Source organism: Thamnophis elegans, chromosome 12 (genome assembly GCF_009769535.1).
Source record: "Thamnophis elegans isolate rThaEle1 chromosome 12, rThaEle1.pri, whole genome shotgun sequence".
NCBI lineage: Eukaryota > Metazoa > Chordata > Lepidosauria > Squamata > Colubridae > Thamnophis > Thamnophis elegans.
In genome coordinates, this window is record NC_045552.1 from 70,081 (window position 1) to 202,150 (window position 132,070).

General features: G+C 57.7%; 11 protein-coding genes across 17 annotated transcripts in view; 5 read left to right on the plus strand and 6 right to left on the minus strand.

Annotated features, from left to right (window-relative positions):
• Nucleotides 1-4,634: 4,634 nt before the first annotated feature.
• On the minus strand, nucleotides 4,635-9,783 carry CCDC9 (coiled-coil domain containing 9). Its single transcript, XM_032228223.1, has 13 exons — nucleotides 9,633-9,783; nucleotides 9,433-9,537; nucleotides 9,201-9,332; nucleotides 8,915-9,115; nucleotides 8,741-8,824; nucleotides 8,476-8,652; nucleotides 8,057-8,250; nucleotides 7,908-7,954; nucleotides 7,651-7,774; nucleotides 7,457-7,550; nucleotides 6,875-7,262; nucleotides 6,610-6,753; nucleotides 4,635-5,083 (listed from the first exon to the last, which is right to left on the minus strand). Exons 1-13 carry the CDS (start codon nucleotides 9,633-9,635, stop codon nucleotides 5,067-5,069), a joined length of 1,710 nt encoding a protein of 569 aa, XP_032084114.1. The 5' UTR covers nucleotides 9,636-9,783; the 3' UTR covers nucleotides 4,635-5,066.
• A 2,183-nt stretch (nucleotides 9,784-11,966) lies between these two features.
• Nucleotides 11,967-18,369, plus strand: LOC116515205 (DBF4-type zinc finger-containing protein 2 homolog). The gene is made up of 4 exons (XM_032227112.1): nucleotides 11,967-16,142; nucleotides 16,450-16,654; nucleotides 17,274-17,446; nucleotides 17,735-18,369. Exons 1-4 carry the CDS (start codon nucleotides 15,738-15,740, stop codon nucleotides 17,825-17,827), a joined length of 876 nt encoding a protein of 291 aa, XP_032083003.1. The 5' UTR covers nucleotides 11,967-15,737; the 3' UTR covers nucleotides 17,828-18,369.
• A 323-nt stretch (nucleotides 18,370-18,692) lies between these two features.
• On the minus strand, nucleotides 18,693-23,650 carry SAE1 (SUMO1 activating enzyme subunit 1). 2 transcript variants are annotated; one of them, XM_032227289.1, is made up of 9 exons: nucleotides 23,462-23,650; nucleotides 23,259-23,370; nucleotides 22,867-23,040; nucleotides 22,484-22,626; nucleotides 22,196-22,295; nucleotides 21,328-21,433; nucleotides 19,775-19,919; nucleotides 19,209-19,275; nucleotides 18,699-18,901 (listed from the first exon to the last, which is right to left on the minus strand). In XM_032227289.1, exons 1-9 carry the CDS (start codon nucleotides 23,563-23,565, stop codon nucleotides 18,800-18,802), a joined length of 1,053 nt encoding a protein of 350 aa, XP_032083180.1. In that variant the 5' UTR covers nucleotides 23,566-23,650; the 3' UTR covers nucleotides 18,699-18,799. The 2 variants fall into 2 exon arrangements, with proteins under 2 accessions (XP_032083181.1, XP_032083180.1); XM_032227290.1 differs by lacking the exons at nucleotides 19,209-19,275; nucleotides 19,775-19,919 and having other exon boundaries at nucleotides 18,693-18,901.
• A 132-nt stretch (nucleotides 23,651-23,782) lies between these two features.
• Nucleotides 23,783-45,218, plus strand: ZC3H4 (zinc finger CCCH-type containing 4). The gene is made up of 14 exons (XM_032227287.1): nucleotides 23,783-24,277; nucleotides 33,302-33,518; nucleotides 33,878-33,988; nucleotides 34,288-34,504; nucleotides 35,638-35,780; nucleotides 35,864-35,960; nucleotides 36,096-36,238; nucleotides 36,819-36,932; nucleotides 39,093-39,204; nucleotides 39,412-39,521; nucleotides 39,608-39,963; nucleotides 40,175-40,455; nucleotides 40,572-40,811; nucleotides 41,505-45,218. Exons 1-14 carry the CDS (start codon nucleotides 24,084-24,086, stop codon nucleotides 42,974-42,976), a joined length of 3,807 nt encoding a protein of 1,268 aa, XP_032083178.1. The 5' UTR covers nucleotides 23,783-24,083; the 3' UTR covers nucleotides 42,977-45,218.
• A 2,378-nt stretch (nucleotides 45,219-47,596) lies between these two features.
• On the minus strand, nucleotides 47,597-62,243 carry LOC116515388 (protein YIF1B-like). 3 transcript variants are annotated; one of them, XM_032227385.1, is made up of 9 exons: nucleotides 62,182-62,243; nucleotides 61,834-61,938; nucleotides 61,675-61,753; nucleotides 61,269-61,424; nucleotides 61,079-61,172; nucleotides 60,878-60,949; nucleotides 51,008-51,088; nucleotides 50,353-50,385; nucleotides 47,597-49,999 (listed from the first exon to the last, which is right to left on the minus strand). In XM_032227385.1, exons 1-9 carry the CDS (start codon nucleotides 62,216-62,218, stop codon nucleotides 49,883-49,885), a joined length of 774 nt encoding a protein of 257 aa, XP_032083276.1. In that variant the 5' UTR covers nucleotides 62,219-62,243; the 3' UTR covers nucleotides 47,597-49,882. The 3 variants fall into 3 exon arrangements, with proteins under 3 accessions (XP_032083276.1, XP_032083275.1, XP_032083277.1); XM_032227384.1 differs by having other exon boundaries at nucleotides 47,597-50,062; XM_032227386.1 differs by lacking the exons at nucleotides 61,675-61,753; nucleotides 61,834-61,938; nucleotides 62,182-62,243 and adding an exon at nucleotides 61,515-61,623 and having other exon boundaries at nucleotides 47,597-50,062.
• SPINT2 (serine peptidase inhibitor, Kunitz type 2) lies at nucleotides 54,114-60,222 on the plus strand. Its single transcript, XM_032227383.1, has 7 exons — nucleotides 54,114-54,353; nucleotides 56,692-56,856; nucleotides 57,459-57,506; nucleotides 57,777-57,836; nucleotides 57,921-58,091; nucleotides 58,272-58,346; nucleotides 58,741-60,222. Exons 1-7 carry the CDS (start codon nucleotides 54,161-54,163, stop codon nucleotides 58,905-58,907), a joined length of 879 nt encoding a protein of 292 aa, XP_032083274.1. The 5' UTR covers nucleotides 54,114-54,160; the 3' UTR covers nucleotides 58,908-60,222.
• A 2,015-nt stretch (nucleotides 62,244-64,258) lies between the features above and the next one.
• KCNK6 (potassium two pore domain channel subfamily K member 6) lies at nucleotides 64,259-68,621 on the plus strand. 2 transcript variants are annotated; one of them, XR_004256306.1, is made up of 3 exons: nucleotides 64,259-64,751; nucleotides 66,419-66,890; nucleotides 67,036-67,127. XR_004256306.1 is itself a non-coding variant. In XM_032228467.1 (3 exons), exons 1-3 carry the CDS (start codon nucleotides 64,442-64,444, stop codon nucleotides 67,266-67,268), a joined length of 939 nt encoding a protein of 312 aa, XP_032084358.1. In that variant the 5' UTR covers nucleotides 64,265-64,441; the 3' UTR covers nucleotides 67,269-68,621. The 2 variants fall into 2 exon arrangements, 1 of the variants encoding a protein (XP_032084358.1); XM_032228467.1 differs by having other exon boundaries at nucleotides 64,265-64,751; nucleotides 66,419-66,814; nucleotides 67,036-68,621.
• On the minus strand, nucleotides 68,023-83,321 carry LTBP4 (latent transforming growth factor beta binding protein 4). 2 transcript variants are annotated; one of them, XM_032228464.1, is made up of 28 exons: nucleotides 82,592-83,321; nucleotides 80,019-80,237; nucleotides 78,838-79,070; nucleotides 78,243-78,348; nucleotides 77,915-77,989; nucleotides 77,656-77,778; nucleotides 76,875-77,039; nucleotides 76,562-76,741; nucleotides 76,370-76,468; nucleotides 76,148-76,279; nucleotides 75,679-75,804; nucleotides 74,931-75,056; nucleotides 74,647-74,772; nucleotides 74,429-74,560; nucleotides 74,136-74,261; nucleotides 73,894-74,016; nucleotides 73,271-73,402; nucleotides 72,997-73,122; nucleotides 72,750-72,875; nucleotides 72,480-72,623; nucleotides 71,661-71,873; nucleotides 70,869-70,943; nucleotides 70,624-70,752; nucleotides 70,402-70,551; nucleotides 70,135-70,287; nucleotides 69,222-69,587; nucleotides 68,893-69,045; nucleotides 68,023-68,798 (listed from the first exon to the last, which is right to left on the minus strand). In XM_032228464.1, the coding sequence occupies exons 1-28, from the start codon at nucleotides 82,815-82,817 to the stop codon at nucleotides 68,650-68,652; spliced, it is 4,233 nt and encodes a 1,410-aa protein (XP_032084355.1). In that variant the 5' UTR covers nucleotides 82,818-83,321; the 3' UTR covers nucleotides 68,023-68,649. The 2 variants fall into 2 exon arrangements, with proteins under 2 accessions (XP_032084355.1, XP_032084356.1); XM_032228465.1 differs by having other exon boundaries at nucleotides 68,893-69,042; nucleotides 82,592-83,320.
• Nucleotides 83,322-91,609: 8,288 nt separating this feature from the next.
• Nucleotides 91,610-97,229, minus strand: SHKBP1 (SH3KBP1 binding protein 1). The gene is given in 21 exon segments (XM_032228282.1): nucleotides 91,610-92,283; nucleotides 92,484-92,607; nucleotides 92,807-92,984; nucleotides 93,176-93,273; nucleotides 93,357-93,509; nucleotides 93,617-93,698; nucleotides 93,700-93,788; nucleotides 93,940-94,056; nucleotides 94,138-94,225; nucleotides 94,843-94,929; nucleotides 94,931-94,959; nucleotides 95,441-95,631; nucleotides 95,741-95,831; nucleotides 96,075-96,106; nucleotides 96,108-96,219; nucleotides 96,297-96,380; nucleotides 96,485-96,543; nucleotides 96,634-96,708; nucleotides 96,830-96,875; nucleotides 96,987-97,039; nucleotides 97,128-97,229. Coding segments are annotated over 21 exon segments (2,130 nt in total). The 5' UTR covers nucleotides 97,196-97,229; the 3' UTR covers nucleotides 91,610-92,009.
• A 2,689-nt stretch (nucleotides 97,230-99,918) lies between these two features.
• SPTBN4 (spectrin beta, non-erythrocytic 4) lies at nucleotides 99,919-127,276 on the minus strand. The gene is given in 70 exon segments (XM_032227632.1): nucleotides 99,919-100,176; nucleotides 100,178-100,240; nucleotides 100,336-100,378; nucleotides 100,508-100,640; nucleotides 100,643-100,680; nucleotides 101,825-102,018; nucleotides 102,021-102,058; nucleotides 102,061-102,114; nucleotides 102,174-102,250; nucleotides 102,578-102,743; nucleotides 102,746-102,938; nucleotides 102,940-103,115; nucleotides 103,118-103,139; nucleotides 103,250-103,299; nucleotides 103,302-103,340; nucleotides 103,343-103,444; nucleotides 103,740-103,752; nucleotides 103,754-103,825; nucleotides 104,598-104,640; nucleotides 104,642-104,673; nucleotides 104,675-104,707; nucleotides 104,709-104,736; nucleotides 104,819-104,895; nucleotides 104,897-105,000; nucleotides 105,003-105,069; nucleotides 105,179-105,210; nucleotides 105,213-105,282; nucleotides 105,284-105,340; nucleotides 105,342-105,374; nucleotides 105,376-105,468; nucleotides 105,470-105,559; nucleotides 105,850-105,995; nucleotides 105,998-106,028; nucleotides 106,030-106,054; nucleotides 106,131-106,261; nucleotides 106,593-106,676; nucleotides 106,678-106,722; nucleotides 106,724-106,784; nucleotides 106,786-106,843; nucleotides 106,846-106,870; nucleotides 107,174-107,263; nucleotides 107,606-107,629; nucleotides 107,632-107,681; nucleotides 107,684-107,732; nucleotides 107,734-107,795; nucleotides 107,798-107,831; nucleotides 109,397-109,441; nucleotides 109,444-109,491; nucleotides 109,493-109,663; nucleotides 112,162-112,284; nucleotides 112,286-112,342; nucleotides 113,483-113,535; nucleotides 113,538-113,572; nucleotides 114,952-115,154; nucleotides 117,194-117,575; nucleotides 117,717-118,097; nucleotides 118,717-118,854; nucleotides 119,017-119,890; nucleotides 120,001-120,151; nucleotides 120,663-120,965; nucleotides 121,358-121,516; nucleotides 121,614-121,731; nucleotides 121,883-122,070; nucleotides 122,654-122,766; nucleotides 123,847-123,962; nucleotides 124,208-124,288; nucleotides 124,522-124,613; nucleotides 124,954-125,127; nucleotides 125,735-125,886; nucleotides 126,083-127,276. Coding segments are annotated over 70 exon segments (7,641 nt in total). The 5' UTR covers nucleotides 126,246-127,276; the 3' UTR covers nucleotides 99,919-100,002.
• A 585-nt stretch (nucleotides 127,277-127,861) lies between these two features.
• BLVRB (biliverdin reductase B) overlaps nucleotides 127,862-132,070 on the plus strand; it is a 4,928-nt gene continuing 719 nt past the window's right edge. The window contains exons 1-5 of one of the 2 annotated variants that reach the window (XM_032228283.1): nucleotides 127,862-128,200; nucleotides 130,786-130,947; nucleotides 131,030-131,119; nucleotides 131,608-131,739; nucleotides 132,021-132,070. The exon at nucleotides 132,021-132,070 is cut by the window's right edge and continues 719 nt beyond it. In XM_032228283.1, the coding sequence (XP_032084174.1) occupies nucleotides 127,948-128,200; nucleotides 130,786-130,947; nucleotides 131,030-131,119; nucleotides 131,608-131,739; nucleotides 132,021-132,070 (687 nt within the window). In that variant the 5' untranslated portion in view covers nucleotides 127,862-127,947. Of the gene's footprint in view, nucleotides 128,201-128,935; nucleotides 129,134-130,785; nucleotides 130,948-131,029; nucleotides 131,120-131,607; nucleotides 131,740-132,020 lie in introns of those variants that run through there. The other variant, XM_032228284.1, reaches the window with a different exon arrangement.

Sequence of the window (132,070 nt, forward strand, 5' to 3'; positions counted from 1 at the left end):
CCCAATTGGGTAAAGGAAAGATCTTCACGAAATTGAACCTAAGAGGGGCCTACTACAGAGTCAGAATCAAAGAGGGAGATGAATGGAAAACTGCTTTCAACTGCCCACTTGGGTGTTTTCAATTCAGAGTACTCCCATTTGGCCTACAGGGGGCGCCAGCTGTTTTCACGCAATTAATAAATGAAGTTTTACATGAACACCTGTACAAGGGCGTGATGGTTTACCTTGACGACATCCTTATCTACACAGAAACACGTGATGAACACATGACGTTAGTACAATCAGTACTGAAGAAAGTCCGGGCCGCAGAACTTTATGCCAAATTGTCTAAATGTGAATATCATCAAGAAAATATTGGTTACTTGGGCTACTGCACCTCCCACAACGGCATCGAGATGGACCCAGCAAAAGTCCAAGCTGTAACTGAGTGGGCACCCCCTCGCACCCGCAAACAATTACAAAGTTTTTTGGGATTTGCGAATTTTTATCGTAAATTTTTCCCCTCGTTCGCCAGCATTGCTCTGCCCATTACAAATCTCCTAAAATCAAAAGGGGGGGCCAAGCCCAGACCAGGTAAGCCTTTGAATTGGACTATGGAGTTCAAGCCGCTTTTGAGAAGTTAAAGCGACTGTTTACAGCTGAACCCGTTTTGAAACACCCAGATATGGAGGCACCATTTATCATTCAAGCTGATGCCAGTGATGTGGCGGTGGGAGCAGTATTACTTCAAATGAACGCTGATGGGAAATTGCAGCCATGCGCTTACACCTCTCCCAAACCGACGGAGACGGAGAGACGATGGGCTATATGTTGTTCTGTCAGGAAATTTCTCCTCAATTCTAAGTAGTTTCTCTCCTTGTTTAGTTTCCATCCATTGCTTCTTGTTCTACCCTCAGGTGCTTTGGAGAATAGTTTGACTCCCTCTTCTTTGTGGCAACCCCTGAGATATTGGAACACTGCTATCATGTCTCCCCTGGTCCTTCTTTTCATTAAACTAGACAAGCCCAGTTCCTGCAACTGTTCCTCATATGTTTTAGTCTCCAGTCCCCTAATCATCTTTGTTTCTCTTCTCTGCACTCTTTCTAGAGTCTCCACATCTTTTTTACATCGTGGCGGCCAAAACTGAATCCAGTATTCCAAGTGTGGCCTTACCAAGGCATAATAAAGTGGTATTAGCACTTCATGTGATCTTGATTCCATCCCTCTGTTGATGCAGCCTAGAACTGTGTTGGCTTTTTTGGCAGCTGCTGCACACGGCTGGCTCATATTTAAATGGTTGTCCACTAGGACTCCAAGATCCCTCTCACAGTTATTACTATTGAGCAATGTACCACCTATACGGTACCTGTGCATTTCGTTTTTCTTGCCTAAATGTAGAACCTTGCTTTTTTCACCATTGAATTTCATTTTGTTAGATAGCACCCAATGTTCAGGTTTGTCAAGATCCTTCTGTGTCTTAAGCCTGTTTTCTGGAGTGTTGGCTATTCCTGCCATCTTGGTGTCATGTGCAAATTTGATGAGTTCCCCATTTATCCCCTCATCCAGATCATTGCTGAAGATGTTGAAGAGTATTGGGCCTAAAACAGAGCCTTGGGGTCCTCCACTGCATACTTCCCTCCGTGTAGATGCAGTTCCATTGAGGACTACACCTTGAGTGCGGTTGGTCAGCCAGTTACGAATCCATCTGGTGGTGATGCTGTCCAACCCACATTCTTCTACTTCATCTAGTAGTAGGTTATGGTCTACCTTATCAAATGCCTTGCTGAAATCCAAGCAAATTATATCAGCCGCATTCCTCTGGTCCACTAATTTTGTCACTTTGTCGAAGAATGCAATAAGATTAGTCTGGCATGATCTGTTTTTGACAAACTCATGTTGGGTTTTGGCTATTACTTTGCTTACTTCTAGGTGTTCGCTAATTCGTTGCTTGATGATCTTTTCCAGAATCTTCCCTGGTATTGAGGTCAGGCTGATAGGTCTATAGTTTCCGGGATCTATTTTTTTTTCCTTTTTTTGAAGATGGGAACCACATCAGCTCTTTTCCAGTCCTCTGGCAGTTCCCCAGTGCTTGATTCCTCCAACTACCTCACCTTCCCCGGAAGCCCACAAAAAACATGGTTCTGAAGCAGATTCCTAAGGATATTTGTAAGTTTAAAATCTTTAGTCACATCATAAACTTCCTGCTTCAATGTTCCAAGACTGATGATATTGCATGCAGCTAGGAGATCTATTAATAGTTATGTTGCCCTTTTGGAATCCATCTTCAAAATACAAGGTGAAATTAAGGACCTGGGCTGGGCAACTTTTTGGGGGGCAAAATCCAACCTGCTGCTGTATCAGAAGAGGTTCTACAGCTACAATGAGGCGATTTTGTAGGTATGGCACGGGAGAAATTGGGCAGTGGCTCTTACGGGGATTGGCCTCTTTACCTGGTTTTAAAGCTGCTTCAACTGGAGTCTTTCGTCAGACACCAGGAATCTTACATTGTTCCAAGCATTTCTAGTAGCCCCCCCCCCCCCGTCTCACTTTCGGTCCAAATTGCTTTATCTATTCAATAAAGATGTTATCCAAGCCAGCAGCCTTCATTACAGCCTCTCTCCAGTCTTCCGTAATAAATGGGGAGCTTTTCAAAAAACGAATGGACTTCCTTGGTCTTGAAAGCCTAGTTCCCTATTGAAAAGCACCTTTGGGGCAGAAGTGAGCTGGATGATAAGAAAAACCTCCGTAGTCACTTAGTTGTTCCATCCTCATTTCTGGTGATCTTAATCGTGTTTTGGTGGCCTTTGATCCGAATCGCTTTTCTTAAGAAGCTATCTGGTTGTTTGATTGGCAGTCACGTTGGCATAAACTCTAGAGCAGGTTGGATCATTATTCAGGCAATCAACAACTGCCACACTTTCAGGCTACTTATGTTCATGCCCAGTTTCTCCATTGTTTTAATCCAGCTTTCTTAGTTTTAGCTATAAAAGTAACTAATGGGAATGTGCTTATACCCACCTGAGCCAGGTTCTCCCACACCGTTTAATGGTTGCACGTAGGAGAAGAGAGGAGGGGCTGGCACATCATCAGCTTAGCGTTATTACAACTCCATAAACGGTCCAAGCCTTCTTGAATTCCACTGACCCTTTTCTGGCACCAATTTAGTACTGAAGTAGATTTTTGTGGCTAAGCTACAGCAATGTAAATCTTCTGACTTGCAACTAACATACGATCCTGAACTTTTGTGCCGACATCACATCTGATATACAACGGTCAGTTCTGCCTGGTTCAGCTCGGCACCTCACAGGCATCCTGTCATCAAAGGGGAGGGGAGAGGATGGAAGGGCAATAAAGCTGTGTGTGTGTACATAATGGGAGATCAGGAGTGGGGGGGGGGGGAATGACAGGTGATAAAGACCAGAGCAACCGCACCCAGCTTGCACTAGGATCCTAAGGCCAGGCACCCTCAGAAATATATGGACAATTCCCAAACATCTCAGCATTCTCAAAACATATTGGTGAGCTCCAGTTGACTGGAAACGGATTGGGAGGGGAGGGAGGGATGGACTGCGGGCTATCCTTTTTGTATCTTTCCAGCACAGGAAAGTTCAGAGCTGGCTTGACTTTACATGCAACCAACACCTTTAGTAAAAGAACTCTTTGCTTTAACCAAATGGAGTCGAGGGCCTTTCTTTCCTAAGGAATCAGATTGGGCCCCTCAGAAAACCAAGCTGCAGTCCGGAATGACAGCCTAAGGGAGAGGCAATTTCACTCAGAGCACAAACCACCTCCGAATGTCAGAGTCCAAGCAAACAGTGGACAGAAATTCCCCAAATAACTTTCAGAAGCCACCCAGACATCCAGCTTCCTAATCAGACTTTCAGGTGGCAGCCAACCTCACCTGGGCCAGGAAATGGGCTCATTCCAGAACTTCGGTCCAAAGGGACTTACATGGAAAGTACCATCTGCAGCACCCCGTCGAGGGGGAAGCATTCCAAAACCAAATAGACTGAGGAACCCCGAGAATACGACTGTCCAGCACATTAAGAGGTCCCAGGCTGCTTGCTGCTGTGGGCCAAAGTGACACGTGGACGCATAGTGTTCAGGTGTTATACCAGTGATACCTGGCCCAGAGTCAGTGGATGAACTCACCTGGCATTCCCATCCCCCACCCCCACCCCAACCTGGGGCTTCAGGCTGGAAGTCTTCCTAATTGCCATTAACAAATGAATTGGCCAAGGAGGAAGAAAGGGACATTGCAACACCAGGGCTCCCATTCCAACCATGATTGATGGGACCAAGAGACTATGGGAAACCTAGATAGTCAAGCTTTAGGCACCACCATGTACTTGTGGATGCCGATTGCAGGGCCAAAATAACCAGCAAGAGAAAATTCCTCTGCAATCGAGACTATTCGGAAGCCTCTACTTAGCTCCTTATCATTGGTCGGCACGGTGGCAGAGCCTTGGCGGAGGGCAGCTGGTTTCTCCAGCACAGGGCAGACTTCCTTCCTTTCAAGAAATTATTCAAGCTTTCATCACTTCCACTCCAGCAATGATCTTCTGCGGCCAGACACTTCGTTCCCGAGACATGTCCACGAGGTCTCTCTCCTCTCCCCACTTGCACTTCTGAGGGGACCACGGAGCAAGCAGGAAGACAAGACACACGCAAGCTTTATTGTCAAGAAGTTATTTACTTCGTACATGATAATGGGGAAGCCCGTGACGGGAAGAGTGTCCTCACACTCTCCCTGGGCCCAGGTCACTCCTCCTACACAAAGGACTGGGCTGGAGAGAAGACACTACTTTTCCCATCCAAGGGAGATTGCAGAAGGTTGGGGAACAGAACTGCAGCCCCCACCTGTCCATGATTGGTGTGTTAAGAGCACTAAAGGGTGATGGGGGGCAGGTGGCTGGATCAAGCCAAACCTCTGGAGAGTGTTCAAGAGTGACACAAACACGCAGAACGCATGTGCATGTCACAACTGTAGCCACAGCTCTGACGGTCTGGCTCAAGTTCTCGGCGGGCTGCCAGCTGCATTTCAACCAGCCCTGGGAAAGAGCCATCGGGGTTCAGCCTCTGGGGCCTCAATCTCCAAGTGCTCCTGGCGGACAGGAGAGAAAAAGTCACCACGCACGAAACGGCAATTGGAAGGTGGCTGGCCACAGGCAAAGGCCTGTTAAAGGGGGATCCTGAGGCCACGCAACCCCCTTCGGCCCACGACCAAATTAACCAGCCTCTGATACTTGTGCACTGCGTAGGGCCACAAAGCAACCAAGCCAACTGCTTTGGGACAACACGCCAATACATCACAAAGCTTAAAATTAAGCAAGCTGAGCACATTCTGCACATGGGCTGCTGAGTTTCAAGGCAAGCTAGTTAAGCAGGATCTTTGAAATCAGCCTCTTGGAGGGACCCTCAGTTTTCAAACTGAAATTGTTCCTTTACTGATTTTCTTCTCCTTTCCAACTTCTTAGATGGGCAAGAATTGCCGTTATGAACTATTTATTGTTCTGGTGGCCTTTCAGGCTGAAGAGCAGCAAAAATGCCCCAAAGTAATGATGAAATGCTGCATGGATATTTTAAATCTTAAGCTAAAATCCCAAATATAACTCTTATTTTGATTTCTGGACATGAGCACATCAATAATTTTAAAAATCACAAAGACGTTAATGCAAAGCATGCCGGAGGACTCTGCTATTAAATTTAGCGAGGTATCCACTGACAGCGGCAGTAGTGCTTTCCTTGAAAGTTTACCCTAACAGAGAGCAGGCAGCCCCTCCAGTGAATCAGAAGATTTTTTTTTGGGGGGGGGGGGGGGGGGTTTGCCATTCGTCTCCACTCCCCCCTTCCACAAATCAAGGCCCACCTGCCATTTCCTTAGGAAAGGAAAAGCAAGACTCCCTGCCCTTTTGCAGCTCCAAGAGCCAAGGTGGCGCAGTGGTTAAATGCAGCACTGCAGGCTACTGCTAGATCAGCAGTTCAAATCTCACCGGCTCAGGGTTGACTCAGCCTTCCATCCTTCCGAGGTGGGTAAAATGAGGACCCGGATTGTTGTTGTTGGGGGCGATATGCTGACTCTGTAAACCGCTTAGAGAGGGCTGAGAGCCCTATGAAGCGGTATATAAGTCTAACTGCTATTGCTATTGCTCACGAGAACAGAGCCCCAAGTTACACCTGACCGTTTTGTCTTCCGCACCCCTTGGTGGAGTTTAGTGGGGGCCACCTGTGATGCTGTCAACGGTTGCCCCCCACCACTGGGGTAAAGCAGATCCTCTCCCCAGGTAATCAAGGGCTGGCAGATGCCTGCAGCGTAAAAGGAGGAGCTCAAGGAAACCTACACTTTTAAGGGAGCTACAGGAATGAGGCAGGCACGTGCTTCTCCGAGGCTTAAAGGGTGCAGGGGACGCCCTTGGCCGGGGCCTTAAGGCAGCCCTACTGCAGCTTCCCAAACGGGAGGTGGGTTCAAGGCCTTTGCACGGAGCTTCTTCCAGCTACAGTTGACTCAGCAGGGACGGAGCTGGGGGGGGGGGTGTTCCTCCCTCAGCTCCGGGGTGGGGGTGGGGGGGGAGAGGAGGCAGGCCAGGAGGAGCCCCTAAAGGAGCCCACGATGCCAGAGAGTCTACTCACCCCCTTCTTCCACCTCTTTGGGCATTTCTGCATCCATTTGTATCTCTGCCTCCAGGGCTCTGGGGGCAGCAGAAGCCGCCCCTCCTGCAGGGGGGTCCGTGGGAAGGGATCCCTGGGCTGCCAGTGGTAGCAGGGGACCCACTCCTGCAGGAAGGGAAGAGGAGCACTGATTGGCATCCCGTAGTAAGATACACCCCGGCTCCTACCCCACCTCTCCAGGGTTGCCTCAGGAGCCCCCCACCTTTAGGATGACCCCGCCCTTTACCAGCAATGCCAGCAGGCAGTTCCTCCTTGGGTGCAGCCAAGGGGCTTTGGCTACTGTGGCTGGTCCGGGGAGAACGCTTCTCCATCTCTTCCCCCCAGTCGGACACAGGCTCGTATCCCTCTGCCGGCCCCAAGGGGGTCAAGGGCGCCCCCTCCGTGGCTGCAGCCGCTCGAGGTGAAACAGAGCGAAGGGTGGGCTGTTGTCTGGGCTTCCTCGGGGGCAGGGGGGAGCAGGAGGAACGAGGCCCATCTTCCCCCGAGGAAGCCTGGCTGCTGTTGGCTTCCGGTTCTTCTTCTTCCTCCTCCTCCTCCTCCTCCTCCCCGCTGACGTCCTCCCACTCATCCTCTTCCTCATCCTCTTCTGTCACTGCTCCTATCTGTGGCTCTGTCTGGGGGATCACAGGGCAGGAGAGAAAAGGATCACAGGGGAGACCTGAGAACCCCTTTTGACTCAATCGTGGACTGCAGTTGACTAGACGAGACGTCTCTTTAACCCCGGTCCAGGGAAGAGCTCCCCAGAGGCCCACCGGGGTCTCCCAAACTGGTTTGGGGAGGAATAAGAAACACCTGCAGCCCTTCCCACCTGCATCACAGAGGCAGCCTCCGCCTTATTCTCTCCCGCAGATGTAGGCAGCGTCCGGTCGGCTTCCTCCTTTTCCCACCGGTTGTCGTGCATGCTGCAGAGACAAGCCAACGCTGAGCCGAGAGTCTCGCGCCAGGGCAGGAGCAGAAAGGCCCTCCTCCGCCGCAGTTCCCACCCTCCCGGCCAATCTTCACCTGTAGGACTTGGGAGGACTTCCTCGGGGGCGCCCACGCCCTCGGATCTTCCAGTGCCGGTCCCCAGGCTGCCCAACCATGAACTCCCCAAAGGTGGGCAGTTTGGGAGGGTGCTTGGAGTGCTCTAGAACAGCAAGGAGGTCAGAGGAAGACAGAGGCCCTCAGGTGGGGCTCAAGGGGAGGCGATGCTTGCCAAACACCCACTCTCCCTCCCGCGACACCAGTCCCTTTGCCCACGGCTCGTGTTCCCTCCTTACCCTGCTTGTCAATCGATGAGCCTCGAGGCTCACTGCCTTCTTTCAGCCTGCGGAGACGAGAAGCAGCCAGATGTAAGGGAGACCCTCCCACTCCTGCAGCTGAGCTGCTCCAGCAACCACCTCCTGACCCTCCCGCTTGGGGCACCTACGCAGGCTCTGTCTTCTCAGCATCCCATTCTCGGCGCCACTCCCCAGTGGGCTGGCGGTGCCGGGCCAAGCGATCCCGGTCAATCTGCTCCCGTTCCTGCTTCCAACGAGTGTACTCGGCACGTTCGCGGCCAGTCATGGAAAGCGTCATATCCAAGGGTGCCTTAAGGCGCCTGCGCCGGCCACTGCCCCGCCCCTGCCAGGAGAGGCCAGATGAGGCCAGGGCCCACACACACACACACACACACACACACACACACACGCACACAGGGCTTGGGTGGGGCCTCCAGCAGAACCTCCCAGCTGGGGGTGCAGAGAGCTGCCTTGCATATATACATACATACATACATATACATACATACATACATACATACATACATACATACATATATATATATATGTATATGTTTCTCAAACGCACCAGTAAGGGCTGCTCCTTGTCTGGCTCCAGGCCCGTCTTGACCTTATCAAAGTCGGCGCCCCCCCAGTTCCGGACATGGCGGCGGCTGCCCTCCCTCCGGCCGGCCTCAGAGAAGGCGCCGCTGCGCCGCGGGTCGTCCAGGAAGTTGCGGACCGGGTTCTTCTCTAACAGCCCGTCCTGCCGAGGGGAGAGCAGCGGGGCCTGAGCCGAATCCGGGGCCGCCGCCCCCCCCCACTCGTTCCCCCCCCCTCCGAGCCCCACTCACCCGCTGCCCGCGCTCGTACTCGGCGATCTTCTCCATCTCCTCGTTCATCTGCTCGATGTTTCGCCGCCGCCGCTCCTCCCACTCCTGCGGAGGGAAAGAGCCCTGCAAGCGCCCCGCCGCCGGATACCCCCCGCCCGCTTCCCCCACCACCCCCCCTCGGCCCCCGCCGCTTACCTGGGAGCGCCGGTCGCCTCCGGCCAGGCCCGCTCGGCCCCGCGGCCGCCGCCCTCGCTCGCCTCGCCCCCGCGGGCCCTCGCCATCCGCGCCCGGCCCTGCCCAGCCGGCCTCGGCTCGAGCGGGGCGGCCTCCGGACTGCGGCTCCCCCGGGGCCCCCCTGGCGGCGGCGGCGGCCTTCGTCCCGAGCGCCCGCCGCTCCTGGCGAGAGAAGCGGGGCGCGTGAGGCTCGCCCGACGCCCCCCACCTCCCAGCCAGCCCCGGCGCCCCCTCCGCCCGGCCTCACCTCCGGCTGGGCGGCCTCCGGCTCCCCTCGGCGCCTCTCGGGCTGCCCGGCAGCCTCCGCCGAGCGGGTCTTCCGCGCCCCCGTCACGGCTACGCCCTCCCGCTCGGCCTTGCGCCGGTCCTCCTCGATCTCCTGCGCGGCCAAGGAAGAAGCGCTGAGCCGGGTCGCCCGGAGCCGCCCCCGCCCCGCCCGCCCGGAGCCCCCCGCCCGGAGCCCCCCGCCCGGAGCCCACCTGGTAGCGGCGGATGAGCGCCTGGTTCTTGCGCCGCAGCGCTTCGATGCGCTTGTCCAGCTCGGCGTCCTTCTCCTCCCGCGAGCGCAGCTCCAGCGAGGCGGACTGCAGGAAAGAAAGGAGAGCAGCGGGAGAACCGGCGCCTCTTCCGACCCCCCCCCCCCGCAGCCCCCCCCCCGCAGCCCCCCCCCCCCGCCTACCATCCTCCGCGCCGGACCCGAAGCGCCCGGGCGCCCCGCACGCGCGCCCCCCCCCCTCGCCGCCTTCCCACCGCGGACCCGCTTCCGCTTCCTTCCGGAGTTCTTGCTGCGTGCCGCGCCGTCCCTCGAGCGCCACCCCTCGGTCGGAGGTCGCGTCGTCGCCATAGGCGGCCGCCCGCGCCTCCTGGGAAGGGCCTGCCCGGGGGGTTCCCGTCCCGCTGGGGCTGCAGGTCTAAAGCGCCCTCATCCGCTGGCCGCGGTCGAGGCGCTTCTTTCCGCCCAAGGAAAGGCCGGGCGAACCGCTGGCCCTTGGGCCCAAGCCGAAGAGACCTAGGGAGCGGGCAGCGAGAACAGAAGGTAGTCCCGCATCTTGTCCCTACACACTACAGTTCTCCTAAATAAGACTTCACTTTTATTAATGCTGGACATCATCCTGTTCGGTTTAGCCGGGGTTCAAGCCTGTTGAGGTCACACCTCAGCCAAGAGCCTAGAGTGCATCCTTGGCAGTCTGATCCAGCAGCCCATTTGCACAGTAGCTAGCTTCAACAAATCCCTTCAGAAGCAGGCTCCCTGCCAACAACGTTACAGGAGGCAAGAGGAGGGCTTGGGTTACCAAACTGGGAATTATATTATCAAGCAGCAGCGTTATCATGGATAACAAAATGGATTGTACTGAGAAATACAAGGTTATTGACATTGGAGGAACATGACTTACAGGTGGGTTGGCATGCCTTCCTATGGTATGGGAAAAACAAGATACATGGTTATTTTCAAGGACATTATATAAGCAATGTTTTATTATTAGTATGGGAGAAAGTTAGAGAAAAACACTATGTAAAGATACCAGCTTGGCTTTCGACAATGGAAGCATTAATACATCCAAATATTATTAATATGGAAAACATTGTTAGATATAAAGATATTTTGACAGAAAAGGGGGAACTTATAAAGAAAGATTTAGAAGAACAAGGGTTTGACATAGTTTGGTACACACAATTGCAGATACCGTCTAGATATGAAAAAGATACTAAATTATATGGTTTTCACATGGAGATGACAGAATTGGATGAGATACAGGAACAGAAGAGGGGATGATTTAAAAATTGTATAGCTACTTATTGCATGTTAAACTAGAAGAACAGGTAAAAGAAACAATGATAGTGCAGGCAATTTTTTTTGGATATTCGATAGAGTTAGATAAATGGCAGCAACTATGGGAACGAAATTAAAAATTAACAATGGCAACTGCATATAAAAAGAATTTGTACAAAATGTTTTATAGATGGCACATGTCACTTGAAAGATTGGCAGAAATGTTTAAAGACAAATCAACCAAATGTTGGAAATGCCACCAAATGCCGGGGTCATATTATCAAATGTAGTGGACATGTATAAAAGCGAAAAAATACTTGGAAAGAATTCAAATGCGGTTGGAGAAGATGACGCAGCAACATATTGACTTAAAATCTGAATTGTTCTTGTTTGGTATCTTACGAGGCAAATATAGTAAAGAAAATGTATATTTGATTATTCATGTAATAACTATGGCTAGAATTGTATTTGCACAAAATTGGAAAGCTGAAGAAATCCCTAAAGAGGAAAATGTGATTATGAAAATATTAGATTTTGCAGAATCTGATTATTATAATATATGGGGGTTATTTTATCATTGGTTAGAAAATGAATGTGGATAAAAAGTGTGAAATTGAATAATTTAGGAAGAGAAATGTTATAACAGGAGATATGTTAAGTTGTAATGAGCCAGCCGTGTGCAGCAGCTGCCAAAAAAGCCAACACAGTTCTAGTCTGTATAAACAGAGGGATAGAATCAAAATCACGTGAAGTGTCAATACCACTTTATAATGCCTTGGGAAGGCCACACTTGGAATACTGGATTCAGTTTTGGTTGCCATGATGTAGAAAAGATGTGGAGACTCTGGGAAGAGTGCAGAGAAGAGCAACAAAAAGGATTAGGGGACTGGAGGCTAAAACATATGAAGAACGGTTGCAGGAACTGGGTAGGTCTAGTTTAATGAAAAGAAGGACTAGGGGAGACATGATAGCAGTGTTCCAATATCTCAGGGGTTGCCACAAAGAAGAGGGAGTCAAACTATTCTCCAAAGCATCTGTGAGCAGAACAAGAAGTAATGAGTGGAAACTAATTAAGGAGAGAAGCAACTTAGAACTGACAGAACAATTAATCAGTGGAACAACTTGCCTCCAGAAGTTGTGAACGCCCCAACACTGGAAGTCTTTAAGAAGATGTTGGATCGCCATTTGTCTGAAAAGGTATAAGGTTTCCTGCCTAGGCAGGGGGTTGGACTAGAAGACTTCCAAAGTCGCTTCCAACTCTGTTATTGTATTATATTGTATTGTATTGTAATGTTAAAATAAGAATAGATGTGTATAAAGAATTTGTTGATAAAGCTATAACTATTATGACACCCAAAAAAATGTTCTCAGATGACACACTGATTGATGAATGATGATTTTTTTTTAAAGGAAAAAAAAGTTTTATAAACAAAAGAAGCAGTAGCAGGCCCACTGCCTTCAAGGTTAATGGCCAGTGTGGAATTCCAAACTTTAATTATACCTTGTATAATTATATAATTATAATAATTATTATAGATCATTTTCTCTCTCCTTATTTTTCCAGGATTCTAATTCATTTGGTAACCTCTAAGTCTAGTATTTTGGGAGGGTGAAAATAGCTTATCCTTGTTTACCTATATCATGCATACTTTTGTAGCTCTCCATCGTGTCTTCCCATTCATCTCCTCCACATTCATCTCCTTGCTAGACTAAAACGCCCCAAACGGTGCACCCTTTCCTCTTGGGGAAGTCACTCTGACATCTGGATCATCCTCTGAACTGTCTCTAACTCCACTATTTCCTTTTGGAGCTGCAGCAATGGCACATAATATTCCAGATGCGCTTTAGGATAAGATAATGCAGGACCATTGACAAGCAACCTGCTTGGTGAGCAGATGCACATTGAACACACTGCAGAGTCTCTAACCTGCACAAGCAGATCCTGAGAAACCTATGATGATCGCCCATCAGTTGGATGGCTAATTCGGAAAAGTCCTCTTCACATCCTTTCTCAGTAGTTTTTCCATAAGCCACTGTTGCTTCTTACTCCTTCCAATCGTAATTGTAAAATATTTCACAAAGGCTAATGGGAGGCAATATTTGTAGCTCAGGGTCAAACCGTGGGGTCCTCGATGCTCTCCGAGCTTACTAACTAGATAATATGGATATTCCTTAGTTGTGTAATGAAACTTCTGGCAAGCTCAGAGAACACCGAGGACCCTCCACCATTCATGCACAGGTAAGGGCTTCTTTATATACACAACTACTTCATCACATTTCTTGGGAACAAGGCTGTGACTATTCTTGACTCTCCTCCCAGCAGCCTTGGGCTTGCTGGCTTCCTCCAGCTGGGTTTGTGTCCCCAATTCCTGCTCTTTTTCTCCAGTTATTATTTTAACACCGGGTGGCCTTTTTGCCGTCCCCTGAGGCTGGCTGCTCCTGCAACCATGACTCCATCATGCCTTCCTGGGTGCTTTTAAAGAGGGGCCCCAGTTGGCTGCATTCCAGGCAGCCCTTTCCTCCTCCCAGTTCCCACCAAAGGTGGAGGCCATCCCAGCAGCCATCCCAAGCAGCAGCCGGGATGGCTTAAGGGGATGGCGGGGCTGCAGAGCACCCAGGGAGCTGCCATCTCCTCTGATCCCGTCGGGATGTAACGGGAAGACTGCAACCCCAGGAGGCTCTTCAGCCGCAGAGGCCCGTTGCCCCGGCCCCAGCGATAGCATCCAGCTCTCATCTTCCTGGCTGGGATAGGAGGCTCAGACCTGCCAGCCCTCGCCCGCCGGCCTTCTGGGCCGGTTGCTGCTCCTCGGAGGAACAGCCGCGGATGCTGTTTCCATGGCAGTTGCTTTTCCTGCTGGGATGGTCAGCCCGGATTGGCTGCGGCGGTGGAGTGGAAGAGGGTTGGAGGGGCGGGAACCAAACGCCGCCGCGCTTCTGCTGTTGCTGCACCGGCGGCGAAGGCAAAAGAGGGGCGGGGGCGCGGCTCCCTCTTGAAATGGGCTGGGCTGGCAAAGTGCAACGGGAAGGTCGGGGCCCTGGAGACGCTCTCGGGCCGCTGAGCGGGAGCAGCTCCTGGGCAGCCCAGACTCCGCAGCCCAAGAGGTCTCCGGAACGCCGTCGAGCCCCTGGAGCTCTTGGTCTAGCCGGCCGGGCAGGCATCGGAACCGGGGAGCGCCGCTCCGAGGCCCGCCACTGTAAATGCCGCGGAGTTGGAGGGCCCGCCATCCACCGGGCCCCACCTTCTCCCCAAGCACATGCAGCGAGGCCAGCAGCCCCAACTGTCTCCGGCCCGCGAAGCCGCCGTCTGCCAGCGCCCCTGGCCTCCTCGGCTGGTCGGGGGTGTGTGTGACCGCACCCACCGGCCGCGTGTTGCCTGGTTTCTGGGCTGCTGGCAGGCGCTTCCCTGTGGAAACAGACACCTGCCAGCCGCTGAATGGTTGAGCCCCACCCTCGATGGCCAATGGAAGCGCCGGCGCCGCAGAGAAACATAAAACGGCCAAGGGGGACCGGCGGGGCTCGTGGCCCTGCGCAGGGCATCCCTCTCCAGGCAGCCGCGACGCTCCCCTGGCACCCCCGGATGCCCTTGCCCCGTGGGGTCCCAGCCTAGATCCTGGTACGTTCGGAGCGGTGCTCCAACTGCCAGAGGTCAGCCTTCGAGGCCCCGGGAGATTCCCGGCCTCGCCGCCGCGCTCGGCCGGTCAAAAACGAGCCTCCCCGCATCCTTTGCGCCGACGGGGCTCAAGGGGCCAATTCCGCCCGCCTTAGGCGGAGAGCGCGGCCAACGTGCCCCGCCAACTGGAGGCGGACGAGAAGGCCTGGCGGGCCGTCCGGGTAGCTCGGCGCTGCCTCTCCCGGACCATCCCCCACTCCCCGGGAATGACCTCATCGCGAGGCGGCCTGCGCAGGGAGGGCTGGAGGGAGGCTGTCACTGGGCAAATTCACTTGCGCCGCAGCCGCCGAGGCGAGGCGTTCGTCCTGGGCAGCCCGGCGCATGTGCCAGCCGACCCCCCCCCCCCGAAGCAATAAACGGTGATGTCAGCGTGGGGTGGGGGGAGAGCGCAACAGAGACAGCAGCAAAAGCGCCCCCCGCAACCCTCCGCCTCGCGTCGCCATTGGCTGCAGCCCGGCTCCAGTCCCGGCGACGCGGCGCTCGTTGGCTCGGCGGCGGTGGGGCTCAGCCAGCCAGGCAGCGGGATCCCTCCACCGGAGGTCACGCGAGCAGCAGCTCGGGGGAGGAGGGAGGCCAGCGAGCGAGCGACGACAGCCCCGCCCCGGCGCAGGGCCCACTAGCGCCTGAATGCCGCGCGACCCTTCGCTGCGCGCCAGCTCGGCCAAAACAAACGAGCCGTGGGCGAGCCTGTCCGGAGCTGTGCTCCGTGCTCAACGCCTCTGAAGGCTCAGCCCGGGCCAGGGAAGCGGTCCGACGGCTCTGGCCGGCAGCCGGCAGGAGGAAGCGCTGTCCCCTCACCGCTTTCCCAGCGGACTGGCCGGTGCTGGCGGGAGGCGCGGGCGGGCCTGGGCCCTTTGCTGAAGAAGAGCCTCCTTTTTCGGCCCAGTCGGGGGCTTAACAGAGTGACCGGAACCGGCCCCGCGCCCTGTTGGAGCAAAGAGGGGCTCCTGCTGTAGGGCATCCCCATAAAGACCCACTAAAGCCCCGCGCCCTACCCAAGGGCCTCCCGGCTAAAACAACCTCTGCTTGTCCCACCGCGGAGGAGTCCCGGTCGCCCCTCTGCCCACTTTCCCAGGGAAACCGAAGGCGGCGGGCTCCCAGAAGCGGCTCGGAGGCTGGCCTGGGCGCCTCGCTTACGGACGGGCTCCCGGAGCTTCCCGTCTGCGGGAATCTCCGCTCGGCTCACGGTCCCGCTGTGCCGGCAGGAAAACCCGGGCTCGACTCCACAGAGGTCACCCGCCTTTGTCTGCCCTTTCCCGAACCTCCAGAAACGGGGCTGGAGGGCCGATTGGCCCTGGGAGGGCGAGTTCTGCCCCAAAGATTGGGGGCGCGACCTCAGGTCGATGCGGGGCCGCTACCACGGAGCGCCCTCGCGAGCCCGGCTCCCGCTGTCCCTGAGCTCGTGCCTTCGAGGCCGCCGCAGCAGCGGGGCTGGCCAGAATAGCGGGCTGGGTGGGGACGAGCGCCGAGCCGGAGAGGCGGCCGGGCAGGGCGCCCTCGCCCCTCCCGCGGGGGGATCCCCGGCTCTGGCACAAGTCCGAACTTGCCTGGGGGCGGGGTCGGTGACGTCACGACGGGCGGGGTCTGCGGGCTGGCAGCTCTGCTCCGCGCGGCTGCCTGGCTCGCAGCGAGGATCGTCCCGCCGCCGCGTCCGCTTGCCCTGCCTCGCCCGTGCCGCCGCTTGCGCCGCCCGTGCCAGTCGGAGCCCCGCTACCCCTGAGCCGCCCCGGAGGGTTCATGCAGCTGCAGTAAGTGCGGGAGGACGCCGCGGCGGGCCGGCGGGACTCGGTCCGGGCGGGCGGGGCACACGTGGCCGCAGCGGGGCTGGAATCAGGGCGTCGCCTCCTGTTGGGGCGGGCAGAGGCCCCGTGCCCAGGGCAACCCTGGAGCCGAGACGAGCGGGTGCCGAACCGCCGCTTGATTTGTTTACAAACACGGGGCTCGGCGCGGCCGTTCTGCTCCGCCCCTTGGCTGGGTGGCCGAGCCTCTGCCGCCTTTCCCGCGGGCAGGCGGGCGCTTCGTGGCTCTGTGCCTTGACCGTTCTTTGCCCGGCAGATCCCCGCGAGCGCCATGGCTAGACCATTGCAGGACCGGAGCCGAGCCCAGCCGACAGCAACTGTGCCCCGGAGCCCAACCTTCCCTGTGGGGGGGACGCTGGCCCTGCCGCCCTCCGTCAGCCGCCCGCCGCTCGCCTTGTCACCCGGGCTGAACTGCCTCTATCGCTGCGGCCGGGCACCGGAGCCTCCCGGGAGCGCCCGTGGTGAGTGCTTTGGCTCCGCGCATCGGCCAGGGTAGCTGATGGTCCCGCCGCCCAGCTTCGTCGACTTTGCCCCAAGCCTTGCCTGGAGCGCGGCCCGACTGCTCTGCTTCTGCGTTGCCTCCGCGGCTGCCCCGACCAGCCATGGCTGGAGCTAGTGCCGTGCTGCGCCTCTAGCGAAGCTTTTTTGGGGGGAAAGCTGCCTCGGCCCCGTCCTGGAGCCTCTCCGGCTTCCCCAGCCCTCTACCAAAGCAGCACCACCGGCAGGACAGCCCTCTGGAGTCCGGGAAGAGGCTGGAGATGGCGGGAGCAGCGGCCGAGGGGGCGGTGCCCGCAGCCTCCACTAGGGTCCTGCCGGGGTCCTCCGCAGCTCCTAGGTGACACCGGGGCAGGCAGCAGCACTCCTGCACTGCTGGCACGGGGGTCCCCCCTGCCTGCCCTTGGGGTCCCCCAGCCGTGCTGAGTGCAGAGGAAAGCCCTGTCCTGAAATGCCCGCCTTAAGCTGCAGCAGCCCCGAAGGAGATAGGAAGCCCCACTGGGACTGCCTCCCCCACCCCATGCCTCCTGCTCCTGCCAAAGGGACCCCTCGCCTGCCTCACCTCCCTTTCCTTCTCCTCCACAGCCAGCCTGCAGCCCACAGCGTCCTGCGCCCAAGAGGAAGCCCCCACAGAGCCCGAGCAAAGCGCAAGGGGGCTTAATGGGCACCTCACAAGAACCCCGCTCAGCCTGGAGCAGGCCATCGGGGCTCGGCTTCGCCACATGGGAGACTCTTTCCATCAAGACCACGAAGAGAGGGTAAGCTTTGGGGGCAGAGCAATCTCTCCCCCTTGGGGAATCCAGCTCCCTGGCTTGGAGTTGCTGCCGCCTGGGCCAGAAAGGGACCAACCGGGGCGTGGGGTCACGTCAGTGATGCACAGGGCCCAGCCCAGCAGCAATTCAGAGTGTGTATATATATATACTTGTGTATTTAAGGCAGCAGCAGCAGCAGGGCGTTTGTCCTTTGGAGCACCTGGATAGGGAGTGGGAGTGATCAGCCCTGTCGCCGCTCAAGTCTTTCCTTGTGTCCCCCTCTGGCAAATTTAGGAGCGCAGGCCTCGGGGAGCCCTCTTGGCCCACTTGTACCACCTGGTCTTCCACCTATTGGGCATCTTGGACAACCTGCCTGCCAGGGGGTGACAGAAGAGCCTTGGAGCGCAGAGCCATCCACTGAGCTGCTTTGGGACTTCTCTTCCTGCTGGCCAGGAGAACAGCAGCCTCAGTCGAAGAACAGATGCCCGCCAACAGCCGGCCTCGAACTCACCATGCTCGGAGTTTGCCCCCAGCCCAGCAGTGCCTTATGGGGAGCTGCACGGATGGGTGGGGGTGAGACAAGTTAGCACTATGTGAATATTTTCCACTGAGCCTGTGGATTCGCGGGTTGGGGAAGAAGAAAATTGCACTTGCCACCTCAACTCAAGAGGGGCGGCCGACAATGGCCACTGTAAATAGGCCCTGGACTCTCTTATGCAGAAGAGGTAGGTGGGGGGGAGGGGGCGGCGAGAGAAGAGAACCTGCACACGGGTGCAGCTGCTGCTGCTGTGTGTACATAGACAGTCTTCATGCCTGCGCACAGGATACAACTGGGTGCTACCTGTACATAGCTGAGCGGTTGGGTTGTCCGTATCTTGTGGAGAGGTGGAAATTTTTTTGTATATTTCCTTTTCAATAAAACCGGATGGAAGCAGAAACGGCACCAGCCTCTTTTATCCTATGGAGCAATGTAGGCCAAGGAGGTGCCAATGGGTGAGGAATGGCCACCCCTCCCCCCTGATGCTTGTGGGAGAACAAGAACTGCAAGGGGAAGGAAGGGCGGGAGAGGGGAGCCGGGCCAGGCTGGAAAGCTGCTCTCTTTGCAAGGAAACCGAGGGGCAGCAGCACCAGGCATCATCTCTTCTGAAGCTGCACCTTCCTTCCCCAAGGCTGGGGGACCCTGTTCTCTCCCTCCCCCCCCCCCACCATTTAAAGGGGACCTTGTGAGGAAATCACTGCCAGAGAGACTCGGTAACCAAATAAGTATTTATTTGGGCTAAGATGGGAAGAGACATAAGGAGGGGTGGCTGTTCAGGAAGGGAACCCGTTACTAAGACCCCTCTCCCAAGCCCACATAGTTCAGGATGGGAGGGTGGGGGCCAGGCACTCTACCACCCCGCTGCCCTTCATGCCGTTGAAGAAGAAGAAATTGTTGAGGGGAGGGTCCCGCTGTGAGAGAGCCTAGAAATAAGACAAAATACAGGCAGGATAAGGCAGGCCTGCAGGCAGCAGGAAGCCCTTTGTGCCCCTTCCCTGTCTGCCAACGAAGACCCTCTTGATAGGAAAGCTTCTGCGGAGCAAAAGGGTTCGCTTTTCCAGTGCTTCAATCCATCCCACCCCCCACGCAGGGGAGCCCCTTTGCCAAGCAGCAGGCAAGCCCAGTCTTGGGCTGGGAGGTGCCTTCCCCAGGAAAGGCTCTGCTGCCTTCAATTCAGAACCAGAGGCGGCCGGGGGGGGGGGGTGAGCGGGGGGGGGGCAGAGAACATACCTTGACAGCCTCCTGGCTCAGCACCCCTCCAACCACAGCACAAACGGGGGCCATTTCTGAGAAGCAGCTGTGGATATCAGCAAAGAAGGGAAAGTCAGCCAGGGGGCAGAAAGCCTGTTGCTCCCAGGGGATCAAACCCCACATCGGCTGCGGGAGGTCCTAGACAGTTCTACTAAGGGTATCCCTCGCCCAACAGCTGCCCCCTGCTGGCCTACTCAAAGGGAGGCCACATCCTTTTCTGCATTGGGTCAGCTGGCAGGAACCGATGGAGGCGAGCGGAGGGGGGGTTTCTCTGGCCACTTCTTCCCTCGTCCTCACAGAAGGCTAAAGAGGAAATGGGGGCCAGCATCGCCCACCGCTCTGCATTGGCTGCTGGACCCACCCAGGGGAACCAGCGCCTGCTTTCTGGCCCACACACAGCGTCCTGAGCCAGTTCTTCTACAGGATGCCCATCCGCTGCCAAGACCACGTTTCGCTCTTTGGTCCCAAGGCCGAGGGGAGGGGGCTGTTGACCCACGGCAAGGCTGGCCCCCTAGTCTGGTTAAAGGAAGAAAGGAGGCCCCTGCCTGGCAAAGTCGTCAACAATCAGGTCAGTTCCAACACCCAAGGAGGCCAGCACAGCCAAGCGCATCTGGCGCAGCGCCTCTGCATCCTCCTGGTAGCTCAGCGGAGAAGGGTCTCGGCCCTTTTCTGTCCGGAATTTGAAAAGCACTGCAACAGGAAGAGACCACAAATAGCCTGTTTTACAAGGCATACACAGTGTGCCCAGAAGCCTGTAAGACTGGCACCACACCTGGCTCCCCCCTTATGTAGAGGCACCCATCTCTGCTCCCCTTCACCTGCCGAGAACCGCTGCTATTAAGTCAAAAGCCAAGGTGGCGCAGTGGTTAAATGCAGCACTGCAGGCTACTGCTAGATCAGCAGGTCAGCGGTTCAAATCCCACCGGCTCAGGGTTGACTCAGCCTTCCATCCTTCCGAGGTGGGTAAAATGAGGACCCAGATTGTTGGGGGCAATATGCTGACTCTCTGTAAACCGCTTAGAGAGGGCTGAAAGCCCTATGAAGCGGTATATAAGTCTACTGCTATTGCTATAAGTCTACTGCTATTGCTATAAAAAGGCCGTGACTGCACTATGCCAAGTTTCATCTGGAACATCTCCATGTTCACGCAGCAGCACGTGCACGAAAGCGTCTTTCCTGCCCTGACCCCTTCTGACATTCTTCTTCCCCACAACCAATGACACCAAAGAGGACCTGCGGGTGACCGAAGGACAAAGAGGAACCAGACCAAAACGCTAGTCTGGTCGAGAGATGAAGGCACCAGGCTGAAAAACTGGGAGGGTGCCAGTTCGAGTTCTGCCTTAGACATAAAAGGCACCAAAAAGCTGAGTTAGGTCGTTTTCTTGCAGACATTTCAGGACCAAACTAGGTAACCTCATCAGTGCTAGTGAAAGCATGGAAGTCAGCTGTGTGACTTAGGGGCAGTCATTCTCTTTCAGCCCCCCCCACCCCCACCCCAACAGGGTTGTCATTCCGGAGAAATAGGGAGATGGAGAAGTACTAGGTGTGTTCGATGTTTGACTTACTTATACAAATATTAAGTCGGGATTTTTAAAAGCCTTTTAAAAAAAGGCATATAATTTGGTTTCTCAGTAAGAGAAGAGGCGACTGCTGCCCCCACCCAATGGCCATGGTGAGGTTAGTATACAAAGCACTGATTTAATCTGGGCAGCCTCAGAGCCTTCTCTTGCCAATCGTACCAGGCTTTGGGCACAACTGAGGCTTTAGGCTCCAGCCACCAGGGCAGGGAAACTGGGGCAGCCTGGCTTCTAAAGCCAGGCCCTACACCTTGCAACGTGCAAGCCGTCCATCTACATCGTGGAGGGAGGGGCCACTGCACGCTCTATGAATGCCTGGCCTGTTCTAGGGCCAATTCCCAGGGCGCTTTGCTTCTCCCTTGGACCACAAGGAGCTCACATGCCCGTCAGCTGGAGACTCCTCCATTGTCTGCTCCAGTGAGGAATCACATGATCCAGAAGGGAACACTCTCCTCCTAACCTGCTGTCCCACTGCCAGGCCGGATCTTAGCACAGGATTCCATCTCAGCTGCACCTCTCACCTTGCAACAGGAAGTAATCGGGGGCAGTCCGCTTCAAGGCTGCTTTGGCCCCTTCACTGCTCCAACTGAGAGTCAGGGCATCTTTTAGGAGGCAAAAATGAACATTCTGGGGGGAAGAAAAGGACAGTGAGGCAACAGAGGCATTCAATTAGCTTCACTTAACCTGAAAGATGCTTTCAGCAGATACCTTCCCAGAAACTACAGGGAGCTAATGGAACTAAGGAGATGCACCAGGATCCGGGAGTTAAGGATTTTAACTTAGAATAACTTTATTGACACTTTAATTTTATTGTAACTCTGCTTTACTGTACAATTTGTCCGGCTTTCTGCCTCATTGGCTCTGTTCACAGGCAGCTCCAGTGAAGGGCCACCTATAAAGTGAAGGCAGCATTCTGGAAGTTGCCAAGAGGGTCTCATCTGCCTGAAAGAGATGGGGCAGCGGCAGCCTTTTCTCCTGGCAGAATTCAGACCCTTTCTAGCAAACAGGAATGTACTAGTACAGATGTGTGGGTGGCTCCCTCCTTGGGATCCACAACACAAATACAAGATCACTAAGATCACCAAGCATTCAGTAGAATAAAGATATCCAAATAGCCAGTAGGAGATCCCGCTTGATATTTTTCATTCTACCATTAAACAGCAACTGGTTTTCCACTCTGCAATCCAATTCTTCTCTGCTATCCTATGTGAAAATCTGCAGCACAAGGGTAGCTTGCCTGATGGGACTCTCAGCTGCAGGGAGTCCGTTTATAGCTTGGCCGTGAAAGGCATAAAACCTCCTACACCGCATACAGAAGAAGAGCAGGCTCTGAAAGGAGGAGGCCTACCTCCCCACCTTCTATGCTCCACAGACACAGGCTTCACCCACCTTCTTCACCAGGACTGTCTCTGCAACACCCAGTTTGGCTTTCTTTGCATCAGGGCCGCCCTGTCCTTCCTGGCTGGCTTTGGTAGCTTTTGTCTTTTCTCTGTAAAGCAGAGTCAGGCAGCGACCAAGGAGGTTAATATAGGAACGGCAGCCTTCTTGTCTTCCAGTACAGATGCCCAAGAGGGCCCACTCTTGGACTCTTAGCCCCTCCCTGCCAGTTGTCTCGTTCAGCCCCACAGGCCTCAGATACAGGTGTCAGCCTCAGATTCCAAGCCAAGAGAAACTCACTCAACAAATTCATGTTCACCCAGGTTGGCAAACATGTAGCCGTGGTAGCCAAAGACGTCACCGGTGAAAAACTTGATGCCGTGTTTCTTGCATATTTGGTCCACCTTCAGAAGGACTTCCTGAGTGCAGCACGTCAGGCAAACCTGGAAGAGAAAAGACACCAGAGAGGACTTTGTCTCACTGACCCAAAAAGTCTGGCCCAAGCCGGGGCAGCTCTTTTCTCTTCCCCTGAACAGAAGATCATTCTCCGGGGTCTTCCCAGACTTCCCCAGCCTCAGAGAAAGTCGGAGTTTGCTCACCAAACAGGCAGGCAGCCCTTGTGGAATTGGTGGGGAGAGGAGGGGGGGGGAGCCCTCCTGGGCGAAAGGTCTGCCAGGACTCACCACATCAAAGCCAGTGAAGAATTCCTCCGGTTTCTGCTCAATATTCTCCGGATCCGCTTTCACCTCCACCATGGGATTGAGGTCCTGAAGACGCTCCAGGGACGCCTCCGCTCTGTTCTTCCCCGTGGAACCGGTTGGGAGCAGGAACTGGCTTCGGGCATCTTCCAGGGACACCTGGCAGGAGGAGGAGGAGGAGGAGGAGGAGGAGGGTCGGGGCATCTTTCCCCTTCCGAGGGGAGAAGCCCCAGAGCCTACCGGGCTCCCTCCACCCGCGCTCCCCTTCCACCCGCACAGCCGAAGAAGCAGCCCAGCCAAACGGGCGGCCTCCTCCTCCTCCTCCTCCCGCGCCCCGGCCCAGCACCCCCCCCCCCGCGCTCCCCCTTCGGACCCACCTGCCGGTGGTCGAGCAGCGTCAGCGCCTTCACGCCGGCCAGCGCCAGGTTCTTGGCCACTTCCGCGCCCAGCCCGCGCAGCCCGGCCACCAGCGCCCGAGAGCCGCGCAGCCTGCGGGGCGGAGAGGGAGGCGCGTCAGGGGCGCCTGAGCCCTTCGCCCGCCCCCCGCCCCCTCCGCCCGTGCCCCGGTTCCCCGCGCTACCGCTTCTGCGCCTCCAGCCCCCAGAGGCGGATCTGCCGGTCGTACTGCGCCGCCTCCTCCTCGCTGATGCCGCCGCCACCGGGGCGCCGCTTCTCCTCCACCATGGCGCCCGCGCAGCCGCCCCGCCCCGCCTTCCGCTCTTCGCGCCCGGCCGGCTTCTTCGAATGGCGGCGAGGGGGCGGGGCCGAGCGAGGAGCCACGCCGCGCCCCGCCTTCGGGGGCGCCGCGGCCGCTCGGGCGCAGCCGGCAGTTTCCGGCGCCGCTCGGGCGTTTCCGCCGTCGGCCCTGCCCCCGCGCTCGCCGCCTCGGGTCGGGTCGGGTGTGGCCGCGCGCGCTGAGCCTGGCTGGCTGGCTGGCTCGGGCGTCGCTCTCTCTCTCTCTCTCCCTCTCTCCCTCTCTCTCTCTCGCTCGCTCGCTCCTCTCAGGCGGGCCGGCGCCATTTTGTGTGGTGCAGCCTCGGAGCCAGCCTGCCGTCCCTGCCGCCGCCCGCCTGCCTGCCTGCCTGCCTGCCTACCTGCCGGCCAGCGAGCCCACGAGCGAGCGACCGAGCGCGGCGCCAGGCCCGCCCGTACAGTGACTGTGCCCCGTGCCCCCGTCGCGCCCCCCCCCGCCCGGCCCCCCCATGGCGGTGGAGAGCCCCAGCGTGCCTCCGCCCAGCAGCCCCCACGCCAGCCCCCCGGCCCCCTCGCCGGCCGCCGCCGCCGCCGCCAACCCCCTGCTCCTGCACGGCCCCCTCGGCAGCCCGGGCCTCGGCGGCGCTGGCGCCCGGCCGCTCCAACAACACCTCCTCCTCCACGGGCCCGGCCCGGACGAAAGGTCCAGTACCCGCCTCTCTCTTTTCTCTCTCTTTTCTCTCTCTCTCTCGCTTCTTCTTCTTCTTCTTCTTCTTCTTCTTCTCGGGGTCTCGCGGGGGGGGGGCAGGCGGGGGGGTCTCGCGGGGCGGAGGGGGGAGGGGGCCCCCACCAGCGCCGGGGCGAGCAGGGCCGCGTCGGCCCTCGGTAAGTAGCAGCCGCCGCGCCGACCGAGGGGGTCCCGGGAGCCCCCGGTGGGCCGAGTCCGCCCGTGGTTCGTCTGAGCTGGAAGGAAAACTGTAAGCAGCCGCCAAGTGCGACCATCACCAGAGTCCCCCCAAGTCACCACACGGCGCCCCCCCCCCACTCGCCCCCCCTCCTCCCCCCCCCCCGCGACCGTGTACAGTACAAGCACCTGAGCGCCCCCCCCCCCCCCCGTTGTGGCCCATCGTTAACCACACACCGTGAACAGTCCACGCGTTGTTTCCCCCTCCACACGAGGCGAAGGAAGCCGGGTCCTGCCCATCAGGCTAGCCCCGAGCCCCCTCCGAAACCGCCTGGCCCAGCCTGGTAGTTTCCTTGTAAGCCAAGGGCATAAGGACCCTCTTCCCTGGCACACTGTGTTTTCTTCCCTTTCTCAAATCGTTCATCTAAAATAATGTTACCTTATTTGTCCTCCTTGCCTCTCACCTTAGCTTTAGGAGACCTAGATTTACAAAACAAGGAAGTTGGTTGGGCGTTTTTAAAAGTTAACGTACAGTACTGATGCACCATTAAGCCAATATAGGTATAGTTCTTTGTAATTTCTGCCTCTCTAATAATGTGGTTGTCATTGAATTCACACCGTAGGGTCAATCAGGTATTTTTGGCAAGCATAAAATTTCCTTTCTGGTGCTAAAACCTGATGGCCGAAACGTTGACCGATGCTTGTAGCTGGGGATGAAGTAGATTTCACTTGCATACTTTATTTTATGAAACAACAAATACACGTTTTCTCAAAGGCCACATTTCAATGTTTCTAACAGCTCATCATAACATATATGAAACATTTAGTCATTTTACTTCCGTTTCAACCAACCTTTTAGAAATTTCCGTAACCCGGTTGACTTTTGCCCATTATTTTGTAGGAAGCTTGGGTCCACAGGAGAGAGAGGCAGGGAAGAGAGACCGAAAGCTGCCATTTGACTTCAGCTTTCAACGGAGATCGCTATCTCGCCGCTCCAGATTTATCATTTTAAGTTGATCATTAAGTATGTGTTGATGGAGCTTCCTCTTAGCACGTAAAATAATTCCTTGATATTTCTAAACCTTAGGTAGATAGATGCCAGAACTTCTGGGGCCCATCAGAATCTTTTCTTGATAGTTATTATAAAATGGGGCTCGGAGTTCGCATAGGAATACACAAAATAGCATACCAAAATTCATATATTGTTTTACGCTGTAAATTCTGATCCTTTACCTAGTAATTTAGTATGTACTCCAATTATGCTAGTGACGATGGTCACTGGTCTACAAAGCTGCTTTGTTTTGCCCTAGATAGTTTTGCAGGAAAAAAGTGGGGAAAATCAGGATTGGGAGATCCCAGAGCTAGGGACCAGCTGGCAGATTCCCACTCTGCTGCTGTTTTGAAGTGGCATCTCCTGACTTCCCACTGGTCGTCTGCTCTAAGAGAACCCCGTTGGATTTGGCACATGCCCTCTTGGAAGAATTGGCTCCGTGGTGAATCTTGTGAGTCAGCAGAATTCCATAGGAACGGAGCACCTTTGGTTTTCTGGCCTCTTCACTTGGGCGTTGGGTTTGTCGCTTGGCATTGAATGGCTTCCATAATTGCAGCCGTTCTCCTGGAGGCAACAGCTGCAGCAGAGAGCTGCAAAGAGGGGCAGGCGAATGGTATTCCATGCTTGGTCTTGGAGGTAGGGACGTCCTTGATTTTAAGGAAAACAAAGCAAAATTAGCCATCCCAGCGTCATAGTGTGGGATCCTTCCTTTGAAATTCTCCGCCGAAGGCAACAGCGCTCCTGGCTCTACCACGGAAGTGAAAATCCAACGTTAAGTTGGTCTCTTGAAGCTCTGCTGGGATATAGAATTGATTAGGCGAATTGGCGGAAATCAGTAGAATATAAGTCAGGCTCAGCAGTTAGGTAGAATCGTGCTTTGGCTTCATTTTGGTAAAAGCCGCCTTTCCCTCCTTTGTATGCTTTTCCCCTATGAGTGAAGTGCACTTTTAGCCTAGCAGATAAAAATCTACTTTGTCCATTCACAATAACGTTCTTAAAATGTTACTGGTTGTGAGTGTTGCTTTTCATGCAGCTGCAACTCTATGGTCTGCCCTAGTTTTGTGGTTCAGTGCAAAGCAGGCTAGGAACTCTGCAGCCGCTGTGTCGCTCTCGTCTTCCTTCATGAGGAAATCCCACTCTGCATGTTGCTGTCCCCAGCGCCTTGGGGGTCTGGTGTGCAACCAGAGGGGGCCCTGAGAGTGCGGCTCAGCGGCCTCCCCGGCTTGCTTCAGTTGGCACGTCTTGGCTCTTCCTGGGCACTTCTGGGAAAGAGAAGCACCGCCTCCATTTTGTGGCAGGGCAATCCTGCCAGAAGATTCGCGAACGAGGCTTGGCTGGGGAGAGTTTCCGCAGCTTTCTAATTCGGGGCCACTAGGCGGCTGCAGAGACAACCAGCTCTAAAAGAAAACAGAATTTGAAAAGTTATTTCTGTCTAGTTTTCAGCACAAAGCTAGAATAAACCTTCTAGGTGTATGGACTTCTGGCACTAACTTATGAAAACGTATTGAGCCTTCCGTTTATTTCTCCTCTTGGAACTAAGCCAGAGCGTGATGTTCTTTTATAGAGATGTAGTCTTTTTTTAGGAATATTTATTTGGGCAAGTGTGATTAGAGACACAAGGAATCTGTCTGTGGCACAAAAGCACTTGGTTCGCTTGCATTCAAACGATAGAATCATAATCACGTTCATAGTCATAGTGCCAGCGACATCGCTCCTCTCTGCTTGCCCTTCTCATTTTGGTGTTCTCCCCTCTGCGTTGTGCTGTCTTCGAGCTTTGTGATTGTTGAGTCCTTCCTAGCCTTTTCCAGCATTCATCTTGGTGCCTGAACTGTACAGCTGCCCTGCACGTTCGGTTATCCCCCCCTCCTCCTCTTTCTCCTCTGAGCTTCTGCCAAGGCTTCATTGGTCCTCCAACAGCCAGACACTAATCCTTGCCCTGAATTCTGCCATACGTGGTGCAGCCAGTGTGAAAACTGCCTGAATTAGTGACAGGAGAGGGGGAATGTCTGGACCAGAGCCGGGAGGAGAATCCCATGCTGCGCTGCTGGCTGGCTCCAGTCATGTGATCTGTGAGCTCACACAGGTTGACTGTGAGGCAGTAGCCTACCTGAAGAACATTCTGCACAGGTAGGCCAATGTGGTCCCATGGTGGGCTAACCGCAGGACTAGCAATTCCCCTTAGCCTGTGAAAACACCATAGCTTCATGGCAACCACGTTGCTTTGCTCTGTAGCCAGGGGGAAAACGTTTGGCAAGTTGGAGGTGGCAGAATCGCACACTTTTCAGTAATAATAATTTTACTCAGAGTTGTCGTTAGTAGCTTGCCACGCAGCTGTAAGCCAACCTGTGTTAGGTCTTCTGGGACTATTTTTGCTTTGACATTGCAGTCTTAAGATCCGGCCCTTGAGAAGTCTCGTATTTGGGAGCAGTCCCCAGTGAATGCAGAGTATCTGAGTAGGCATGCGTTTGAGGGCCGGTTTGGTCTCATGGTGAGACCGTGAGTTCCAGTCCTGCCAAGGGCACAAAGCCAGCTGGGTGACCCTGGGTGAACTCAGCCCTAGGAAGGAGGCAATAGCAAACTGCTTCTGTAAAACGTTGCCCAGAAAAATGCAGAGATTTCCTGACAATTTCCCAAGAATCGGACGGGATGGAATGGAGGGGAGAAAAAAGGCACACTTAGGCCTTAGGCTGCTCTTCCACCTGGAAATGTGTGGCAGAAACCAGGCCTAACAGCCTTGAGACTCCAGTTATCTTTTCTCTGCTATCTGGCCAAAACATTCATGTCCTAGAAAGGGGTTCTGTTCGTTTCAAAAACTGAACAATTCAACCTGGTAAAATTGTATCACCTAATTCTGCTTTGGCCATGAAATCAAGCGCACAGTTTCGCTGCTTGTTGTGGTCTGAATAATTCTGGAGTTCCTTTCTTGCTTTGATCCTTTCCCAGGTTGAGATGAAAGACGCATGTTGGGCTTAGCAGCAGAAAATATAGAGATGAATAAGTCGGGTTGAGAAGGGAGTTCTGTATTTGACAAGCTTGGGGGGAAATTTAAGGGCCCCAAAGAGACCAAACAAGTGAAGGGAAAGAGCTAAGCTGGAGTGAGGCACAAAGCTATCTCAAGACTGAAGAGATCTTACTAAGTTTCGCTTCCTTTTTTCATTTCGATATTGATAAAACCAACTTGTCAATAATTGCAGGAGCAAATGTCTTAACTTGGTTTGTATTCAGATAGCTTGCAAATTTTCTGGCTTGTAGTATAAAAGATATCAGCTTCTGTATTGGCATTTCTTTAGTTTCTGAAGTTGGGGCTTTCCTAATTTACAATACTGGAAACTAGACTTTAAAAAAATGGTTTATCATCAGATTTTATTTTAAAAAATCGATTAGGCTCACTTATGCTAAGCCAAAGCCTAATTTGTTGTGCTTTATTTGTTGTTTGAATCCATTGTTTGTAAACTAATTTATTGCACTGCCAGTTGCTATTATCAATGAATTGTGGTTAACTAATTCTGCTTCAGAATGATTGTGAAGCAGTTCATATTAGATGCATAATAGCAAGGGCTAGTCGGCCAGGGATGCTTGAGAAATCCATATGCCATATCTGATGGCTTTTGTGATTGTGTAGGTGTCGGGCACGAAAAACCAGTTTTATACGTGAAGGACCAACTAATCTCAACAGCTTGTGAACAGGAGGAGTCTTCTCAACTGACAGGGCCTGTTTGGAGTTAGAGAAGGATCCATGGAATCCAAGTGGGTTGGATGGGGTTTGCCCACTCCCTCTCCCTTGTAAAGGGAGGAGGAGGAGGAAGAGGGAATGACCTTGAGGGACAGGAGGAAGAGCTGCCACTAAGGGGTCACTCATATAAAAGGGTCCTGAGCCGAGAATATAACATGAGGACACCTAACGGACAGGCTCTCCTCCTCTTCAGATCATATGAAGATGGAGGGAGGGAGGAAGCACATTTAGACATGCAAGATTCAAGCTTTAAAATAGAAGTCGTACTGACCTGCGTGGCATCATTTTTCTAGTCTGGCCTTCCCTGAACGGCCAACTCATCTTTTCCAGCAGGTGGCCCAGCTTCCGTTTTCTATAGACAACGCTTAAAAAATCCTTTCATGTTGCTTTTATTTTCTCTTGAAGGATCAAATTCTTTTTATATTTTGCATTCTTTACTGTACTTCTGCAGATACTACCTGTTTGCTGATAAATCTCTTTAGTGATTACATACTTTTTATTTTTAGCTTAGTCAAATGATCTGTCCGTCCACAAGAGGTGTTCCCCATTTTTGTCTCATTGTATGTCAAGAATTGTGTGTCACTGGGAATTGAGTGGCATATAAATGGTGGTAATCATCATCATCATCACCATGATCCCAATCCACCAATGTTCCCTTTGCCCTATAAATGTCCAGGGGTTTAAGCTCCCCTAATTATCTGGTAATTGACTAAAATAAATATTAATCTAAGCTCTCCTAACTCCATAACTAGATGTTGGCTTGTATCCAGACTTAATTATAATTTGAGTAACTACATTCAAAGAACTCGGCCTTAATCGTCATATGTAGCTGATTTCCATTGTTTTTAATGAGTTTAAATGTGAACTATTACAGTAATTGCATTTTATTTGTAAGTTTCAGTCTTACTCGTTTTTTGTGCGCCACCGTTGAACCTGGGGTTAATTTGGCTGTCTTGCACTTTTTTCCCCTGCCAAATGGGCTAGGGCTATCGATTGATGATTGACAGTTACTTCTGCAAATTTATATACCGGTGCCAGAATCGTGACAAAGGTATCATACCAATGAATTGTGTGTGCAGTGGGCTAAAAAAATTTGGACATGAAGTTTTAACATTACAGTAGCGGCAAGCAAAAAAGGAACAAGAGCTGTAAATTTTAAATAAAAAGCTAAAACTAGAGATCCCCCCCCCCCCCAAGCACATACATAATAGTAGAAGTCATGGGGGAAAAACTGTATATGGGGACATGGCACTTTTACCATGCCCCCCCCCCCCTGCTCTGAGACCTCGGGGGGGGGGGGAGTGAATTGGTTTTGATAGCTGTCAGTATGATCAAAGGCTTGGCCTTCATAAGGTAATAATATCTGGGTAAGTGATTGCGCAGGTAGAGCTGAAGTCACCTGTTTTTTCCCAGTTGTGGGCCTTTAGGTCTGTAGCTCTCTTAAATTGTATTGAAATGATTCTCTGGCTCCCTCCTGGCTCTACACCCCCTATTTGTTTTGCCTCAACTTTGCTGCCTTTTAGAAAAGCTTTAAGAAACCTGGGTTTTCAGATAGGCCTGAATGTTTTGTGATTCCGATTGATTGATTGATTGATTGATAGCTGATTGGCTGGCCAGTTGGAATTCTTTGTTTATTTTCACAGTGTGCTATTTGGTTGTGTATTATTAGGATGACTCTCTATGATGCCTTTTGATTTGACAATATTATAAATCTAATACATCATTATTATTATAGTAAGACCTTAGGGGCCAAAGAAAAGCCTTAGAAAATCAGCACTAAATTCTCCTAGTCAGCAGTTACGTATAGGAGCTTCTTTCTTCTTACATCTGAAGGCGGAAGCATATTGCAGCTCTTGTGATCCACCGCCTCTACTCCCACCATCCTCGAATCTGTTGTTCAGCGATTGGCCGTTTCCCTCTCCTCCTCAACCCTGTGGGCCACCTGCTTTGAAGGCGCTTGCGGTCTTAAGGCCTTTGGGTTCCTGGCCTTCAGAGAGAGCCTCTGTGGTAGAAAGAGGCTGGCTCACAAACTCATTTCGGGCTTGAGAAGTCAGCCTTGTAGTTCTGCTTTTGGAGAAGCCTGAAGTTCTGCTGTGGGAAATGCCATGGGGCAAAACGGAAGGCTTAGAAAGTGCTGCTGTCCTTCCTCTTTTGAACATGAAAAGCTGCTGACTGTGGAGCTCGCTCTCTGCTTTTAATCCCTTGTCGCTACCTCAGAGTAGGGCACATTATATGTCTCTATTCCCAAAGATGAGCTGATATAAAAATGCCAGAGGATTTTAGGTTAACCTTCGGAAATAAAACCCAGACAACTTTAATCATAAATGAAGCTGTGAAACTCTTGCAGCAAAGTGTGAGTGTGTGATGAATTTACATACTGCCCTGACTTCTTAGGCCGGGAGGTTTATCTTCCAGTTTGCAAAATGAAGGGCGTTTTCATCCAGAACCCCAAGGTGGAATTTCTGATTTTGCAATTTTTCTACTCCAACTAAAGCAGGTCCAGTCTCGCTGCCATTAAACCAGCAGACACCAACTGTGGTTGTCCGTGGGAAAATGTTGTTGGTGCACAGAAAAATTATTTGCATTTTTTATATTGCACTAAATCAGGGATCCTCAAACTATGGTCCCTGGGCTGGATGCATGCAATGAACGCTTGTGTTGCTGCAAAGAGTCTCCCCCCCCCCCTTGGGGTCTTTTTTTTTTTGTAGGTCGGAGGAGGGCAGAAATTCCGACTCGGGGCCCGCTTCAGCCTCCTGGTGTGGGGCTTTGGGCAAAGGCAGGGAGGAAGTGCCGCTGGTGACGAAGAGTCGGAGGGCCTTATTCCAGGGGGACTGCCTCATGGCCTGGAACTGGCTGACCATCTCAGCCTGCTGAGCCTCCAGGCGCCGGCACCTGGCCTTGCACGCCCGCAGGTCTTCCCTCTGCTTGGAAAGCCTATGCTCGTAGTCCTCAGTGAGGTGCTTCTGCTGAGCCTCCTCCTCGGTCAGATCCAGCTATTTTGCCAACTCTTTCTCCTGGTGGCTGCTTAGTTCCAACGACTGTTTCCTCTCGAGGCCTTAAGGAGCCCAGGTGGGCAAGCGAGGAGTGGCTGGGAAGGGTGGGGCGAGTAGAGGCCGGAGAGGCGCCCCTCAGGTGACATCAAATTGGCCATGCCCACCCAGTCACATGATCACCTAGCCACGCCCACCCAGCCAGTCCTTAAACAGGTCATATTAGTGGTCCACGGGATTTAAAATGATGAATTTAGTGGTCTCTGAGGTCCAAAAGGTTGGGGAGCCCTGCATTAAACAATTGCCAGAAAAAAATGTATTCAAATAATTCTGTAGTTCTAGGATTATTTTCTGGTCCCATAGACCAACTTCACCACATTTTCTGGCTTTCTTTCTTCCAGTGTCAGTCATGGGAATGAGAAAGATGCGATTTCTTTTCCAGCAAGAAGAATGAGGTTTCTGACTTTGGATTTGGAGTGGAGTTGCTTCCTAGTGGCAAATTTTTCATTGGAAGATACAGATCAAAACTATTTCAGTGTTATGCATTTGTGTGCAGTAAATGATTTCATTAAATCTTTAGTAATAGACAGCTGAAGGTTGATTATGAAGCCAATTTTACTTTCTGTTTGGGTAGCAAAGCATTTAGTAAGTGAAAATTTGGTGTTTTCAGTCACGGATATATGTTTTGCATAATAGAAAAATCAATTGTTTTTGGATTGTATTATACTACTTTATATCAGATTCTCACTGATTTATCGCTTGCCAAAATTAGTCAGTTGCAGCTTATCTAATCAAAATATGTAAATTATAGTGCAATTGATAAATCATCTGTGTTTGTAGGTAGGTTTCTGTTCTTGGGAAAATATTACAAGGATCTACTCTGGCTAACACGTTTCTTTTTTCCTTTCTTTTAGTTACTGAATTGCCTAGGGATTTTTGAAAAAAAACATGGGAATATTTTGCAATTGATGTTATTCTCAGTTTTGAAGCCTGGCTTTGCTCTTTTTCCTGCTACTTCCAGTCTTGATTTTGCTGCTCTACCTTTTCAGGGAGGATGGGGAGTTGGAAGAAGGGGAGTTGGAAGACGACGGGGGTGAGGAGCCCAATGGTGCTTCGGAGACATATGAGAAGAGCAGGAAGGAAAAAAATGAGAAGCACCATAGTGACTCAGACGAAGAAAAGACGCACCGGAGGAAAAGGAAGCGTCGGAAAGAGAGGGAGAAGGAGAAGCGGAGATCGAAAAAGAAAAGAAAATCTAAACACAAAGTGAGTAATGCAAGATGAGTCTTGAGCGGCTAACCTGTTTTCTCTCCCCCCCTTGGAAGCAGGCGAGCGAGACGTCTGTCCCAGGTGTGTGTGGGGGGGGACGGACTGGGGACAAAACGCAGGCTGCCTTCTGTGCCCCTCGCAAAACCAAACTAGTTGATTGGTTGGGGAATGGTGCCGTTTCCAGGCCCTTTCCTCTGCATGTGGCCTGACAGAGGATGCCGAATTCCCACCAGGGGAGGATCCTTGTTGACCTGTCCATCTTCCAGGCTTTGGCCAGAATTGGGGGATAGGAATTCAAAAGGACTGCAGTGGGGGGAGCACCTGGTTCGGAGTCAATGACTTCTCTTTCCTCGCAGCGCCACGCCTCTTCCAGCGAAGATTTCTCTGACTACAGTGAGGATTCTGACTTCAGCCCAAACGAAAAGGGGCATCGGAAGTACCGCGAATACAGCCCCCTCTACTCTTCTGTGAGTGCTGAGGGTCATCCCTAAGGGTGGCCTGAGGGTGGGATCCCCGAGGTAGATAATCCTGTCAGATGTCCGGGTAGTTTAGCAGCCAAGATTCTGCTGTTTGGTTCTCCATGCTGGATTTAAAGTGGCAGCAAATCCTCGGTGTTTGCTTCTGCTCATTGTGTAAAAGTGATTCTTTACAGAATAATGGTTTATAAAATGGGTGGAGACCCACTTCTTCTTCCTTTGGGGGTCCAGTTCAGCTTGTCTCCTCCTCTCTTTTGTTCAACCATAACCATTTGTGTGTTTGCCTCCAGTCCCATCAGCAGTACTCATCGTCTCACAGCGCCCCAAAGAAGGGGTATCCTAAAATGGAGAACAAGAGCTACCCTCCCTACGAAGAGTACGAGAACGAGGGCTACTGTGACTACGAGGGGGAGGAGGAGGAGGACATGGGGAAAGAAGACTACGATGACTTTGCAAAGGAGCTGAACCAGTACCGGAGGGCAAAGGAGGGGACGCACAGGGGGCGAGGTACTACGCTTGCTTTTTCTCCAGCCCGGACGCTGAGCAAGCGAGGCAGGTGCCGCCCACTAGGCAGCCAGACAAAACAAAAGGGAAATCCGGGCCCTTCCTGAAACTGGGGCCCTCTGTCCATGGCCCTCCGTGAGGAGTGTGTGCTGCCTTTTTAAATGGCCCAGCAGCTACCGATTCCTCTCCTGCTTCCTTTCTTCAGCAGTGAGGAACTGGGCACCTCTGCCTGCTGAAGCCGCCAGTCCTCGTCTGAGCGTAGCCCATCCAAGTCCCAGTTGACTCTAGTGCCAAAAGGGCGCTAGGCTCCTGGTAATGCAGTATTTTCAGGTTGATGCTTTTTCCTTCTGGGCTTCTTTGAATTGGGAGCTGAATTTTAGGAAGCAGCACGAAGGTCTGTACGTGTTCTCCCCTTTGGTCTGTAGAGGCTACTATACGACATTGCATGAAAACATGGTTGTCTCTCAAAACTGGGAAGAGATTCTGGCCCTAAACCAGTGGGAGTCAACCTGGCCCCTACCGCCCCCTAGTGGGCGTTCCAGCTTCCATGGAGGGCGGCAGAGGTTTGCTGTAACTCTGCATCACAAACTTTATAAAGTTACTTCCCTGCTTTATAAATCACCATGACTGTGGAACCGGTGGGCGGTGAGAAAACTTTACTACTAACGGAGATACAAAAGTGGGCGGTAGGTATGAAAAGGCTGACCTCCCCTGCCCTAAGCAGGGATCATTACAGTTAAGAGTATTGCTGCGTTTTCTCTCAGCACTAAGTAAAATTCTTTGAACAAACCATAAGAGAGCCGAGGTGGCGCAGTGGTTAGGGGTGCAGTAACTGCAGGCCACTTCAGCTGACTGCTATCTGCAGTTGGGCGGTTCAAATCTCACCGGCTCAAAGGTTGAACTCAGCCTTCCATCCTTCCGAGGTGGGTGAAATGAGGACCCGGATTGTTGTTGGGGGCGATATGCTGACTCTCTGTAAACCGCTTAGAGAGGGCTGAAAGCCCTATGAAGCGGTATATAAGCCTAACTGCTATATTGTTTCAGTTCCCACAGCACACTAAACCAGGCAGATGAAACAAAACCAGTCTGGAGTGGAGTTCGATCAGTTTGGCACCTCCTGTGGTTTGTCTCAACAGGTGGCCGTGGTCGAGGCCGAGGTTACCGTGGACGTGGAAGAGGTGGAATGAGAGGACGAGGCATGGGCAGAAGCAATCGAGGCCGGGGAAGGGGGGAGCATCCGGAGGAGGAGGAGGAGGAGGTTTATGACGAGGAGATGGAGGTGAACATTGAGATCTGTCCTTGCTCAACCTGGCTCCCTGCCAGGGTCCCTTTTGGCTCATTTCTCCTCTGTCTGCCTGGCAGTTCTGCGAAGGGGAAGAGCCCATGGGGGAGGAAGACTATGATGACTATTCCAAAGAACTGAGCCAGTACCGCAGAAGCAAAGAAGGAAGAGGCAGAGGTATGTGGGCACAGGGACAACCCCCCTTTCCTCCTCTTGGAGCCTCGGCTGCCAAAGGCCTCTGCCAAGCAGACGCGGTGAGATGTGGCTTTCTGTGGCTGGGCTGCAGGATCAGCTGGGGTTGTCTTGTTACAGGCATGGGCCGTGGCCGAGGCCGTAGTTCCAGGGGGCGAGGAGGCAAGGGGATGGGCCGCGGACGTGGTCATCGTGGCAGATCAGGCCTAGGCAAAGCGGGGGCGCTCAATGAAGAGGACGACTACTATGAGGATGACCTAGGGGTAAGTGGCCCAGGAGGTCCCTCCCTGGCTTTGGGTCTAACTGGGACTTGAGGTTGGACGGAGGCCAAGAAGTGGCCGTTGACTCCGGGCAGCGTGGGAGTGAACTCCCTGGAAGGCCCAGGTGAGGCCTAGCACCTTCCACCTGCTAGGACTAGGGCCTCAGTGGCACCCTTTCCAGGACAGACAGAGCTGGGCTGCTCAAGGCAGACGTATCAGAAACGCCCGGTTATAAAGAAAATAGGGTGAGGCTGAGGATCCTCCCTTCTCATTGGCTCTGGGCTGAGCGCAAGGCAGTGGCCTCCTGGACTCCTCGGCAGTCAGGGCTATTCAAGAGAATTTCAGGGTTGCATGGACCTGACTGAGGGGCAGCTGCAGAAGGGTGGATGACCCAAGTGGGAGCTTAATTTCCTTTTATTCACCTACGGTAGAAACTATTTGGGATGCCAAATTAATTTTATCTGGCTTTCATTGTTGCCACTATTCTTTCTTACACTTTGTTTTCAGTTTTTTCACTCTCAGGGTCTACCTGACATTGACATATAAATCAGCCCAGTGAATATTTTCCTTGCAATCTGTACAGGACGGAGGGGGCAGCTGTGGAGGTTACAGGCGGAACGATCACGAGAAATCTCACCAGTCAGATAAGAAAGGAAAAGTCGTCTGCAAGTATTTTGTGGAAGGAAGATGCACTTGGGTAGGTGCAGCCTGTTTATGGCGCTTTGATCCCTGCAGGATCAGTGATGCAGCTGCCCGATTGGGTCGTCCCCATGGGACCCAAACCTCTGCTGCTAAGCGAGGCATTTTGTTAAGTGAGTCCCACCCCATTTTATGATCCTTCTTGCCACAGTTGTTAAGTAATTCGGTTATTAAGTTAGTCACACGGTTGTTAAGTGAATCTGGTCTTCCCCATTGACTTCGCTGTTCAGAAGGTCGCAAAAGTGGATCACGTGACCCCGGGACTTTGCAACCGTCATAAATACGTGCTGCTGGTTGCCAAGTACCAAATTCTGATCAAATGTCCATGGGGATGTTGCAGCAGTCGAAAGTGGGGGGGGAAATGGTCATAAGTCACTTTTTTCAGTGCTGTTGTAACTTCAAATGGTCACTGAATAAACGGTTGTAAGTTGAGGATTACCTGCAGGTGCCTCAGAACAGGAGTCTGGGGGCTGGTGCCGGGCTTTTTGTTCCTGTGCTGCCCGGGAGCGGAAAATCTGCCGGCTCGTTCCCTGTGGCATTATGTGGTGGGCGAGGCCGAGGGATGCCAGGACAGCTTCTTTCATGTGCATCAGTGCCCCCCCCCCAAAAAAAAATATTGGTTCTGGTGGCCCCTTTGTTCGAAAAGGAGCCGCTTGGCACTTGCCACTTAGTTCCTTGTGCAGGGAATCCTCTCGGCAATCTTTAATCTCATGGTTGACTGAAAGATTTAGAGGCGGCCTTTCAGACCAGAGGTGATAAGAATAATTGACATACAGACGCAGCAGCCCTGGGGTTCATTGGGGCTGATTTTACCCCGGTCGGGGTTCCCATTGCTTGCTTCGGGTCATGGCAGCTCCACTCTGCCCCATTGAGGCCCATACCCTAATTTCTGCAAGACCCCTGCCGGGGTGGGGGGGTCCTCCCTTCATTAGACTCCGTGGCACAGCTTTATCGGGACGTTTTGGTTCAATAATAAGAACAACTGACTCAGAGGTCTTCGGGTCCAGCCCCCTGCTTTCCTGCAAGCTTTACTTTCTGCTGGAGTCATTGGCCAATCTGGCCTCTTTTTTTAAAAAAAATATTTTTAATTTTATTTTAATTCAAACGTCATCTTCCATTAAGCAGTATGTCGTGTGGGTACTTAAGTTTTGTACAAATATTTTATACAATAACAATTTACAGCTATGTTTATTATTTTATCTATTCTTAACTTAATATTAATACTAATGTATACCATAGCTAATACTCTAACAATCCTCTTCTTAACTTAAATAACTTTGTTAAAACATTTTCTCTATTTCACTCTTTTGCTTTTTTTACACTTTTCATATTTATTCTCTAACCATTGATAAAATAATTGCCATATATTATCACAATCAGATTGTTCCTTCTCTTTAGTTACCAGTGTTAACCTATTCATTTCTGCACATTCTAATATTTTCCTAATCACGTTTCCATCCATAGGGATATCTTCACTTTTTCAATTTTGTGCAAATATTTGATTTTGATTTTAACTTTATTTGTATGCCGCCCTTTTCCCTGAGGGGACTCAGGGCGGCTCACAATTCAGGGGGAGGGAAGGACAAAACAAGTTATACACATAAAGACAATACATCGTTAAAAAAGCACAACAGTCATACTATTCGGGTGGGGTTGAAGTCTTTAGCCCCAGGCCTGTCGGGACAGCCAGGTTTTAAGGGCTACACGGAAGGTCTGGAGGGTGGTGAGGGTACGAATCTCCACGGGGAGTTCGTTCCAGAGGGTCGGAGCAGCCACCGAGAAGGCTCTCCTCCGGGTAGTTGCCAGTCGACATTGACCGGCTGATGGAATTCGGAGGAGGCCTAGTCTATGGGATCTTATTGGCCCAGTGGAAGTAATTGGCAGTAGGCGGTCTCTCAAATACAATCCTAGCTGCACTTATTACGTGAATTATCAAGTATACATTTTCTTTACGTTTCTGGTAAAATCCCCAACAAACATAATTCAGATTTCAGATCAGTCTGGAGGAGGCAGGAGGAGGGGATAGGACTGAATTATTGCCGTGGCTGTAACCACCAGCCCTTCTCCCAGTGAGGCCAGGGTGAGATGCTTTGCATCCTGTCGGCTGGTGATGTTCTCTTGTGCCTAAGAGGTGTGTCTTTTGTATTTTTCCTGCCAGGGGGAGCACTGCAACTTTAGCCATGATATTGAGCTACCAAAGAAGAGGGAACTCTGCAAGTTTTACATCACTGGTTATTGTGCCAGGGCGGAGAATTGTCCTTACATGCATGATATCCTTTCCAGACATTTTCGTTCAGCGTTTCAGCACAGGGTTTGGGGGAGGTTTCCGGTCCCCTGATCTGCCTCTCCTTACACAGAGGCCTGGCTGATCACAAAGGGGAGCTTTTGGGGGAGCAAAAATGGTGAAACCTTGGATCTCCTGATGCTGGTGGGTCCCTGGGTCCTTTTTCCTTCGTGCTTTCCTCAACACCTGGCACGGGACTTCCCTTGTAAGCTCTTCCACACCACTGGGAACTGCATTAACGGAGACGACTGCATGTTCTCGCACGAACCGCTCACGGATGAAACTCGGGAACTCCTTGATAAGGTGAAGGGAGGGAGGCCTCAGCCGGCCCAGCACGGTGGGAGGCGCGGCTGGAGAAACTGACCCCAGCCTTTGCCTCTGCCTCTTAGATGTTGGCGGACGACGCAGAAGCCGGAGCAGAGGATGAGAAGGAAGTGGAGGAGTTGAAGAAGCAGGGCATCAACCCATTACCCAAGCCGCCTCCTGGGGTGGGATTGCTGCCCACTCCCCCGCGTCCCCCAGGGCCCCCAGCTCCGACCTCCCCTAATGGCCGGCCCATGCCCGGAGGGCCCCCCGCCCCTCCCCCTCCCCTTCCTCCCCCAGGGCCCCCACAGATGCCCCTCCCGCTCCACGAGCCCCTCTCGCCGCAGCAGCTGCAGCAGCAGGACTTGTACAAGAAGATCCCTTCCCTCTTTGAGATTGTTGTGAGGCCGACGGGGCAGCTGGCGGAGAAGCTGGGGGTGAGGTAAGTGTTGCCCTCTGTCTTGGGAGAGGGGATGCAGAGGGCCAAAGCAAAAGGGGAGGGGGCTTCCCCCACAGTTGGTGCGGCCCCGGTGGAGGGCAGGTCCAAGGTGCCTGGATTCCCTGGGCAGCCCCGCTGGCCTGTCCATGTTTTGTCGAGATAAAGAGCCCGCCGGCATTAGGAGGTGCCTAACCCCACCCCTCTTTCCCTCTAGGCATCCTGGCCCATCCCCACCTCGGTTCCCCGGGCCTGGGCACCCGGAGCTGCCTCCCGACATGCCCCCTGACATGCTCCCAGACCTTTGTCCGGACATCTGTCCCGATATGCCAATCGGCCCAGGGATGAACCCTGGCCCTCCGTTGGGCCCCGGACCCCCCATGATGCCCTTTGGCCCTGAGGAGATGCCCCCCGGCCCCCCAACACAGGACTTCTACGACAACTTCTACCTTCACCCAGAAGGTCTGGAGATGGACCCCAGCCTCATGGTTGGCCCAGGCAAGTCTCGGGTTGGGCTGGGAGGCTTTGTACTCCTTGGGGCGGCAGGGGGCTGGCTGAGTGGCTGCCTTCTGTTCCAGTGCTCTCACTGCCGTCCCCCCCCCCTTCCTTGGTAGAGGGCTACCCAGGCTATGAGGAGATCCCTGGGGAAGGGCTTTTCCCCGACCCCTCCCTGGAGCCAGATTCTTTCTGCGATGGAGGCCTCCCGCGGCTGCAAAAGCCCCCCAACAGCATCCCAGACTTCCTGCCTTCCACCCCGAGGGCGCTCTACCTCCGCATCCAGCAGAAGCAGCAGGAAGAAGAGAGAGCTCGCCGGCAGGCAGAGAGCTGCAAGCAGGACCGAGACCACGAGGAAGGCAAGGGCCGAGGGGGGGATGGAGGGGGGCTCTGAGCGGGGGGGGGGGGAGGAAGCTAAGCCTGCTCCTTGTTGGGTGAGGGGCCTGGAAGCCCTCGGGGAGGCAGTCTGGCAGAGCCACCCAGGACCAGCCTCCGTTCTGGCAGGGTGAAGGGCAGGGAGCGCCTATTTCACTGCCTGAGTGCAATAAGTGGCTTATTCAACCCCCACAGGGACGGTAGGAAAGTGCCCTTCGTTTTTCCTACTGAAACTGTGGGGTCAGGCTCTGCAGGAGGGCTCCCCAGCCCCAGTCCTATGAAACAGCCCCTGCAGGCAATGGGAGCGCCGGTGGGGTTTGCTGGCTAAGGGGCCGGATGAGGCTCCCGAGAAACCGCAGGTCCATCTCCAGCCTTGGGAAAATGGGGGGACTTTGGGCCAGTAAACGAAGCAGGTTCCACGAAGTAACGGACTTGAGCTGCTGGAGGAAAGGCCCATCCGTGGGGTGCCCTTCCCCCCCTCCTGATGAAGCCTTGTTGGCTAAGGAGAGAGCAATTTTCGGCCGGTGTTGGGAAATCGTTTTGCCCGTTTTGTTGTTGACTTTCCGTGAATGAGATTCCTCTTTGAAATGTGGCTTTGAAATGATTCTTGGTTGCTTCTTGAAGAGGCTTCTGAGGGAGCCGCTGTGGGCTCACCGCCTTCTCTGCCTCTCTACCAGGTGATCCCGGCAACTGGTATTCCAGTGATGAGGAGGATGGCGGCGGCGGCAGCAGTGTCAGCTCCATCCTGAAGACTCTACGGCAGCAGAGCTCCAGCAGACCCCACGAGGACCCCTCCGGAAGCCCCATTCCGGCCTCGGGAGGCAGGAGCGACCCCCGCCTTCAGAAGAGCCGGCCAGCCGATCCTCGGCTCCTGCGTGACCCCAGGCTCTCTCGAAACCTGGAGCCCTCTGGAGCCGGAGACGCAGGGCCCACCGATCCACGGCTGGCACGGCACAGCGCAGCCTCCGCCCCAAAAACAGCAGAAGTTCTCCATTCGAGCCCTTCGGTGAGCCAGAAGGCTGTTCCCGTCACGGAGGAGGAGGAGGGGGAAAGGGCCCTGCGGGACAAACCGGTCACCATCCCTCTGGATACCCTGCCCAACCTCTCCCTGAGGGACCCCCGCTGCCAGTTGCAGCAGTTCAGCCACATCAAGAAAGACGTCGTCCTGCTTATGCCCAGCTTTGCACGGATGGTGCTGTGGAGCCCCGAAGACCTGATCCCCCTGCCTGTCCCTAAGCAGGAACCGGTGCCTGTCCCACCTACTCTCCAGGCCCTGCCTGCCCTCGATCCACGCCTGAACCGGCCTCAGAATGCCAGCGTCTCTGACCCCAGGCAGCGGGCAGGGCCCCAGCCAGAACCCTCTGCCAGCCCTGGCTCCAGCCTTCCCGATTTTGAGCTGCTGTCCAGGATATTAAAGACAGTCAATGCAGCCGGCAGCCCTGGGCAGGCTGACAAGCCCAGCGATCCCCGTACACGGAAAGCACCCGCGGACCCCCGGTTGCCCAAGGCGTCCGAGCCAGGGTCCTCGGGAGCCGCCAAGCAGGCTGAGGTCAGCCCCCCGCCAGCAGTGGGGGCGGAGGCTGCCGCCAGCATAGCCCCTTACGATCCCAGGCTGCTGACGGCAGGAGGGCTGAGCAGGGGCCCTGGCCAAAGCAGCGTCCTGAGCGGGATCAGCCTTTACGACCCAAGGACTCCGAGCCCCGGCTGCAAGTCAGCTGAGCCTGCTGGCGAAGGGAGCCCAGCTACCAAAAGTGCCGAAGGCAGCAAAGGCGGCGGCAGCAGCGGCGGCAACAGAGGGAAGGAGCCGCTGTTTGTGCGCCGGTCAGCTTTGGACCAGCCGGAAGGCGAGAAGCCCAGCGCAGAGCCAGCCACCGACCGCTACAACAGCTACAATCGCCCACGGCCCAAGGCAGCCCCTTCCGCTCCTGCTCCCACAGTGCCTGCTGCGGAGACAGCTGTCACTCAGCCTGGCGTCCACAATCTCCCCGTGCCGCCGGTGTATGGCTTGGTGAAGCAGGCGGCCAAGTCGGGGCCAGGCAGCCCTTTTGCAGGGAACAGCCCTGTCCAGGAAGGGGAGGTGCAGGATGCGGGCTCGCTGAAGGATGTTTTTAAAGGGTTTGACCCGACAGCCTCCCCCTTCTGCCAGTAGTGTTAAGAGACTCCTCCGTGCAGCCTTGTGTCCAACAGAAGCAGCAGCAGCAGTGTTCTTCCCTTTTCAAAGATCCCATGAATTGCCACTGACCATCTCCCTCCGTCCTTTGCGCTTCGCTGAGTGTCATCTGCAGGCGGCCTTGTGGAAGAGGAACAAGGGTCTTGAGCCACCCCAGGCAGTATTGCGTCATGCCCCCTCTGGGTTCCCTTGCGGACTCTCCTGGTGTCCCCTCGGAACCCTCCAGTGTCTTCAACCTGGCCTGGCTACTTCTGCCAGCCGCCCCTCCCCTCCTCCTCCTCCTCCTCCTCCTCCTTTGCACAGTGGCTGGGCCATGTCTTCCCCCCCCCCCCCCGCTTCTCCTCTTCAGATATTTATTGTCTGTTGAATGGAGGATGAAAAGATGACAGTTTCTTAGGGTGAAGCTGTCAGCCATGCTGATCTGTAGAATATATATATATATATATATCTTTGTTTCTAAACTGTAACAATATATGTGTATCATAGCCTTTTTTTAAAAGAATCTAGCGCAGCAAATATTATTATGGAGAAGTAACCATGATGAATTATTTTTGTAATTGTATTGAATTTTGTTTTAAATACCCTTCTGCCGTTTTCTTGGATTGCCGGATCCAGAGGTGATGCAGCCAGGAAACAACAGGCTGCTTCTGCCTCTGGTGGGTGGCCTCTTGAAGAAGTGATGCCTTCTACCAAAACAGAGTTTATAGTATTGGAATTAAATTATTAATGACACTAATGCTTGTCTGTCTCCTGCGCTCCTCTGCAAAACAAGCAGAAGCAGAAGCTGTTGAGAAACAAGAAGCATTTGCTGCCACAGTCCTCCGTGCAGGGGCCGCCAGAGCCCTCCGGCGCCCTGGAAAGCCTCCACCCCTCTTCCCTCAAAGACCAGGAGAGACAGTTGGGGGGGGAGGTTGCTGTGGGCGAAGGGCCCTTTTTGTAACAGCCAAGAGTGGCTCTGCAAATCTGCTCTCTCCAGAGCCTAGAAGCCCGGCCTGCCTCTGTCCTTCCAGTTCTTCTAACCGATGATTGGGCCTCTTCTCAAGTGCAGAGAAGTCCGTTGTGCTTGCTTGTCTTCCGAAGGCTGGTTCCTTTCTCCCCCTGCCCTTCTCTCGGTTAGCCTCTTTCAGAGCCAGGCCTTATTTTGGGGCCCAAAGTGCAGGCCTTTGCCCTGATGCGGCCTGGCGAGAACCACCTGAAGGATGAGCATCCGTGTGCTCTGGCCCTCTCTTGAGGCAAGCAATTTGGAGACTCCCCCCGCATGGCTCTTTGTCCTCTCAGCAATGGGCTGAGCTCCACGGGCTTCTTGCGGCTAAGAGACCAGCCCCTTTTCTGCCTCCATGGGACATGGCTGTGTCAGGAGAAAAGGCCCACCTCCCCCCCCCCCCCCAGAGCAGATAACCAACCCCGGCTGCGGCCATCTCCTTCGGGGTGGTGGGATTGCAGCTTCTCCAGGAAGAGCTGCTGGCTCTGTTAGAAGCCAAGGGATGGAGATCCTTGGGCCAGGTCTTGGCAGCTTGACAGACTGCAGGGCGGGAGTGACCAGGTTCGTGCCCAGGCTTAGCAGTGTTTGATCTGAAACGGGTGATGGGGGTCAAAGCATTTTCCAGTGTGTTGTTTTTCTCTCTCTGCCTTGGTGATTCGTACTCTCCCAGGCACCTCCCTTTTTTTTGCCCAGGAACTCGCTTGGAAGGGAGAGGGAGAGATGTCCTTCTGGTAGAAATGCCAGCGGGTTTCCTTGATAAAGGCCAGCCAGGTTCCAGCCCCTTCCCTGGAGAGGCTCCGTATGCAGACCCATGGAGGTCCAGAGATGGAGACTTCCACAGTGGGCAGGGTCCTGTGGAGAAGCCATCCTGGTCCTGGAGCCGGTGAACAGCTTGTCAAGGAATGTGCTCTTTGTGAAGTATTCTGTCTTGTGAGCCGGCCTAGGTACATAGATGCTCTGTGACATTTGTACAATCTGACTTTTGTAAATCAAGATCCATTCACTAGACCCAAATCTTTGTTATCAATGAAATTTGCCAGCGCTTTATAAAAATGCTATAAAATGTAAATATTATTTGAAAAGGGATTTGTATATATTGTACTGGTATTTTTACAGTGATTTTTGGTTGCATGGGTGTTTGCTCTTTTTTAATCACACATGCGTCTTCCAACAATGTCCAGACTTGAGAGACGGATCGTTGTACTGCTGGCATTAAATGATGCAGTGATTTTAAAGGTTGCCACCCAGCTTACTTTGGTATGGAGTTATTTCAAATATTCCTGTGGTGAGGCAGAAGGGTGGGCTCAGCCGTGCTCCTCTTCGTAGCTTTGCAGCCACAGCAAAATGCTTTGCAGGGAAGAGAAGGGATGGGGGAAAGGGCCAGGGAAAACTGACCTTGGAAGAACCAGCAGCCTAGACCCTGCGGGGGGGGGGGGGGAGCGCTGCCTGAGAAGTTGGAGGCAGCCTTGCTTGAGTCCCAACAGTTGAGGCCAGGAGACCCTTTTCCCGAGAGACGGTAGCTGCCGTTGTAGGTTTGAGCAGAACCAGGGGAGATGCCGGATGCCATGAGCACAGCAGTGGCGCTTGCCATCCCTCTGATGGTCTCCCTCCACCCACCCACCCCTTTTAGGCCTGCTGAGCTCAGAAAGGCCGCGTAGGCAGGGCCACCAAAGCCTCGGGCAGGTCATGCACTGCCCAATCCTAAGAATGAGGGGTCAGCAGGTGCAGGAGGCCGCGTGGGCGTTGCGGGAGAGGCTAACCTGGAGAAGAAGCGAGCAATCTCCCTTGGGTGATCCACTGTCCCGGCCTTGGTCCATGTGCTGCTCTTGGGAGCAGCCTCCAGTGGTGGGGAAACCCTTTTCCTCCTTGCACACCGGGGGGGGGGGGGGGCGGAGTCAGGGCTGCTGCAGAACTGGGGAGAGGTGTCTGGATCTCCTGACCCATTGCTTCCCCAGTGGCAGCTGCAGAGACGGGCACACCTGTTGCCTTCCTGGTATTGTGAGCTTGTATCCCCTACTTTTAAAAACAAAACACTTAGAATGGCCTCAGTGCACGTCTGGGCGGGTGTCCTTTGTTGTGACAGGATGGGTCCCAGAGGAATTCATGAGACTCCCACTGCCTCACCACCGGTCAAAGGTGAGGGCATTCATGCCGGGCTTGGAAAGGGCCGCTTGTGGCCAGAGGCAGCCTGGACTTGACCAAACTCCAAGGCTAAGCTGTACTGGAAGAGCCCCCCCCCCCCCCCCCCGAAGCTCCTTCTGCTGTGGGTTAGCAGCTAGGCAGTTCTTGCAGGAGGAGGGGGTCCTTCCCTCTCCCAGGGAAGATCCTGAGTCAATGAATCTTGGCAGTCAGCCTGGCCATGCAAAAGTGGGAAACCCAAAATAGGGTTTCCAGCCAAAGTGAGCTCTTCTCCCTTCCCTCGTTCACCCTCATACCTCTGAGATCAGCCATTTTCACAAAATAAATCATTTAACTTTGGAAAAAAATAATAAAAAATCAGTTTTTAACGAAACAATTCAATGGGAAACAGGACCACATACAATTTTTCAAGATGACCACAGGAGGGCGTTGGCCACCCGCATGGAGTCGATTCCTAAATTCCAGAGAAATGGCAACCACCTTCACTACTATAATGGCAACATGTTAAAATGAAAACCAGTATTGGGCCTGCAGCGTTAAAGGCCAGGATCCTGTTTCTCTACAAAGAAAGAATCCTGGACTTGGATAGAACCGGAAGCCAATCAAACCCCTGATGCAAATGCATTGAGCAGGAGTTGAACTAGAAGACCTTGAAGGCCCTGTCCAGCCCTAGAGTCTAATCTACCTTATTGTACGAGAGGCCTATCTTCAGCACTAACATAGCTGCCCCATTGAACCGAGAAGCTAAAAAAAGCACCAATTTATATGACCCTGACTCCCTTTATTAACACTGCTGAAATCAATTCAGAAAGAAAGGATAGAAATTGCCTGCCTGCTTGCAAACTGCCTGCAGAGTCACTGGTTGTGAAATCTGGAAGTGAGCAAAGGTGGGCTGGGTCACCGGGAGGCTCAGCTTTTGCAGATGACACCAGGGACGGCCTGGGGGGCAAGCGATCCTCTTGAAAAGCACTTTCTCCAGCTGAGGCAGGGAGCCTGTTTTGGGGTCTGGGATCTTACAAGACAAGGAAAGCCAGGAGAAGATGGATGGTGACCCCTCCTGACCCTCCTCAGGGGCATGAGAGTCAGCATGGCCCTTCCCATTAAGCCTCTGCCACGACAGGAATGCCACAAGGTCCAGGGCAGGGCAGCCTTGGCAGGGCTCCCCCCCCCCCCCCCCCCGATGCCAGAGATGCCACCAAATTGGGAGTCTGGTCTGAGAGGCATCAAGAGTATCAAGAGCCTTTCAAAGCACCAGAGAAGGGCAACAAGACGCCCAAGGCTGCAGTTGGTGATTTGGGGGTTTGTTCCATTTTGGCTCCAGACTGATCTGGGGGACAAACCGAATGGGGCCTTCCCTGAATATGCTGAACACGCTGAAGCCACTCCTGTTTGTTTGATTCATGTACAGCTGCCCTTCTCACCACAGCAACTCTGGGTGGCCAACAGTACATAAGAACAATAAAACATCTGCAAAACAATTATGCTTGACCCAGATGCATTTATACATACACAGAAACATCATCCCATTGTATTTGGACACTAAGCTATAATTCACCTCACTATAAAACAAAAGTGAAGTTAATTTGTTAACTTTGGGACTGCACATTATACAATTAACATTATATACAGATTGGGATTAAAGTTTTTATGTTTTGCAGCAAGGAACTGTTCAATTTGGGTATCTTTTTGGAAGCATATTTCAACATACATTAAGTAGATGGTTGTGAATGTTTTCAAGTAACATTTGTCAATTATTTTGAGCTACATTATGAAACTGTGGGAGCCGATCACGGGTGTTTCTGATGGGTTTATTGGAATAGCCAAGAGAATTTATTGAGAGATTGGGAAATGCTCCGTAGCAAAGATTGTACTAAGGAAGTGTGATTTATCCATTTTTGAAAAGACCGTTTCCCTCATTTTGGGAATACCATTTCATAATTAATCTGTTGAACATAGTTTTTTTTACACGTTTTGTATGCCAGGGGATTTGGGGGGGGGGGGCATTTCTTTTTTAAATTTTCAATAAGAATTTTTTTGAAGAGGAGGAGGAAGAGTTGAGGTAAAAGTCATTTCCTAGAGCAGCCCATGGAAAGGAGCCCCCAATGCCAACTGGGCTCCCCTCCTGCCCTTGGCCAGCACTCCCCCTCATGCCAACCCACCCCCTGGAGAAGAAGCCCTTTCTTGGGAGGTGGGGAGGGCTGTGGGCATCTAGGCCAAGGGAGCACAAAAGGGCCCAGCTGGACTGGCTGGCAGGTCCCTCCCCTCTCCAGCCTCTGCCTGTTTCCAAATAAGGGCACAAGGCTCAGAGGCTCCAGTGTCTGCCGTGGGAGGGGGGGGAGGCCCCGGGCTTCCCTTTGCAAGCATCTTCCCTCCCTCCCTCCCTCCCTCCCTCCCTGGGGAAAGGATCTCCCCCCTCCCCCTGCCACCCTGGCTTGGACTGAGGCAGGCAGTAGCTGGTACACATTGACTTGCAGAGACAGTAATGGCAGGGGGGGGGCACGTGGGGAGCCATATGCACAGACATCTGTGGGGCTTGGGAGAAGGCCTTCTACAGCCAGATAATGCTGGGGGATCCAGCAGCTACAGGGAGGACTGGATGGAGGGCTGCTGCAGGCCCAGCTGCCGGGACCTCCCCTTACTGGCTGATTGTGCAGACCTCCCCCACTCCCGCATGGAGGAAGCACAAAGTGCTGCTGAACTCCTGAAGCAGCTTCTAACCCAGAAACAGCCCCCCCTCCCCGCCCTCTGGATCCCAGCTGGGTGTGGGGGGGGGAGCAGGACTCCGTGCCTCCGTCTGGCTGAGGGGCTTCTCTGAAACGGAAAGGCTGGCTCAGAATGGGGCAACTGGCCACAGCCCACTTGCCCTGGGACAACTGGCCACAGGACAACCGAACTATTCTATATAATGATTTAAAATAAATAAATGCTTTAATTATTATAATTCACGTTTCATTCTGCCCCTCCTTTTGCATCATTTCTTTAATGATTCTATTCCACTATTTCTTTGGTATTAGTGTAACTCTTGTCCCACAGAGAGTTGTGGCAAGTTGGCCGTGGCGAATTGTCACAGACCCAGCTGGAGTCACAGCTGTGAGACTCTAGTAAAGCCTGCTGCCTTCACCTCACCTAACTAGCTACAGGGGGCTGCTGAGGGATGGATCGGGCAAGGAAGCAGTTTCTGAGTTTTCATGGCCCTGGAGAATCAGGCAGACTGTGCCAACCGTGCTCAGCCAGGAAAAAATCTAGCCAAGAGCGCACAAACATAGATGCAGCCTCTGGGTGATGGCCAGAAAAGTCCAGAGCGCTTCACAGCATTGCTGCCAGCTTGGTCCAGATCGACCGAACTGGTAGTAGCAGCGGCGGGAGGCCCTGCCCACCCGCATGCACAGAAGTGTCGCGAGCATGTGGGAATGCACCTGAACCAATAGTAAAGAAATTGGCAAGCCACCTCTGGGGCAAAACTCTCTCCTGGTCAGGTTCTCTCTCCCAAGGGCCCCAGTCATCATAAAGTCCCGTCTCCCCCACCCTGCTCTGGCAGAGGCAACAGTTGAGCTTCTGGGGGGGGCAGAGCATTTTATTGTGGGGAGGCGGCCCAGCAGAGCCTGTCATCCATCAGAGAGAGGTTCAAAAGGGCCCAAGAGACCTTCCGGCAGGACGGAGGAGGTGGCTGAAGCCGTGGAGCCACTCCATCCTATTGGAGGCAGGGAGACGGCAGCAAGTCGTTTCAGCAGCTCAGCCGTCTCTGCAGCTCTCCAGCATCCCTGTCACGGTGGGACTTTGGGGCCCTGGTCCATGTTCCTCTGGCTGCTGGGACTTGTCCGGCGGAGAACATGTTCTGTTCGGAGGCCTCTCAGCTTCTCCAGCAGCTCTCTGGTGAAGTCCTGGGGTGGGGGGAGGAGGTTGAGTTCCACCATTCTTCTCCAGTAAGGTGAAGATGTCTGGCCCTGGGGGAACCCCACCAAGAAAGGGATCTCCCTTCAATAGGGGCTCCCAGGGTCAAGAGCAACCAGATCCCCAGGAATCGCAAGGGGGCCTCCCCAGGGAGTCACGGGGTGGGAAGGTGGCCGGGGAGACCAAAGAGTGAAAGGGGGCCTTTCCTCAACTATTCCACAGCAGCTAGAAGTGCAGCATCTCTTTGGGAAAGCAAACCCCACCCTTGGTGGACATACACCTTCCACAGGACCCCACAGGACCCCGACCCAAGCCAGCGATTGCTCAGAAAGTGGACACCCACCTCCGTGTTGTTGTGGCATGACTCCAAGGTGCCCTAGAAAAAAATTGACAGTGAGGAACGGCCCCAAAGGATGGGCTGCCCAGAATTTATTTCTCCGGCCCTTTTAATTTTCAGCCTCTTTTTCAGCTTTACTCTTGAACTAAACCAGAAAATTCTCTTCCCTGAGCCCAGATCTAATTCACAGCCTTCTCTTTCACACGGAACCCCTGTATCCAGTTCCCCTTTCTTATCCCGTTCAGATCCTAATTTCTATTTATTAACCAAATGGCACAGCCTAGGCTAACTCCGCATTAAGTATGCTTATTAGCAAACAGCACAGGGCGAGATGAATCTAGGCCTCATTCTTGGTGCTCAGAAATTAGCACCAGCATGTTGTTAATGGGCATTAAGGCTGCTTTGATCATTTGGTCGTGAAAAAGAGCTTCACCTGGTAGAGCAGCAACTTCTTCAGAATTCTTCAGTGGAGTGTGGAGCATAAGAGTCCTTCTTCTTCACTCCACTGCTTGCTCTGTTGCGATGCTGCAACTGCTTTGTCCCTGCCCGATTTATAAACTCAACATTTTCGCCTCCCTTCCACTCCTGCTGACAGGACCCAGTCCAGGGTGCCAATTCAGGATTGTGAGTCAGCAGACATGGTAATGTGAAAGCAGCTTACCTGTAATTTCTTGGCCCTCTCCTCATCTGTGTCCATCTCCAGGAGATCATCAATATTGACTTCATCTGGCATCTCATCTTCCTGCCACAGAATCAAAAAGGGTCAGGCGAAGGGGGGGCTCTTGGAACAAGAGTTATGAGGTCTCACAGAGGAAAGATTTTAGACAATAGCCCAGGCTCTCTGGCTTGTGCAGCTCTTCAGTGAAGCATTTCAGAGTTCAAAAGCATCTAGAACAACAAAGCTTTCAAAGTTTTCAAAACCCAGATCCTGCATCCCCCTTTTTAGGCAAGACGAACAGCATCCCGCCCCCACCATATCCAAGACATGGCTGCTGCTTTTCTTGGGAGCATAAGTACAAGTTGCTCCTATTCTGCCCACCAGGTGATAAGCGATTGATCCCTTTGGGAGAGCTTGGTTCCATCTGTACCCCTTAACAGAATAACCGAGTTGGAAGGGGCCTCAGAGGTCTTCTAGTCCAACCCCCTGCTCAAGCACCATTCCAGACAAATGCCTGTCCAGCCTCTTCTTAAAAGCCTCCAGTGCAAAGACTTTTCTCCGCAACTGCCCTGTAAATACGCAGGAGGGAGGAGGATAGTCACAGCACCAAGAAGCCTCTGGGTCAGAGCATCAAGCGGCCGCCATGTTCCAGGCCAGGACTAGCCTCCCCAGAAGAGCTGGGCTGCGGACTGAGCTGCTCCCCTCCCAGACTCCCTGGGGAGGCCAGAAAGCAGCCCAGATGGCAACTCACTCCTTTCATGGGAGGATTGGAGAGGCCTCTTTTATAGCTGGGCCAGGCTCCCCACCCCCACGAATCCTTTCTAGGCAAGGGAAATGTCAGCAACCGGAGGCGGAGATGCACATTCCTCCTGAGGAGGAGGAGGAGGAGGAGGAGGACCCTTCTCTGCAAGCCCATCTGCCACTTTCTCTGTCAGCCCTTAAGGTTGGCCTCCTTTCCAAGCCGAGGTGCCCTGGGGCCAGAAAGAAACTCGGGGCAGGGAACAGCCCTTTGGTAGCAGCTGGGGGTGCAACTCCCTTCACTCCAGTCTGTATTCGATCCGAGTTGATCCCTTGCTCAGCCTTGCCTGCTCCACAGCCCGGACTGGCTCTTCCCGTGTCTTGAGTGAGGAGGGACTTTCTGAATTTGTTCTCCAGATTCACATATCTGGTTTTTGGAAAGATGGCTGAATGGGGTGATGAAGGGCGACTGGTGGGGCCCACCCTGCAGCCCCCGTCCAGCATATTTCTGAGCGCAGCTTCCCCTCTTGGCGGTCGCCACAAGCCTCTCTCCTGGCCCAGAACCACCAGCAGCAGCAGCCTTCGGTCTCTGCAGCCTTACAATCCCACCCAGCAGAACCAGCAGCAAACACCCTGCTGGAAGGAGGCAAAGCTGGGCCAAGGCTGACACTTACCTAAAGTGTCTCCCGGCAGCCTTAAAAAGGCAGATGTGCTTCCCAACACGCCAGATGGCTGCCCAGCCCCTGAAGAGCACTAGTGGCTTGGGGGGGGGGGGGGGGGGCTTCCAAGCAACCTTAACGTTAACCCCATCGGGGCCTCGAGGAGCCAGTTCAGAAGCGAAGGCGGCCAGCCAGGGACTGAGCGAGGCCACAAAGGAGTCGCTCTGTCCCGGGAGGCCATTCTGGATGGGGGCGGCAGCGGTCCCCCCAAAGGACAAGGCCGCGGGTCCTCTCGCCCAACTCGGCGTCCCCTCACCCGTCCTCGGTACAGCTCCTCCAGCCGGCCGTCGATCCACTTTTCCGTGTCAAGGCGCCGCTGCAATTCCCGTCGGTCATACTTAACCGTGACCCGTGCTTGGCGCCGCTGGATTCCCGGACTGGCCGTCCTTTCCGCGCGGCTGCCTCCGGGAGAAAGGCCGGCAGAGCGGCCCGGCGACGCGCGCCCCAAGCGCCTCCCCAGCCGATCCGCCGCCATCGGTCGTTGCGCCGACTGGACGGGGCGTCCGTCGGCTTCCCGCGTCTTATAGCAGCCGAGGCGGAGCTCCCGATCCCAGACCCTCCCTCAGGGTGGGGGGCGTCTGGCTCTGGGGGCAGAGGCGGGACCCAGCCGCTCTCTCGACTGTTCTTATGGGCCGCCCTGGAAGATGGAAGGGCCTTTCTGGCGGGCAGGAGCCCAGCGACCTCGCGGGCCTCCCTTTCCCAGAGCTGCTCCTTCCGTGCGGCTGCCGGGAACGAGCCCTGCGGCCTCGGGCTCTCGTGGCCTGCCGGCAAAGCGCGCTCGCCTGCCCACTTGCCCGCCCTCGCCCTTCCCGCGTCTCTGAAGAAACGCCGGTCACTGAGATTTGGGGCCGGCATCCCGCCAGCTGGTAGCGTCCCCACCCACCCACCCACCCTTTGAACGTGTGTCCAGCCCGGCCCTCCTCTCCTGGCGCCGCCTGCCAAGGGGTCGCCTTCCAATCTCCTCCAGCGTCCCTGGTGCCACCGCTGGGAGAAGTCGGGCTTTGCCCCTTGGAGTTCCTGCCGCCACACAGGGCAGGGGCAGGCCGCTCGCCTCGGCGCTTTTCATCCGGACTCAGGTTGAGAAAGCTGCCGGAGCTTTTTGGAGCGGCTTAACCGGTCTGGGCCCCAGCGGGACGCCCAGCAGCCCCTTCCTACTAGCAGCCCCCCCCCCCCCGGGCCGTTCTGTGGCTCTGCAAATGCATTCATGCAAACGACACCCACCCCCCGACCTTCCCAAGCGGCGCCCCTTCTTCAGGAAGCCTCCCTGCAGTGGCTGTCCTAGCGCCCAAGGGGGCCGCAGGACACCCCCTCCCCAACCGGCGCTTCGGCCAAAGGGAAGCTGGACTATTGAGCAGGGAGGGGGAAAGGGCGAAGGGAAGGGGCTCCGGCTTTTCCTCCGGGGCCTCTGCCGATCCCAGCTCGCTCTTCGCAAGGCGAAGGGTGGAAGCCGGCGCAGGGGGCTTCCCACAGAAGCCATCCCGGAACTAGGCCACCGCGAGCGGGAGAAGAGAGCAGGAGCAGCGGTCCTGACCCCCCGCCCCGCCTGCACCTGCCGAATCTTCCGCCCGCACCTGGCAGGTTTCTCCATCCGGGACTTTCCTACTTTGTAACCGCCCCCCCCGGGCGCTCCTCCACCACCACCACCACCACCACGTGATCGCCACGCAGCCTATGCAAAATAGGTGGGCAGACAGGTGCGATGGCGATAGACGTCGGTCCCCGTGATTGGCGCCCGGAGAGCGATGGGCGTGGCCCACCTGCGGGGTTCGGCGGCCTTTGCGGCCCAGCGGTCAGTTTGGTCCGGGAGGACGGTGCGATGGGGCGCGCGAAGAGTCTGGCGCTGTTGGTCACGTGGGCACTGGCCGCACTGGCGGCCGCAGAGTCGCCGCCAGGTAAGAATCCGCGGCCCGCGCTGCTCCCCCGAGCCGATCGGAGGAAGAGCCCTTCCTGCCCGGCCCTTCGTAGCTTCAAATACGCTGGGCAGGCTCAGTTGCGGATCGTCGGGTGGGTTCCTGCGCTGTATCCAGGCCGCTGCCAACGCCCTGTGCCTCTCTTGGACGCGCCCTCAGGCCTCTCCAGCGCAGGCTGCTCTTGGCGTACCCGAAAAGATTGGCCGGCTGCGGCTCGCTTTAGCCACCCACCTTTCCCTGCCCCAGTGGGGGTTGGGGGTCCCAAATCCAGGGGGGTCACAGGAAGGGGAAGAGAAAGCCAAGCCTCCCACCCCCCCATGCCTTTCCCAGCTACGTTTGGCTGCTGGGACTGGGAGATGAGGGCCTCCTTTCTGCCCGGCTAGATGGGCACTGCCCTGGGCTGGAGCCTTAGTCCCACTTCGCTGGAGGGTGGGCAGTGCCCGATACCAAGGTGGCAGGCTTCTCTTGTGCCCACCAGGGCTTTAGGCGCCTTCTGGTTGTTGTCCTGGCTGAATGGGGGTTCTTGTCTTCTGGCACTCTTGGGGGGCACACAAAAGCGTTTTCCTGGGCCAGAGCCAGCTGGGGGCGGAAGCACCTGCCCTTCTGGTGAACTCCGGGAATGAGGAGTTGTTCAGTGAAATCTGATGAGGTGGGATGGGCCAACCAGCCCTGAACCGGTTCAGCCTGTCCGGGTGAGGTCTGTGACTTGTGCCTGAGTCACCTGCCTGCCTGCCATTCCCTGCTGGAGGAAGCTGGGCCAATTGGACTTCCTGTAAGAAAATGCTCCTGCTGCCCCCCCCTCCAGCCTCTGGCCCTGCTGGCATCGCTTCTGTGCCCTTGCACCAGCAACGGGGGGGGGGCAGTGGGTGCTTTCACCTGCCTTTTTTGCCAGGGACAAGTGGCCACAGGGCAGACCCCAAACTCGGGGCAAAGGGGAGAGGGAAGCCGAATCTCCTCTCTGCAGTCAAGAGCCGAGGGTCCTCCTTGTGCTTTCTCCTGCTGGGGAAGGTCTTGGGCTCCTTGCCAGCAGCAATATCGATGGGATTCTTGGGCCACAAATATTACACGAGGGGAGCAAAGCAGGAAATTAAGGGCTTCCTTTTCTGAAGCTCACAATCTGCCCAATTATTTCTGCACAAAATCTCTAATTCTGTTCATCTGAAAAATGGCCAGTTTAGCCCCTTGCAACATTTCATTCAGGTCAGTCATAAAGTGGAAGCTCTTATAGCCACGACACGGTCATATGCCTGAAGCATCAACTCATTCCGGGTTAAGGAGGCTTTCAAATTAATCCAAGATCTATTTGGACCCTTTTCATTTGGGTTCTCACCTAACTCTAGGGAGGTTACGACGTTCCGTATGCACCTCACGGTGAAAAGGCCCAGAGAATTGCAGTTGCAGCGCAAGAACTCCCACGCCAAGCGACACGTGTTGCTGAATGAGCTTCTCCCCTGCCCTCCAAAGGCTGCCCCTCCCATCATCACAGGTGCCCCGGTTGCCTCCCCCCCCCCTTTGGCCTTTGAAAAAGGCTCCTCCTGCACATTTCCCTTCTGTGCAACTCCAAAAGCCAACTAGGGGGCTCTGATCTCTCTTCCTTTTGCGGGGTCACTGGGGGAAACAGGATTCTGTCCAGACCCTGCGTTTGTCTCGAGACCTGGGAAACGGAGTGTTTGCAGGGCATCAGCCGGAGGGAGGGAGGGAGAGGGCAGTTGAGAAGGTTCCCAGAAGAGGCGCATTTGAGCCTGCCTCGACCTTCCTTCTCCGAAAGCCCTCCATCCCCCTGGCCACGCAGTGGGAAATGTGGCCATACCAGCTCCTGGGGCAAATGGTCACCTGCGTAAATAGGCACCTTCCACTGGGAGGATTTCCTACAATCCGCTCTGGAATTAGGAAAACACTTTTAAATCTTCAGTGACAGAATAAAAATGTAGGGCAACTGTTTGTCTGCTCTGAGAGAAAAGTTCCCTGACAACACCCGAAAGGTTGCAGAAAAGCCCAGGAAGAATTTTCAGAGTCTGAGTCTTGAATGTTACCCCATCCTCCCAGGCAAAGTACCACTGGGGCTGCCCTGTTAAGGCAAGACCGGCCTTCTGAGGCCGAGGGGACGGAGGATTCCCATTCATAACTTGTGGTTCACAACCCTAGTTGCCTTTCCAGACCAATTTGGGGGGGGGGAGTTGCCCTGGGCTCTTGGCGCCCAGCGGAGGCAGCAGCCGAGTGTCTCAGTGGCCCTAAATGCCGCCATCAGGAAGATAAACTTGAGTGTGGAGCCCCCCCCAGAGCTGCTTCTTTCCACAGACTTCTCTCTCTCTGCTTTCAGACCAATGCCGGGCGCCCAAGAGGGTGGGCCCTTGTCGAGCATCTTTCCATCGGTGGTGGTACAATGCCACAAGCCAAGCATGCCAGGAATTCATTTTTGGGGGTTGCCAAGGCAACGGCAACAACTTCATCTCTGAACAGCACTGCTTCGTGACGTGTATCTCAGGTGAGCACCAACAGGGGAGAGGATTTGTAGCCCCCCTGAAGACATTTCATCACTCAAAGTAGGTAACATCTGGTAGCAATACCATCGGACTAGCACTGATGATGTTACCCAGTTGGGTCATGAAACATCTGCCAGAAAACGACCCAGAGAGCACCTCCCCCCCCCCCCACAGGTGGGCATGCCACAGAGAGTTGCCAGAGAGGGTTTGGGGTGAAGCGTATTTGTGAACACAATGCTCGCTGCCGCTTTCCACTTTTCCTACTGCTGGGACACACACACACACAACCCGCCACCATGAGTGGCACGAGGCTGCCTCCCCCCCCTTCGTGCTGCGTGGCTGATGCTACGCCCAAATTCTCAGCCCCGAGAGCAACCAGCCTGCGCCACTCCTGCCTTCCGGTTCCTGGCAAGGGGCTCCGGGTCACCCTCAGGGACGCAGTTTAAAGCTGAACAACCTTGACAACGGAGCAGTAGCCAAACGAAGGCGGTTTTGTCCAAGGCTTCTGGGCACGAGGGTGTCTTCAGGCCAGGCCCCGTGGGGAGACTGCCTCCAGAAGGCCATGGCTCTGGGTCTCTGATGCCAGAATTGTCTTGACTTCCAGGTGGGGCAGCAGAGGCCACCGTGGTCCCTGGAAGGCCGGCCACTGAAGGTAAGGGTCCTGGGTTCGTGCACGAGGCTAGAAGGACAGAGAGAAATTGGGAGCTCAAGCAATGGCTCTTGGAGCCTGGGTGAGCTGGAGGGCAGGGTCTCCGAAAAGCCCCTTAATAACAACGCTTCCTCGGTGGCAAATTCTCTGGGGCAGGTGAGCCCCTGGGACCTTTGGTGTGCCTCTTAGGGGTGCCCAGGAAGGGGGAGTGGCCGTTGCCAAGAATGACCACTGGTCTTCAGCCTCTGGCCAACTGCTCTGCTTTTCTCCCAGGGGCTACCCCAAGAGCCGGACGCCACCCAGAGGCCTCCGAAAACAGGCCTGGCTTCAGAGGTACGAGGGGGGCTCCTTCCTCCCCTGGTCCTGGACTCTCGCCTTCTCTTCTGGGGGCTCTGCAAACCATCTCTCTTCCCCCAGAATTCTGCGCTGCACCCCGGTTGGTCGGCCGCTGCCGGGCCTCCTTCCTCCGCTGGTACTTTGACCTGGAGAGCCAGACGTGCAAGAGGTTTACCTACGGGGGCTGCCATGGCAACAAGAACAACTACCTCTCTGAGGAGGCGTGCTGGAGCCAGTGCACAGGGGACGCAGGTGACCTGTCGCCCTTCCCAGTCGGTGGGCATGCCCTCCCACCCCACCCCACCAGGAGCAACGGGAGTTGAGTCCGTGCTTCCCCTGCACAAACCCCAAGAGGGCAGCCGGGACTCCTGATCGCTCCTCCCCAAACTCCCCCTTTCTCACCGGCTCCTCTTTCTCTCCTCTCTGCTCCAGGAATCACCAAAGAGCCGGGAGACCCAGGCACCCACCCTCGCCTCCCCTCCGAAGCCTTCGGGTTCTCCACCAGAGGTGAGCAGCCCGCCCTCCGCTGAGACCACATGGACCCCTGGGAGGGAAGTGGGGTCTCCCGCTGCCCCTTGGCTTCGTGGCCAGCTCAGTCCCAGAGGGGCCTGGGTTTCCTCGGGCCTCTTGGCAGGGCTGTCCTTGGTGCTGCTGGCACAGGAGCGAGGGGCTGCCGACTCCCCCGTCTGCTGCTGCTGCCCCCACAGCTTCTCCAGGCAAGGGAATCCCATCACGTGCGGCTTCCCTTCTGCCCATCACCCTCGGTTAGAGAGCTCCCGTTCTGGATGAGGCGGCGCACAGGGCCAGTTGCCTTGCCAACCAAGCAGGTAGCAGGGAGGCTCCCCCACCGTCCGTCCCTCGCCTGATGCTCTGCCTCTCTCTCTCTCTCTCTCTCCCCCAGCCGTGGTCCTTGCGGTCCTTCTGGCCATCCTGATGACCTGCCTGCTGGGCTCAATGGCGGTTTTCTTGGTCAAGATCTGCCGGAAGAACCCGGAGCTGTCGGTGGGCACGGTGTGGAGCACGCTGGATGACAAAGAGTATCTGATGAGCAATGCCTACAGCCTCTGAGCCAGGGAGCTGCCTCAGTGGGAATCAAGGCAGCATGTAAATACCGCTGGCTTTGCCTTGCAGGCCTTTGATGGGGAAACACCCCTCTTTCTCTGGGAACGTCCCCCTCCTCTCCCCCACCCACCCAGTCACCCTTTCCAGCCCACGGGGGAATGGGCCCAGCTGCTCCACAGGAGTCCAAGAGGAGCTGCGGGCAGTGCCCCCCTTTCAGAGCCAGCGATGAGGCCGCCTCGCTTGGCCCAGAGCCCCCCGTGTCTTCCCTCTGGTGAACGGGGGCGCTACATCACTTGGCTCCTCTCAATGCAGTGGGAGAACATCTGGGAATCCCCAGCTGAAGCCGCCGGGGGCTCCCTTGGCTGTGTCCCGCAGAGACCTCTGCCCTGCACACGTTAAAGGGGGGGGGGGGCAGCCGAAGCCCTTTTTCTTCAGGAAAACCTTTGGGCGTTCACACCCCTCTGCTTCTGCAGAATTCCTCCAAGGCACCTGAGACCCAAAGGTGCTGGCCTCCCTCTCAAGCCAGAGCCATGCATTTCTCAGGTAAACGGGAGAACAGGCTGGTGGGGGGGCTCTGCAGCAGCCCTGTGAAACCCCATTTCCCTGGGTGAAAGGTGTGCTATGTGTCCCAAATATGCCAGTGCAGTGGGCAGAGTGCAAGAGCCCCCAATCTAGGGGCCAGGGAGGGAGAGAATCAAGGTGTAAGGACCCTAATTGCCGTGTGTCCCACCCCCCCTTGGTCTGGGCAGGGGGCTTTGGGCCCCTTAGTTCATTCCTCAGTGTGTCTTAAGCTCAGCTCTGCTCCAGGACCTTCCCTCCAGTGCCTCTCCCCATTTCTTTGTGGGGGCTGCCCGGTTTTGCTCTCCAGTGTGCCAGATGGCTTTCTTGAGATTACCAGCTGCCAGCAGCCACGGCTGTTGAGGCTCGGCAGTTGGCCGGCATGGACCGTTTTCCCCAAAGCCTCCCAGATGAGGCCACCTTTGGCTCACAGGCCCACCGACCACAAACCCCAATTCCTCTGGCTTGGCCAGGGGAGAGGAGCTGGGGGGGGCCCTGTGGTGACCGAAGGCCTTCGATCGCCCCTGCGGCTGCCAGCAGTTCCGCTTCCCTTCCTGCCGGGAAAGGGGGCCCTTTCAAGAGCGGCTCCAGCCAGCGCACCTGCTGCAGAGGCATCTCACTGAGCAAGCTTCCACATAACCAGCTTTAAATGGGTTTTATATTTTTTTAAAAAACAAATCAAAACTTGATTGCATTAAATCTGAGGGACTCTTTTAATTGTGTTTTTAATAATGAGTGGACTCTGAATAAAAGAGTAACTAAACTTTTGTGCAATGAATGCTTTAGCACTGGGGGGCATATGGAAGAGGCCGGCAGCAGCTCCAAGTCCTCACCCTGCCCACCTAAGGCTGCCCTTTGCCCATTCAGCACTGGCGACAAAGGTAGCTGCTGCTCCCTGAGGACACAACCGTTTTGCTTCTGACCGCGCGTCGACCCCTTGGGGAAGGCAGGTGGGAGATAGAAAATGCCCCCCAGCGCCCCTCTCAGAACAACTGCCCACTGCCTCCTACACTCTATTCCATTTGTGGCAAGCAGGACACGCCCTACCCTGAAGAGGCAGGAAAGCAGGCCCCTTTCCCAGCTCCTCTGCGGGAGTGACCAACCTGGCTGGACAGGGACCAGACAGAAAAGAGCAAGACAAGCAAACGCCCTGAGCCGAATCAAGGTGGGAGCAGTGTAAACTGCCAGGAGGACAAGCAAGGGTGCTGTGAATTAGGGCCCGGAAACGCCCATTTGCCCTGCTCTGCCTTCTGTGCAAGCAGGGCGGCCGGGGAGGGGGGCAGGTTGGAGATGGTGGGTGGATGTTGGGGGCACGGAGCAGCTGCCTGAGCAAAGCATCAGTAGATGAGGTGAAAGGTCAGCCAGTACATGAGGAGGGGCTGCAGCCCAGCCACAGCCACGGTCAGGTACATGCATACTTGGCTCTGGGTGTCCCGCCTCGAGACCCTTTCGGTTGCCTCGGACAGGATCTTCAGGCGCAGCGAACGGATCTGGGAGAGGGAGGGTGGGTGAAGGAAGCCCATTGGGAAAGGTCGGTGGAGGCAGGTGCCTAAAGACCCACAGCAGCTGAGGGGGGAGGGGGGCCACCCACCCACCCTCAACAAGAGCCTCCCTCTCACCGTAAAGACAAAGATGGCGACGCAGCACCAGCCGAGCAGCATGTAATAGCCAGGCTTCCCGAACACCAGCCCTGCCAAGAGGCCTGCAACCATGCTGGGAAGGATAAAAAGAGGGGTCAACCCCACCACCCATCAGGTTTCCCCCCACACCCCACCCCCGCCCAGGATGCGAGGGTCCCAGGCTCCTCACCCCACGTATTTGTAGCCTGAGAAGACGACCAGGTCGATGGGGGTCAGTGCAGTGTGGACGGCCGCAAGGTAGAGGCCGAGCAGGACGGCCAGCACCTCCACGATGAGCCAGGCCAGGGCGGAGCTGCCCAGCAAGCCCAAGAGGTCGGGGGAGAACCTGCAAACAGCGGCAGCAGCAAGAGTGAGGAGGGGGCTCCGGGCAAGGGGAGGGGAGCCCGGTTGGCTCAGGTGCCCCCACCGGCCTCACCGATTGTGCGTGCCCAGCGCCAGCCCAGCCACCAGCAGGTAGGTGATGAAGGCCATGACTGCGGAGGAGGAGGAGGAGGAGGAGGAGGGGGAGGGGGAGGAGGAAGGGGGCGGCCCTGCAGCCCGGCCCACCGCTCCTCCCCACCTGGCCCCGGCCCTACCTGGGATGTAGAGGTCGGGGGCGTTGACGTCGAAGCGGGGCGCCACGGGGGGCTCCTGCTGGAAGCGCACCTGCCAGTCCTGCCGAGACAGACAGGGAGACAGGCGGGGAGACGGGGGGGGGGGGCGCCCCTCGCTCGCCCCCCGCCCGCCCGGCTCACCTGCCGTCCGAAGGGGAAGAGCAGCCGCGCCAGCTTCTGCCCCACGTAGCGCGCGTCCACCGCGAAGTAGCACTGCAGGCGGCGCACCGGCACCAGGCGCTCGGCCTGCGGGGGGGAGAGGCGGTCAGGCGGGCGGCGCTCTGCACATGCTCGGCGGAGCCCCCCCCCCCCCCACCAGCGCCCTCCCGCGCCGGGCCAGGCTGTTCCCGTAGGCCGCCGCCGCCAGGCTGCAGCAGAGCGCCTCCGGCCGCGGGGGGAGCCCGCTCGGGTCCTCCGGGGGGCGCTGCGGGGGGAAGGGCGTGGCGGCGAGACCCCCCCTCGCCCCCACCGGGCCCCCCCGACACCCACCGGCGCGCGCGGCCCCTCCCACCGGGCGGCCCTCCATGGCTGGGCGCCGCTGTGGGCGGGGCGACGGGCGGCCCGGGAGGCCACCGTCGCTCCGGATAGGCGGGCCGGTTGCCAGGAGACCGCCTGCCGTCATCGAGGCCCCGCCCGCCTGAGGGGAGGGGGCGGCCCAGCGAGCGCTCCGGGCTCCTGCTCTCTCCGGCGGCGGCTTCGCCCGCGGGGGCCACAAGCGAGGAGTCTGGCGGAAGCCCAGGATGGCGAGGGCAACCAAGTGCGGGGTGGCCTCCCTCGCCAAAGGCCTGGCCGGAGAGCAGGCCCCTAAAGAAGCTGCTCCTTCCGGAGGGCAGAAGAGCCGCTTCTTGGTCCTGATGGCCGCTGGCATGTTTTCCCGGAAGGCGCCCGGAGCGCCCCGTCCCTGCAGGAAGGAATCGGATGGGCGTACCTGATGGGAGACCGCGGGGGTGGGGGTGGGGGGGGCGCTCAGGTAACCCACCGCCCTGGAAGAGGCTGCCTGGAAGAGAAGCCATCAGCCGACACAGCTTGCAGAGGGGAGGGGGGGCATGTTGAGGCATGCCCGTCAATGCTCGCGGCTGCTGAATTCTGGAACCAGTTGAAGTGCTTTTGAAGGGAGCCCGTGTACAGTGCATCGCAGTAGGAGACCAGAACACGAGCGACAGGCTGAAGCCCCCCCCCCCCCCCCCTCTCTAGGAAAGGCCTTCCTGGCTCCAAGTGACCCAGAACGGGAAGGACCTCAGGCGGCACACCTTGAAGGGACATGTGGTACCTCACGCAAGTCAAAGAATGGAAGGTCCCCAGATATGGGTGATGGAGACACTGCACTCGGCAGCGTGGAATCATTCCTCTCCATCCAAACCCACCTTAACCCTAACCCTGACTCTGGGACAGAACTTGCCACCCTGACTTGACTGGATCTCCTACTCTAGCAGGCTGCAGTGCCCACTTGGGACTGGCAAGCTGCCTGGACTCTCGGCTCCTGCTTGAAGAACAGGTGGCAGCCCTGCCCAGGAGGGTCTTCAGGCAGTGTTTACCTGCGGCACCTTGTGGGTGGACTGCTCTTGTACACTTGGCCCGTGTGCGTAAGTGGCATAAGTAGTGACAGACAGGTGGCATCCCTGCTCCTGTTCTGGGTGCCGTTGCAGGTTCTGTCAAGCGCAGTGAAGGGCGTAGGTGTCAGCTGCAGCCACGGCCTCGTTTGATTCTTTCTTTCTGCCTCTCAAGATCTGAATGCCCCCCTCCCACTTTCAAGGAGCCTTAAATACCTGGCAGTAAATAACAATTTTTAATCATTTAATCATACAGTCACAGGCTCCTTTTCACTGGGTCTGCTGGAATTGGAGAACCAGTCCGTGTGGAACAAGCACCCGGGGCCTCACAGGTGGTTCTTGTACACGCTGATGTGCAAACACTCTGGATAGGCCCACATGAAAGTGGAGAATGAATGTTGGAAAATAAAAATAAAATGATGTTGAGGGATTTGCTTCACTTTTTGCTTGAATGTACACTGAGAGCTTATGCACCAAATTTCTGTGTCCAATCACACCTGGCTAATAAAGAATTCTAATTCTTTTCTGCCCCACTCTGGCTGCTGATAATTTTTCTTTGCTCTTCCAGGTCCCTGTTCTCCCCAGGGTCCTCAGGCTTCCTTGCTAGCAAGCTTCTCCAATTCCCCAGTTCCTGTTTTGAAGCAACTTGCTTCCTGCCTAGAGCACATCCACAGTCCTGAAAGGGAGGGGAATGCCTCCCTTCTTCTCCTCTTCTGTACCTCCCTCCCTCCCTCCTTCTCTCCCTCTCTCTCATATTCTGGGAGGTGCCAAGGCCAAGACAGGACAGGAGAAGGGCAGCAGTGAAGTACAAGGGCTTTGGATCAGTAGTAGTCCAGCCAGGTGCCAACTCCCCTTGCTTCCCCCAAAATCTGACCCTCCGGGGGTGACCTCCAAGGGTTGGCCTTAATCGTTTAGCCTGCGTCAGGGCCAGGTGCCCGGGGCGGGGACCCGATGCTGCCCGCCCGCCCGACTCACCCGCTGGGAGGAGCGGAGTTGGTACAACTCGCCCGGAAAGCGGCCGAGCCACCATCCCCCCTGCCAGGTGCAGCTCTTGGTAGTCCCGGCCCCGCCTGACGGGAGGGGCCTGGCCGCCGCCCAAGAGGCTGGTCGGCGGGGCGGACGCCACTTCTCTTCTGCCAGCCGCCCTCTTCTTCCGCTCCTGTTGGCCGCCAGTGGCTCTGCGCTCTGCCGAGGGAGCCATGAGGCGCGGCGCCGTGTTGGCGGCCTTCGCGCTGGCCTACGCGGGCTACCTGCTGCTCGGGGCGCTGATCATCTCGGCCGTCGAGCGTCCGTACGAGAGGCGGCTGCGAGCCGAGCTGAGGGATTTGAAGAGCGCCTTCCTACGTAGCAGCCCCTGCCTGTCCGAGGCCAGGCTGGAGCGCTTCCTGGACGCCGTCTTGAGCGCCGACCGCCACTCCGTCGCCCTCCTGCGCAACGGCTCGGCCACCACGTCCAACTGGGATTTCGCTTCGGCCTTCTTCTTCGCCAGCACATTGATCACCACCGTGGGTGAGCCGAGGCCGGCTGCGCTTCTTCTCCTGCCCTTTCCGCGGGGCACTCCGGGCGCAGGGGGCGGGGAAGGAGGGGGCGCGCTTCGGGCCCGGCCTCTCTTTCGCGCTCGGCCGGGGTCCGGCGTCTCCACCGTCTGAGACGCGATCTTGCCGGAGAACTGCTGGCGCAGGTGAGCAGCCGGGGCGCTTCTTGGTCTTCAGCTGCCGCTCGCTCGGTGCTGCCGAGGGTCGAAAGAGCGCGCCGAGCGCGGCCTTCAGACAGTGGCTGGCTCTGCCTCGGAGCGCATCTCTGCCGGGGCGCTTGGTCACGCGCGGTTTCTGCAGCCCGTTCGGACCCGGAGGGCCTGGACGGAGCTGCCAGGCTTAGCGGAGCAGGCGAAACTGCGTCTCCGCGCTCGGGCGTTCAGGCGCCTTTGGGTGCCTGAACTGATAGCGATCTCCTTTGTGCCTTGGCCGGTGGCAGCTGGCTCTTCTGGTGGAAGCCGCCTCTTCCGAGGGAGCGTCGGGTGGCTACTGGGCGGGCCCTCTCTTGCTCCTGGAATGGTCTCTGCTGCCCACGGTCCAGGCGCCCTGCAAAACAGGGCCAACCCTGGTGCCCTTCTCTGTCTGGCTCCATCTCTGGTGTGGGAGGATTCCTTTTTGCTTTTTGTGCCAAAGTAGTAAATTCTCAGGTTCCATTTTTAAATGTAATAGCAAATTCTTTCACACAGGAGAGTGCTGCACAATTTTATTAGTGATAATTACATGAATATTGTACAACTGTCATGTAGAATGACTCTGGAGATAATTGTGACTACAGAACCCACAAAAATGGCAAAAGAACAAAACAAGAGTGACTTTACCCTCTCCAGGTGATATGGGCAAGTGTTGGGCTCTGTCAGGTAGACTTGGCATATGGGCAAAAGTGCCAGCCTTAGTTTTAGAGAAGGGCCCTAGCCCCGAGCACTCGTGTCGCTTGGCACACAGATGGGGTAGCCCGAGCATTTGGCCCCATGGAATTGAGCCACAAGTAAGCTGGCTAGTTTCCCCCAGTTGATGTGCAGCTTTGCCTTTGGGACAGAGAGGCCACTGTCCCCCCCCCCCCCCGTTTTAACCTAGAGGCCCCCAAGGCATGTTCGATATGAACGGGGATTAGGCAGCAGGTGGTGCTGCCCCAGAGCCAGGGTTCCGTGCCCTCTGGCTTCTGCTGTGTCACCAGCCCTGGGGCGCTGGCATCTGCCATCCGCCTCTTTGCCCTCCGTCACTTCTGGGTAGCCCTGCTCTGCCCAATATACAGGATTGATATTTGTTCTTTTCAAGAATAAAAAACCTTGAAGGTCCCAGCAGTGATCAAGCTACTATACTTCCAGTGCAAGCTCTCCGACTAAAGTCTACGGCTGACACTCGCCCCTCTCCCCATCTGCCACAACGTTCCCGTGAATGTTCCGCTTCCCTTCAGAAGGTCTGCCTGCCTCTCACCTTCCTTTCCTTCCGTCCCACCAGCTGTGTGAGGTTGCTGTCCAAATAAGAACTGGGCCCCGCAGCAGCAGCTCGTGCTGCAAAGGCAGGAATAGTCCTCCCAGGGCCGGAAGTGGCTTGGCTTGATCAGTGGAGTCCGGCCCTGCTCAAGATGGAGCCTCGGCACAGCGACCACTGCCTCTAACGCTCGCCCTTCCCTCCTCCCAGGCTACGGTTACACTACACCCCTTTCGGACGCCGGCAAAGCCTTCTGCATCTTCTACGCGGTGGCGGGAGTCCCCTTCACCATGCTGGTGCTGACAGCTGCAGTGCAGCGCCTTGTGGGCACCTTCACCTCTGGGCCACTGGAATACCTGGCTCTCCACTGGGGCTCTGACCGCCGCATCCTGTCATGGGGGCACCTGCTGGTGCTGATGGGCCTGGTGTTGGTGACCTTCTTCTTAGTGCCTGCTACCATCTTCAGTTCCCTGGAAGAATCCTGGAGCTTTCTGGATGCTTTCTACTTCTGCTTCATCTCCCTCTGCACCATCGGCCTGGGAGACTACGTCCCTGGGGAGCAGCCGGGGCAACGCCTTCGCCCTCTCTACAAGGTCTCCGTCACAGGTCAGTAGTGCTGTGCCCCAGGAAGAAGTGGAAAGGCCACCCAGAGAGCATCCAGGTGGAAGGCTGAGCCAGAGAGGTTAGTTTGGACAGGCACCCCAAGCCTGCCACCTCACATGGGCAACCCGTGATTTCCAGGTGGGCGAGGAGGAGGAGGAGGGAAGGGCCTACCTGTCTGCCAGACCTGCCCCCGGCTCACTCTCCCCCCCCCCCTCTCCTTCCAGTTTACCTGCTTCTGGGGCTCATGGCCATGCTGCTGATTCTCCAGACCTTCCACAAGCTGGCAGACCTGCACGGCCTCTCTGAGCTGGTCTTCCTGCCCCCGGAAGGACCCCCTGAGGAGCATCAGAGTATCCTGGGGGAGCCCAGCCCTGCCTCTGAGCCAGGACAGCGGGAAGCCTTGCCTGCACAGCCCAGGCCAGGAGGCCCATCCCATTATTCCTCCATTAACAGATAATAGTGAGGAGGAGCAGCAGGGCAAGAGAGTCGGAGCTAATCCACAAGGAAGACTGGCTGCTCCTCCCTCCTTCCTGACCAAGGAAATGAGGCTGCTGGCGGGTCCACTCCTGGGGAGGGCAGGGCAGGGAATCCAGCGACTCTCTGGTGGCCAGGAGAGGAGAGCGTGGAGAGGCTGCTGGCCCGGACTCTGGATGGGATGGGGAGGTTTAAAAAGTCCAGCGGAAAGGCTGGGGCTCCCGGGCCCTTTGCCCCTCCCCTGTGACACCTCCTCCTGTCACTACAGTCAGTGCAACGTGGCTGAATATCCTGGCTTCCAGCTGTGGTTGGACCTGAGCCTTGCAAGCCGGGAGCTGCTGAGGCGGAAGGAAGGGGGGGGGGAGAGCAGAGGGGGTGGGGCTATGTGCTTGAGACACCAAAGCCTCAAATGGAAAGTGGAAGCGAAGTGGCCCGTCCAGGGTCCGTTTCTCCAGAGGAGCCCAACTCTTTGTGCTTCTTTCTGAGTACTTGACTGCAGAAGCCCCTCCCCCTTCTGGCTGGTCGGACCCCAGAGCCACCCCGGGGAATGCTTGGCCTGTGCTGCTATTTCTACCCCACCCACCCACCCACCCCAGTTAGTCCAGCCCACTCTGCCCATCCCCTCCCCCCAACGCTTGTGCCCCAAAGGGAGGGAGGGAGGGAGGGAGGGAGGGCGGCTGAACACAAAGTCCCTGCTGCTCTCTTTCCTCCTCAGAGAAGCCAAATCTGTCGACTCCTTTTATAGAAAATATTTATTGGTCCAGTAACAGCAGTGAAGAAGTGACTGTGGCCCCAGCTGGCATGATGCCAAAAGGCCTGGCTGACAGCCCCTACCTGGATTGTGGGAGTTTGAGCAACTGTTGGAGGAAAAAGGGAGGTGCAGCCGGGGAATCAGAGGTGGAGAGTTGTAGGTCCCCCTCCTCACCACAGGCAGGAAATGTTTGGGGGTGGGGGCTTCCATGCTGCCCTCAAGTCAGGAGGAAAGGAGCCCTATTCCCAAGCCCTAGGTGAAAGCCCCCGCAGGGTAACTCTGCCCCAAGTCTTCAGCAGGTGAGGAAAAGTGGCTGGGGGGGGGCAGCATGCCTTCCCCCACACACACGGACAACGCGGGGGGGGGGGGGCGGAGAAAATGTTTCCAATCAGAGGCAGCCAGACGGGCTCCGGCCTTCCAAGGACAAGAGGGATCTGGCCCCGTTTTGGGACCTTTTGGCCACCCCCCTCCCCCCACGGCCCTGACCAGAAGCGGAAGAGTCCCCCCCTCTCCTGAGCCCCGGCCACCTTCCCAGCTCCTCCAGAGGGGTCCTTTCACCTCCTTTCTCCAGTCCCACCTGGACGAGTAATAAATATTCCCCACCCACCCCAGCTCAGGCTCGGCTGCGGGGGTTGTGGAGGCAGCGAGGGGGCTGCCCTGCGGGCACGGTGCCAAGGGGGCACACGCAACGGTAGGAGCCCTCCAGGTTGAGGCAGCGGCCGCCGGAGCACAGCCTCTCCACCTCCCTGCATTCGTCAATATCTGCGGAGAGGACAGAGGTCACGTCAGGCGGCCCTTTGGCCAGGAGAGCAGGGCTCGGCCTACCAGCTGGGGGGCAAGGAGAGGGGGCCCTCACCACGGCAGGCCATGTGGGTCGGGTCAAGGCGGTAGCCCTCATTGCAGGAGCAGGTGAACCCATCAGCAACCTGGACACACCGGCCATTCTCACAGCCACTCAGGATCCCGCACTCCTCGGCCGGGAACCCCCCGGCACCTCCGAAGCCTCCTGCTGGCGAAGACCAAGAGATGCAAGCAGGCTTCGCTTTTGCACTGGCACAGCCTGAGACACCCCCCCTTCTCCCCCCTCCTTAAAGCTTCCCCTCCCGGAGGCCCCCTTCCAGCCCAGGACCTCCTTTTGCAAACCTGGGAGTGGTAGCTCCCCCTCCCCCTTTGTCACCAACTCACGGTAGTCTTCGCTGGCGCGACTGGGCCGTTCAGAATAGGAGTGCCCACGGTCATGGGATGGGTAGTGCCAGTCTGAGTCAGGGCGGCTGCGAGGCTCCTCAGCTGGGGTGTCCAGCTGCGCATGGCTATAGGGTGCGTCCTCCAGGCCAGCTGCCGCCTCGTAGGGGGATGGTCCATACAGTGACTCGTGAGGGAGAGCGTCATAGCTGGGAAACAGAGGGCCGGGCCGGGCCAGGGGGCCGTAGACATCGGGGCCGTAAGGCAGAAACTCTCCTCCGCCATATTCGAAGGGTGCCCCCAGGCTGCCCGGCTGCCCCAACCCATAACTGGGGCGCTGCAGGACATTGCACAGGGCCTCAAAGTCATCTGGGGGAAGCAAAGGGACGGGGGGGAGTTAGTACCAAGAGAGCTTAAATGCAGGGGCAGATGGTCTCCAGGGGACCCCCGGAGGGCGTAGGCAGGCTGCTGAGCAAAGGCAGAGGAAAGGGGACCACCAGGCTCCCCACAGAGGCTCCCCGGAGCCTCTCCTTGCTATTAACTGTCACAAAGCTAGAAAGCGGGCAGGAGACCCACGGTGGCTGGGGGGAGGTGGGGGCTCAGGAAGAAAGCAACCTCCCCCCAGGCTGGCAGAGCTGCATCCGGAGCACACAGTATGGGGCCCGAGGGGACACCCGGGAACCTCCCTGCATGGCGCAAGCACTTTCTGGCCTCCAGCTTACCGTGCAGATGAGCGCATAAAAGTTTAATAAATGAATGGAAAGAGGCGCCTGGGAAAAGGCGGCTGTTCCTCCTTCTTAGCGCCTGGTGCTCCTCTCCCCTTCCCTGTTCATGAGCCTGAAAGGGGGGCCCACGGGGGCCTGCCCCTCCGCTCCATCCTCCGCTGCTGGGGGGGGGGGGGAAGGAGGGCACCTACCCGAGTCCCGGGCTGGGCACAGAGCGCAGTTCATGCTCCAGGCCTCCCCGTAGAGGCAGCAGCACTCCGTGTACGGCACCCGGCGGTCCAGGCGGGGTCGGCGGCACACCAGGTCCGGGCCCACCTCCTGCCAGCAGACGGCCAGGTCCTCCTCTGGGGGGTGGAGCAGGGATGGCCAGGATGACCCCCAAGGACCGAGGCTTGCATGGCAACCCGTCTCCCATCGCCCCCCTGCGAGGCTGGCCCAGAAGGGGGGAGAATACAAACCCAGGCCGTGGCTCTCATTGGTCACGCAGCGGCGCTGGGAGGGGTCCAGCACCAGGGGAGCAGCGCAAGAGCAGTAGTAGGAGCCGATGGTGTTGATGCAATGCCCCCCCACGCAGGGCTCGGCTTCTTCATCCAGGCACTCGTCGTTATCTGGGGCAACAAGGGCATTGGTCGGTCTCAGGCCCCGAGCAGCTCAGAAGTGGAGGGGGGGGCAGTGCTCACCAATGCACTCCAGGTGTTGCGTCTCGTAATAGAAGCCATTGGGGCAGTAGCAGGCGTAGCCAGGGATCTTGTTCAGACAAACCCCGCCCTTGCACACCTGGGAGCCGAAGAGGGCACACTCGTCCACATCTGTTTAGGAACACAGAGTTAGGCATAAAGGTAAAAAGTGAAGACCCCTCTTCCATGTGGGCCCCCAGCCCCATTTAAACTGGCCACATCCAGACCCCCCCCCCACAAGTGCACACCTGTAACTGCTGGGACGTTTCTGACGAGGACAGCCGCATAGCCAGTGCCGTGAGGACACAGAGCCTGGAATTCGGCTGCAGGGAAACAGGCGTCTGTCAGCAGCTGCCCCAACGGCCCACGGCCCCCCTCCCGGCCTCAGCCTATGGCGGGGGGGGGGGGGCCTGGGCCACGGGAAAAAGGCTTGACTGGGTGCAATCTGCTGCTGGAGCTCCCGTCCAGGAGCCTTCGGAGGCCCACCCAGGGGGCCCGCCTGTCTCTGCCGTTCTCAAGGCCACCTGGGCCCCCCGATATGCCAGGACAGCCCCCGCTTCCCTTCCCATTGGGAGCACAGCTCTCCCCTTCCCCACTTCCTATTGGGTTCCTAGGAGTCAGGAGCAAAACTGGGTGAGGGTCCCTTGCATGGCTTCCCTCAGGCAAGCGAGCCAGAAGCCCCTTCCAGGAAATTAACTTGACCCCAACCGTTCCCATGACAACAGGGGATCCTTTCACCCGAAGGATCAGGGACCCCAATGCCACCTGCGGGCCTCTAAACTGTAGCTATGGACAGCTGAAATGATACACCTTTCCTTGTCTTTTGCTGCATTTTTTTCACTTAGAAACATTTTATATACATTTTCTTTGACAAAGCATGTACTTTTTATGTCTGTGTTTCCCCCACTTCTAAGCTGCAAAATAATAAGCTTTTAATGGGGGGGGGGATGTTCCCAGAGCTGCTCCAACCCCCATCCGTGCTCCCTCCCACACACCCCACAGCCTCCTCCAGGAAGCCCCCTTGGCCCTCCCGGCCTTACCTGTCCCCAAGGAGGGGCAGGCCTGGATGTGGCAGTCGAGGCCCCACCCGTGGCCGAGGGTACAGCAGCACTCCTGGCGGGTGGCGTTCCTGGCCAGGACGTTCTCACACGCCTGGGCGGCGTTTGGGTCATGGTAGCACTCCCGTCGCAGGCCGTCAGCAGCGCTCTCCGGCTGCGCAGCCTCTGGGTGCCTGAGGAGGGCTGGCGGACGAGCTGCAGGACGGAGGTGGTGGATGGGACCCCTCCTCGGGTTCATTCAGAGTCCCCTCCCAAGTCTCCCCTCCGCTGGAGGGCCCTGGGTGGTCCGAAATGCAGCTGGGAATCTGCCTGGCAACATCTGTCCTGCAGTCACTCTATGAGGGGGTCCCAGCCACCTTGAAAGCCCTGCAGGCACTCAGGTATCTACACAACCCCCACCCCACCCTGCCTGGCCTGATCCATTTTGATCTGAGGTGGGGGGCAGGAGGTGTCTTCCCAGCAATAAGGGATGGGTGCCCAAAATCAGGGGTGTCCTCATCCTCCCCTTCCCCTGGCTCACCTTAGTTAGTTAGTCGCCTGATGGTTTTCAATTGTTGTGTGTTATTGTGTGACATTGAAAACCACCCCAAATCCTTCGGAAATGGGTTCAGAGCGGTTTCCCTCCAAGGGCCACCTATTGGGAAGGCTGCCCCTCTGCCCCCCGCCCGCCCCCCCGGGCCTGGGATACTGGGCCAGTTGCAAGCGTTCTCTGCTGACCCAGCTCTGGGGCGCTTCCCTCTTCAGCCGGGGCCTCTGAAGCTGATCTCCCTTCTGTCCCACAGCCCCCCCCCCAGCTCTCACCAGCACTGGGCAAAGCAAGGCAGCGGCCAGTCATGGGGTCAAACTCTTCCCCAGTTTGGGGGCAGATGCAGAGGAAAGAGCCTTCCACGTTCTCACACGGTGCTGTTCCACACACCCCCTGCAGTGTCTCACACTCATTCACATCTGTGAGGAAGGGATGGATGGAAAGAAGGTGCCACTGGGATCTAAGCCTCCCTCCCCCTCCCTCCTCCCTGCCGTCTGCCCCCCAGGACCTCCATCCCCTCCCCTGCTGCCTTCCCTCCCACATACCTACGCAATGCTGCCCATCCCTGGCACTTTCATAGCCCTGGTCACAGATACATTGGAAAGAGCCAAGCAAGTTGTGGCAGATGGCATGGGCACCACACGTGGAACTGTTCTGGCACTCGTCCACATCTGCAAGGGTCACGAATACCCACTCAGAAGAGCTGTGGCCCTTTGGTGGCTCACTAGGTTGCAGAGGTCACCTCTGTGAGGCTCCTCCTGCCCACGGCCTGAACCCCACAAAAGTCCTCACCTACGCAGCCCCCAGCAGCTGTGGCTTGGTAGCCCATCTGGCAGGTGGCCACACAGTGATAGGAGCCCAGTGTGTTCTCACATCGCATCTCTCCACACGCCCCGGGCGCCTGGCATTCATCGATATCTGGAGGGGGAGCCGCCGGTTGGTACGCACGCAAGGCTAACGGGCAGGAACCCTCCCGGGCCGAAGGAGGGTCTTCTCAGAGAAGGCTCCCATGCTGACGCTGGCCACCAGATGCCCAGAACCAGCCCAGGGTGGGGAAGGAACTCACCAACACAGTCTCCTGCGCCACTGGTTCGGTAGCCGGCCTGGCAAGCCACAACACAGCGGTAGGAGCCGGCTGAGTTTTCACAGCGCTGCCTTCCACAGAGGGCTGCCCCGTACTCCTGGCATTCATCGATGTCTGTGGGATGTCAGAAGAGAAGGTGGCTCAGCAGGAGCTCCTGGTCCTTGGGGAGGGGCTCAGAATGCAGGGACCAGAGCCCGCCGTAAGCATCCAAGGGGCTAAGCCCTCTGGTGGAGCATCCCAGGACGAGTCTCCAGGGTCCCCAGGGCCCCTGCAAGGGAGCAGATGTGTGAGATGACACTCCGCAGGGGCCCTGGCAGCAGGCCCTCCTGGGAGAGGTGCCAGCACTGGGGGGCGGGGGGGGGTGGCAGAGAAATTCTTGGTTTGCAGGGCCCACTAGAGCTGTTGAGTGAGGGAAGGCCATATCTGGTGGACTTGGAGCTTGTGCTTACGGTGGTCTCCAGGGTCTCCCGTCTCAGAGCTTCAAGCAAAGTTCTGACTTTTGCCCCTTCTCAACCCTGGCAGGCTGGAAGCAACAGTGCACCCCCCACCATCCCACACACCCCGAGACCAACTGCTGAGAGGCTGCAGCTGGAAATGCCACTCACCCTCACAGGCGGCTTTGCTGGGTGTGCTGCGGGTGCCAGGGGGGCAATAACAATCAAACGAGCCTTCGGCGTTGGCACAGTGCCCTCCAGCACAGACTGTAGCACTGAGGCATTCGTCAATGTCTGTGCAAAGGCCAAAGGGGAGATCAGCAGGGCACAAACCCTGCAGCGGTTCTGGATCTCGCCCCCTCCCTTGGCAGCACGCACTCAGCGCCCCCCAGGTGAGACTGCAGGGCCCTTACCCTCGCAGGAGGCCCTGTCGGGGGCCGCAGTGAAGCCCTGGGCGCACAGACAGGTGTAGGAGCCCTCGGTGTTGAGGCACTCGCCCCGTGGGAAGCAGAAGTCTCCCTCCAGGCACTCGTTGACATCTGGCAGTGGGGAAAGATGAGCGGGCACCGTTCTTGCCAGTGTTTCCAGTCTATGCCTGGAGGGGCCCAGAGCTTGGAAAGAAGCCCAGCCTGGGTCTACAGGAAGGCAGCAGCCCCCGACTGAGCTCAGCCCTGGCTGGCATGTTCCTCTAATGTGTGGCACTCACCCACACAGGAAGTGCCCCCTGTGCCCTCCGTCCGGTACCCTCGGGCACACTGGCAGCGGAAGGAGCCCTCCGTGTTGAGGCAGCGCCCCTGAGGGCCGCAAGGCAATGCTGCTGCTGCACACTCATCAATATCTGTGGAAGGAGTCTGCCCATCAGTGGTGCCCCGGCCGTGCCCCCACACCTCCCCCTGCCCCGAGCTGCCCCCTCCCCTTGCACACCCAGGCATTGGTCTTCCGTCAGGCTGGCCCGGAACCCAGCAGGGCAGAGGCAGCGGTATCCACCGGGCACATTCTCACAGCGACCGGAGCCACAGGGGGGAGGGCTTTGCAGGCATTCATCAAAATCTGTGGGGCACAAAGCAGGAGGCAGCATCACTCCGGAGCCACGCCCGTCTCTCTGCTATGGATGCCTCTGAGCAAAGCCTGCCCAAGTGGGTGGACAGGCTGCTGCCATCCCCCAAAGCACAACCTGGACAGGGGCAGCTCCCCCCACGCCCCCTGACCTGCACACAGAGTCCCCAGCGGGTTCGTCTGGTAACCAATGGGACAGCTGCAGCGATAGCCACCCGGCACATTCTCACAGCGGCCAGGCTGGCAGAGGGAGGGGCGCTCTTGGCACTCATCCGCATCTGGAAAACCACAGGGCGACTTTGTTTGCCAGGCCCCTCCCTACCCCCTTCCTGCTTTCGCCCCCCCCCCCACCAGAAAAGGAGACTCTGGCCAAGGGGGAAGTGAGACCCACCCTTAGAGGGGCTTTAAACCCTATCAGCAAAGGAGGTGTGATCTTGGGGGGCCTGCTCTCACCCTGACACTGGCGATACCCATGGGAGCAGGCACAGCGTCAGCGTGTTTGGAAATGGGGGGAGGCCTTGGGGGCACCCATTTACATGTGCAGCCAGAGAAAAAGAGAAGGGCAGCCATAACGGCAAACCACCCCCAGGTTTCTCTGAATGAGAGCCACGATTTGATGCCCCCCACCTCTGCCTACCAGTAGAAAGGTGGGGGAGGAGCTCGTGCTTCAAGACCCCACCCCCATTATCTCGACATTCAGCCCCCGAGGGGTTGGGCTGGTAGCTGCTGGGACAGGAGCAGCAGAAGGAGCCCAGGGTATTGAGGCAATGCCCACCCGCACAGGGCCGGGGCACGTTAGCACATTCATCAACATCTGGAAGGGAAACCGGGGAATGGGAGACGTGGGTGCATGATGGGAAGGGCGATTCCCCTGAAGGCCAAAGCCTCTGGAGACCCTACCCTGGCACTCCACTCCAGAGGGGTCGGCGTGAAAGCCCGTATGGCACCTGCAGCTGAAACTACCCGGGGAGTTCTGGCAATGCCCATTGGCACAGGGGCGCGGACTGCTGCGGCATTCGTCCACATCTGCAGAGAGGGGAGAAGACGGGAGTACGACTGACAGGGAGGTTGGAAGAGAAGAACGGCCCGGTGGAGCCAGAAGAGGGTTGCTCCCTGGTTGAGTCCAGATCAGGCTGAACCGGGAGCACCTTCATCTGCTCCTTGAGGTGGGGGGCATATTTATGCTGCCAGCCGGGCTCAGCCCAGAATCTACCAGCTTCGCAAAACCCAGCTTGCCTCTGAGCATCTGCCTGGCCATCAGAGGCACCGTCTTTCGGGAGGCCTTGTGGAGGAGGTGAAGGCCTGCATGCCATCCCAAAGGTCACCCCCCCCCACTGAGTTTGGGGGGGGGCATCCTTCTCGAACTCACCAATGCAGTGAGTGCCTTGAGGGCTCAACCAGTAGCCGCGGTCACACACGCAAGTGTAGCCCCCCCGGCGGGGAATGCATCGTCCTGGCCCGCACACCTGGGGGTGTCTCTCGCACACCCTTCGCTCAGCCTCTGGGGAAGCATGCCATGGGAGCCCGGTCATTTCTTCACTCTGGCCTTTCCCCCCTCCCTCCCCCCCCTTGCCACCTGGCATAGCCCCACCTTCTGTGCTTGGTGCAGCTGGCCCAGACCCAGGGGACCGAGAGGGCAGGGGCCAAGGAAAGCGCTCCAGCCGCGTAGTGGGAGGGGTGCTCCAGAGAGCTGCAAAGCAGAAAGAGGAGGCATAAGGAAGAGAGGAGGGGGCTACCTTGGAGGCACACGCTGGTCAAGGGGAGCCCCCTCCCAAAGACATACCCACAAGAGACGGCGGTGCTGCTGTTGTCCGAGGCACCTGGGGGGGAGGCCCCTGCCTCCCATGCTGGCGGGTCACCGGCACCCTGGGGGGGTCCTGGCCAAGGAAGCGAGTGTCAAAGCGGAGGTCCGAGGCAGAGTAGTGATAGCCGGGCCCAGCCGGGCAGATGTCCTTGAACCCCTCTGGCAGGAGAGCAGCAGCGGCAAGTCAAGGAGAGGGCAAAGTGCCCACCTCACCCCCCAGGCCACCCCGCTGCCTTCACCCCTGCCCCGCTGATGGACTCCTGCTCCGGAGGCGGAGCTCCCGGGGCCTCACCTGAGCCGAAGGGCGGGCAGTGCTGGCAGCCCCAGCCCCAGGCCTTGCCCACCCGGCTGCAGCAGCAAATCTGCTTGGTGATGTTCCGCAGGGTGGGCAGGGAGCAGCGTCCGTCCCTCAACACGCGGAAGCAGGGGGCTTTCACCTCGGAGATCACATGGTGGGCTGGGAAGGAGAGGAGGGCTTAATACTTTGGCTGAAATACTTTGGGGGGGGGGCTCCAACCCGGGGCAAGTCTGAGCATGGCTGGATCCAGTGGGGAGAGGGGCCTTAAAACCCTTCAGCCACTCCCCAATATAAAATATTGTGCTATATCTTAGATAAATTTGAATTTGGTTCAGATCAGTTGCATAATTTGTCCAATTTGGAATAAGAACTTCTTAATATCTGGGCACAATTTCTGACCGATTGTACCTTTGGCACAATCCTCACACCAAAAGCCAATGGCCTGCATTGGAAAGGATGCCGCCGCATCTCACTTCCCTCCCTTACACACTTTTGTGTGAATTCTTCAACCAAATGTTAAACAAGCCTTTACTTCCACTCTGTCACCCTTGGGGGGGGGGGGCAATATTGGGTTTCCTCCATGTTACCTTGGGTGGCCAGGAGAGGGCAGCATTGGCCCACCTAGACCTGCCTGCCTTGGGAGCACAAAGAGAAAAAAGCCTCCCTTCTCCCCCCCCCCCCCCCAGGCCACCGGCAGGTTCTCTTCCTGGGCTCAAGCCAGCTGTCCTTCGAGGGCCCCCCCGCCCCACCCTGCCTTCCCTGGGGCTGGACTCACAGATGCAGCTGCTGCGGGAGGAATCAAGGATGTAGCCCTCATGGCAAACACAGGCAAAGCTGCCACGCGTGTTGGTACATTCCCCATTGTGGCAGAAGTTGCCCTCCTGGCATTCATCCACGTCTGGCAAGAGGGAGAGGCGGTCAGGAGGGTCAACTGGGGGTCTGCCCCCCCCCCACCTGCGGGCCCAGCCTCTCCGCGAGGCTCCCTGCATCCCTCGCAGCCCAGCAACCCTTCCCGGGCGGCCCCGCCTACTCACCCACGCAAGAGTTATTCAGCCGCAGGAACCCTCTGGGGCAGCCCCCCGCGTTCCTCCCAACTGACCCAGAGGCCCCTGTGGGGAGACAGCAGCACCAGGGGATGAAGGACCAGCCCGCCTCCTTTCCTGGGCCGCCGCCCGCCCCCACAGAAGGGGCTTGGGAGGGGGGGTGGAAGAGGAACGCGGGGCTTCCCAAGCAGGGAGGCAGGCAGCAAGCCTAGCCGAGAGGCGCCTGTGTTGGGGGTGGGGGAGAGGTGAGGGTCTGTGGAAAGAACTGGGCCAGGTGAAGGCCCGGGCAGCAGCCACCCCCGGCTTTCGGCTCTCTTACCCACGTCCCCATCGGCACAAGGCAGGCAGCCATGGACACCCCAGGCGACACCGGAGCCACGGCAGCAGATCTCTCGCGTGCGCAGCCCAGGCAGGGGGGCGCTGCACTGAAAGGGCGAGGCAGCGGCCAGTTAGGCAAAGCCCCGGACCAGCCTAATCGCCGCCCCCCCCCCCCGCTAACTCTCCCTGCTCCTGGCAAGCGAGGAGGCAGCAGGGGGGAGTTCAGCGAGCAGGGCTGGTACAGCCCAAAAGGCCCCCCGCCCCCTTTGAGATGGAGGCTGCGAAACAGGCCCCCGAGTAGCGCGCTCGCTTCTTTCCGGGCGATTTTCAGCCTCTCCAGAAGGAATCCGTCGCGCAAAGTTGCACTCTTGCCTGCGAACGTGGTTCTGCGTGGGGTGTGAAAAGAGACCTGCGTGCGCTGGAGTTAGGCGGAGAATTCAGCAGAGAGCACCTGAAATTGGGGGGGGGGCGCCTGGGGGACCCTTCCTTGCCTGCCCCCGCCCGCCCGCCGCTTTCAGGCCCGCTTTCCCTGCTGGCTTCGGGGGGAGCGGCGGGGGGGGGGGAGCAGGATTTGTTCGACGGCAGTCCCAGCCTACCTCTTCGCCGCGCAGCTGCTGGAAGCAGTAGCCGAAGCCGGAGCTTTCGCCGTAGCCACCCTCGGGATCCCGGCGGCTGCTCTGGGCCAAGACGCCGGCGAGGGCTCGGCGGGAGGGCGAGAAGGCGTTGGGGTCGCTGGGTAGGGACTCCTCGCTGACTCGCTCCACCTGGTGGATGGTGACCGAGGCCTCCGGCGGGTGCTCCACGTGGACGTTCACCAGCGACGCCAGACCTAGCGGGAGGAGACGGCGGTGGGGCCCGAACCCGAAAGCCCTCTGCTGCCCAGAAGGGGCTCAGGCCTGGCCGCCAGCTGCCCCCCCCCTCCTGCTGCCCCCAGTATGCCCGGTGCCCCCCCCCCCCCCGGGAGCTCCTCCTTTGCCCAGGGAGTGACTGCTGTGACGGGATTCTTATGACTTACTGGAGTTATATGGCTGCCCATCTGATCTCATCTAAAAGACACTTAAACTTTTGATGCAAAATGATGTTGTATGTATGGATTCAATATTTAGAATATTTTGTTTACAATTAAGGAATAATAATTACAGTTGAAAAATTGGCATATAACAATAATGTACTTATGTTTATCTAATGAACAATTTGATTTATAATTGTAAGTGGTGACCATGGAAAGGACGCACAAAATCTTGTAACCAAACGATATATGAAATGGAAGAAGGTTGTATGTGTCTTATGTTTTTGTTTAAAAATAAATAAAAAAGTAAAAAAAATAAAAAAGTCAGCTCACAGCAGGTAAAACAATCTAATAAAAATAAGTGAAAAACTGTCCGTGAGAGGGAAATCAGCATTGGTAGCGAAAGGCCTCCTATCTCAGCTCAAGGCAACCCTCAGACCCCGTGGCAGAGCCGTGGCTTCAGAGCCTCCCTAAAGGCCAAGGGATGGGGTGAAGGCCCCTGCGGAAGGGGCTCTTTCTAGATGGGACCCTGACACGCCAGTCCTAAGGGGAGAGGGGGGTGGGGGACCCTGTTTCTTCTAGAGCCTCTAGTCCTTCAACTGGGGGCTCCAGCTCTTAACTGCCCTGCTCCACGCAGTCACGGGCAGGAGATGGCCCTGCCTAGGTGTCCTCACCTGGAAGATTTGCAGGCAAGCAAACTTTCACAGCCATTTCTCCCTCTTAGTGGTTCCTTCACACATGCCCCCCCCCCCGCCCCGGCTTCCTTACCATCTCGCTCGTAGCGGTGGTTGGCGATTGGAAGGGTGTGCACGGACTGCTGCTGCCACCTGTTCTCCAGCTCCCCCTCGGTTCCCGGATGAGCAGGGCCTTGGCTGAGGTAAGGAAAGGCCGGGATGTGGCAGAACTTGCCTGTCCAGTGCGGGGGGCAGAGGCATTTGTCCTTCCTGAGACAGACTCCCCCATTTTGGCAGATGAGGGGACACAGGACTGCAGGACAGAGAGAAGGCGGGAGTGGAAACGGAGGCAGAAGCTCAGCTCACGGGCTTCTCCGTGGTCACGCAGGCCGGGAGCACGACAACCAAACACCGGGCCCCCTGCCTCTGCTTTTCAGCCCCACCCTGGTCAATGTAGCCCCTTCCCTGTCTGGCCCTGTCACACCCTGGACCTTTCCTTCCCAAGGAGAATGAGCCCAGGAGAAGCCGGGGGGGGGGGGGGGGAGACGGAAGCAGGGCTCACAAAGGCCCCAAAGAGGGGCTGCTCCAAAGGCCCTGAAGGCAGGACGAGAAGCAACGGATGGAAACTAATCAAGGAGAGAAGCAACCTGGAACTAAGGAGAAAGGTCCTAACAGTGAGGACAATTAGCCAGTGGAACAGCTTGCCACCAGAGATTGTGGGTGCTCCACCACTGGAGGTTTTCAGGAAGGAATTGGCCAGCCATTTTTCTTGAATGGAATAGAGTTTCCTGCTTGAGCAGGGGATTGGATTAGAAGACACCCCCCCCCCCAAGGTCCCTTCCAATTCTCTTATTCTGTTACTCTGTCCGTTGCTCCGTCCAGGAGAGAAAGGTAATGTGGGGAGGGGGAGGACACGGCTTTTCCCCATCCCATCCTTTGGCTGCCCTGAATAGCAGCCTCCTAAGCCTGCCTGCTCTGGAAAGGCATTGGTCCCCCAGACTAACAGATGGCTCAGCAACTCTTCTCAGTACCAAAATGTTTCTGTCCCTTTGATTTGAGACATTGGCTCTCCAGCAGGCGCTTAGCCCAGAGACTTGGCCCTGATGGCAAGGCTGAGGGATGGACAGAGGCCTCTGGGCATTTCTCGCCCGCCCCACGTGACCCACAGGGAAAGAAGCAGCAGCAGGTTGCAGTTCCTGTCCTCGGGGGCTACCTGGGCAGGGAAGTGAGCCCCTCCCGCCTGCCCAAGCCCTCCCCTCAGACTCCTCCCAGGGAAAGGATTCTGGTTGGAGGGCAGCCCTGCGGGAAGGCAGGGGCTCCAGGCCAGCCGGAACAGCAGGGCGGGGGTGGGGTGGGGGGGGGAAGGGACGTCCCTCGAGCAACAGAGCAGCTGCACGGCCCAGATCCCTCAATCGCACTTGGAGCTGCTTCCTCTTCGCAAGTTCAGCTAGGCATTTTATCCACCTTGGGGGGGGGGGGATGCCAAAGGCTGCCTCCCCATGTGTCCAAGCAGTCAAGAGTACGTGACCCTGGGCCACTGGCCAAGCCCCTCCCTGCTGTGCTCCCACCCACCCGGGGCCTGGGTAGCATCAAGTGGAACAAACTGCACAACAACTGGAAGGGAGGAGACCGAAACGCCCCCACACAGGATCTCAGGCGGGAGGCCGTGGCCTTTCTGGGGAGAACTGATGCCTGCTGGGGACAAGAGAAGTGGTGGGCCGGAGGGGGACTTGAGGCCCAGAGGCCTTTCTTGCTCTAGCACAGCCACCGCCTTGCTCCTTCTCCAGAGCTTTGGCCGGACTGGAGCAAAGGCAGACTGGCACCCGGCCCAAGGCAGCCATCCCATCTTTTGGTGGCATGATGCCAGCCTCCTGTTTATGCTTTCATTTCCCAGCCCTGAAGAGGCTCCAGGAAGACTCTGGTGTGGGGCTGGGCTGCTGAGGAAAGAGCTCCTGGAAGGACAGGAACCAGGGGAGGTAAAACGGGCAGCCCAACCAACAGTTCTGTGCCTCTGCCCTAGATGTCCCCTCCCCCGGTGACCCCCATAGTTTTGAGAGACCCTTCAGCGCCCACCTGGGGGGACAGGAAGGCCGGCCCCACCTGCAGGCAGCTACCTACTTCAGGGCTGCGAGTCTGACCTGCCCCTGCCCTGCCTCCTCCCAGCCCCCTCCTGCCTCTGCCAGGCAAGGACACGCCCAAGAGCCTGCCTGGGGCAGCAGCCCAGGGGACTCCCATCCAGAGACAGCTCTGCAGTCGGGGGGGGGGGGCAGCAGCCGGGAGAGGTAGGGGCCCCAGAAGGAAGAAACCGGGGTGGGCCGACCGAAGGGATGAAGGCCAGCCAGCTGCTGATTCCTGGGCAGAAGCTTGCATGGGAAGTGGGGGGGGGGGGGCAGAGCGAACCAGGAACCTGCTAAGCAGCGGCTGAGTCTGAAAATAAGGTAAGACCCCCCCAGAGGGCACCTGATGTGCACCAGGCAACAAGAGGGAAGAGGTGCTTGAAAGCGGAATGGGGCCAGGGCACTCCGTTTCCCCCTTCCCAGGGTCTGGGATGTATGCTGGCCCTCCCCTCTCCCCACTGACTAGTATGGGCAGGTCTCTTCTCAGGGGCCCATGATCTCAACCCAGAAGCCAGTGGCTGTCGGCTCCCCTGCCCCCCTCGGTACTTACAGACTCGGAATCCGGAAGCCCCTTCCACTGCCCGGGCGGCCTCCCCGCTGAGCAGAGTGGTAGCGTTGCCCTGCTGGCATCGGTTAGTGCAGCGCCCATTGCTGCAGTGCATGTGGCAGATCGTGGGGGTGAAGAGGACCTTGACCTGCTGACCCTCCCCAGGCAGCGGGGAGAAGCCGGCCAGCAGCATCAGCATGGCCAGCAGGAGGTGGTGGACGAAGCCCATGGCCCCAAGCTGAGCAGGGAGCCACAGCTCCAGACAGGCTGCAGGCAGGGAGGGCTATGCGCCCACCATGGAGAGCACACAGACTCACCCGCTAATTGGAAGCAGCAAGCTTGGGGTGGGTGGGCTGCAAGCCAACAACAATGTTTACAAGGGAGCACGGCCGCCAGGAACACGGTTAACTCTTAGCTGCTCTCCACAAGCCCGGAGGAGTGAGCGTCCTTCCCTTGCCCCCCCCCCCAGCGCAGAACGCCCCCCCTCCCCAGCACACAGAGCCAAGGTGCCAGCAGACAAGCCGGCTCTGCTGAAGTCCCTCCAGCTGTTCCCCTCTGCAAACAGCTGCAGCAAATGCGTCAGGAGGTGGGCTCTCCTGCGCAAGCCACCCACTCTCCTCCACTGCACTCGTGGGGCCCTCACGCTGCCTTACGCTGCTCCCAATTGCTGTGTCCCCACACCGACACACACACACACACTGCCGCCATCAGGGCAGCCCCCCCCCCCTCAGCAGCTGCTTCCTGCCCAGTCTGACTGGAGCTCTCCTGGCTCCTCTGGAGAGGCTGCCCTGCCCGCCTCATATTTCCCTCCCCTCCCTTCCCCTTCCATCTGAAGGGCGAAGCCCCCCCCCCTGTCCCTCTGTCCCATTTCTGCCCAGGGGTCACTGACAACAGGCAGCCAATTCCGCTTCTTCAGCCTGGAAATGCAAGATCTGAATCTGGTTTCTAAGTGGAAAGCCCCCCCCCTCCCGTTTCCCCAGCTGTTGACACCCAGGGCGGCTTTGTGTTGGATTTCTGACATGCAAAGTCTTCCTCCTCCAACAGCTGTGCCCAGAAGAAAGACCCCCCCCCACTTTGCAAATCTCCCAGCAGGCACCGTTTGGGAACAGGGCAAACATCTGTGCCAGCTGGACATGCACTGGCTGGTCATAATGAGTTTGTCTTATACTCTAAGCCAATTCTCCATCTCCCCCCCACTCCTCGGCTGCCTGCTGCCTTCCCAGACATGAAGAGGACTTTGGGATTCTCATTCCAGAAAAATGGGGGACCCCTAATCAGAGGGGAGAAGGAGGAACCTGGAGCAGCAACAGAGCAGACCTGGGATTTATGGAAGTTTCAACGGAGGGCAAAGTAAATGGCTCCCCCCCCCCAAAAAAAAGAATAAAGAAACATTTGAATGTGGAAAACACTCAAAGACAGCAAGGAGAGGTGGGGCTTCCTGATGGCCTCCCCAGGGAAGAAGCGGGCCTGTGGGCGGTGGGGGAAGGAGCAGCACCCGCTCTCCTCCTCCTTCCAATGCAGCTTCACATGACATCATCTGGAAAAACCTAGGCGGGGAGGGGGGGACAGAACAACTGCCAGACCCAGAGGGGTGGGGACTGAGCTGGACATGGGAGCTCTTCTGAAACTTCCAGATGGGGAAGAGGGGTGGCCTCTCTCTATAGAGAGAGAGAGGCCCTCCCGTCCCCCCCAGGCCTCTCTTGCAGAAGGGTCTCTCCGGCTTAGCCCAGATGTGTGGGAGACAAAGTGGGCAAGTGGATTGTTTGAGATCCTAAAGGGACCCACTAAAGAGAAGCTCCAAATCCTCCTTGGATGGCCCTTCCTTCAAGGTTGCCCCCGCAACTCCCCAACTCCCCTTCCAAGTCCCCACCTACCTCCTGAATCTCTCTCCAGCTGCAAGTGTAGGAGCCTCCCCAGGGACGCAGGCCCTCCATCCACCTGGCCTTCCGGATGGGCCTCTCCTTGCCAGAGCGATCCAGGGCCCTGTGCTGTGACTGAATGAGAGACCCTGGCCTTTCCCCCTCCTCAAAGGAGGGGACCTGCTTGAGATGCCCCCTTCCAGAGGAGCCCACCCACTGCTTTCAGCCAGCAGCTTCCAGGCCCCCATCAGACTGCTGCCCTTCATTTCTGCTTAGCCTGTACTTTGCTGCTACCTGACCAAGAGAGCCCCCTCCCTGCCGGGTCCTGAGGCCTTATCCTCTATCCGGCCTACAGGAAGTCCTCTTTTGGAGGCACGGCTGGCTGTGAGGTCACCAGAACATCTGCTTGCGAGAGAACTCTAGGCAGGACACGCCATGCCAAGTCTTCTTCCAAAAGGGTGACGACTTCTCAGGATTAGCGGATCTAGCATGGATTCATCTATTCCCCCTGGAGGAAAACAAAGCACCCTTTGCTCCCAGCCTTCCAGGGGGGGGAAAGGCAGGCTGCATAACTTACCCTTCTTTTTGAAAAACCAAAGGCCCTTCTGCTTTAGCCTCAACGGTGGGTCTCTGCAACGGGCCCAGACTGCCCCCCTCCCAGTTCAGCTCTACCACAGAGGCCCTCAAGGTACAGCTCAGGGACAAGGGTGCTTCCCAACAGCCCCCCCCCCCCCGCAGCTCTCTTTCCTGCCACCTCTCCCCTCCTCTGACCCCTCCCCTCCGGGGCTGTCAGAATGGCTCTTTCCAGGAGGGCCCGTTCCTCTTTGCAGAGCTCCTATGTCAGGGCTGCCCCCCCCCCACGCTTGCCAGGGGTTGGGGCCCCTGCGTGGCCATTCTCGCCTGCTGTTTGGATGGGGGAAAGCCCAACTCACGAAGGCCAGGCGTCGCCCGAAGGTTTCCTTCCCATCCGCACTAAATGAAGGCTGCGTGGCACGCTCCGACCACTCTTCCCGGAGTGGCTTCTTCAGGGGTCAGATTCTTTTGTTTTTTTAATTAAAAGTTTTAAAAAGTTTTTACAAATATTTACCTGGAGTAAACCAAGAAAGAGTGGCAAGCTGGGCTGCACCGACAGATGTAGAGGATCGAGTCAGCCTGAGCCTGTGCTGGTCCGGTTCCAGGTTTTAGGAAGGACACGATAACTGAGGGATTTCTGGAGGGAAGCTTTCATTAGGACAAGGGGGAAATCCTGATAGGAACAGTTGGAGGCGCTGGATGTCCTTACCCCGGAAAGACCACAGAGAAACACCATCTGGAACATGAACAAAAAATCCCAGGATTCGAAAAAGGTGTGTGGCATCGCAGTGGAATGGTCGGACTTTCCTGGGATCCCGGGATCGCTGCCGAATTCTGGTCATCCGGATGGTCCATTAGAACCTAAACCATCCCGTAGAGACGGTGATAGGTAGGGGTATGTCCTGCCAATCCCAGAGACACCCACAAAGTCTCTGGTGATCCGGGAAAAAGCCCCTCTTGCCGGCGACCAAGAGTCAGCTTTTTGGCTGCTGAAACTGCTGACCGCCCTGAACGTAAGCACTGGAGAGAAGCATGTTGATTTGGTGAGAGTTTTATTTTTATACCCTAAAACTTGGAGACTTTACTTAAAGAAAGAAAGACTGATAAGAAAATAAGCGGCGGATGTAAGAAATAGTTAAATGAAGGTGTCCTTTTTTCTTTTCCCTTTTTAATGCCGGAAGCCTGACTGGATTTAAGAAGCGATTCGATTTTGACTTGGATTTTGACTTGGACCAGCTCATTGTGCTTTTCTTCTTACTTGCTTTTTTGGACCTTTTGGAATTATTGTTACAATTAAGTTGGAATGGACCTAGAATCCTTTCCTTTTTTATTAATCACTTTCTTTAAAAAAAAAAAAAGTTAAAGCAGAGTGTAACAGAAGAATTGAGATTGAAACAAATATCACTGCCACCTAGTGGTTTTGGAATAATGTCTTGTTTTTTGCATGAACGTTTGGAGAGAAGCTGTACAAGGCTATTCAGTTAGATAAGATAGTGGGAGAAACACAGAAAAACACAGCTGTTTCTTGGAAACTATCAGTAGCTGAAAAAATTTCTCTGAAAGAATAAACAATTTTTTTTCCTTTTAAAGGGGGAAGCTTAGAGTGACCTTGGAAAGGCTTTCGCCCTGTAAAGACTTTGAACCTTCTTCTTCTTCTTTTTTGCTCCCTTTTGGTGGCAGTGTTTATCTTACCTTGTTTTGGAAGCTGTGGTTTCACTCTGTTTACTTCTTCTGTTTTGATTTTGACCTTTTTTTTCCTTTTTCTCTTTGGTTAGAGTGTTCAGGGGTGCTGGACTAAGGGAAATGTCAACACTTTTTCCTCCTTTTTTATTACTCTCTTCTTCCCTTTTTATTTTCATTACTTTTTGCATTGAAGAGATTAAAGAATCTTTATTTTTTATTTTTCCTTTTTCCCTTCCTGATTTTTGGTTTTGCATATTTTTTTCCGTTTCCCTTCCCTTTTTTATTGTTGCCTTAACGATTAATTATTGCTTTATTTTCTTTTTCTCTTTGTCCCTCCGTGGTCAAAACCCAAATACAACAAGGAAGATGAGCAGAAAAACAGCAACTGTTGGCTCCGCAACAACAACTCCTTCCTCTTCCCCTGCAGGAGGGCTGAGACCAGTACAGACTTCGGTGCTTCAACAGGAGAAGGGAAAGGAGAAGGGTGTAACACTGGGGGCAACTACGCAAGGAATACAAAAACTAGAGGCAAGAGGAGGGAGTATTGAGAAGAGATCGGAGAATATCGAAAAGAGGTTAGAAAATATAGAACAAAAGACAAGTAAAACAGAAGAAAAAATTGAAATTATTCAATTATTCAAAGACTTAAAAATATTTAAATGGTTTTATTCACCCCGACCAAAATGGTTTTTTTACCAAAAAGACAAATTAAAGATAACATGAGAATAATTTTGAATACATTGAAGTATTATGAGGCACACCCTGAAAAACAAATAGCTTTGATCTTCTTAGACGCCCAAAAAGCATTTGACAACATGAACTGGCGATTTATGTTCTTACAATTGGAACAGATGAATTTTGGTAAGAAATTCACACAAGCCATTCGAACTATATACTATAAACAAACAGCAAAGATAATGATGAATGGAGAATTGACGGACTCCACTGAAATAAAGAAGGTACAAGACAGGGCTGCCCATTATCACCCTTACTATTTGTCTTAACATTAGAAGTATTAAATAGAAAGATCAGAGAAGAAAAAGAAATAAAAGGAATGAAAATCAAAAAAGAATATAAATTACAAGCATTTGCAGATGACTTGGTTTTTATTCTCAAGGATCCACTTGAAACGGCACCTAAATTGATTGAGAGAATAGAGGAATATGGGAATGCAGCTGGTTTTAAAATAAACAAAGACAAAATGAGAAGAATTTTACATCGAGAATATAACATCGAGACAAAAGGAAGAATTGGCAGAAGCATTGGAGATCCAAGTTACAAACAAGGTTAAATATTTAGGGATATATTAAACTGTAAGATGTAGCACTCTTAAAGAGAATAATTATTATAAACTTAAGCAATAGATTGCGTCTAATCTAATGAAATGGGAAAATTTACAATTATCAACGATAGGGAGAATTTCTACAATCAAAAGGAACATTCGGGAATTTTTTTTTTGATGAATTAAATAAAATAGTTTTGAAGTTCATCTGGCAGGGGGAAAAGCAAGAATAAAATTAAAGTCGTTACAAGATGCTAGATCAAGAGGAGGAATTATATCACCAGGCAACTAGCTTGATGTGGGTTAAGGAGTGGATAACACTAAACTCTAGATTATTGACTCTAGAAGGACATGATTGATTGTCGGGATGGCCTGCTTTTTTATGTTGCAAAGGTATTAAAACACAGGGTTATTTCAGAAGCCATCACCTAAGGGAGGCTTTGTTATTGAATTCGGAGAAGATTTAAAAACAATATTACTTAAAAATACCAGTCTGGCTATCAACTATTGAAGCCTTTTCATATCAAATAATATACAAAAAGGAACAGTTAGATATGGTGACATTTTGAATGCAGAGGGTAAACTCAAATCCATGCAAGAGCTGAAAGAGGAAGGAATAGAAATGAATTGGTTTTCATATGTGCAAATACAATCTAGATATGACAAAGATTACAAAATGGAAGGTTTTTAAGATTAAAAAAACTGAGATGAAATTTTGACAGGTACTGATGAAAAAGTAATTTAAAAACTATATGGACATTTACTAGAGGTTAAGCTAATAGAAGAACAAGTTAAAGAACCTATGATAGCTTGGGGAAAAAATTTTGGACATGGGATTGAACTAGAGAAATGGGAGAAATTGTGGTCCCAAAATTATAAAATGACAATATCAACAGCTTATAAGGAAAATTTGTATAAGATGTTTTACAGGCGGCATCTACCTCCAACGAGAATAGCAAGAATGTTCAAAAATAAATCGGAAAAGTGTTGGAAATGTCACCAGACACTGGGATCATACTACCACATGTGGTGGACTTGTACAGAAGCTAAAAGGTATTGGACTAAAATCCACACGTGGTTGGAAAAAAATGACACAGAAATGTATAGGGTATTATACCAGATACATACAATAAAGACTTGAAATACTTGATCGTATACAGAATTGTATTTGCAAAAAATTGGAAAAATGAGAAAATACCAACGCAGGAGGAAGTTATTCGAAAAACAATGGAATGTGCTGAAATGAGTAATTGACATTTGAAATCAGAGAACAAGAGGATAAACAATTTTTTAAAGATTTGGGACTTGTTTTATCAATGGATACAATTACCATAATCTTGAATTGTAATAATAGAATGTGATAGGAGATATTATAAAGACATATTACTTTTATATAGAATTTATAGATTTATAACAATGTAAGACCGAGGCAGACACTGGCAATGAAGCGCCACCTGCTGGCGATGGAGAGGAAGAACCGCAGTGGGGCGCTCGGAGCAGAGGCGGCCTTCATCGCTCACTTCCCGTCCGCTTCTCCCACCGCTCGACCGATACCTGCAAGCAGCCAGAGAAGCGGCGGCGGCGGCACCTGTGTGCTGGTGGCAGCCAGCCTTTCCCTGCTGCTCTCCCCGGCTCTGATGCCCCCTTTGCAAGCCCTTCGGCCTCCCCCCCCCCGGAGCTTTGCAGCCCCAGTTGCTCCTTCCTTCTGCGGGGGCCCCCTGGGGCTTTTCCTGGGATGGGGGAAGAATTACACGCGTGTGCGTGTGTTCCATTTGCACTCTCTAGGCTTCCCAGAAGAGCCACGGTGTCTCCCGCACAGGCTCTGAGAGGAGAACTGAGGGGAATCTCTTGTCTGTGTAGCTGAAAGGAAGAAAGGAACCTTTGCTCAAAGCCTTTGCTGAAGGCCTTGCCTCTCCCCCCGCTGGCACTGCAACTTCTAACCTTCTAACACCAATTGGCAAGGCCCCCTGCTTTCCTAAGACGTGAGCCTGCCCCCCCCCCGCCCCTTCTTCTTTAAGGAGACCTGAAGCCCTCGCCTGGCCAGGCAGCCGCCCTCCTCCTGCCAAGGCCCTGGGAGAGGAGCAGGGAGGCAGCCGTTTGGGGGAAACTCTTCCCTGCAAAGAGGAGACTCTCTGTGAGGCGAGATGCTCTTCTAGCATTCCAGGATTCTGGCCATGGAGGGCGAGGAGTCAGGTTCTGCCCGCCATGCGCTTTCCGCTGAGCTGCTTTGTGGCAGAGAAACGCCGCTTCCTGCCTTGGAGCAAAGGAGCTCCCCCACCTGTGCAGCTGATGAGCTTCTCCCGTTGTGACAAGCGGAGCCCAGGATTAGGACGTAAATGGAGAAAGGCAGCTGGTAGGCCGGGTTTTGCTCCACAAGGGCTGCCTTTGTCCTGTGGTGGAAAGGTTTGTTCCCATCAATGGAGAACAGCAGCACAGGTGACGGCATCGACCCCCCCCCCCGCCCAAACACAAAGGTCCCAGTTACAAAGGAGCAGCAAAACACGAGGACTACTGTGCTGGGTGCCCATAAATAAATAATCCTTGTGATTATTTCAAATTTGGTTGCGTATAAAATTGCACAACTACAACACGTTTGTTAGAAAAATACAGAATTGGATCATCCCCAAGAGGCAGCACTGATAGCAAAATGCAAAGCTCTCGGCCTCAGCTGATCACTGCAAAAGGCAGAGACAAATGGGGGGGGGTGCTTTGCTCTTTTGGTACTTTCCCCAAAGTCTGCATTGTTTCCCCCCTGCAGAAAAGGTGAAAGCCAAGAAGAGGGGAGACCTCCCACAGGAGGCAAAGGAAGGTTGCTCTGATCACACCCCCACAACACACACACACACACACACACACCCCTACCTCCTTTCTCCACCCATTGCTCCCATTTGCCAAGGAGAGGAATCCGGTTAACAGAGAAAGCCCCAAACCCAGGCCCAGCGGCTGGGCTCCTCCTCCTCTTCTCTCTGAGGGCCTGTGGTCCTCCTGCCCTGGCTGGCGCATTTGGCATTTATTCCCAAGCTCTGCCTTCTTTCCCCAAACATAAAACCTCCCCTGAAAATGTTGCAACACAGCACAAGGCTCGTCTGACGGGAGAAGCAGGCGCAGGTGGGGGCCGGCCCCACATTGCATCGGGGGTGGGTTCCCAGAGACACCCACGCCCACCGGTTGGCAGGCTGCCTGTCCACTCTTCCTCACTGGCTGTGTCTCTGTGCCTCCATTCTTGGCAGTGCCAGCCCTGCCCGGCTGGACACGAAACACAACTTCAGTGTGCCGGACATCATGTGCACCAATGGAAACCGGTCACACGAATCTGGCAGTGCAGAAGTGGGCGAGATCCTCAGCTCCCCTCCCATCCAAATTCGGGATCCTCCAAAGGCCTCCATCTACCACAGAGAGGGATTCTTCCTGCCCCCCCCCCCCACTCCCCAGCCAGAAAGTGGCCCTTGCTACACTGGACCACTTGCCGTCCCTCGAGTCAAAGCAGGGAGCCGGCTCTGGCCTCCGGAGCTCCTGGTTCTCACCCCCCTGCTCCGCCACCTGCTTGGCCAAAACCAGCCCTTGGATCCCTGGGCTCCTGGAAAGGCCCTGCAAATCCCAGGAAGAGCCCAGAGGTTGTGTGAACATCTTTCCAGGTATATTTATTGCTGCTTATCTCACCAGAGAAAGGGAAGGGAAGCCAGTCAGCCAAGGCAGCTGAAGGGGGCTGGTGGCTCATAAATATCTTTGGCTTTCCACAAGCGGGAGGGAGGGAGGGAGGGAGGGGCAGCCTCGCAGAGGCCACGTGGGACAATGCAATTTGCTCTTGCACACCAGGGAGGAGAAAAGGAGGAGGATGAAGGCCCCAGGAGCCTCGGCAAGGGCTTTGGAGTTCTGGAGTTCCAGGAGCCCTGGAGGAGGCCGGGTGGGCAGGCTCTACTTCACTGAGCTCCCGGCCACCGGAGTTGCGAGAGGCTGGACGCAGCAGCAGCAGCAGCAGCATGGATCCCCGCTGGCTCCCTTGCTCCCCAACCACGAGCAGAGGTCAGAAAGAGGTTTCGCTGAGTGGCACTCTGGGTGGGGCTAGGGGGAGGGTGGGCTCCAGGGGGCCAGGATGGGGGCTGGGCAGCCTTTGGCTCAGAAGGCTAGCAGAAAGCCCTCCCCGGGAATGGCTGGTCCGCTGGCCCTCGGAGGGTCGGTCCAAGAAGTTCTCGCCCGGCTGTGGTCGGTGGCCGTCCCCTCGCTGGAAGTCCAACCTGGCTGGGGAGGCTTTCGATGGCTTCTCGCAGGTCCTGCCCACATCTCGGTTCTGGGGGCAGCTAGGAGAAGCACAGCCTTGTCACACGGTGTCTATGGGGAAGGGAAGAGCTGGATCCCATTGAGCAAAGGCCAGCCGAGGGCAGGGAAGGTGGGGGTTTGGCAGGCCAGCCCTCTTCCCCTGCAGACTTGCACATCTGGCGGGTTCCCTTTCAATTACGTGCCCCCGTCAGCTGCGCAGGCCCCCGTGCCCCCCCTGTACCTGAGGCCAGAAGTACTGGAGAGCGTGAAAGACCCCGTGGGACTCGTTTCCAGGGTGTGGGTGAGGGCCAGGTCACACTGCCCCAACTCAGAGAGCAGCTCTTCCTCCGAGAGGCCACCACAATCTGCGGGATGGCAAGAGGAGGGGCAGGAGGGGCAGGAAGGGCAGAGATCAGACTCTGCCGAGAGACCCAGAGACGATGCGGCGAACAGCCTAAGGCGGCGCTTTCTCTAGGCAGGGGCCGTCCACCCACACCCACTGCAGAGCCCCTGGCTGCCCCCCCCCCCCCCGCTACCCTTCCCACCCAATACCAGCCCCTGCACCTGGCGGTTGGTCCCCCATCTCCATCGCGGTGGTGAGGTCCCGCATCTGGAGGCTGCCATTGCTGTGGCCGGTGAAGAGGTAGCGGCGTGGACGGGAGCCGATGCGGCTGGAGCCCTCGCACTCCTGGACCAGGAAGGCCGTGATTGATGAGCCGTCAACTGAGCACACCTGGCATATTCCTGTGGGGAAGAGAGAGGCAGCAATGGATAGAAAGAGGTGACACAAGGAAACACCACCAGCCTCCTCCCTCCCCTGGGGAAGCTTGGTATGGTACTGAGAACTTTTGGTCTGCCGGGAGGCAAAAGCAGGGCTCAATTCAAGGAGAGCAGCCAGCACGGCCGCCTGTGAGCCTGACCACTGCAGACCCACCTCTTCCCGGTGGAGGAGAGGCGCACGTACAGCTTGCTGGCGTCTGGAACCACCTTCTGGAGGAACACCTGTTGGTCATCGCGCTCGCCAAAAGGCCCTGCGTGGGAGAGCGAAGGACGCAGGTGGAGTCCCAGGGCCCAGAGCTTGCAGGCCCCACCCTTGCACCCCACATCTCCCTACCAATGTCTGTGCCTGCGTTGCAGCCCCCCTGCCCATCCGCTGAGTCCAGGGCCAGAATCTTGAAAGAGGCCAACGGGGTGGAGCCTGGCTGCGTAGAAATCATCCCACGGAATCGGGTCACCGTCCATGTCCGTACGTGGCTGTCAGCACAGACTGGGAGGGTGGGGGTGGAGGGTGGGGGGAGGCAGAAAAATGAGGGAGGGCCGGAGAGGACCCTTGTCTGGTCTCACCCACCTGTCCCTCCTCCTCAAAGCCAGTACCTGAGATGAGGTGCTTCTCTGACAGCATCACCTTGGTGACAGGACTACGATGGACAGCAAAGGTCTGGAAGAGCTGGGGGCCCCGAGCCCACCGTCTCCGGGTGCTGGACAATCACGCGCACCATCCCTGAACTGGTGCCATAGGCTATTTCAATCCAGTTTCCACTGTGGCCTACACAGGGGAGCAGAGGGCTGGAGGCAAAAGCAATCCTGTCCCGCCCAGGGAGGGAGGCAGAGCCCAGCTGGGATTTGGGAAAGTCGGGGCAGGTGCGCCAGGCTCCTCCTGTGCCCAATTCCTGTGCCCGGGGGGGGGGGGCGCTTACTGCTCTTGGGTGTGAGGTGGACGCTGAGGGCGGTGACAGCATCCTCCGCAGGGTCATGGTACAGCTCGGTCACCAGGAGGTCATTGTCCTTCATGCGCAGAGGGAACTTCTGGACGTCTGTGGGGAAGCAGCCGGCAGGTGAGGAGGGCAGCCGGCAGAGCCAACGTAGCTTCGCTGGGACGGCTGGCCGTGACTCACCAACATAATGGATGGAGCCATTGTGGCAGCCCAGGAGCAAGAAGGAGCCCGCGGCATCATGGCTGTTGATGGGAGCCACATCTTGAGTCTGTGGAGGTGGAGCAGCTGGTGAGAACAGGGGGGGGGGGGTCAGGGGGCCGGAGGTCACAGCCTCCGAGAGCTAGGAAATTAATTCTCTGAGCAGAATCGAGGCGGATTCTGGACTTTCCATGAATGCTTTGAATGGGAGAAGCTGCACTAGGGCTTCAGCTGTTCGGCAAAGAGGGCAGAAGCCCCCCCCCCCCCCCACCAGCCCCAACTGGGACTCAACCCCCTTCAGAGGGGCCTTTGCCACCCAGAGTCTCAGATGAAATGCAGCCGGACAACACCCACGGAGTGTGGATACGTTTACACCTTCACGGCCAGATGGATTACAGGAACTGGCAGACAGCCTGTTCAAAACTTTGTTATGATCTTTGGAAAATCACGAGGAGCTGATTTAAGAACCGGAGGAGTCAAGTAACTTTTGTCCCCATCTTCGGGGGGGGGGGGGGCGGGGGGGAGCTGCCAAGTATAGTTTAGCTGCCACAGTCAGACTCAAAGATCTCCACAGCAGAAGCCCCTCCCGCAAGCTGTATTTAATTAATCCCAAATCTGCAGCTATTATACAGCCCCTTGCAACAAACCAACGAATCCTCCCCCACCTCCCACCAGCTGCTTCGTTACCTGCCAGTGTTTGGTGACGGCGTTCCAGACGCCAATCTTGCCTGTGTGGCTGGTGGCAATAAGCTGGCTGCCCACAAAGAAGAGACCCTTCCAGGGGGACCCCTAAGGAGAAGACTCCTGCGGAAGGAAAGGAGCAACTGGGAGAGGAGGAGGAGGAGGAGCAGAGGCTGCAGGATTCGGCCCCTGAGACTCCTGAACCAGCTCCTCCCTCCCCCCCCCCAAGAGCAGGACTGGAGTGCCTGCCCCTCCCCACCCAACTCAGGAATAACGTCTCTGAAAGTTCAAGACAGAGACTGAGCCCCCCCCCCCCCACATCTATGGGTTCGCCTCACCTTCTTCCAAAGCCCTCCTCAGCCACCTGGGAGCGCCAGGCCCACCCACCAGAGCCAGCTGGGTTTTGGGACAGGTTTTGAGACACTCGCGCGGGAGCAAAGGGGAGGTTCCTGGCAGCTGCCTATCACCTGCCTTATTCTGATCCCACTGCCCAGGAGGACCAACCTTTCTACCTCCAGGAGATCTGGCTGGCTTCCCCCACACCAAGGGGCATCTTAGATCGCTCAGGACGCGTGTGCGTGTGTCTGTGTGGGTGGTTTCTCACCAATCTCAGTGCCGTTCCCGTCAGGCTGAAGGGCCCACAGAAGGATTTCGCTGCAGGAGGCAGCAGCCACCATTTTGTCACTATCACCCAAGGACCCACCAAGCACCCGGGCATTTAATGCCACCCGCTCGATTACCCAGTCCAGCCGGGGGCTACAGAAAGCCAGCTGCCAGCCAGAGGTCTCCTTCATCCTACAGGGTGAGAAGGAGCGAGTCAGGAAGCAGAGGGAGGCCAGTCTCTTCCCATCCACTCACACCCCCCCCCCCACGCTGAGGGTTCAGCTGCACCCCTCACGCTTACTTGTAGCAGATAAGGAAGTGGACGTAAGCCAGAGCGACCCAGTTATGATGTCCGCAGATAAGACGAACCATGCCTGGATCATTTGTGGCTCCTAAGGGAAACGTGCAATGCAGATGTGCGGCACCTCATTCCCAGAAGCCAGGGAGCATTTCCCACCAGCCACCCTCCGTGCCTTGAGCATCCCAGCTTCTTCCATCGTTAAGACCAAACTACGAGCCCGTATCAGCCGAGCTGCAGAACCAGACACCAGAGCCCTGCAGCCACAGCACAGCCGCACCCCAGGCTCCCCCTCCCCCTCCCCGGTCTGCTTCCACCTTTCCTTCCTGACACCCACCGGCTGCCGGGCTCCTCTCCTCCACTCGCCTCCGATGCCAAGGTTGGGGGCATGGTGTTGCTCCGGCGCACTAGGGGGTTGCCTGACCGGGCAGCCAACTGTCCCCCCGTGATGCTGTGGCGGTTCCACCGCTTGGCAGGAAACACTGCAGGAAAGGAGAGCAAGAGATGATAGGGATCACAGGGGACGGCTGCAGCCCAGACCTCCAGTGGCCGACCCTACCAGAAGGGGGGGGCAGGTAACCCTCGAACAGGACGCTCCCGCAGGAGGACCGCTCCAGCTCCTTGTGCAACTGCAGGCGGCGAACTGCGAAGGAGAGAGGAAGGCAGAGAGGGCCAGGTGAGTCCTTGGGGGGGGGGGTGTTCCGCAGACTGTCTTTGGGGGCCCAGGATGGCTCCCCAGCAACCTACTGAGAGGCGTGATTCCGTAGAACTGGGCTTCGTGCAGCAGCAGCGAGACGTCGCTCCCCCTGTGGAGCAGAAAAGGCGGAGGAACCGGTGTGGGCGGCGGGCCCCAGCGCCCCTGCCTCACCCCCCCCCCGAAGCAGCGGGGCTCCTACCTGAGGTCCAGCTCTTTGCAGCGGAGGAAGTGGAGGACGGGGCCGAAGAGGTCGGGGTCCCAGGGCGATGAAGATCTGGGGAAGGGAAGAAAAGGGCGAGGCTCGCCAGCGGCCGCGGGGGCCGGGGGAGGCGCCGATGCCCCGCAGCAGCAGCAGCAGCAGCAGCAGCGGGGAGGGAAGCGGGAGGCTCACTTACGGCGCCGGTCTCGTCCCGTAGCGAGGAGATGCGGCCGCTGAGGAGGCTGCGGGCGAGAGGGGCGGTGATGGGGGGGCGGGCGGGGCGGGCGGGCGGGGGGGGGGCGGCAGGCGGACCCTCCCCTCCCCTCCCCCTCCCCTCCCCTCCCCGGAGGCACCTGGAGAAGAAGGAGTCCGGCGCCCAGCAGAGCGTCTTGCGGAGGTGCAGAACCTGCGGGCGGAGAGAGGCGGCGAGTGAAGGGCGCAGGAGCCCCGGCCGGACCCCTCCCTCCCTCCGTCCCGGGGCCGCGGCCACTCGCCTGCGCCCGCCCACATTCAGCCGCACCAGCTCTGCCCCTCCGGGCGCCGGGCCGCCGCTGGCCGCCATCCTGCTCGCCAGGCCGCTTCCGGATCCGGGCGATCGGGCACGGGCTGCCCATTGGCCTCCCTGAACGCCCGGCAGCCACGCCTTCTTCTGGGGCTTCCCGATTGGCGAGTTCTCCCGGGGGCCGATGGGCGTCGTAGTCCTGCCGCTTCTCCCCGGCTTCGCGGGTGTTCCGAAAACAGCCCCCCCCTCTCCCGTCGGTGGGGTCACTCTCGGCACGTGCCTGCAGGGTGGGGGGCTTTTGGGGGAACCCTAGCACTGCCCCCCCCCTCAGGCGGGAGATCAATGGGCCCCGAGGAAGGCAAACCAGGGCGGTGGGGTAGGGAGAAGCGCTCCCTTGACTCCTACTCGGTGGGTTTTCGGCAGCCTTCGTCCGCTTCCAGAGGGGCCCCGCTTCTCAAGGCCGCGGAGGAACTTCCAGACGTTAAACTCCTAAGGAAGCGCCTCCCTTTCTAGCCGCAGGCGAGCCCGGCTTTGCCCAACTACCGCCCCCTTGTGCAAGCCCCCCCCCGCCCCCCAAATCGGCGTCTACGGGATGCATGTGAATAGTGGACCGGCGTGACGCAACCTGGGCAGCCGAAAGCCAGACGCCTCCCGGGAGACACACAAGGAAACGGCCGCAGCGAGTTGAGAAAGCGGCCGCGGCTGGAAACCCCGGGACAGTTTCCGCCTCCGCCTGCAGGTGGGCCGTTTATACTGGCAATGGATGCGCCGGCCCTGCCCGCAAAGAACGGGATTCGACCGCCCGTTTCCCTTCTTCGGTGAAGGGCTCCCGCTTCCTCCCGCTGCTGGGGCCCGGGAGGCGGCTGAACAACTGTCGCATCGTTTTCTGTGCAAGGGCTCCGAGGAAGACCAGCTGCTTCCCCTGGAGGCTTCCCTCAGTTGCGGCCGGCCCGGCGGAGGGCACTTTCCCCAAATGGCTGCAAAAACCAGCTGGGAGAAAGTGGAGCAACCCGCTTTTTGATCTCAGCTCACCAGGATTTCCAATGTTTACAAAGCGGTCTCTGAAAAACCACGTGCAGATTTACAATTAGAGAAAAGAGGCGACCTCCAATTATTCGTATTTGATCCTTTATACTAGACAAAAGAAGCAGTTACAATTCTGACCAGGGAAGCTCCCAGACACAGTAGCTGTGCCGACCCCACCCAGGGTGGAGCATTGTGGAGACTACATCAGGCCCAGAAGAGGCTGGAATTGCCCTCGACTCAGGCAGTGTGGTCACACCACTACAGGAAGCAGGAACTGCCCTACTAGCCCCTTGGCCCCCTGGCTGATGAAGGATGCTGGGGGGGGGGGGCATCGGGAAAAGACCGAGCCACACAGCAGCTAAACTGGTGGTTTCTGGGCTCAACACAGACCTTTTAATCCCAAACCCCCCCTTGGTTCTCTCTGCCTGTTCGTCTGGACGGTCCGTGTACATCCACGTTAGCAGGTCATGAAAGGAAGTTTCAAATTAGAGCTACTGAACGTGGTGCAACTTCCCTCTGGGCTCCGATTCCCCCCCCAGGGGCCCACAGCCACCATCTCTTCCTGCTTCCTCAAGCACGGGAGGGGGGGAGCACATTCTGGGCTATGCGGAGAAAGGGACTGGCATGCATGATGACTCCCTGGACAGAGGGACAGGCATTCCTGCTTCTGCTTCACATCGGACCCCCTCCCACCCAATTGCTACAGCGGAAGGGGAGAGGGAGCCAGGAAACGGGGCAGCCCTTGGGACCTTAGCGTCAGAGGCAGGTGGTCCCATGCAAGCTCTCACTGCTCTGCTGGGAGGGACTCCGCAGAGGCCGGCGGTCGGTCTCCCGTTGTGTTATTGCATATAAATACACCTGGGTGAGCCCCCCTCCCCCTCCCTCCTAGCAGGAGCGGGGATATGAATATGGCTTGTTCACAAGGGGCCTTCCCACACATTCGGGCAGCTGCCTGCTCTCCGCTTTGGCATTCTTCAACCTGGAAAGCAGGAGATCCAGGAGGCCAAGCGTGAGCGCTCGCGGGGGCGGTTGGCAAGCAAAGCGGGAGGCTTCTCAGAGGATCTGGAGGTCAGCTGGAAGAGCATCTGCCTTTCAGGCCCCTCCAGGCCATCTTTGGGGGGGGGGTCAGCCCAGGGATTTACCCAGCAGCGTCAAGCACATGTGTGAAAGGGGAGGGAGGCAAGCAATCAGCGGGGAGCAGACATGGAAGTCCTCTCCAAGGCGGCGGAAGGCAGCGCTGGACCCCAAGAGCGGCTCTTCCCTCCAGGGCTGGGGGGGGGGGCGGTATTCTAGCGAGTTGCCCTTGTGAGGTGAAGGTGGGGGGAAGGAGACTCCTGCAGAGAAGGGCCTGCAGCAAGCCCTGAAAAACACACACGCACGGCAGCACACACACCGTCCTTGGCACCCACAGTAGCACCATTTCTGGGAGACGTGAAGCTGCAAGGAAGACAAGGGGGTGCTCCACGCGGCCCCTCAGCCTCTGGGGTCCCCCCTGTCATCACTGGGCCCCAGCGCTTGTCCTCTGGGGGGCTGCAGTCATTCCACTGAAGAGAGGAGCAAAAGGAGCCTCAGTGGACCGCATCCTTCTGCCCGGCTGCGGGACGCGGACGGAGGGGGGTGTAGGGGAACCCCTGGGGCGCCTGGCTCTCCTGCTGCCATTCATGGGGAAGCCAAACTCTGTCCACGGGCTGAAGGCGCCTCTCAGCTCCCAGCAGTCAGAAGACACGGGCAGGCAGAAGCTCTTGTCCAGCCACACAGGTCCAGCTCTGCTTCACGGAGAAGTCGTGCCCCCGCCCGCTTGCCCCTCCTGCTGGGCAGCCCCTCAGCCACCCCTGAGTCTCTCACACGCCAAGCTGCTTTGGCCTCCTGCCTGCCTGTCCTTCCCAGCCCAGGGGTGGGGGACGGTGGGCAATCTGCCTCATTTCTTCTGCCAGATGTGCGGCCCTTCTGTCCGTGTCCCGCTTGGGGAGGCCTTCGTCTGTGGAGGAGGTGGTGAGCAGTGCCTGGCCCCAGCGGGGCAATCTCCCCGTGCTCCGCAATGGACGAACTCAAAGCCGTCAGCCAGGTCTTCATGTCCTCCTAGGGGGGGAAGAGCCCTTACAGGTCTGAGAGAGGCGGGGGTGGGGGTGTCCCACCGAGCCCTGGGGGTGGTGGGGGGTGGAGGAAGACCGTACCTCATCCTTGGCTTGCAGGAGGAATTCGACCCCGTCGTTAATTCTGCAGGGGAGAAGCCCGTCAACAGGGGCAGCTTTGGTCCCCGCCCGGCATCCCTGCCTGTCCCTCCAAGGGGCCTGGAATCCTTGGCTCTGACACCCCCACTCCCCCGCTCCCCAGGAGGCGGCTCACTTGATCTTCAGCACGTTCTTCTTCTTCTTGTAGTCGTTGGCCACTTCCGCGGTGCCCGTCTGCAGCTCAGCAGGGGCTCGTTGCCGTGGGTGCCTCCCAGATTCCCGGCCCTTGGAGTCCTTGTAGAAGCCCGCTCCCCTTTGCTGAGGAGCAGGTAGAGGTTGATCCAGGATCTACCAGGAGAAGGTGGGGCGGGGAGAATCTCGTCTCAGGATCCATTCACCCTCCCAGCAGTCCCCTGGCTTCCCCTTCGGAAACCGGTTCCAGCCCTCTCGCAGGGCGTTTGCATTTGGGGAGGCCGAGTGTCGTCCCCCCCCCCCCGAAGTCTCCTCTCCTCTCCCCTAACCCTAACCCGGTGGGGTCTGGATGGCTCCCTCCTTGGGCAGGACAGCCAAGAAGCTGATTGTGTGGGGCAGGGATGGGTGGGGCATGCAGAACAGACTAGGGTTGCACAAGGTGGCTGGTGCTGGGATGGGGGGGGGGGGAGAGGAAGGTCAGCTGTGGGGAGAGGGAGGAATGGCAGAAAACAGGGGGCTCTTCATTCCGGGCCAAGGGGAGATGTTCAAGGCGGAGGCTGTTTTGCACGAGAAACAGGAGAAACAGGCAGGAGAAACTTGAGGTATTCACCCAACAATCAACATCATCATCACTGTGTGGCCAACATGATGTTTCACTTTAACAACCGCTTCAGTTAGGGACGGAAATCCCACTTCCAAATAAGGTCCCAGCCTGTTCTTCTGCTTCTTCACCCTCCCTGCCCCTCTCGGCTCGGCTGTCATTCTCATGGCTTCCCCAGACTACCAAAGCATCTTGAACAGAGTTACCTGGGATGTACTCTCCAAAAGTGGGGACTTCGGTCCCAGAATTCTCAGATTGTTCGTTGAGGAATTCTGGGATTCCTATCATTGGGTGAACTGGTTTGGGCGAGGCTACGCTTGGTGTGACCCAGCCGAGGAAGCATATTGCCCCTCTTGGACTTCCATCCTCAATGCTTCGCAGAGCCTAGTCTTTGCCAGGATCTGGGCCCTTAAGCAACAGCTCCTTTCAGTCAGGGTGCTGTGACACCTGGGGCAGGTGTGCTCATAGTGGCACAGAGGAAAAGGCCCTTTCCAGGCCTCCAAGTCCTGGGGAGGAGGATCGATTCCCTCCCCTCACCTGGTCGCCCAGCCCAGTGGCCAACCCGATTGCTCTGGCCCATAACCAGGCCTCCTTCTTGAGAGAGTGGCAGCTGCCAGCTGTTGCCCCATAGGATCTGGTCTGCAGAACCCGGGCTACCCCCCGAGCAGCAGTCTTGTTGCCCCCCCCCCCCCGCCTCACCTGTTGGCAGCTTTCTTGCTTGGCCCCTCCGCTCGAGCTTGCGGAGAAGGTAGCCTCCTGCGGATGGTGTGGGTGGGGGGCGGTGGGGGTGGGGCACTGCTCTGGGCAGGGGCAGAGCGAAGAACGCCGGCTTCACCTGGTGGCAGGTTGGAGTCTTTGGGACGGGGCCTCCGCCGAGGTTTGGGTCTGGTAGCGGGCACGTGGGCCGGTCCGGCCGCGGCGTCCTATCTGGGGCACATCCAGCCCGTTGGGAAGGCGAGCAGGAGACTCTCTTTCCCGAGGCTGCAGGGAAGAAAGGAGCACGGACCCATGGGCTGCATGCTGGGGCTCCGGGCCCACCCAGCCAGGAGGGGAGGGTACTACCGTGGCAGGGGCTCCGCTTCCTTCTCCTGCAGCTGCTCCACAATGTCAGCCAGGGTGGCTTTGCTGTGGGAGCAGAGGGAGGCTCAGGCCAGAAGCAGGCAGCAGCCAGCCTAGCAGAGTTGGCGTGGGCCAGGAGTAACGGGGCGTTTGGAGGAGGGGCCTGATTACAGTTCTGCCCTGGCCGGGCCCAGCTCTCTTCCTCCGTGCCCAGAGGGCTCCCCGCCTCGAGAAACGCTGGCCGGTTCTTCCCCTCTCTATTCCCTCGACTGAGATTGCGCTGCAGGAGGGCTACCCCTTGGGCACAGGGTCCCAGGTTGGGAGTTCGCACATGGGAAGGGGCAGCGCCGCGGCCTCCCTTCCCAACGCTTGCCGCCTGAGGCACCTACCCGCCTGCTTTGGGGTCCGTTGTGGGGAGCCTCCTGCTCACTGGACTACCGTCGCTCTGCCCTTCGGTCCCGTCTCTCCCTCCTGCGCTCGGCTGGCTCGTGCCGGGGTGCCGTGGTCTGCTCGATGGACTCGTGCCGCTCCAGCGGCCGCCGGGATTCTTGACGCTCCCGTGCCTATCCGACCGGCTTACCTTGGCTTCCCCCTGCTCTAGGAAGGACCCTGGAGTTCGGCTCAAGGGTGCCCGCCCTGAGGCTTCCTCGGCAGCCGCGGTGGCCTCGCCTGCTTTCCTCTGGACTTTGGCTTCCAACTGCAGCCCCCAGGCACTCTTTAGGCGGTCAATCCTGGGCTGCAGCCGCTCCGGTTTCCAACTCCTGCCGGACGTAGGCCATCTTGGCCTCGGTGGGCTCTGGCTCCAGTCCGTTGAGCAGCACGTGGGCCTTCTCGAAGAGCGGCTGGCCCAGGAGGGAGGCACCCTTGTTGCTGAGCTCAGCAGGGTCCGGGAAGATCTTTCGGCCCAAAAGAGGAGTGGGGGGCTGCTTGCTTGCTCGGCCTTCAGTTTCTCAATCTAAGGGGCATCCGAGACAAGAAAGAGCCAAGGAGTGTCTCGTGTGCCCACCACTCTGAAACCCACCCGTCCCAGCTCCCAGGGCAAGGACCCCGAGTCTGGGCTCCTACTGGTGGTGAGAGTCTCAGGGAGCTGAAGCGCTCCTCCCAAGCGGCAGCCGTTTTCGGAAGGCTTCGTGGCGCCGGATGAGTTGTTCCACTTATCCACGCTGTTGCCCAGCTCCCGGCTCCTCAGCAGGGGCTCCTGGGCGGTCAGCCAGGCATCCGCCACGACAGCCTCCTGGGCAAACTGGTGCACCTCCAGCACTGCCGAGGAGGGAGGAGGAGCCCTGAGCAAAGGCTTCTTGGATGTGCCCGGCATCTTTAGGAAGCCCAGAAGCAGGGCAGCCGAGCAATGCCCAACCCAGGACCCAGCAGGGACTGGCCTGCGGTCTCTCCCCCTCTTTTCCCCCGTCTCCCACTTGGGCCAGCTGGGCATGCACCACTCTAGAGGCAGCACTGAGCAGGACCCTAACCCTCCGAGGGCGCAGCTCCAGCCAATGCTGCTCCTCCGGGGGCCCGCACCCTGACTCTGCCCTCGGCCTCCACCCCCGGGACTCACTTTGCTGCAGCCACTACCCAGTGTTGATCCCACTTGTCACCATCTCCTTCTTCTTCGGTCATCAGCTTCTCCAGGTGGAGCTTGATCTGCATTGCAAGCAAAGAGAGTCCAGGCTGGGAGGGGGAGAGGGGCGCCATTTTGAACCTTCCAGCATCCCAGCCCCCACCTTGGAAAGCCTTGCCTTTGCTCAGGGCCCGAAGCCGCGCACTTGCCTGGGTCCCACCGGGTCACTGGGCTCCCTCTGGCGTTGAGCCCGGCCAAAGGCTGCTGAGCCAATGGAGCTGCCCTCCCCTTGGCCTGCTTGCCGCCCTCGGACGGTCCCTGCTCTGCTTCCCGCAGCAGCCCTGCAGGCGCCGCCTCTCACATCTGCTTCCCGCTTGAAATCAGTGAGAGAAAAGGCACTTTGCTCATGCGCAGAGGAGTCCCTCTCTTGGCTCCGGCCAGGGGAGCCGCATCAGCAACGGCCTCTCACCTCCTCCAGAGGCGTTGTGGGATGGCCACGCCGTATCTTTCACCCTCCCCGCCCAACAGAGAATGGGCCTGGCTCCAGCATCCCTCCACCCAACTCGGCAAGTTCAGGGTAGCTGATCTGCCCCCTCCCCCCCCCAGTCTCCCCCCCAGCTCTTTGCTCCCTGCAGTTTCCTAGTGCAGATTAAAACCTTGTGTGCAGCGACGGACGTGAGGGAAAACCTCTGACAAAGAGATTTTATAATCCTTGGCAACCCAAATGACCCCCAGCGTGCTAAATCCCCCGAGCGCTCCAGGCACCAGGTCTGGGCTGTCCTCCCGTCTCTCCCCCCCCCCCTCAAACAGTGGGCCCGCCTGCCTGCCCTGCAATGGGCCCTGGGCAAGGCTCACCTCCTCGGAGGCTGGGCTTCTGTTCAGAACAGCGTCTTGCCCAGGCGACACAGGCGGAGATGGACTTGCTGCGAGCCCTCAAGTTCACCCTTCAGGCCTTGGTGGTCCCTCCATCAGCACCTCCACAGTGGACGCATCCCTGCGCAGAGGGAGACCGTGTGGGGAGAGCGGAAGGGCTACGAGGGGGAGGAGGCGGGCCAGGCAACTCTCCTCGACTGTACCGGGCTTCTCGCCAGCACCAATCCTGGCAAGAGGAGGAGTCCATCCAGGAAATGAGGTCCCGCACTAAGTTCAGGAAAGCGGATCTTATCGGCTGTGGTGGTGACCTGCAGTCGGCAATCTTCGCACGAGCTCAGCAACTCTTTCCAGGAACGCATCAGTTCCTGCTCCTTGGTGGCGATGCGTCGGCATTCTCACCCGCGGTTACACCGTCTGCAGTTGGGCTGCCACCATCCTACTGCAGCTGCCGTACCTGTCGCCCGTCCACCCCACCCCCAGAACAGGAAGATATGATCCTACCTGGCAGCGTGCTCATCCCTGGGGGGGGGGGCATTCCTGAGCTCCGTCCCATCCCCACTCACCTGGGCTACCAGCACCTGGATGTCGTGCTCAAGGACTTGAGCATCCTTTGCAGAGTCCCAGCGGAGGTCTTGCATTCCCGGGCTGCGATCGCGGGCAGGCGCTCTGCTCTTCTCCTCAATTTGGGACAGGACGTCCTTGCAGTCATTGAAGAACTTGTGCAAGCTCGTGGGAGGCAGCCAGCATCTGCGCCCGGGTTCTCCATCAGCTCCAGCAAGTCTGCACAGGCCTCGTTCACCCCGTCCTTCCACTCGGCAATGGTGGCAGCATCCACGTGCCCGTACTCAATCACGCTCATCCACCATCTGGTTGATGGCCAAGATCCTCTCATTGCAATGGTTGCCAGTATCGCTGGCAAACTCGGTGAACTTCTCCTGCAGCAAACTGTGCAAAACGAAGAGAGAGCTACGCGGATGGCACTGTGGCGTCTCGGCAACAGCAGCTGAAACCCTCCTGCTTTCTGCGTTCCGGACACGCTATTCTCGCTGTTTCCTTTTCCCTTGCCAGCCCTTAATTTCCTTCCGCCGCCCTCTTTGGCTCTGGAGCACAAGGCTTGAGGCATTTCCTAAGCATGGGCAAAGCACATCACGGCCGGCTTTTGGTGGGCGCTGCCGTCCCCCAGGCAGGACTCCCCCTCCCGCTTCCAGGCCCTCAGCACTTTGCCCTTTCTCACGGTCACATGCTCGTAGTCCTGCCCCAGTTCAGGCGAGCCAGCCACCACCTCCTTCTCAGCGATCCAGTGCTCCATCTCGTCCACCTCGCGGTGCAGTTGGTAAAGCCAATACTGTTGCTCCAGGCTAGCTTTACGCTCCTCCACAGGTCCTTCAGGGACACGTAGAGCCGGTCCACCTGGGGACTGTCTCCTGCTGACCTGCTCGCTGGCAAGGACACAAGCTGGTCAGTGTGGCAGGCAGGGGGGGGGGGTAGGCGAAAGGCGGGGAGGCAGGACCCCACCTGTCTGCGTGGCCCAACTCCAGCAGGGACCGGCATTGCCGCGACAGCTGGGCGATGGTCTCCGCATAGTTCTCCACCGTCTGCTCGGTCATCAGGTGCTTCTTCAGGAGCTGCAGCGTGCTCTGCTCATCCTGGAAAAGGGGTTCCAGGGAGGGGAGTGGGGAGGCCCCTCCCTTTCTCCCTCTTTGCCCTGCTGGCCCCTCCCGCGTACGGGTGGCCTCGGATCTGCAGCTGGAGAAGGCAGCTTTCCCCAAGCGCCTCTCCTCCGGCCGGCCAGCCAGTTCAGAAGGACCAGGCCTGCGCAGGGGCCCCTGAGCGGCCCGAGGAGAGTGGCGGATTTGACTGCCCGAGGGCTCCTGGGAAGGGGCTGGTCCCCAGCCAACAGACGCCCTCCGGTGGCTGGCTGACAACTCCCCTTGCGCAGGGACGGGCAGCTGGCAGCCAGGCAGAGGGGAGGCTGACCTTGCCCTTCTCGTCGTTCATCATGAAGAGTTCCTGTTCACTCAGCCAGGCTTCCACCTCCCCACGTCGAAGCAAGTAATGCTCCCACTTGGTAGGTGGCGTCCAGCAGCTGCTGCCGCTGCTCCGTCTCCCTCCTGCAGGGCCCCCCACAGCTCCGAGAGTTTCTCCCAGAGCAGCCGCACTGTGTCCACTGGGGCTCTGGATGGAGGCGATGGCACCAGCTCGCACCAGCACCTCGTCCACTCGGGGTTGTGCACCTGGATCTCGCGGCGCAGGTTCTGGTGTGGGAGACAGAGAGTTGGGGGTGGCGGACTTTTAGCCTCCAGCCAGAGTGGAGCCAGTCCAGCTCCAAGGATGGGGAGGTGGTGAAGGACATCCTTGCCACCAGTGGCTGACTCTCCATTTGGGACTATGGGAGAAGGGGCTTTGGGCTGGGGCCAGGAGGCTCGCTAGGCCAGCGCGGCTCTGAAGCAATGCCACCATCCGGGTGGCTTCAGAGCCAAGCGGGCTCCTGGCCAAGGCCCCTCTCTGGGTAGGGCTGCCCGCAAAGCTTGAGACCAAGCGCCCCATCTCCTTCTTACCTGTTTCTTCTTGATCAGCTGCTGGACGCTCTGCAGGTTGCTCCCGCGGTCTTTCAGCAGAGCCAGCGGAGGGCGGTCCTGCACCCAGACCTAGAGGAGAGCGAGGGCAGAAGAACAGGGCCCAGTTGCTGGAAGCAATATGAGCCACGTGGCCAGTTGGCACCAAGGGCCCCAGTGTTGAGACAGCACAACTTCCTCCACACATCCGTTCTCTTGGCTGCCATGTGGCCAGAGGGCGTGTGCCCCATGCTGCTTTTTCTGGCTGGGTGGTGTGTGTGTGGAAACAAGCCATTCAGCGCCTTAAGGATTTCTGTAGCTGGTCATCCCAGTCAGAGAGGAGTCCTGCATGGCCCGGAGGCCCCAGATGACCGACTCCAAAGCCCATCAGGCTTCCTGAAGCCAGGCTGGCCGCCAGCTCTACCCAGCACCTACCAGATCGTCCTCCAGATCGTGGCCCTGATTTGATGCAGCTCCTTGGAGGCCAGCAGGATCCTTCGGCGTTCCCGGAGGGCTCAATGAGGCGCACGATTCGTGCCCCCACCACCTTCTGCTTGTCATCCAACCATCTCCTGGCCGGCCGTCTCCAGTGGCAGAGCGACAACCTGGGCCTGCAGCTCCCCCACTCCTTGGACCACTCCTCCACCTGAGTCTCCAGGGTCTGCGAGAGAGAGGGCTGCCAGTGGCTGCCCCCATGCGCACCGCTGGCTTCTGCCAGTGGGCATCTGGGCAGGGCGCTTGGGAAAAGGTGGCTGCTGGAGGAGGAGGAGGCCTTTAGTTGCCCCCGAAGGCCCCCCACCCCTTCAGCGTTCTGCTTGATGGGTGAAGTTCCATGAAGGTGGAAACTGGCATCTTGGCTGAAGGCCCCGGCTTTGCTCCGAGAGCCGAAATCTTGGTCACCCGGTCATTTGTCCAGTCAGCGTGCCCTGAATGGGAGGGGCCTCCAACATGCCCCTCTTGAAGGACGCAACAGTCACCCCAATGCCTCAGGAGGTGGGGGGGCTGGAGGGAGAGCCCGTGCCCAGAAGAGGGAGGAAGCCGAAAGGGGCAGTGGGGAGGATGGGGCTGTCCTGCCAAAACCATAAACTTCAAGACAGACGCAGAAAGGACAGCAACCCTCTCAAGGGAAGGTTATGGGGCACCCAGCTGATCTCCAGCAATGGGCCACACAGACTGCCCCCTACCCACCAGCGCACCAGCACCAGGAGACCAGGGCAGGTCTGCGCTCGCCTGGAGGGGTCAACTTATGGTTTCCTCTGCCTCCCCCTCCAGGGCTCCACTTCACACGGGCAGCAACTGGCCACCGCCTCCTTTGCCCGCCTGGCATTCCACTGCTCTCAAGCTTCACAGAAGGGGGGCTCCAGGGGCAAGGGAGCCCAAAGGCCTCTGCCACGGACCAGACCCGAGGGAAGGCCTCCGGGAGAAAAAGCAGGGGAAGGGAGGAGAACCAAGGCCAGGCTTGGAGAGGGAGGCGGGCATGCCAGAAATGGCACCAGCTCTTCCCATAAAGAGCCAGGCCAGATACCCTGAAACTAAGGGGAGAAGAACCACCCCGCCCCAAAAGGACTGGCCCAAAGCAACCTACTGGAGCCTGGGGGGGGTCCGTGGTGCTCAGCTTGATGGTTTTTCTACAACCGTTTCATTACCCAACTAGGTAACATCATTCAGTGCTGGTCTGATGTTTGTGCTACACTAGCACTGATGATGCTACCTAGTTGGGTAGTGAGATGCTTGCAAGAAAACTCCAAGCTCAGAGAGCACCAAGAACTCCTCCTTTCCAACCCTGAGCTACAATGTTCTGTGACCGCTGCAAACAGGCCAGCCAAGCAGGCCCCCCTTTTCACCCCAGCATCACCCCAGGCTCCCCCTCGCCTCCTTTCCTGGGCCTCCGTGCCTTTGGGGGTGGGGGAGGCTGCCCACTGCTGTCCAAGGCTACTCCGGGCAACCCTCAGAGCAGACTGGAGGAGGCGGGAGACAATCAAGGAGGCTTCCAGTTTCAGCACCTCCCCCCCGTTTGCCGAGCGTTGCCCTCCCTTTCAGGGCCGTCCTGGGAAGCCAAAAGAGGCATTTCAACTCCTGGGGAAACATCTCAGCCGGGCCGTTGCCCTGAAAGTTCTGCCCCTGGAGAATCCCAGACTGGCAAAGCCTTCGCACAACTGGCGCGCAAGCCAGATGCCCTTTGAAGCTCCCCCAATCTCTTCCCCTCAAGGACCTTTGATGACCCACCTGCAGCTTCTTGAGGTTGCTGTTCACACTGGCCAGGTCCGGGCCCCCGCATCCACCATCTGCAGCTGGCTCTCCATGTGCAGAAGCTGCTTGTCACAGCTCCGCGTAGCTCTGCACTATCTGGTCGGCCTGGGTGGCTTCCAGGAGTTGATGGCCTTCACCTGGGTGGCCGACCTCCAGCTCTACCCAGCACTGCCGGATCTGGCCCAGCTTCTTCCTCACCGATTCCGCTAACTCCGGCTTCTCCTGCATCAGCCGCTGCCCCTCCTGGTGGTGGGGAGAGGAGAGGAGAAGAGCTGGCACAGCGCCCCCACGCATTCTGCCCATGGCCCTGGATGCTGGGCCCCGTGCCTCTGGCTTCAGAGGGGACACGGGTGAAGGAAGCCCTCCCGGGGGTGCCCTTGAGAAGCCGAGCCAAGGCTCCCTGGGCCTCTGGGCACGGCCTCCGGCCACAACTCGCGGGGGCCCAGATTCCTCATCAGCCCCTCCTGAAAGCATCCCCTGAGCTTCTGTGGGGTTGTGGGGAAGCCGGGGAAAGAGATCCGCCAACACCAGCGGCAAGTTGTCACTAAGCATGTGGGCCACCACGCCACCACACATTACCGCTCAGCCACCTGAGTGGCTTTTGCCACCGGTCGAGGGAGACCTGCACACTCCCGTCCCGGGGGCTTAGTCTAAGCACACAGTACCCCAGAACCTCCGCCTGGAGAACACAGCTCTCCCCTCCCTCGTCATCTCCAGGCTTTGAAAGGGCCCAGGATGGCTCTGCAGGCCCAGCTGTGCTTCCAGCCAGCGCCCCCTCTCCCTGTCACCCCCCCACCAACCCGTCCCAGAAGTTGCTGTCATTGGATGCACAGAACAGCCAGAGGAGAGGAACGGGGCGCGGCCACCTGACAGCCCCCCCTCCCGTTGTAGTAGCTCAGCAGCCTTCCCTTCCTCCCCGTGATCTGGAGACGAGTAGGGGGGGGTCTTCGGGAGGGGGGGAAGCTCTAACTGCTCTCTTCAGGAGGGCTGGTTGCCACCCTTTGGGCGAGTCTTCCTGAGCTGGGGGCGGGGGCATGAGGTTGCCAGAAAAGCACAGCCTTCCTAACTGCCTTGGCTTATGCCAGGCGGGAGGGGGCAGCGGCAGGGAGGGCAGGAGCCCCCCACTGCAGCTGTGTAGAAACCTTCCCTGCCTGTGGGGAGGGGGCCAGCTGGCGGAAGCTTCATCAGCCCAAGGCCTTCCCTGGGCACTGCCTGCAGGTCTCCAGCAAAGCCCTGGGCAGAAGCCCCCTGCCCAGGCCACTGGGTGAAGAGCTCCTGCAGGCGCTTTGGGGCTCTGGGCAACAACCACAGGCCCAGATCTTGGGAGCATCGGGAGGGCTGCTAGCGGGCTCTATTTGTTGGAATAACCCCCGACTTTCTCTGCTGAGGGGAGCTTCTCATGTGGCAGACATACACTCCCCCCCTCCCGCTGTCCGGGAGCTTCTGAGTGGGGGCCAATGAGGAAATGTGCCCCTGCCAATCCCCAGCCCCCAGGGGCAAATGGCTGTGCATAATACCACCCCCCTGCCTGACAAGCCTTTACTGATGGGTCGCCTGATCATGTAGGAGGGCCGCTGGCTGGCCAGTTTAAACCACCCCACATCCTTCACCTGCCCTGTTGGCCCCTGAGCAAACCAATGCCAAGGCACAGCCAAGGCCTCCCCTGAAAGCTGGCACAGGAGTCTCCCACGAGAATACAGGCCTCTCTCTATCCACTCAGCCTGAGGTCTCCTGCCCGAGATCCCCCACAGAGGAAAACGGGGTGCTGGGATGCTGCCCGGGGACCCTTCTGGAGGGCCCAAATTTTTGGCACCCAAAGCGAGCAGTCTGCCATGCAGAGGGTTTCCCCCTGCCCTGGGATCCCTGCAGCCCCTGTGGCTTCGCGGCAGGGCCCCCCCCGGGATCCCCCCTTCAGAGGAAGGCAGACGAAGGAAAGAAGGGGGGCCTCTGGCAAGACATACGTGGTGGCGCCCAAAGTCAGAAGAGCCCTGCATCTGCAGCTGCCCCATGCGGGACCCATGGGGCTACAGCTGCCCTCTCACCACTCCCATCTGCTGCTCTGCATTCAGGGCACATCCAGCAGCAGCTCCAAAGACCCTCGGGGCTGGTGCCAAGGAATCCCCTCCCCCTCCTCATTCCCCGCCTCCAGGGGGTCTCCCCTCACCGGAGAAACAGCGTCTTTCCAAGCAGCTCTCTCAACTCTCCTCCACGCTACCAGCAGGGGCGCAAATGAGCCCCTCCTTGGCAGGTCAGGGATATACCGGATTTTCAGCCCCCCCCCCCAGCCCCGCTCTGAGAACAACCCCCCCCTCCAGGCCAGATTCAGCCCAGAGCCTCTTCCGCCACACCTGCTGCCCCCAGAGCAGCCCCCAGGTCAGCAAGCGGCCCCTGCCCCACTTGCCAGGCCCCTTCCCCGAGTCTCTCATAGATGGGCTCCAGCCCCCCTCCCCGCAGGCTACCCTTCCGGCCGGCATATCGCACCTGGCGACAGACACAACAGGCCAGGCACAGGCTGCAGAGGGGGGGGGCGGTGCATCCCCCCCCCCGGGCTCCCGGGCCCAGCGGAGCCCCTCGGGGGGCAGCTGCGCAGCTTCCCCGGAGCCCCCTCCAAGACGCAGTGCGCGGGGGGGGGGAGGACGGGGCTCCCACCTGAGCCGAGCAACGCGTCGCCCTGCGTCATCAGGCGGGCAAGCGGGCGGGGGCCTCTCCTCCTCCCGCCTCGCTCCCCCCCCCGCACCCACCTTCTCGATCTTGTGCAGCCACTGCTTATTCTGCGCCAGCTCGGCCATGAAGGCGCGGTGCCGGTGCCATCGCTTGGGGGTCGGCGGCGGCGGCGGCGGCTGCTTCCATGACGGCGCGTCCTTGTTCACGCGGCGCCTCGCCGGCCATCAGCGCCTTTTTCTCCGCCACCCAGCCATCCAGCTGCGGGAAGAGACGGGCGGGGAGGTGCTCAGCCCGGCTCCAAGAGCCGCCCCCCCTCTCGGCCCGAGCTCCCTTCGCCCCCTCCTACCTGCGCAGTGGCCGCCTCCGCCCGGCCGCTGCAGCCCAGCCCGGGCCCTGCCGCGTCACCGTCCCCAGCGCCCCGAGCCCGGCCGGCGCGCTGCAGCGGCAGAGCTGGCAGCCGCGGAGCCGCCCTCCCTTCCGCCCGCCGGCTCATCCTCCCCACTTCGCTGGAAGGGTCGGGGGGGGGGTTCGCTTTCGGAGAACGGTTTTCGCGGGGGGGGACGAGGGGTTCAAAGCGCTCGGTCCTCCCCCCCCCATTCATCCCAGCCTCCGACCAGCCTCTCCGAGGCGGAGGGGGGGCAACTCTGGGGATGTTGGGGGGGGAGGTCGTGTGCCGCGAAGCGACCCCCGCCCCGCTTGGAGCCTCGGGAGGGGCAGCGCAGGCCGGAGGGGCTTCAAGCCGGGCAGCCCGCCGCAGGGGAGGGCGGATGGAGGCGGCCAGAGGGACGGCCGCAGCCTCGTCCTCCCTGCGAAGCCGCGTTCCGGGCAAGCCTTGTTCTTGTTTCGCCCGCCCCACAGCATAACCCCCCGCGGAGTCCTCGCTGGGAAATCGGGAGCCCCGATCACCGCGGCCCGTACAACGTGGGAGGGAGAAGCCAAGCTCAACCAGGCCGCGTTACCCTCTTCAAGGCACAGCCGCGGATGGCGGGTCTCGGGAAGGCCGGGAACTGTGCGCGCGGTGGGATGTGCGGGCGATAGAGGGGGAGAAATGCCCAGGGGAAGGCGGAGGAGGTAACCCCAACCCTAGCAAAGGAGGGGGGAAGTTCTGAGTAACTCTGGTCCTGGCCTCTTTCTGCTTTACCCCTTCCTCCCCCCCCCCAGGCTCTAGAACAAAGTAGCCTCTCCTTTACCGAAAGGGGGGGGGGTGTCCTTCACTGCCAGATTTCTCTGGCCAAAGTAGAAGAGGCTCCCCTGCGTCCTTACTGGCGCCCTCCAAAGGACTAGCTGCATTTGGGGGGAGTGTAACTGGGACAGGGCCCCCCCCGTCTGCCACTCTCCAGCCCTGGTTTTTCCTGGCCTCTCGGGCGGAATGCCCTCCCTCCACGCAAGGCTCAATACCTCATGGCAGCTTTGCAGGAAGCGCTGCAGCTCCAGGTGGCCAGTGAGCGCAGCATCCAGAAGTTGGCCAGCTGGACATTTTGTCCACTTCTGCAAGGAGAGCAAACTGGTCAACCTCGTTAGCTTCCTCCCCAGGAGGATTCTGCCTGGCACCTGTACCCCTGCCCCCTTTCAGCCCTCCCTGGTATCCAACCCGGCCCCCTTCCTGCCTCAGTTAAGGCATCTGGAGGCACAGCTGGGCTCCAGGGCCCTTCCGCATCCAGGAAAGGTCTCCGTGCTCCCAGAAGCCCCTTTTCTATCAACCCCCCAACAACCAAACCGGAGCTGGACTTGAATTAGTAAAAGTGACCCCCCCCTTCACAAACCTACAAAAATGCCCCCCCCCCAGAATGTGGGTGTCTGCATTCCCCTTTAAACACCCAAATCACTTTAAGCTCAAAGACCCTGATATTCATTGGACAGATGGCGACAGTGTTAATAATACACCCCCCCAAAGGGACACCTTCTCTGCCCCCCCCCCCTTGCTTTGGGCTTTAAAAAAAAGGACAGCTGAGCTGCTGTTTCTATCTGGAGCAGGAAACTAGATTTGGGATCTGACACCAATTAAGATGCCAAAATAAAGCAGCCCTTTGCCAAGAGATGCTTCCAAGGGGGAGGGGGAGAAGCCGTTCCTCCAGGCCCCAGGCCCTCTCCAGCAGCCCTCCTCCATCTTAGTGGATCTAGCACCTTGCTTGGACCCAAGGCCTGGCAGGTGGGGGCAATGCAGACAGACAGTCACCTGAGGGAGATTGACAGTCAACCTCTGGCCTGCAGATGGGGGGGGGGGGGGGGGTAGGTGCCATGCCCAACCAGCAGCATCCAAGCAGTTGCAAATGGCCACAGCTCCTCAAGGCAGCCAGTGGGGGAAGGCAGGAGGAGAAACTTTCTCTGGAGCTTTGAGTGTGGAGCCTTTTCCCTTTGGTCAATGCCCTCCTCAGCAGCCCTGTTGCCAAAGGTCCCCATCGCAAAGCCTACATGTCTGGGGCTGGCTGAGGGTCCGCCTGCTCCTTGTCAGCAAGGCTGGGCTCAGGCCACGGGGAGAGCAGCAGGGCGAGGCATGCAGCCACCCTGGGATCCTGACCAGGGAGGGGTTTTCCCAGCACTCTCTTCAGGGCAGGCAGGGGCTGAAGCCGAAGACCTGCGCATGTCTGTGGGTTCTGCACTGGTGCGGGGGCTTCTGCCGAGGTGGCGCAGTGGTTAAATGCAGCACGCAGGCTACTTCAGCTGACTGCAGTTCTGCAGTTGGGCTGTTCAAATCTCACCGGCTCAAGGTTAACTCAGCCTTCCATCCTTCCGAGGTGGGTGAAATGAGGACCCAGTTGTTGTGGGGGCGATATATGCTGACTCTGTAAACCGCTTAGAGAGGGCTGAAAGCCCTATGAAGCGGTATATAAGTCTAACTATTGCTCTTCTGCTGAGCCCCTGCTTACTTTGCCCGGAGGGTCTCCATTTTGTCCTTCACCCGCTCACTATAGCGGTTGCCCTGCCGAATGAGGCTCTCGCCTGCCTTGAGAGCCACCGTGGTCTTCTGCATCTGGAGCTCCATGGTGGTCATGAACTCCTTCTGCTTCTTGATGGCCTTCTCCACCCCTTCCACTGTCGTGGGCAGCTCTGTGTGGGCCAGCGTGGCTTCCTGCAACAACGCCAAAGAGCGGGCTGAGGTTGCAGCCCTCCAAATCCTCCTCCTCCTCCCTCCAGCCGGTTGAGCTGCGTCTCCTACGCAGACTTTCTGCAAGAACCACAGTGGAAGCAGGGCCAGGGGGCCAGGAGACCTCCAGCGGCATCACCCACAAGGCTGGGCCCCTCCCCACCTTAACACATTGGTTGAAGGCTTTGCCGGCATCAGGATGCTGTGCACAGGATAAACCTGCGTGGAAACAAAACCGGAAGCAGCAGGGGACAGATAAGGCTGCAGCAAAGGTTTAAAGGTGAAGCCGCAAAGCAGCCAGGTAGAAACTGCACCACCCTCCGCCTTTTGCTCTAGGTGGGAAAGTGATCAGGGGAAGCCGATGAAGAGGCCGATATGGTCACGGCTGGAGATAAACACCAGAATTTATTCGATATCGAAATGGGAAGAAAACACTCTGCAAACAAGTCAGGAAGCCCACAACCCCACAAAGGGTCTGACACAGCCGGTTGAAAACCTAAATCTGAGTGGCCCCCCGCCCAGACTCCAAGATACAATGGAAATTGGATTTCACGGCTCAACGCAAGAAGCCAGGGTGGGAGAGGGGGGCAAGTGGGGAAGGCCCCTCATCCCTCAGCTGCTGCTCTTTCTTCTTCGTCAGCCGCCTCTCTCCTGTTCGGACCAGGGCCCAGCATCAGGGGGGGGGGGTGCAGTTTTACCAACCCCTTGCAATCCTCTGACGTGGAGCTTCTGCTCTGCAATGCCAGGAAAGCCTGCCCCCCCCCAGCACGCCCCCCCACCCCACAGAAAGGGTCCTGCAAGGTTTCCTTAAGGAAGACAGCCGCGATCTCCAACCAGCACTTGGCAAGGAGATAGGAGAGAACTGTCCAGAGCGTTTCCAAGCACAAATGCCCAACCAGCGCTGTTGTTCTTGTGGCATACAAAGGCTTGAAATGCATCTAGAAATCTGCCATAATGTCCCTGAGGAGACCCTTAATGTAAAGCCACCCCACCCCCAAGGGTAGAAGCAGTTACAAAAGCAGGCAGAAATCCTTTGCCCTCACCCCCTCGCTAACCCCTCTCCTGGCAATGCTCCTGTATGGGCCACCTAAGAGCTTTCGCTTCTCAGAAGTCGAATTTGGGAAGGAAAAACTGATTGAAACCCCTCATCCCCTTGTTAGAAGACTAAAGGAACTGGCTCAGCTCCAGCTTCTTCCTCTTCCTTCTTGGGAACTAACTAGAGGGGCTTAGTGCGTATTAAGGGTGGGCATTCTGTGAAAGTCCAGCCACAGACTTGGCGGTTGTGCCTGCTGGTGAGAACTCCCGGCTGCCTGGCCCCAGACCACCTGCAGAGAAGACCAACTCCAACAAGGCAAGGCCTGCATGACCCCCCCCCCCCCTGCCTCGCTGCCTTTTAAGGCCCTGGATTGCCCTCCAGCCTCTGAGGTCTGGTGAGGTGCAAGACGACGTTCGTGCCTTTTAATGCAAAGTGTTGGTCAGAAAAGAAGCATTTCTGCCCTGATCAGCCAGTCTTGGCCCTCTGCGAACTGGCAGCGTAGGACTCGGATAGCTGTCCAAACCCATCAGGGGATGAATTCGGTACCCAGACTGCGCCTGTTGCACACCTGCAGTGGCTAGGAGGGAATCCACCCGAGATCCCGCCTCCTGCCAGGCCAGAATGTCTTCCGCTCTGCCCCCAACCTCACATTTGACCCCCTTAGCCCCAGCCAGGCAGCCTCTCTGGGCCTGGGAGAAGCCCCTCATTCTCAGCCGCTGGCCAGGCGCTCCAGAGGCTGCCAAAGCCTGGGGAAAGCTGGAATAACCCGTCTTCAGTGGGGCAGACAGTCGAGGGGTGGTGCAGACCTGGGCGAGTCCCATGGCCAAGCGCCCTTCAGAGCAGACCCCTCTCTGGGCTCCCCAGGGCGGAGGAGCAGGGAAGTCAGAGGAGGAGCGACTGGGAGGCTCTCCTGGTTCCGCCTCCCCAGTTTCAGCTGTGCCGCACCTGCCCCGCTGCGGAGGAGGGCAATGCCTGCATCGAGGATTACCTGGTTGTGGAGACACACTTCGGCCTGCTTGGCATCGCGCAGGAAGAGGAAGAAGATGTGCGCCTGCACCAGAACCTCCCGGCGGTGCTCCCAGCTCTCCAGCAGCTTGTTCCAGCCCACCTCCAGCTTCTGCAGCCACTGCTGGAGGGACAGGTAGGGCAGCTCAGCTTCCTCCAGCGCCAGCACTTCATTGACGGCCTGGATCTTGGCGTAATCCACCTCGTAGCGGCTGATCTCCTCCTTGACCAGAGTGTGGTGGTGCAGCAGCCGCTCGGCCTCCAAGAGGTCCCCGGGCAGCTCCTCCCTGGGCGAGGCCACGGCCGCCTGGGTCTTCACCAGCCAGGTCAGGAAGCTGTCCAGGTCCTGGATGAACTGCTGCAGCCTGCAAGGAGAGGCCGGGGCAGCGAGAGGCCTCCTGCGACGCCCCTGCCCAGATTGGCCCCCCGGGCCTCCTCCGATGGTACCACTCCCACAGGCCGCCTGTGGCGAGCCCCGGGCCCCCTCAGCCACCGGCCCCACTCACCTGCTGGCCACTGTCAGCGAGTCCTCGCAGCCCTGCAGCGTCTTCTTCAAAGCCTCCCACTCCTCGCTGATCTCCTCGAACTGCATGAGGACCTCCATGGCCTGGGCAGGGTGGGTGGTGGCCAAAGACTCCCCCTCCTGCTGCAGCTCAACCAGCCGGGGCTCCAGGAGCACCAGGGCCGCTTCGATGGTGGAGAGGCGGCGCTGGAGCGAGAGGACGCTGCCCAGGTCGCCACTGTTGTACTGGGTGGACTCAATGGCCTTGCGCTTCTCCTGGATCTGAGATTTGATCTCGCTGCACTCCAGCAGGTAGTTCTGGATCTTCAAGATGGAGCCGAGGTGGTTCTTCTTCTCCTCCACCACCTCCACCACTCGGTTCCACCTAGTCACCCACGGGAGCAGGACAAGGGGGACAAGCACGGGAAAGATCACGATGAGGGTATGGGAAGGAGGGGCACGCTTGGCCCCCTCCGTCCAGCACCCGGGTGAGCCAGCAGGGTCTGGGCCTTGGCAGCAAGGCTGCGTTCAGCTGTGACTAAGCCCCAGGGTCCCTGATGAAGGCTCTGCTCAGTGCTTGAGGAACGTGGGGGAGAGACGATGGAGACGGAGGACAGGGCCCAGGTGTAAGAAGGGACGTCCTCTGCTGGCTGAGCACGCAGGGATTTCTTGCAGGAGGAAAGCGATACAACCGCTCCCCCCTGCAGTGTGTGGCTCTGGCAAGCCCTAGCCAAGCGTCCCAAGGGGTGGGGGAGGCAGGACACAAGGGAAGCTGCAGTGGGCAATTGCCTGAGGGCCTCCAGCAGCCTCTCCCTCCTCCCTTGCTTGCTCTCAGCGGAGCAGCCCAAAGAGACCCAGGTCTAAAGAGAGAGAGAGAGAGGAGCACCAGGGTCCCCGAAGGGTTTTATGGGGACAAAATAGGAGAAGCGGCCACTCCCTGGCCTGTGCGTGGCTCAGAGAGGATGGGGCCGGCCTTCATGCCGGACGTTCAGGGCACTTCCTACCTGCTGTTGAGGTGATCCTGGCAGGATCGGACTTCAGAGGAACTAGGGTGGCCCCCATCAACCAGCTGCTGAACAATTTGGTTGACATCCAGAATGCGACCCATCAGGCTGTTCATCTCTTGGTCGAGGCTTTCAAACCTGCATGGGAAGGGAGGACAGATCAGCCCAACTCACCCTGGAAAGACGGCCCACCTGGGTGAGGGTAGGGTGGGCGAGAACGGGCGGGAACAGAAGAAGTAGCAACGAAGAAAAGAAGAAGGCCGCCCCCATCCCCATCTTTCTCTCCACTGGCCCTCCTACCGGTGCTGGACGGCCTCCACGTCCTCCAGCTTCTCGGGCACTTCCATCCGGTTGAGCCACTGCTCCTTCTCATCAAGCCAGATCTCACAGGCGTTCACCTCACCAAAGAGGTGGTACACAGCCAGGGCATCCTGCAGCCACTGGCACCGTAGCACGGCCACCTCGGCCACCTCCTCGTACAGCTGCTCCACTTCCACAATGCGGATCTGTACCTCCATGGTCTCGTGGTACTCGGGCGCCAGGGCAGCCAGCTGCTTCCGCAGGGCCAGGACCGCCGCCCGGTGCTTGTCGATCTCCTGCATCACCACCTTCTGCTTCTTGACCAGCGAGCGGGTGGAGTGCTCGTCGTGCCCAAAGTCGTCAGTGGAGACTAGGCGGTAGGCATCCTGCAGCCAGGCCACCAGGTCGTCTGTGTCGGCACTGAACTGGTGGAAGCTCAGGGCCCCTTGCAGCTTCTGCAGGTGGGCAGCCGCCAGGCCCTCCAGTTTCTTCCAGCGCAGGCGCACGTCCCGGATCTTCTCCTGCACGTTGCCCAGGCTGAAGCGCTTCCGCAGCAAGGCCTGCTCACCCTGCCGCATGGCTGCCTGCAGCAGGGAGCGGCGGCCGCTCAGCTCGCTCAGGAGCAGGTTGTGCTTGCTCAGCAGCTTGGCCACACTGTCCAGGTCCTTGCCGAAGCTCTGGGAGGACGACAGGATGCGCTCCTTCTCCCGCACCCAGGCCTCGGCCTCCTCTACCTCCTGCAGGAAGGACCACAGTTGGCGGGAGGCCTCCAGCTCCTTCCGTCGCTTGGACGCCAGCTCCTCCAGCTGCTCCTGGCAGCCCTGGACGTGGTTGACGCGGTTGCAAATAACCTGGGGGTCGCAAGGCTGATAGCCTGCGGGGGGGGGGGGGGAGGAAGGACACCCAGAACGTGTGGTGAGAGGATGTACAATCAAGTGGCACACAGGTGCCTCCCGCTGCTGCCATCCAGGCCCCAAGGATCACCTTGCAGCTCCGAGAACTTGAGGGCTGCAGCATTGAGGGCCTGGACCCGGCTGTGCTGCGCAGACAGGTCGGCCTCCAGCAAGCTGTGCTTCTGCAGCAGGTCCTCCACCTCCAGAAGGTGCTTCCCGAACTCCTTCGATGCCAGCTGGGCCTGCCAGGGTGAACGAGCATGAGTGCCAATGGAGAGACTTGTGGCTTCTTTCCCCAGGAGAGGCCACGGGGGCACCTGCTGGAGCCACACCAAGCCTCTGCTGGTTCAGGGGATGGAGCCACTCTGGGGACAAAACCTATGAGGGAGCCAGGAATTTCCTCTGGATCGGGCCAAGGTGGAAGGGATCTATGGGGTGCTCTGTTTCCAGAGGGGTGGCGCACACTCTGACTTCAACCTAAAGAACAGGGTGGCCCCCAACTTGCTTCTCTTCACTCTCTGTTCATTTTGGGTGGGGGGGGTTGTGTGATGTCGCACACCGCTCAGTGTCCCTGGAGATCGGGTGTCAGAGCCCCCATGTCCATGGGCTCGAACGCAGCTGGTGGGATTCAGCTTGGCAAAATGGCAGGGGGCGAGAGCCACCTTCCAGCTGATCAGCCCTGTTGCTGAGCAGGGGATGAGGCAAGGTCCCTGTAGACCACCCCCCCCAAGCTCCCCCCGGGAGGCCCCAGACCTGCAGGTCCTCCATCCAGTCAATCATGTAGACCATCTCCTGGAAGATCTTCTGCAGGGCGACGTTCTGTTCCAGGCGAGCGCGCCGAGCACTGACCAGCTCCGTCAGAAGTCTCCACTGGCGCAAGATGTTGTCCTTCTGGGCAATGATGCGCCTGCTGTCGTAGTAGCCCTCGGATTCCACTTCCTGGGCCAGTTCCAGCACCACCTGGATGCGTTCCTGGTAGGAGGAGATATCTGCCTCGATAGCCTCGTGCTTCTTCATGGCGGCCTCCACGGCTGGCAGGTCACACCCAAAGTTGTCCTGAGAGGAGGAAAGGTCAGCTGGTGAGCAGAGGCAAGACAATATGTTCCTGCACATGCACAGAGTACCTTTTGAATGAGCCAGCAGCTCCCTTGCCCTCTGGACGGCTCCACGAAGGGGTGCCTGGAGGTCCAATCTCCATGGATGCCCTCCGCTCCCAGGAAATCCCGCCTGGCTTGTCTCTTGACGACTGCCAAGGCTCTGGAGCTGCCTGAACTCCTCATCCTGGTTGAGGTCCGGGCTTTCACCCAGCAAGGCCAGCAGCCCTGCCCCCACTTTCACAAATCCCCTCCCCAGCTGTGCTCCATGGAGGGACTTTCTGGTGAGGGATAGGATGAAGGGTGAAGGGAAAGCTTCGCTGTGGGACACCCAGCCCAGCCCAGCCTTGCTACCTGGGAGACCAGCCGCTGGTTCTCATTCAGCCAGGTTTCCCGCATGATGGCTTTGTGGTCAAAACGTTGGGCCAGCAGCTCCAACTTCTCCTGACGGATGAGCTCAGCGCGAAGGGCCACTTCCCGCTCGTGCTCTGCCTTCTCCAGCCGTGTCCAGGCCTGGCGAGGGAGACAGAGAGAGCGGGAGGAGAGGGGGAAGGCGAAGGCGGGGCCTGCAGAGCCCACACCTGCCATCAGGCTCCCTGCCTCTCTTTACCTTGTTGATGTCCGAGATGCTCCTGCCCTCCTTGGGGACGTAGAGTTTGCGATTGTTGGCCCGGAGTTTGCTCTGGATGGAGAACAGCAACACCTCCAGATTCCCCTTCTCCTGAAACCTGCGGGCAAAGGGCGCATGGTCAGCCCAGCCAGGGCGGACTGTCCCCACTGAGCAAGCAGGGAGGGAAGGTGGCGGCAGCAGCCTTGGGGACACGCAGGGGCCCGGAGTGTGAGCCCTGCTGGGGGCCAAGGCGGTCCCGGCAGGCTCACTTGAGGGGCTTCTCCAGGGTGCAGAAGGCAGTGAAGGCCTGCAGCTGCTGCTGGACCCCCGACAGAGAGTTCGCAAACTTCTGGTTGGTGATGAAAGGGATGGTGATCTCGATCCACTCCAGTAACTCGCTGGCCAGAGACTCATATCGCTCTATGATCTTCTCGATCTCCAGCACTTGATCCAACACCTGCATCAGGAATAGGGGAGACTTGTGTGAAATCCCAGGACCCAGATTGTTGGGGGCAATATGCTGACTCTCTGTAAACCGCTTAGAGAGGCCTGAAAGGCCTATGAAGCGGTATATAAGTCTACTGCTATTGCTATTGCTATTGCTATCCCGCCGTGCTCATGGCAGCAAGCAGAGCCCCAATTGACCTAGCCTGCCACACGGCCTTGAGCACCCCTTAACTCCTCCGCAATGGCTGGCCAATTCCTGCAGGAGCCTGTCTCTGGGAGCTTCCGCGCTCCAGCCAGGCTGCCTGACCAGATGCCAGGTTCCCCCGGTCGCCCAAGAGGCCCTGGCAGACCAGTGGTTGCCATCAGGCACTTACGCTCCTCCTGGCGCTCTCCCAAAAGCTGGACGAGGCTCTTTCCTCCCAGGGTCCACGCTCAGCTGCTGAGCATATGAAATACCCCACCCAGGCTGGGGTGGGGGCTTCCTTGCTCTGGACCAGCAGTGCGGCCTTCACCCTCCAAGCCTCCTGAGTGCCCCCACTGCATGGGGGCAGCGTGGGGCGGGTGTCTCTGGGAGCCGCGCCTGCCAGGCTCACCTTTCCTATCCGCTTCCCCTCCACGGCCAGCGCCTTCATCTTGGAGAAGTAGTGGTAAAAAGAAACCACATAGGTAAGAACGGACTTCTCATCTGGATGCTCCACGTTGACATCTGGGGGGGGGAGGAGGAGGAGGAGGAGGAGGAGAGAAAGTACAGCAGCTGAGGAGCCAGTCAGGAGGCAGGCCAATAGCTCCTCCCCATGGTTGGCCAATAACGATTTGGGGGGCAGAGTCTGGGCAGGTTCAGACCCACCGTCATCCCCAGAGAGAGGCTCAGGTGCCCAACCAACCTGCAGGCTGTTGGGAGAAAGGAATGGATGCCGGGGAAGCGTGTTCACCTCTGAGGGTCATCACCCTCTATGCGTCTCAGATCCTGGCAAGCCACCCAGGATTAGCGGGGAGAGATCACCCCTCACCCCCCAGTTCTGTCTGGAGGCTTTGACCCTCTGAGCCTGGGGTCAGCAGTCCTCCTCTGCCAGAGCGAGGCGGGGCAGAAGAAAAGACCGCTGTGCCTGCCTCCCACCCCTCTTGGTCCCAGGGATCTCCCTCTCTTTCAGCCACCCAAGGGGCAGCTGCCAGACCTCTCTGCAAAAGGGCCCTGGAAGGAGGGGACTCCTCGGCTGCTGCCTTGGAACTGGGGCATCGAGGACTACAAGGCCTGCTGGGCAAAGAGCTCTCTTGGGGAGGCAAATCCTGGCCTGAGAGGCAGAGAGCGGATGGGGCTCCGTCCCACTTCAGACTAAAAAGCAACAACGGAAGTCGAATCCTGGCAAATCAGGGAACGATGCTTAGAACGCCCAGATCTGGAGCTGCGATGCCCAGACTGGCAGCGGCAGGGGAGAAATCCGTTTCCCTGCCAGGGTGTGACTGAGGAGCTCCTTCCCAGCCCGGTTCCAGTGCTGCGGAGGGCAGGGCAGCAACTGGGCAGGCCGAGTGGGTCCTGGTGCCCGAGATCCTGCCTTCTGCTCCTTCCCCACTTCCCCTGAGAATCGCCCAGCAAGAGGGCTCAGCGCTGGTCGTGGAGCTCTCAGCCTCCAATCTCCATCCCCACAGACACCCCCAAATGCCAAGAATCCTTCCCAGCTCAGAGCCGCTCCCCCTCCCTCCTGAGGCTGGGAGGGGGTTTCCTGCCTCCAGCACTCTTGGGCAGAGGAATCCCCTTGTGCCATTCGGGGCCGACCCAGAGCCTCACCCTCGGGGTCCAGAAGTTTAGCCAGGCCCAGCTGCTGCTCGGCGGTGTTGAAGGCCTGCTGGAGGTTGTACACCGCGTTGGATTTGGTCAGCTTCTTGAAGTCAATGATATCCGGCCTGGGGAGGAAACAGAAGAGCGTCTAAGGTGCTGGGCCTATCCAGGGTGCGACTGACATCCCTCCTCACGGCACTGGACCTACCTCTAGCCTGGGCCAAAGTCCATGGGAAACCCCATGTATTTTGCAGCTGGCCAATGGACAGATCCTGCAAGAGAGACCCCCCCTCCCTGGCTGGAGAGAGTAGCCCCTGGACAGCAACCCTCCAGCCATGTTTCCCCCCAAGCTCCCTCGGAGCCCCCTCACCTGTGCTTGTGAATGAGAGCACTGAAGGCCAGCCCGTCCTGCCAGCTGGTGGTGAAGTTCTGAATGTTAACCTCGGGGTAACTGAAGAGGAGGAGGAGGAGGAGGAGGAACGGTTGAGGGTAGGCAGGGGGGCCTTGCTTCCCCCTCTTTGCCAGCAGGACCCAGGGATCCCCTGCCCACCGACAGAGTGCCTGCGCAGATGCAGGCAGGAGAGGAGCCTTCCGAGTGTGCAGGCATTTGCTCACAGCCCCGTCCCCTCTCGGTTGTCAGGACTCGGCCGCCTGAGAGACACGAGGGCCTTCTTCAGGACTCACCCTGCCGTCTTCATCTGGCACCAGAGCAAGAGGGCATCCTTGGCCGAGCGGGTCTCTCGGCTGTCTTCGGTTTCAATTTTGATCACCTGGATCTGGGAGGGGAAGCAGGAGAGGGGAATCCTTTCACTCTCTTCTCTCCAAAGCTCACCTGTGTTCAGCCACCTCCCCACCTCCCCAGTTTCCATTTCCCTGCCATGCCCTAGAAACCAGCCGCCTCCCTCCCTCTTTTGCCCCAGACGCCCAGCCTTCCCCGACTCACTGCGACCGGCACAGGATGCCCTTCTAGCTCTTCCTGCTTCTGGACAGCTCAGGGAGACAAGATGGTCTCCACGTTGCTTCCGGCCTCCCCTGGAAGCCTCCAGCAGCAGATCACCCCCCCAGCTGCCCCAGCTGCCCAGGCATGGCCCCCTTTGCCACTCTCCCTTGCTCTACCTGGAATCTCAGGATGATGGTCCAGATGAGGCCCAGGGTCAGGCGGTGGTTGCCATCCACAATGTCGTGAGAACCCACGTTCTCCAGGTGAACCCGCTGCTCCTTCAGGAACTGCAGCGCCTTGTCCACGTTTTCCAGGGAGTGGATCCGCATTCTCCCCCGAGTGGGTTTGGGCTGCCACGGAAGTCAATCAAAAGATAACTGCTCCCATCAGGGCACAGTCTAAGCACATTCAGAATTGACAAGTAGCAACCTTTAAAATGGCACAAATGCAATGAAATAAAAATACTACTGTATGTTTCTAAGTCACAGCACAGGTAACACTTATAGGTAGTTCTTCATTTATGAACAATTATTTAATGACCAAAGTTACAACACACTTGAAAACAGTTACTTAGAACCCATCTTCAAAGGCACAATCACACAGTCATATTTCTGGCATTGGCAAACTAGCTTGCATTTACAACCGGTTGCAGAATTCCAGAATTTGGTTAAGAGATTTACAACAAGCCTTCTGCCTTTACCAACTACCCTTCTCAACAGCCCCCCACAGCCCTGCAGAGAGCAAGACCCTCCCCCTTCCTCTGCCTTCCCTTTCAGGGCTCAGCCCCCCTTTGGCCCCGAGGCCTGAAGTTACCCAGCAAAACTCAAGGTGACTCCAACTGGCTCAAAAGTGCACCCCTCTTTACAGGCGCGACCAGCCCCTCTGCCCTAAGAGGCACCCCCCCCCCCGTCGTCTTCTGGGGCAGTCGTCCCTGAAGAAGCCAAGAGATCCCCATACCAGCTGCTCCCCAGACAAAACTTCCAGCAGCTTGGTCAGCAGGTATCCGTCCCGCAGGTCTGTGTAAAGGTCACCGATTCGGCAGGAGACCTGGCCCAGGTGGGAGTTGATCCACTTGGTAAAAGTCTTCTTCTGCACTGCGTCTCGCTCGTCTGGCAAAATTTGGGGAGAGGGATGGCATTAGGCCGCCCCCCCCCCTCTATATTGAAAGACACATTGGCTGCACCATTTCGGAGGGGAAGCACCCCCTCCCAGCCCCGTTTTGGTGCCCCTCCCCATCGGCAATATCCTTTCCGGCCCAACGAGAGGAGCCCAGGGGGGGGGGGGAGGGGGAGGGGGGAGGCCTACCCGCGAGGGCCTTGATCCGTGAGCACTCGAAGAGCTTGGCAGTGCCCGAGGAGGCCTCCTCCCACGGCCGGGGCTGGTGGGGGTCGGTGCTTTCCCATCGGGTGTGGCTGAGTTGCTGTTGGGCCTCCTGGTTATCCAGCTGAGCCGGGGCAACATTTGCCATGCTGCTGCTTTCCTGGGAGCCCCATAAAGGGGCCACATGAACCTCCGAAGCTGCACCAGCCGCTCACAGGCTGAGTTCAGAAAATTCCCAAAAAGGAGGAGAGAGAAAATGGGAGCTCCTGAAAGGGAGCACCTGGGGGGGGGCACACCTGCTTTGCTACGCCTACACCTGGCCCCCCCAAAGGCTGTGCGAGATGCCACCAACTGGGTGATTCTCTGGTGAAGGTGGAGAGGGGCTGGCAGACGCCTCCCCCCCCTCAATCAGTCCCCAGTGCAGCCGGCCAGGCAAGGCTGGGAAAAGACACAAGGCAAGAGGGGGGAATTTGGTGCTTGGGCCTTGCAGTCCCTTAAAGCAGATGGGAGGGCGGCACAGCTCATCCCTTTGAACTAGCCCCCTCCCCCTTTCCCTCAGGGTGCAACCTGGAGACCCTCGAGGCAGCTAGACTGCCCTACTAGCTGGGAGGGGTGTGTGTGTGTGTCTGTCCAAAACTTTCTGCATACTGCTAGACTTCCCTCTCCTCCCATTCGGGCCCATTCAGAAGATTGGGAGTCAGAAGTGCCCCCCCCCCTCTGGGGCAAAGCAGCTGCAGATTAAATTATGGAGGAGGGGGCTTCCTCCCGATTCAATTGCAGGAAGAGAGTGGTGATAGGGCAGAGTCTGAGCCCAACGAAAGTCTGTGGGGAAGGAGGCTTGGGACAGATATTTATTGCTGGGGCTGAAAGGCAAATGATGCTGAGAGAAGATCTAAAGAGGTTAATGGGGGGGGGGAGGTGTGAGGGGGGGGCGAATTGTGCCAGGGCAAAAGCCCTGGGGGGGGGGACTCGCAGCATCAGGCCACAGCCACGTGGCATGGCAGAATAATTCCCCCACCCACCCATATTCAAGGCAGCGTGGTTTCCTCAGTGGTTTCAGGAGCCCCGGAGCCGATCAACGGGTTCCTGGCCTCCTCAAGAGTCCTCCATCCAGAAAGGCCGGGAAGCGGGTGGTGGGCGAGGGTGGTGGGCGAAGCAGCTCCTTGTGCCTCCTCTGATGGAACTCAGCACAAGGCACCACCAACTCCCTTGCTCCCAACCCCCAGGGCAGGTGGAGGGGGGTCTCTGGGGCAATCCCGGTTTAGGGATCTGGAGCCCAAGACTGCAAGGCCGAAGGAGAGGTGCTGTTTCATCGGGTCAGGGAAGGAACCGCGACCGGGGCCTTGTTTGGCTAAACTGGGCTCAGGAAGGGAGGCTGCAGGGCCACCCCCTCCCCTTCCTTCTATCGGGATGGGACCAGACCCCGTCCAGGGGTCAGAAGACCCCTCCTCAGCCCTTCAGCAGCCGCCAGAGGCTCACAGAGGGGTCTGCCCCACGGAGACAAGAGCCGCCTTTCTGCTCCTCTGCCGTCCGGGGAAATTGGCCTGCTGCGGGAACGGCTGGTCCCGAAGGGCGGCGGGAGTGCGGCCCATCTGCTGTGCGGCCGGACTCCCGGCCTGCTCCCTCCCCTCCGAGAAGCTTCCGGAGAGCCGGCTCCGGCTCTTCTCCGCCTCGCTCCCGTTCCTGCTCCGGTCGTCAGAGCCCAGGGGCGCCCACAGCCTCCTCCCCCGAGTGCAGCCGCGGCCGGGCCAACCTCACCTGAGCACCGTCCACTTGCGGGGCCTTATCCTCCCCGCCGCCTGAGCGGCGGCAGCGACCAGGCAAGCTGCTGCTGGCGGCCGCTCTCGTCAATGGGCGCAGGAGCAGAGCCGAGCCCAGCCGCCCGGCGGGGCCGCTACGCCGGGCTCGCTATCGCCGTCCTGGCTGAGCAGCCAATCCAGGAGCGCCGCTCAGCCCCTCCCCGAAAGCCGGAGAGCCCCCCTCCCGCCGCCGCCGCCGCCGCCGCGCCCGCTACAAGGCGTGGGGGGGGGGGGCTTTCCAGGAGCGGCGCCCGCCTTTCTGCCGCCGCTCAGCAGCCCCGGCGCCCGCCGGAGAGATGCCCAGGTGGGTCTGCGGCAGCAGGCGGGTCTTCACCTTGCGCCCGTCCTTGACCTCCGCCCGGCCGCCGGCTTCTCCACGCGAGCCGCGGGTGCCGGTTGGAACGAGGGGAAGCGCAGCGCTGGCTTCCCGCGGCTGCGAGTGCCGAGGAGGGGCTTCAGGTGGAAGCCGCGGCTGCGCGGCTGCGGCGGAAAGAAGCGGAGCAACGCCCGGCACTTTGGAGGACGGGAAGGCGCGAGGCAGGCGGCGGCTGCTCTCGCCGGTAACCAGGCCGAATGGGAGGAAGCGCGACGGAGGGCCCCGCATGGCTGAGCCGCGCGGTTGGGCAAGGAGCGGGGAGCCGGGAGCGGGGACGGCTGCCCCGGGAGGACGGCGGCAGAGCCCTGCACCTTTGCTCTGCCGGCTGGGCTCCGGCTAAGGCCTCCCCTCCCCTCCGCTTTCTGCGCTGCCCTCTTTTGCCAAAGCCCGGGAACGGGGAGCAATTGCCAGGAAGGCGCTTCGACCGAGGAGGCTCAGACGGGATTCCGCCCAGCGCATCAACCGCTCCCGCCCCTTTTCAGACGGCCACCGGCCGCTTCCCTCGGGCGCCCGGGGGAGGGGAGGCAGGCGCGCCGGCGGAGGAGACGGGCTTGGGTTGCTCCTTCTGCCGCGATCCCGAGTGAGGCCGCGGGGCTCGGCCCCTGGCTGCGGCTGACGGGCGACCTGTCCGCCGGGGGAAGCGAAGCGGCCAAGCGCCGCCTTCCGCTGGCCCGGCCTCTTCGGGCGGAGCTCCAGGCGGAAGGGCTTGATTCGGCCCCGGGCTGGAGTGGCGAGAAGGCGACGGCATGGAGGGAAGCCGCGCGCTTGGAGGCCCGGCTGCCGCAGCCTGCAAGAAAATCGCCCTCTTCGGCGCCACCGGCATGACGGGCCTGGCCACCCTGGCGCAAGCCCTGCGGGCGGGTGAGGCAGGGCAGGGCAGGGCAGGGCAGGGGGCGTCGGCTTGGGGGGCAGAACCAACGGGGGCCCGCGAAGGGCCGCGCCGTCCCCCCGGCTGCGAAAGCCGCGCTCGGGACACGGCTGCCCCCCCCCCCCGAAGAAGCGGCGCAGCGGCTGACAATGGGGGTGGGTGGGTGGGTGGGTGCCGAAGGAGCATTGCACCCGGGGCGGCTGTGTGTGGGTGGCGGGGCTGGTCAAGATTCAAGGCTTCCGGATGAAGGCTGCCTTTCCCCATCCCCTGGGGCTGCTGCTACCGCTGAGACCGTCGTCCCGAGGGCGGTTGCGGGAGATGGGAGCTTGGTTTAGCTGAACCCCAAAGCAGGCCTGGCCGTGTTCCAGTGTGCTTGCCAGGCTGGCCCGGCGCTTGAGACTCGCTACCACACCTCGCCCGGCGTTCCCCGCCCCGCTGCTTGCCGTGTGCTGGGCAGTGATAAGGAGGAGAGTCTGGGACCAGCCTTGCAGGGGCCCTTTGGCTTCTTTCGGAGTTGAGCTAATTCTGGAGGCTGTTCTGTCCCCCCTTTTCCTCCAGCCAAGAGGGGGGGGGGCTGGCCCACCTCTGCTGGGGAGACATATTGCTGGTGTTCCCGCCCCCCTTTTGCAAGACAGACGGGGGGGGGGCGGGCAAAGCTTGCCTCAATTGTTGTTTTGGATAAGGAAGTGAAAAGGGGGGGGTCCCCAATGCCCCTCTGGATGGGCACTGCAGCCATAACTGGGGAGTGGTGGGCTCTGGGCTGGTCAACCTAGGTGGGGAGAGTTGGAGGATTGTAGGATTAGGCCCTCGGGGGGCTTCTCTGAGTTTGAAAGTACAAAGGTCCTCTGGGTCACTGGCTGAAGTCATGGAGGGGGGGGGAAGGAAGCTTCAAAGCCATGGGGTGGAGTGGGGGAAGGGAGGCTTGGATTACATTTAAGTTCAGCTGCCCTGAGGGGGTTGGTTGGTCCTGAGCTCCCAGACTTGGCACAGGGAAGGACACCGGCCAGAATTGCCCAAAGCAGTTCAATAATTGTCAAAGGAAAAAAAATCCACCACAAAATAGTTAATTGGAACGACCCATTTAAGGGTGGCATAAAATGCCCTTCACTGGCAGAACATATATAAAATAGTCCCTAAAGAAGGCTGGTGTGCTGGAAAGAGGCTTCAGATCTAAAAAAGAATGTTTTTCCACACAAAAAATTGTAATGCAAAAAATTACGCCAGGCTAAACAGGTTTAGCATTTCCTCTGTAATTTATTTCTTAAATATGTGAACAAGCCAAGAAAAGAATTCACTGAAGTTATTTTAAAAAGGCAAAGCACTTAATGCTGAACAGGAGACAATTGGATGTTAAAGGGGGCAGACAGTGTTGCAGAAAAAGGAATGTAACCAAGGAAAACGGACACCTTCCCTTCCGCCCGTAAGGTGGCCGGAGCAGAAGGACAGGCGAGAGCGCCGGCCAGAAGGACGGTGGGGGGGAGCATAAATTCCTCCTCTGAATTCCCCCCCCCTTCGCCAACCCATTCGGGGCAAAGGGCTGAAGGCTCCCCCCCCCCCCCGCCTGCCCTGAGGCTTCCTTTGCTCCTCCCTCCAAGGGCTTTGGGGGAGGAGGTTTGACCAGCTGCTTTCTCTTCCCCCTTGACAGGCTACCAGGTGACGGTGCTGGTTCGGGATCCTGCCCGGCTGCCCCCTGACCTCCAGCCAGCACAAGTGGTGGTGGGAGATGTGCTGAACCGGGCAGACGTTGACCGAGCTGTGCAGGGACAGGACGCCGTGATCATCGTCTTGGGCACCCGCAACGACCTCAGTAGGAACATTTTTGCTTCGTCCCCGGCCTCTCCCTCTTCGGAGGCCCTGGGCTCATGGGAGTTTCCTTCTCCGCCCCTCAGGTCCCACCACCATGATGTCCGAAGGCACCCGGAACATCGTGGCAGCCATGAAGTCCTGCAGCATCGGCAAAGTGGTGGTCTGTCTCTCAGGTAGGCGTCCCGTGAAATACCTGGAGGTCACCTCCTCCTGTCTCCTGGATAGGATCTACAGCTGAGCAAAGGGTCAGAAGCCCCCCCCCCCCACCTGTCTGACAGCCCCGGGTTTCCTTGGGGAAAAGAACCGCCTTGGGGTCCCTAGGAGGGAAGGGAATGGAGAGGCGCTTCCACTGGCCAGGCAGTCGGAGGTCTTGGAGGCAACTGGAAGGAAACGAATGTCAGTGAGATGCTGGCCCCACCTCTGATCTTCTCCAGGCCAGACAGGGGACGGGGCCTCACAGGGCCCCCACGGGGCGTGCAGAGCTGCCTCGGATTCCTGCAAGTGGGAGGTTGCCTTCCTTGGTCTCCTCAGCCCTCATCTGACCGCATCTCTCTGTTCATCTTGGGGCGCTGAGGTTCCCAAGGGCCCTGGACGCTCCCCCCCTCCCTCCGCAAAGAGGTGGGCTGAGCCGACTTGGCCTGGGGCTGTGGGTCTCTTGCAGCTTTCCTGATGTGGGACCCGGACAAGGTTCCTGCCAGGCTGCGGCCAGTGACCGAGGACCACATCCGCATGCAGCAGATCCTGAAGGAGTCTGGCCTGGCCTGCGTCTACGTCATGCCACCTCACATTGCAGGTGCGTCCTGGGCAGAGATCTGGGTGGTGGGGGCAGAGTGACCAGCAACTGACGGATCAGTCTGGATGCAGGAAGGGTTTGTGACTGGGGAGGTGTCAGAAAAACCACGCACAAAAAACCATTTCCCACCCGTGAAAAAAAACGGAACCCCCTAATGTGGACCTGCGCCCCATTTCCAGTGCTATTCCTCAGCTGGTGCTGAGCCAAGTGTTGGGGCTGCATGGCTGGCGCAGGTGGGCTTTGCATGCAGCTTCTGGCAATGGGTGTTCTTCCTCCTGCAGGTGACCAGCCCCTCACCGGCGACTACACCGTAACTGTGAACACCTCGAGC

Coding starts and splice junctions, on each gene's coding strand:
- CCDC9 (XM_032228223.1), bottom strand. Junction 9,116..9,200: donor CGGAGGCCGCCCAGCCGGAG/GTGAGGCCGGGC, acceptor TTCTCTCGCCAG/GAGCGGCGGGCGCTCGGGAC. Junction 7,775..7,907: donor CTCATCGATTGACAAGCAGG/GTAAGGAGGGAA, acceptor TTGCTGTTCTAG/AGCACTCCAAGCACCCTCCC.
- LOC116515205 (XM_032227112.1), top strand. CDS start 15,738: ATGCGGGGCCGCTACCACGGAGCGCCCTCGCGAGCCCGGCTCCCGCTG. Junction 16,143..16,449: donor GGAGGGTTCATGCAGCTGCA/GTAAGTGCGGGA, acceptor TTTGCCCGGCAG/ATCCCCGCGAGCGCCATGGC. Junction 16,655..17,273: donor GCCTCCCGGGAGCGCCCGTG/GTGAGTGCTTTG, acceptor TCTCCTCCACAG/CCAGCCTGCAGCCCACAGCG.
- SAE1 (XM_032227289.1), bottom strand. CDS start 23,565: ATGGTGGAGGAGAAGCGGCGCCCCGGTGGCGGCGGCATCAGCGAGGAG. Junction 19,920..21,327: donor CGATTACTTCCTGTTGCAAG/GTGAGAGGTGCA, acceptor TTCCTGTTGCAG/TGCTTTTCAAATTCCGGACA. Junction 19,276..19,774: donor ATTGTTGACGACTTTGCCAG/GCAGGGGCCTCC, acceptor TGATATCCACAG/CTGCTTCTCAGAAATGGCCC.
- ZC3H4 (XM_032227287.1), top strand. CDS start 24,084: ATGGCGGTGGAGAGCCCCAGCGTGCCTCCGCCCAGCAGCCCCCACGCC. Junction 35,961..36,095: donor CAAAGAAGGAAGAGGCAGAG/GTATGTGGGCAC, acceptor GTCTTGTTACAG/GCATGGGCCGTGGCCGAGGC. Junction 40,812..41,504: donor GGACCGAGACCACGAGGAAG/GCAAGGGCCGAG, acceptor CCTCTCTACCAG/GTGATCCCGGCAACTGGTAT.
- SPINT2 (XM_032227383.1), top strand. CDS start 54,161: ATGGCGATAGACGTCGGTCCCCGTGATTGGCGCCCGGAGAGCGATGGG. Junction 54,354..56,691: donor GGCCGCAGAGTCGCCGCCAG/GTAAGAATCCGC, acceptor CTCTGCTTTCAG/ACCAATGCCGGGCGCCCAAG. Junction 57,837..57,920: donor AAACAGGCCTGGCTTCAGAG/GTACGAGGGGGG, acceptor CTCTTCCCCCAG/AATTCTGCGCTGCACCCCGG.
- LOC116515388 (XM_032227384.1), bottom strand. CDS start 62,218: ATGGAGGGCCGCCCGGTGGGAGGGGCCGCGCGCGCCG. Junction 61,425..61,674: donor CCCCGACCTCTACATCCCAG/GTAGGGCCGGGG, acceptor CGCTGTTTGCAG/GTTCTCCCCCGACCTCTTGG. Junction 50,063..50,352: donor CATGCCACAACAACACGGAG/GTGGGTGTCCAC, acceptor GGGTTCCCCCAG/GGCCAGACATCTTCACCTTA.
- KCNK6 (XM_032228467.1), top strand. CDS start 64,442: ATGAGGCGCGGCGCCGTGTTGGCGGCCTTCGCGCTGGCCTACGCGGGC. Junction 64,752..66,418: donor CACATTGATCACCACCGTGG/GTGAGCCGAGGC, acceptor CCCTCCTCCCAG/GCTACGGTTACACTACACCC. Junction 66,815..67,035: donor CTACAAGGTCTCCGTCACAG/GTCAGTAGTGCT, acceptor CTCTCCTTCCAG/TTTACCTGCTTCTGGGGCTC.
- LTBP4 (XM_032228464.1), bottom strand. CDS start 82,817: ATGGGCTTCGTCCACCACCTCCTGCTGGCCATGCTGATGCTGCTGGCC. Junction 76,280..76,369: donor AGCTGCACCAAGCACAGAAG/GTGGGGCTATGC, acceptor ATGCTTCCCCAG/AGGCTGAGCGAAGGGTGTGC. Junction 68,799..68,892: donor GACCCACATGGCCTGCCGTG/GTGAGGGCCCCC, acceptor TCCTCTCCGCAG/ATATTGACGAATGCAGGGAG.